This window comes from Thunnus maccoyii, chromosome 14 (genome assembly GCF_910596095.1).
Source record: "Thunnus maccoyii chromosome 14, fThuMac1.1, whole genome shotgun sequence".
NCBI classification, from domain to species: domain Eukaryota; kingdom Metazoa; phylum Chordata; class Actinopteri; order Scombriformes; family Scombridae; genus Thunnus; species Thunnus maccoyii.
This window is the reverse complement of record NC_056546.1, coordinates 8,802,465-8,946,004: the sequence shown is the minus strand read 5'-3', so window position 1 is coordinate 8,946,004 and position 143,540 is coordinate 8,802,465. Positions and strand designations below refer to the sequence as shown.

Here is a 143,540-nt window from a genome sequence, read left to right as displayed (position 1 = left end):
ATCCCTTAGCTTTCATGATTAAAGTATGACAAGTGTGAGTATGTGCATGATGACCAATTGCAGTTGCACAACTTGAGTGCAGTGTTAGAAAGTTTCAATTTCTTACTAAAGGAAGTAAATGAATTAATACCACAGTGTAAAAACACTCTATGCAGGTCGTTGGTCTAAATTTTACTAAGGTAGCACGACTACCTGGTGAATGAACGTGACAACTCAAGTTGAACGATAATGTTGCTCTGTAACTGCTGGATGTATAAATAAGCAGCTTTTTCTAGGAACTCATGTTCAATAAATCAACTTTTGTCAGTTGCCGTCAAGTAATTTATTGCAGGGTTAAGGTTGGACTAGCCCAACTATGATCTCAGCGCTAAAGTCCCTGCATATGTTCAATTCTAAACAAAAGCACTGGATGCTATCCATGCTACCCCCTCATGAAACACAAACACAGAATGAGTGAATTACATTTTTCTTTATTCAATAAAGTTATCACATAAACTCCAAAACAAAAATAATAAAGTGTATAGCATGAACATGTTTAATATATGTTCAAATCAAGTGCCATGATTTGATCAGCACATATCAGTCATAATAGACTTTCACAGTCTTGAGTGATATTTCCAATGTCATTTTCATAGAAAAAGAGGTTAACGGTCACTATAAGAAATCACAGTAGAAGAAGAAATAGCTTAATATGAGCATCAGTCCAGACCCTCTAACTATTTCTTTGGAGGGTGAATAGGTTTAGATTACAGTCCCTCCTCATGAACTGCACTGCAGCTCTGTGGACAACTGACACTCATGGTCTTCCCTGACCAAAGCACCTGAAAAATTAAATGCTCCAAACAGAGCATGTTATAGAGTGAATAAAGCCAAAGACAACATCGGCAATACGATGCAATCCTTGCTTTCATTGGTGTGTTGTTGATATGTGTTGCAAATAACAGTGATTTTTTTACATGACACAAATAATATTTATATATATTTATGTATGAAAATAAAATAATAATGATCAGTTATTAGACTAAATACATCGCTAACAATACACATAACAGGAAAGACAAAACTTCCTAACACACAAAAAAAGAGAGAAACTTTTGCAACATTTATATCACTTCTTCTTCCCACATCTTCACATATTAATGCATCATATGCAACTCTGTGAAGGGTTTCATTTAAAAAATCAGATATGTTTAATCATTAGAGCCGCAAATGAATACAGGAAGTCTGGAAAAGCAATGTAGTGTTCATAGGTCTTTGTAAGTTTAGATATTGCTCAAATAGTAAATAAAACTGTAAGAAAGATTTAGTTGTGCTGTTCCAAACCACAAACATCAGCACATTTTCTTTGCTTAAATTGTATTTTGATATTTGTTGCTGTACATAATAGCATTAATGTATACAGATGTAAGGCATTTCACAGTCAAGTGGAATCATGACATAAATCATACAAAACATCTAAAACATAACAATGAATCACAAACTTTGAAGTCAAACAAATGTGTGGGATTTACAATTTTGAACACTTGTTGACAATTTTTTTTTTTTTTAAAGCAAGATTTCTTCTCATGTCCGTTTCCTACAAGTAATCACTTGTATTACTAATCACTCTGTGAATATTACTTTTTACAAATATTTATCCGTCAGAGACCGGCCCCAGTGGTGCTTTCCCTGGAGGGGTTCAGGCTAAAAGACAGTTTCACATTGTTACAGTCTGAGGTATTGAATTGTTTCACATTAATAAAATAAAGCGGACAGAATGAGAAATGTCCACAGCAGTTTGTTTATGATTGATTATAAATACATGGTAAATTAGGAAGAAACAAAGAATCCATTTTATTTTTTGATACATTTCATTTGGTCAGCAGACTTTCATCCAACTGAACGTACTGACCGAGACATCATAAATAAATAAAGTAAGTTAAAGTGATCAACAGTGTGCAGTATTCCTGGTTTATTCTCTACAGTCTACAATGTTTTGGTCCTGTGCCACTATGGCATTTTTTTTTTTTACATGTTCATAATACATGTAAATGAATCACATTCTTCAGAAATCACATGAGCAATGTTAAAAAAATGGCCCCTAGAACAGAAGTATCATGATAATTGTTTAGATATTTTGAAAAGTAAATATTTGTGTGTGTATTATTGTTTTGAGAGAACATAATCACACTTTGATTTTAACTGTTTACGCTTGTCTTGGAGCACAGAATCACATGTACGTAGAGTTTCCTGGCATGTAGTGATTAAATGTTCAGTATAATCAATTGGCAGGAAGGAACGTTTTGGAAAGTAGATTCTTTCAATGAAATGTATAACAACACTTCAGAATCTATATTAAATTGGTGTAAACAGTTTGTACATATGACTGTTAATGGGAAGTTCATTAAAGCTTGTGATTGTTAATAGCAGCCTGCTCGCAAATTTTACCTTCCATGAAGTATGAAAGCCGTTTGTTTTTAAAAAACAAAATATCCACATTAAATAAAAACTAAAAAAAAAACATAACATGTCACTTCAATGTGTGAGTCTCAAAGTCACAGCATTAGACGCAAGTTCTGACTGCTTTGGTTTTGTTTTTGTTGTGACCCACTCAGGCACATCAAAATAGCACCCGTACTCTATTCTTTGTAAACCCACAGACCAGCAGTGGTGAGATGCACATCAGCGCAGATGGAGGAGCAGCATCTTAACTGGCACGTCATATGACGACCTGCTGAGCTGCAGCGACGGTGTGATCAGGACTTAAAACAGCAGCTGAGTTAGACTTGGACCTCCGGCAGCGTCGGACTAACATGAACACTGCTAGAATGACAGTGCTGAATATGAAGGAAGAACCGCAGAGGAAGAAGGTTGCTGTGTAGTTTCCTGTCATGTCTACTAACCAACCTGGAGACGGAGAAACAGAAAAAGATGTGTCATACTTCAAGTGAAAAACAAAACGCAAACATTTAGGGTGAGCGAGCAAATTTTTATTATCTGGCTCCAAGCTGAGACATAAAATCAAGGATTCAATACAATAATTTTATCCTTTTGAGTAAAGAAAAAGATGGTCTATCTCATTTGTTTATATGTGAAAAATCAAAATGACATCTTCAAGAACTGCAGTTATTGTAATAAGTTCATAAACACTTACCTCCTATTGGTGGGCTTATCAGGTAAGGGATGGCATGGAGAAAATAGACCACACCCAGAGCTGTGGTCAGGTAAACGGGGCCTACGACATCAGAGGCTACCACGGGGATGAGCGCTACGTAGGCCCCATCAAAGTAGCCGTAGAGCACAGAAAACACGACAAGGAGGGGGAATGTGTGAAGGAGTGGGAGGAAGATACAGCAGACGCCTTCCAGGGCGACCGCTAGCATGTAGGCCAGCATGCGATAGTTCTTCAGACACCTGGAGGGAAGTAAATCTATTATCAGTACTGGGATAAATATGTGTTATTTATTTTACACACACACACACACCTCCAGCCCCTACTTACTTCCTGTCAGTGATCCATCCAAAGGTGATGTTACCCACAATGCCGCTAACTCCAAATATGGACATGAGAAAGGCAGCATACTTCTGCTCCACCCCCCTACTGAGGGCATAAGGAACCAGGTAAACCACTGGAGCGCTGCAGCCGTACGCCATAAACAGGATGGACACCGAAAGAATCATGAAGTCAGGCATTACAATAAAGCCAAACTCCCCTTGGGAAATGCAGGAAAAGCAGTTACCTCTGGACGAAGTTTTTGTGTTCACCTGAGGCTCTGGAAGAGGGCTGATGGTCTTATCTAATTCAGAAGCATCTGCTGCTTCAGCTTCAGACAGTTCTGAGTCTTCTATCTTAGTATCCATGATGTCAGCCGCCTTGTTCAAGTTCATGCTTTCCACCAAGTTCAAGTCCTCGTTTGTGCTACCGTTGGCTAGCTTAGGATCTGCGAGGTTGCTGTCCCCTAGCATTGTCGCAGATAACTTGTTGCTAAATAAAATGCACTCAGCTATCTTCTTATCTGTTAACCTTGGATCGGGCTGGCTTGGTAGCAGCGTTACGTTCCCCTGACCTAGTTTGTTGTTTTCAAGTTCGCTGTTTTTGAGCGCTCCATTTGCTATGAGTAGCCCTTGAGTATAGTTTAAATGGTTCATATCCAGCTGCTTTGGCTCCGCTTCGCTGCAATCAGAAGATTCCTCGGTACTTAATTCAGTGTCTTTGGAGTCCAGCTCTGTTGTCATGCAGTCTTTCTCCACATCTGCCATATTGTTCTCCCACGTACTTTAGATGGAACAAAACAGAATAGAAGAAAATACATTGAAATGGATCAAAAAATGGAATTGGGTATATTTTAGTGCTTAAAAGTATAGTTCTAGATTTAGGGGAATAGGCTTACTTGCTTTTTTGAGATTGATACCTCTCTGATGTATGTGCATTAACTATGGAGCTAGCGCCAGGAGACGGTTAGATTAGTTTAGCATAAAGACTGGAAACAGGGGTAGATGGGGGCTAGCTTGGCTCTGTCCAAAGTTTAAAACATATCTTTTCTTGTTTGTTTGATCTGTACATGAACCAAACATTTAAACACAATAAGTTGCGGTTTTAACAGGTAACGTTGGTTACTTGTAGGACTAATTCTTCACCGGGAACAGTGACTTCTTGGAGTCTCAGCTGGTTGGGAACCTCACAGTGACAGCAATATAGATTTTGGTTTGTGTGCAGATAAAAACAAAGATCCAATGTGTTAATTACACAGCTTTAGAGGTGCTGATAGGTGTATTTATGAGCTCTGGAGAGAGCCAGGCTAACAGTTTTCCTCTGTTTCCAGTCTTTATGCTAAGCTAAGCTAATTGACTCCAAGTTCTAGCTCCGAAATTAGGGAAGTGGGAACTGTTTTTCTCATCAAATTCCCATCAAAAAGTGCATTTCCCAAAATGTCAAACTATCCCCTTAAACAATTAATTGATTAAGCAATTAGTCAATCAACAGAAATGTGTGAATCATAGATTAAATGAAAATCGGTAAATTATTAATGCTGTTAGACAAAACAACCTTGGAATTTGGTCTGGAAACTTGTGATAAGGATTTTTTTTTACATATTATAATCAAAAAAGTACGATTAGACTTATCAATAATGGAATAATCCTAAAATAAGTGGAAAGTATTATCAACTGGATGAACATCCTCAGTTAGCAGTACTCGTCTTCCCTGTAATTATCTCTGTCTATGACCTGAAAGCAAAGGGTCTGACTTACTCATCACTTCTGCTTGCTTCCAGAGGCCTCATCACAGCACCACAAACACACAAGTTGGAAACGAATCCTCCCAGGACGAGCAGAGCTCCTCTCCAGGAGTAATGCTCTATAAGCATTTGGACTACAGGAGCCAGGATGAAGGTCCCGATGCCACTACCTGGAGATGAGGTGAAATTAGATTTGATGGGATGAAATGGAGCAAAGAGAGTAGAGGAGAAGAAAAGAGAGGAACTTAAAAACAAACTATAGGAAAGCGCAGAGGAAAGCAGTAAAAGAAGTCAGGTGGGAAGAAAACTGAAAAAGGAAAACATGGGAGTGGAAGAGAGGAGATGGGAAAGTAAGGTGTAGATGACAAGAAAACAAAGAAACAGGTAAGTAAAAATGTCACTACCAGACAGGGCGATGCCATAGGCCAGAGCTTTCCTCTCATTGAAGTACTTCCCCACCATCGCTACAGAGGGTGTGTAGCTGAGAGCAAAGCCAAGACCTGTAAAGGATGAATAAAGGGGTTTTGGAGTTTGGCAAAACCTGCCAAATGTTGCAATATGACTCTAAACGGAGGTTGTTTGGTAGACAAAAAGGATATGACATCTTAATGTGTGTGGTGTTGAGATGTAAAACATTAAAGAGTCAGACCGTCATATCTACAGGAATATAGACTGTATAATGTGAAACTTTAGGAGTCTGACAGTCTTGACTCACTAAGTTGTTACCTGATGTCAATGAACCAGTGGATGTGAAATAACTTAAAACTAAATGAGCACAAAACAGAAATATTACCGACTGGACCAAAACCTAAAAGGGATTTATTGCTCTGCAGAATGAGACACCTGTCTAAAAAAACTAAATCAGAACTATCAGCTTGGGTGTAATTTTAAACTCTGAATTAAATTGTGACACTCACATAAATTCTATCACAAAATCACCTCAGTAACATTGCAGAAAAACTCATTCACATCTTCATCTCTAGTAGAATTGACTACTGTAATCCACTTTCTACCGGACTCTCCAAAAACTCAGTAAAACAACTACAGCTCATCCAGAACTTGCTCCCAGTTACTTAATGTTTTTAATGGTTTACAAAGCATTAAATAGCTTATCCCCAGCCTATATTGCAGAGCTACTAAAGCCACATGTCCCAGCCCATACCCTTGAGTCCTCTAATACCACCGCCGCTGCTCTCACAGTGTGGCATCCATAAAAACAGCGGGGGCGCAGCATTCTCTGCTTACGCACCTAAAATGTGGAACACCACAGCAGAGATTAAAGAGGCCTTAACCTCAACGAGCACTTTTAAAAGCCGAGTATAAACCCACCTATACAACCTGGCCTTCAATTAACTTCCTCATCAACATTTATTTATTTATGTTTATTGTACAAGTGCATTTAAATTGATTATTTTTAATGTCTTTTTAATGTTTTTCAAATGTGTACAGCACCTTGAGTTACAACCACTGTATAAAAAGTGCTACACAGATAAATAAACTTAAAACTTGAGTCAGATGGGGTAGTTTTAAAGAATATTTTAACACTAAAAATATTTTTGAGATGTTAACACATTCGTATAAGTAAGACAATCTCGCTTTGGATATATGCTGACAATTTTGAGGTAAAAAAAAAGTTTACACTCCAAACTGGTTGAGTGAAGTTCGGCTCTATCTGTGCTATTCTTCAAACCAACTGAGGTGCTACTGATCTAGCCTCACACACAGCAAGACCCCTGACTCCTCTAATGCATTTGGTGGAATTTTAAATTTGTGCAGGAGGTGAGGACAGTTTAAGATCGACTATAAAATGGTAGACACTAGGTCTACACGTCTAGCTGCAAGGGATGCATTCAATATCTGGCTAAAAGCCTGGTAAGCAAGTAGGAAGATTGAACCCAGATACACCATTATGAGGATGAATGGCTCGCCAGTCACTACACCTCCCTGCTGTCCTTAACTCTTAACTCTTGATATATTTGACACATACTTGTGATTTGAATGTTTTGGTCTTGTAGCCATGAAAGTGAGCAGAAACATTCACTTGACCTTGACTGTCTCATGTTTATTCAGTTGAAACATGCAACTTTTCCTAGTAGTTAAAGTCTTAAAACATTTATAAAATACTTACCAATGTTTCAAAGACCAAAGACTCTTTTAACCATCTGGATGAAAAAAAAAAATTGTCTGCTGCACAATGAACCTGTTTCCCCAAGTTGCAACTCTGTTTTTTTGCTTCTATCTTTGTTTTGATTCGGAAACAGAGACCCAGGAAATGGGTTAAAAATCTTTTTTGTCATTCAGGTGACATCATATCTTTTCATCCAGATTAGAAGAGTCTTTGAGGATTCTGGAAATACCTTGATAACAAAGTAACGGTTGGATAATTATCTTATAGTAAAACTGATGTTACATCTGTGGCCCAAATGTAAATACATGGGAGGCACAAACTACAGCAGATGTAATGTATGACCCAATCATCATCAGATCTGTATCAACCCTCAATCATTGTGTTCTTTTGTTTTGGATTGGTGCTGTGGAGGTTAGATATTATGCACTGTATACAATATGATGGAAGATACATGAGCGTGCAAGCTGTCATAACAGGTGCCTGTGTACCTGTCATGATGCCCATGGAGCCATAGAGGTACTCGAGACTGGAAGCGAAGGAGCTTAGGACCAGACCAGTGGAAGCCAACACACCTCCCAGGATCACTGTAGTTCTGATGGAGAGACGGCTCCCAAGGAAACCACCCAGAGGAGCTGAAAACACAGTTTGTGTGAGTTTACATTAATTTCACCGTCTGTTACCAGAGTAGATCATTTTTGGCTGCATCATTTCCTTATTCTGACTATGCTTTACTCAATATGGTAAACATGTTTTTATTAATACACCAAGTAAATGTCTACCAATCAGTGGACTAATGAAAATAGTGAAAATGTTCAAAAATCTTTCAATGTTAATATTCCTTGATCTGCACCAAAAACTGAACTGATCTTTGACTCCTTGTTTAATTTCAATCAAATAAATTAAAATATGTTGTTAGATAAAATACAGACAAAAAGGACAAAAATCTTTTAAATAAAAATGTGTTTATACTGTATTAAGATGCATACTTTTACTGTATATGTTTGCGTCTGCCTCACACACTGCTTTTCACCAACATTTTTAGTTTTTGCATTGCTGAATCTACTGCAGCATTAATCTGACTGCAGATACTACTGCTGATGGCCTTACCACATAACATGGTGGTGGAGTCAACAAGACTGTGGATCCAGGCGGTGGTGGAATAATCCTTATCAAAGTGCAGCTGGAACTCCACAAAGAACATGGAAACACATCTGGACACAGAGACAGGGGGGGGGGGGGGGGGGGGGAGTTTGGACTCAGTGCATTTTCATGTCATAATGATAAATGATTTTACTTTTTAGGCTCGCTGATGCAGCACAATAATGGTCATAGTATCACTTTTAATAACGACATAAACTGATGATGCTGGGTGTGGTAAGAACATGGCATGGTTTCCTTTATAACATCTTTAAAACAGATCTGTTCAGGTAGTCATTAAAGGGTACAGAATGTGACAGCTGATATCAATGAGCTGATGAAAGATTATCTGATATGAGACAGGGTCTGACATAACTGATGGCCCGATTGCCTGATGGCCTGATTGCCTGATGGGCTGGGGCCAGTATAAGTTTATGCAGGGCAAGCTGATTTGCCAGACACTGGCCAGTCATAGTCATGGGTATACAGTTTAGGACAAGGGGAGGACATTTATCTTCGTTTGATAACGTTAAAAGTAAAGTTAAGCTTTGGTGTCAGTTTCCCAATTGATTCTAAAAAAGACGACAGAAAAAAAGAGCACAAGTGAGTGATCGAGTGGTGGTAGAGAGAAATAACATGTTATTTTCTAATTGTTTCACATCAGTTATGCTCTAAAGCACCAATAAATAAACTTAAGACACTCTACAGATGATTTACTGTGGAGACAGGCGCTGCGTTTCTCCTTTTCATTCAGTCATTACAGTTCAGCTCCAAGTTCTTTCTCTCGCTGTTCTTTCTTAACGAGCACAGTTGTGCAGATCTCTCAGCACTTTCTGTCGCTGACACAAGAGTTTATTATCAAGGTCATCCATATTCACTGAAATGTTATTACCATAAATTCTGTTCTCCTCTTCCTTCGTGTTCCATACTCTCTGCCTTTATACCTACATTTATACACCATTCATTTTCTGATCCAATATGTGCCTAATTTTATATATATGTTTGTGTAATATATCAACATTACATATCCATAACCACAGGAAAACAACCAAATCTAAAGGGAACTTCACTGTTATACATATTATGTACACCATGAATAAATTACCAAAATTATGGAAAAGTTATTTTCATTTTTTTGGCTGCTGGGCCAGTGAAAATATACAAGAGACCAGTAAAGCTCTGATGTACTGGCCAAGTGAACCAGTGGAAAAAAATCATTGGACACTGTGAGACACTTGTTCATCTTGCCCTGCACACATCGGTGTGGTCTGTAGTCTGGCGGACTGTTTGTTTGCGTTGCATTTTGAGCCTTGATGTGATGTAACAATCATTCGGTCATTAAGATCCTATTAGGTCTCAGTGGCCCTGACAGAGGTGATAAATTACAGCTGATTGCGGTGTTTTATCATTTTATGCCTGTCATTAATATCCACCAATGTGCAGACCTAAGTGCTCTGTACTCCTTGACCTTATCTTTTACAACTCTCATTGTCTGTTATGTAACTGGTCTTATGGTGTCTAACCAGGGCAGAGCGGACCTTTGTGAGGGTTGAGGCAAAGGGGGAAAATAAGGTAGCGACTAATCACTTCCCACAGTTCACATTCAAATTATTATCACCATGTTCTTCTTACTATCTCTTCATCTTCATGTGCAAACATGCCGTCCTTGGACATACAGAATTGCCAAGATGTTAATTCTTGAGCAGGTTAAATGCAGAAGCCAGCGACAAAGTGAATCTAGAGAGGTCTGACAAACAGTGGAGTGATCTGTTTAGCAACTTTATAACCGTAAGATTTTACTCATTTATTGATCATAGATTAGAATCTTAGATTAGAAGTTAACGATTAAGAAATATAGAGAGAGCTACTGTATGAAGGTAGATTAGATTTTGTATTTTGTGTTGCATTTTTTCCAGAATGAGCATATGGTTAAATATATAATGGAAAAAAAATCTAAAAGCAGTCATATATTCAAGAAACTAAATTAACACATTATCCAGGATTTCCCTTTCAATGAGGTCTCATCACTGTATCACAAACTGTAAAATCATTTCTGATCTCTATAAACCTCCTGACCATTTCCTCCAGCGAAAGGGTCACATTTGAAAATAGTTTCTTCATCAATACAATAAATAAATAAATGTCAGAGCGAAATTTTGTACTTTTTACTTAATTTACAAAATTTATCATCAGAGTAAGATTTTATACACAAAACATGTGATGGTGTCAAATCTTTTATTTCTTTATTTAATGCTAACTGTTTCCAGTTACCCATCATGCTCCACTGAAACAAACTAAATGGTCATTGAAAGTGTGTTTATAAAAATGAATCATATTTTTGAGGTGCTTTCCTCCCAAGTTATTTGAATTTGAAATAAGTTCAAGACTAGCAGCTTTAATTATTTTTTTCCCTTTTTTACCAACTTTGGAGCGCCCAATTCCCTATGCATTGTGTCCAGCTTTAACGAGACAATCCCTCACCAGCTCCTCACCCCAAACCAGACCAGTTGTGCTCAAGAGGTACTGCTTCCTAGAACTGTCTGTCTGTAGTGGTTGGTGAGAACTTGGTCCCTGAACCACCTGTGCATTTGCGTTTCCGAATGAATTTTATGCAAAAACTGCACTGGCAAGACTGTATTATTTCCACAGTTAAATCCAAAAAGTGTGTTTATATCCTATTGACCTTTTCAGGGAAAAAATAAAACTAAAAAGGCGGAGAAAATAAAATGTCAGCTGAGTTGTGAGGGCAATGTGCTGGCTGTACAAAGTTGGTTGTTGGCCAGTTGGAAACATGGAAACATCTCAGCAGGATTTCAAAGTCTTAGTGGAAAAAAAGAAAACATTGCTGCTAAAACAGGTTAGTGGCTTAAAACTTTAAATAGAGTGGGAATGGAGTCTTGCCAAGTAATAATGTAGAGGTGTTAATGATCAAAGTTAAGAACATGGAGCCTTGATAAGTACAGCTATACATACCAGAACTGAAGGCCACACAATACTACACATCCAGAAGCTACAAATCTCTTTGTGCAGGTAAAGTCACAATCTGTGGACTTTAATCTAACAGGTGTATACAGCTGTAAACCAGAAAATTCAATTCTGTATCTCATATGGCTCCAGATATTTTGTTTTTTTACATTTAAAATGAGATAAAGGATGTTTCTCTCCCAATGAACTCATCTAACAGTAAGTCAGTCATTTCTGTCAAACGTGGAAGACCTTGTTGATTAGTGGTGTAAAGTGCACATTACATAACCGCAAAGTCCTGGGTTTGGATCCCTTACATCTTTTCCTTTTGTCTTTCCTACTCACCTTTGTGAGACTAGGGCTGCAACTAACAAGATTAATATTTTTATTATCGATTAATCACTTTGTCCTTAAAATGTCAGAAAATAATGAAAATGCTGTTATCATTTCTTATTTTGTCCAACCAAACAGTCCAAAATCCAAAATATGACACAAAAAAAGCTTCAGATCTTCACATTTGAGAAGCTGCAACCACCAAATATTTGGCATTTTTCCTTAAAAAACATTTGAGTATCAAAATAGTTACAGATTATTTTTGTCGGTTGACTGCAGCTCTACTGAAGACAATAAATGCCATTAAATATTTAAAATATACAACATGTCTATGTGCATTTAATTTGAATTTTTACACCTTGAAAGTGAGGACCTCACACACACACACACACACACACACACTCACCTGGTAACTGCGCGGATGCAGATGGAGGCGAGGAAGCAGCCAGCGACGATCATCCAACCCCAGCCGCCTTCCGGAGGGGTCACGACCTTGGACGCCCTCTTGCCTCCCTCGACCTTCTCCTCCTTGGTGACTGCCATTGCTCCAGCCAATCACAAGGCAGACTGGCACCAGTAGCCCCTCTCTCTGTTGCAAGGAATGCTGGAGGTCAGAACCCAGTTCCTCAGTTTTGTACTTTCGTTTCTAAATGTACAGCACTTTTCATCGGCTGGACTTTTCTGTCAACGCTGCATTGAGTTTATTTGGACCTTGAAGATCTTCAGGAGCTTTTCTCCATTTATGTCTGTTCCTTCCTGGTCTTCTTCTTCCTCAGTCACTGAGAAAACAGACACCACAACAGGCAGAATTTCATTAAGTACAGTCAGAGCTTGTCATCTTCTTGCATTTCTTGTCCATTCATCTATTTTTCTGGATGTAAAAAATTAAATTCTTTACGTGTTTTGCTGATTTCAAAGCACAAATTGTGTCTAAATTAGCTTTACATGGGCTATGAAGTAACATATATTTGGTAGATTATTTCCCAGATGAAACTTTAATCCTTTACATCAGGTGACAGTAGTTTAGAGCTGCACTGCTGTAGAAACACGCCTCTGCATCTGCAAGTCTAAAAACATGCATGGATATTGTTCACAGATTTTCAAACAGGTGTCGTCAAATATATAATATTAATGTATCAAGTAGAAGGCAGTTCCACATTTAGCAAACCAGAATAAATAGCAGAGGAAGTATAAGTCATGGTTGGGGTTTGGGGTGTAAAAGTGAAAGATTGTGCTCTTGGTTAAAAATAAAAAAATGTCAACACTGACTTCAAGTCTCAATAAGTATTTAAGTAGATCCAGTCTACACGAATGTAAACTATTACTATTGCAAATTAGTTGTGGATGTGAACATAACAGGAGATAAAGTCACCAAGATACATCGGGTACATTGTTCCCATTGTGTAAAGACTTTTGGGATGGGGGAGTCCTGTGAGCAGAGGGTGATATTCTGTTTCCAGCTCACCAAAAGCAACAAAATACTGGGACAAAGAGTCGGATGCTGTAACAAACAGTCCTGGAGAAGGAGTTCACATACAGGCTCTCTGCCACATTTGGAATAAAGTAACCAAGTAATGTGAAGGTCACAAACAAAGACAGAAGAACCAGGAACACCTGTTTAATTGTGTTTGTTTGTCACAATGAAAATGTTATGTATTCCAATAAAGAAATTGCAGTTTGCTGACAACGTGGCAATTTCAAAATGGTTTCCTTCAAAATTCAAATTCAAATACATCATTGCATTTGTTTGGAATCAGCAAACCAAGAAGTGGGTATTTGGTATGAGCGGTGATAGCAGCTACGGCTGAGCAGACACTTCCCACAGAAACTGGATTAATGTGTTTAAACCTTGAACCAAATTTAAACTTCACTAAAACTTCATCATCAAGAAATTCCAAGGAAGAAAATTCCACTTTAGCACCAAAATCCCAACAAATAACTTGTCTCACAACACTGTCGTTTGCCAACCAAAAGAGAAGGAATTTTAGCAGTTTTCTTGTTAGGCTTATCACTATGAACTTGGAACTTTCTGGGAAAACTAATGTGAATAGACGTCATTTTCCATTTTCAACTTATTTTAGACATGTTCTCAGTCTGCAAATACGTCCTGCTGCAAGATGACCAAAAGTGAATAATATGCTGCATGTGATAGCTCTCATATCTCTGCTTGTTTTTTTTTTTTTTTCTTCGTCATGTCTGTGGCTGAAACAGTGGAGAGCACTACTGATCAGCCTGCTGTATAACATCATGCAAAGAAAACAAAACAAAAACCAAACCAACTGGCCCAGCTGCTTTGACAGCACTGTCAAAGGAAAGATTTCTTAAAGCTGGATTGTGTGTGTTTAAAACCTAGCAGTATACAGAAACACAATGTACTGACACCAAACGCTTGACAAAAGATAGTAATTGCAGACAGCTTGTTTGACGGCCTTCAAGCTCCACCCACTTACTTCCATCTCACAAAGCAAATGTTCTCACTCCTCACTGACCAGGAAAAACGTCTTTTTTTTCCCCACTGTTATGAAACAGGACACCAAACAGTAACGTTGATATTTTTGCTTGTCGAGACAGATATTTAATCTTACAAACTAACAGAGAAGGATTCATCTGTACTCCAAAGCTCTCACATCATCTTCTACGAAGTCCGCACAACATCTGGCCTATAAAAAGTTAGTACATGTACTATTCGGCACAAAGGAAGCTCTGTCCAAAGCATTTTGCAGATTGAAGGTTACAAAGATTGACTGACCAGAGACACAACATTTGAGTGTACTAGTTCGCTACCTTCCAAGCAAAGAAGGTCAAGAAAGTTAACAAGCTTTAATGAGAGTGCTGGGCCTCTTGTGCCTGCGGAAATGGTACAAATCTGCAGCTCTTGCCTACCAGAGATCTTCTGGGTTGTTTATGGAAGGGTCTCACATATCGGTCCCCATCTGAGTCCTGCTTTATATCACTAACTTAAATAAAGCCTACACCAATATGTTGTAGAGCTACTGATGACATTACACCATAAACATCACTTAAAGTTACCCAAATTCACCTTTTTGCAAGACTTGCAGCGGTTTTTGTATGCATGTTGCTAGACTGCTAATAACAGTTATTTTCAATATCGATTCATCTGACAATTATTGTCTTAATTAATCGTTTGGTCTATAAAATGTCCAAAAATTTTGAAGAATGTCAATCGCTGTTTCCCAAAGCTTGAGGTGAAGTCCTCAAATGGCTTGTTTTGTCCCAGCCAAGATATTCAGTTTATGATCAATGAAGACGAAAGAAACAAGAAAATATTAATTTGTATTATATTATAAATTGATGTAAGAGGCTGGAACTACAGAATTTAAAAAATGACTAAAAACAATAACTAGTTGGCAATTAATTTTCTGCAGATCAACTAATCGATCAATCAACTCATCATTGCAGCTCTACATGTAGCCACTATTTGACAGTGAGACAGACAGCTTGGCCCTGCCCCACCTGTCCCCTGTTAAAGTGGACAAATTACATGTTACAGGTCTTTGGCTCCGGAAACATTTCTGTAGTTTTATGCATCAAATTGGAATTTGGTTTGAATGCAAGGCTCGTTAAGTTTAAATAAAAGCTCATTTCTGTGTGATGATGCCGCAAAACAGCCGTGTAATCATCTTATGGTTAAAGAGATTTCTGGCTTACAACAGGTTCAGACAAATGTGGTCCAAAACCAGATCAGAAGACAGAGCCACAGTTTCTGCAGAGCTGGAAGTGTTTCAATGTATCTGTGAATTTTCAGGTTAGATCCCGGCTCATTTGATTATGACGCCCTGAGGCTAAAAGCTCCACCCACTTGGCTCACCCCTTAAATGTGTCTCAAATGCTTATTAGTGCAAAACAGAGGCAGTGGAGTAGTGAAACAGTATGTGTTTCCATTTGAAAAGCTCAGTCCTTCTCACCAGCTGTGCTGTGTTTGCATTTCAGCCACTTGGTCTGATTTGGGCCGTTACAAGAACTCAATCAGGCAAAAGCTCAAAGAATCTATGGGCAAACAAGCTGCGTGTGTGTGTGTGTGTGTGTGTGTGTTGATAAGAGGGTTGGAAAGGGCAGTGACCTCATCTACAGAACAGCAATCCTTCAAATAGAAAATAAAACAGTAAAAGAAACAATGGAAAGCTTCTTTCAAACATAAAAAGAGCGTAAAAATATAAATAAGAACAGTCAGATCCGCTCTTTTGAAACCGCCCTCACGCACCCGGCCAAAGGTTTCCGAGCAGCTTCTATTGCTTCGTCATCTGTTGCTCTGAGGGGTTATCACGCCAAACTAACATGTCGTAAAGTTTGCATGTGGGGGTGTGTTATGTCGATTGACAGCGTGTGTATCCTACTTCACCAACAGAACATTTTCCTGCCGCTGCAAAGTAAACTGGCACTGAGCCATGAAAACGGCCGAGCTCATGCAGATTTCACTGTAAGCTGTCACTTTCAAACAGCAACAAGAGTTTAGACGTACTGTAATTGTTTACACATGCATACATTTTCATTCAGAATGGGCTAAACAAATGTCCAGTTAGTCTCAAACACGGACAGAGACCATCAGCCATCTGTGTATGACATTCATTTGAAATCCTATATCAAATTCTTGCATGCATACATGTTTCATATTCATCATTTATTTTTATTATGATCAGAGTTATTTTCTGTGTTTTGTTGCAGAATGAGATGTTTTTGTGTTTTGTTCTGGGTGCTAGAAACAGTACCAAAGTGCATATATAATAGGCTATTTAAGAATGGATTCACTATTTTTCAAGTCTGTCTTAAACAATAGTGAGGTGCCCAAATTAACACTGAAATAGGTTTTTCTTGTCATAATCATTCCTCCTGCTCATACTGACCATTAGAAGATCCCTTCATAATGTACTCACAGTGTAAGTGATGGGGGACAAAATCCACAGTCCTTCTGTGCAAAAATGTATTTAAAGGTTTATCTGCAGCTAATATGAAGCTTCAGCCGTCCAAATGAGTCAAATCAAGTAGATATCTTTCAACGTTACAGTCTTTTTAGTGCCAAAGTCCCTCTTTTTGTTACTATACTTCCACCGCAGCTCAACAGGGAAACACTGTCTGAGGAAACACAAAGAGGGAATTTGATGCTAACAAGTCTGTAAATATGGCAGATATCCACTTGATGTGACTAACTCAGGCTGGTGAAGTCTCATATAAGCTTCACATAAACTTTTAAATGCATTTTTTTTTTACACAAAATGTCTGTGTGGACACACTGTGGATTTTGGCCCTCATTACATTGCATTACATTACATTGGAAACACATTTGAAGGGGATCTTTAAATAGCCAGTATGAACAGGAGGAATGCTTACAGCGAGGAAAATCTCTTAAGTGTTCATATGGGCACATGAGTGCTTTTTTAAGACAGACTTGAAAAATTGCAAATCAATCCTTTAAGTATGAAACTATTCAACAAGGTAAAAAAAAAAGTTTTAAACAGTTATTAATACTTATTTACCAGAATAAAACAAAAATGTCAAAACAAGAGTTTAAAGCAGAAAGTGCAGTGATATGAAAGAGACACAAACAATAGATTGTGGCTAAAGAGAGAGAGAGAGAGGGAGGGAGAGAGAGCAATCACTGCAAGTCAAACAAGATAAAAACAAAGCAAAAAAACAAAACAAAAAAAAAAACAAAAACGAGAAGTGTGTTGACTTACATCAGTTTCCATCCGGTTTCTGCTCCTCTGTTTCAAAGCTTCGTGGCTCAAGTCTTCAGCAGAAATACACAAAAGCGATTTGAAATGTTAACAAAGGAAGTTTTCCTGCAGCCGTTCGTCCTGCAAACATCCGAAGGTGCTCTGCAACACGGCTGAGTCCGCAGACTAATATGAGCTGTGAGAGAGAGGGGAGGAGGAGGAGGAGGAGGAGGAAGAGGAGGAGAGGTCCTTTAATATTCCCACAAATGTGTCAGTGGTTATCAATAGTACATTTTTGTCCCCCTAATTAATTTATTGGTATCTTTTATTACTAACTATTCCGTCATTATGGGTTATATGGACCCTGTGCAGCCTGGTACAAAAGAGCACAGTAATTAATAGCGACTTAATCTGATTTTGATATTGTTTTATCTCCTGTGGTAAAGATAATGCGCCTGTGAAATTTCTACAGAGGCTTCAATGTTTCTCTAGAGCTTTTTTTTTTTTTTACCTGATATATTTTAAGGAGCCAAAAATATAGCCTAACGGTAACTGAATACATAAATAAATGATAGTTAAGTTACTTAAATAAGTAGAAAGAAACATAAGTACTTTAAAGACAGTTTTGTTTTTACCTCCTATCAGTTAAAATAAATTAAATTTTATTTTTCTTTCAGGTGCTGCTCATTTCATTTTTCAGGTGCTAGTACATGCTACCCAGCTACCTAACGTTAGCTGAAACGAACATAAAACTACACTAGCCAGTGAATGAATATTATATTCATCTAAACACCACATAAAGTTACTGCTGTATCACCGTTAAACTCTTTTAGCAGTGGCTAAAGCATTTTAACTGGTAAACAAATGCTAACAAAGTTAGCTGCGATGAACGTTAACTGATGAACGTTAGATATGTTGAACGTTAGCTGGTGAACGTTAACTGGTGTAACGTTCCCTTAACTGATGAACGTTAGCTGCAGCTAGGTAGCTAGCTGAAATAGTTTCTGCCTTTGTGTAATGACATATTCAGATATATTATTGACTCGTGTAGTAAACTTACACTGTCTTTTTGTTGGTTTTAGGACTTATGGCTTGTGTTTAGTCAGTGACTTAATGCAAAATGACCTGAGCCTTTATGTAATGATATCTTGCAGTTAATATTCAGGTAGGCCTAAATCTTTGCTATTTGCTATTGAAATGTAATTTACAGCAGTCACATCTTTGTCTTCTTCATTGCATTGTATTTGAAGCTCCCTCAAACTTAGAAATGTCACTAACTAATTTTTAGTCCTTTAAAAAAAACAGGCTCACAATTTTTCAAGTCTGTCTTAAAACAGTCAGGTGTCCATATATTATTACTGAAAGAGGTTTGTAAGTGATGGAGGCCAAAACCCACAGTGTGTCCACACAGTCATTTTGGGTAAAAATGCATTTAAAAGTTGATCTGAAGCTTATATGAGGCTTCAGCGGTCTGAGTTAGTCATATCAAGTGGATATCTGCCACATTTACAGTCTTTTTAGCCTCAAATTCCCTCTTTGTGTTTCCTCGGACAGCGTTTCCCTAGTAAGCTGCGGTGGAAGCATAGTAACAAAAAGACGGACTTTGGCATTAAAAAGACTGTAATGCTGAAAGATGTCTATTGATTTGACTAATTTGGACAGCTGAAGCTTCATATTAGCTTCAGATAAACTTTAGAATACGTTTTTGCACAGAAGGACTGTGGATTTTATCCCCCATCACTTACATTGTAAGTGCATTATGAAAGGATCTTCTATTAGTCAGTGTGAACAGGATTACAGCAAGAAAAAATATGTTTAAGTGTTCATTTGAGGACCTGAATATTGCTTTCTTTTCTTATACAGGTGAGTAAAGAAACATACAGAACACGTATCTCATCCAGTTTTAGTTTTATTCCTTTTTAGAAAAAAAAAAAACCTCTTCACTTCAGTACATACACATTGCACAAGGCAGAGAGCCTTTTTTCTTTTAATTTTTTTTTTTTTTTTTTAACCCTTTCTTTTTTCAAGCCGGAGTTAAAAGCAGCAGCAGAACTGACGCCAACAACCAGCACTGGGCTTCCCAAAACCTTCACACCCAGATCCAGATCACAGAGGAGCCAAGGTGAACAACCGGCACTGAAATCCAGCAGACAGAAAACAGGCACCTGGACTGAAGTGACCAAGAGCATCAAACCAAGTTCAACACTTAAAAGTGTAGAGGAAAAGGTCTGATCTGACTATATTTCCCCTTAAAAAGGACTTTTAATTCAGTTTTCAATCATCATTCAGAATATGTATGAGTTATTTACGAGTTATTTTTGAATCAAAGTCAAATGGACCAGGGGAAATATTAAAGTAGGTAATGCATGTAAACGTGGGCTAACAATGAATAGCAGAACGTTTACACAATCACAGAAAAATGTATCTAGCCCTAATGAGGTTTCACCAATATGATACCACATATAAGTTAACACAGGTCAATAAAGCATTACTAATACTATTGATCATTCATCATTTATTTAAAGTGATAACAGCTGTGGAGAAAAGAGGTTTGTCTTGATGCGTTTTCTGTCTGCTTTGGGATAAATGAGATGCCGAGCCGTGTTTGGGGAAACCTGGCCCTGAACAGATGAAACAACTTTATCAACAGACAGATTGCTGGTGTAGAATATATCATATTAATATTATTTACAAAATCTCTGTACAATCAAATACACAAGGGTGAAAAGGTCTTTCCTGCTTGTCAAGCATTCCAGAAGACAGTTTAGAGGCTGGATGTGTTTTTGCAACAGGATGTTTGACAAGATTAAGAACCTCTGAGGAAATCCCTTCACGTTTAGCAAAGTGGGGTGAAAAACATTAGACAAGCAAAAGGGTCACAAGGGCACAAGGAACAACATTATGTCACTTGGACTAGTGCGCAACATGAGGTTTAATTTGCAACAAGATACTTTTAGCCATCCTGAAGAAAACACTGTTAAGGATAAAAATGTGACAGAGTACAACCTATTTGATATAGTGTTTGTTTTTTTTACACATTGATGTAAAAAAAAGGTGAGAATTTAGTTTAAACATACTGAACCTGGATCAATCAAGCAACAAGAAGGGTCTGCCTTTCAAAAGTAACTGTAGGCAAGTGAAAAAAGTCTCTTGTGTGACCACGTCCTTACGGTGCCACAGTGCATACGTGTTTAGCACGATTAGGGCACACAGATCACAATGATAAAACACGCTCGGTACTCCATTCCTGGATCTTAATTAGGTCTAAAACATCCTGTTGTAAACATCCACCTTTAATAGTGTTAACGACTAAATCAGCAGGACAGAACCTTCATGAGGAGAAACTCACTCCGTCAAGATTCAAACAGGATTTCTCAAGAGGGGGAAAACTAACGAGGTTGCATAATTATTTTTTCTCTAAAACATTTACAAACAAGTCAAATCAACTCTGGTAGGTTTGGAGAAGAGGTGTTTTGCTGAAAGGGACAAAGAGATAAATGGATGAGTTACTGCATAGCCTGTTGCTTAGATTTCACTATGGATGACATAACATTTGCCGTTCGGCAGCGCTTTTAAGCCAAAGCCTTTTACAGTACCGTGCAAAACATACTGATCCGAGTACAGATGGTCCCAGCGGGAAATGAACCCAAACCCTAAAATCACAACTGTTACCAAAGCAGACAAACACCCACATTGTTGACTCGTGATAACAGACGAATCACTGCTTAGAAGCTGATTTACTTAAACGACTGTATTCTTGCTTCCAACTGAGATGTAGTTACAGAAAATATTTGAAACACCTTTAAAAGTTCACAATAAAGTCAACTACAGTGCAGGATGTGATACTGCTTGATGTTGAAGCTGAAGGATTTAAATACCAGCAAGTGTGATTGATTCTGAAGTCAAAAAATACAGAAACCGCAGCAGTAGAGTACCTTAGTTAGGTCCAAAATACTGAAATTATTTGAACTCATGATATTCCCATGACAGCATGTAATACTGGCTTGGAAAAGTTTGGATAACGCTGGCCTAAATTTGCTAAATCTGGCAAGTGAGCCCTGATTTTGGAATATATTATCTCCACAAATATATACAGTAAATTGCAAAAAAAAGAAAAAAAAAAAAGGAACGTACAGTTTAAAATTAACAACTTTAAAACACATGTCATCCATATTCTGCAGAGGCCACAAATCATCTATATTTACATCTATTTCCAATAAGAGCGTGCACCAAGCAATGAACAGCTGACTGTAAAATGTTAAAACCATTGGCGGCCCAAAATAACAGGCCCTTGTTTTGAGGTGAAAGCTTCTGCAGGACAGTGATGATATGTGTTTAAAATGTACAACTTGCATTTAAACTCTGATCACTTTTATAAGTGCTGCAAACCACAACATGTTTGACAAGCCAGACAGAGCATCATAGCAGGGATTTACATTTGTGGGGACGATCACACTGGTTCTGTTGGGCCAACCGAAGTCAATCAAACCATGAAAGAAAATCAGTACAACAGTATTCTCAAAACATGTGGGAAAAAAATGCAATAACTCACATTATTTCTTATTACTGGCCAAAAAAAACAAAATAAAAAAAAATCAGGAAACAGGATAGAAATAATAAAATGACATGTATTTTAAAAATGTTCCCAAACCGAACTGTTGCCCAAAAACATAATGAATTTGGAAAACATAAAAAAAATCCAGTTCTCATTATCCATGAAAGGTGATATCTCAAGACTCTTCAAAATGATCAGATTTTAGTACCAACATGTAGTAAACGAAGTAAAAGTGACTTTCCTACACATTTAGGACACTCTCCTATTCAAACTGCAAATGTGTGTTAACTGCACTGAATCGTTCTGTTACAATAATAATACAATAACAACAAACAGAAAACAAACACAGAAAGCAAAGAGTGAAACCCGAACATGCTCAAGATTACAAAAAACACTGAGGTGAAGTTCAGCAGGTAAGAAATAAAAAGTAAATCACACAGGAAGGCGAAGGGCACAAACGTGGTGTAACCAGGATAAGTGAAGGCAGCTGATTGGAGTTTTCAGATTAGGAGGAGGAGGAGGAGTGGCACGAGATAAAGAACACCAGTCTGATGTTAAAGCTGAGCGGCACCTGGTAGGTCGAGGCCACTATTCTCATCCAAACATGAGTCGAACCAAGGCAAAAAAAAAAAAAAAAAAAAAAAGCACCAGGAAAGAACATCTGCTGCGTCATCGCAACTGAAATCAAGCAGGATCAAACACATTGATGATTCAACGTTTTCAGAGGAAAGGTTGCAAAACCTCAAATAGTATTTCATCACAGTTTTACTCTGAACACTTGCATAAGTGTTGGCATTTGGATTAGTTCGGCCAATAGGTAATTGATGTAGTCTGTTACACTCGATATATCCACAGTAGGAAAAAAAAAAACTTTTAGTGTGTATGTATGTAACTACAGAGGATCCACTCTGTAAAAGAGGGATTACAATAAAGACTTAATCCATTAAAAACACCCTCATCTGACATATCTACCCTAATTTATTCTGTTCAATCTATAATTTGCAAACACAATTGCTTCAAATGATGCATATTGAATTTCACAGCAAAACTTTTTAGTGTTAGGGTATTGTGAGTAGCTGTGGATGATGATATCAACTTGAAATAACAACTTCCTGTTTATAATCCAACTGCCCTAAGTGTCTTTGTACAAATTAACTAAAAAAAAAAATAAAAAAAACAGGACTGCATAGCAGCAAACATGTTATTAATCGGAGTCAAAGTGTAGTCCAGGTATGTTAGAGAATGAAGAGGCAATAACTGCAAACACAAGTTTGTGTCAATAAGACCAGAAACATTCAACTAGCTGAATAGAATTTTACCCTCGATATTACAGAAGAAATTAAAAAAATCTTGTCTAAGTGGTGAACTCAGGCTCAGACACAACTAAAACTAACTGCCACGGAAGTATTGGTAGTGATATTTTGGAGGTATTTAACAATAAATAGTCTAAAACAAAAACTGAGACATGTAGGTGATTATACAAAGAGTGATTCCAAAAAGGGAAAGAGCACAGTTTCTCTTCTGGAGAGAGTAAAGGCATGTAGACAGTGGTGCTAAATATACTGTATTACGTAGTGGACAGAGAAGACTGCACTGTCCAGCTTTATGGTTCAGCTGCTTTGACAATTAAACAGACATGAAAGGCTGAAAAGGTCCAGGCAGTTGGGGGGTTGAGGTGGGGTGAGGGGGCATTTCCTTGACATTAAAGGAAACTAGACTGTACTTATGGTCCATGTTTCTTTTAAACAGTATCAATATAGAGATCTAGAAAGAATAATTCCTCTTTACAGCTGTTATTGTCATGCAGAGTAAATTACAAGCAACCCTTGCTATACAGTGAGGTGTGCATGTAATTTACATTATTGCAGATGGTGAGATTCCTTTAAGCTTCCTGCGCTCAGAACATTATTACAGGCAATTCAGGCGAGCAAGGTTTTCCATCCTAGAATCTCAGGCTAAATCGACACTCAGCATTTTCAAGTATTCTATAAGTACACAATTGAGGGTGGGGCTCTTCTAGGGTGTGTGTACCAGTTTGGATATGGCCTCGGATCAGGACAAAAAGGCAGGTTTGTGCACATAAAGGTGCCCTGACTCACTGTTCTTAAACAGTAGCATGCAAATTGTAGGATGAATGTTTTTTTTTCTCATTGTCTGTGAGTACAAAGTGGAGAGAATGAAACTTCACCTAACCAGTCACACTCTGAGAACAAATCACAGACTGTCATGCACAATATCTGCAATATAAGACAGTAAAAACAGTCTAATCTAGTTTAACTCAATCTGCTGCTAGCCAATATTCATTAATGTAATTTGCATGAGGAGTGATTCTTTGTAAAAAAATCGTCTTGGTCCCCATTGTCTCCCAAAAAGGTGGCCTTACTCTGCTGCATCTGCACATACAACAGGGGTGCTGAACCTTTATCATGCCAGGATTCACATGGAGAAAATGAACACCTCATTAAATCACACTACAACACCCAAACAAGGCAGCAGAGTGGCAACGAGGCCAGAGGGTGTAGACCTCGATCCAGCGGAAGTGTCCTTGAGCTGGACAAAGAAGAAAAGAAGATCCCACAGTATTTCACAAATCACAAACACAGGTTGCTGAGTTGGACTGACCGTAGTTGCGGTGATGCTAGTCAACACAAATTAACAACGCACACACAGCTGTAGCGCTATCTGTTGGAAGACAGTGTCTTGGTCCCGTCATCTAACACTAAACTCAGCAGGTTAGGTACGCATGCATGGCAATACGGTGTTGTTAATGCTGTTTACATGTAGGCAAGCCGGAGAACAGACAAAGAAAAAAAGCAAAGGCCATGTGCAGCGGAGCAACAGAAAGAATCAAAGACTGTTTTTCTGCTTCCTGTCTGAGCTGAAGGAGGCAAGTGTTGTATGAATCTCAACAGGATTTGGCTTCAGTGCACTCCTTAGAAGACTGTAGCATGGTGGGCAACTTTTTGTGCAAAAACAGGCAACACGAGCATGTCGCTGACCAGCTGCGGTTCAACCACGAGCAGTAGCCTCGATGGTTTCACAGCTGATGTTTCTGTGGTCGCAGAAGAGACATTTCCTTGAGTCCCTGGTGGTAAAAAGGTCCAATTACTCATTGAAGAGTAACTTCATTTCTTTGCAGACATCCTATCTCAGAGAACCGTTGCACAAACAGTCGCCTGGGGTGCCACAGCCTCCAGGACGTAATGCTACAGTAGCTTTTCACGCAAACACACACAAAGTAACAAAAAACACTAAAATACTCTGTGTCTCTGCGTCTCCTGACACAGGACTGATTACAGGAATCAACAGAGCTGATTACAGGAAACCATAAATTAATGATTACAATATTAAAACCTCTATGATAGGGGGGACTCTGTTTGGGAAATTTAGGAGGTGGATGTTAGAGGTTATCATTATTTACAAGTGTTAAATTATTAAAATGGCTTTTCCCAGTTTCTGTGTATCTCTCATAGTGTTCCATTTAACGGCCTCTGTGAATGGGACCTTTCAGCAGCGTCCAAAGTTGATGACGTCACAGCATCGAGAGTTGATGACATCACAGCGTTAAGGGATGGATGACATCGTCTTGTTGAGGGCTGATGATGTCACGACAGAATTTCCTTCACGGGTCCTCTGTTGTCTTGAGCAGCTCCATCAGCGCACCAACGGCTCCGAAATAACCCTGGAGACAATACGCACACAAGAGTAGACATTTTCACATACTGTAGTCATGAGTTTTACTGAGTGCCTGCAGAAATCCAAGTATAAGACTTTTTATATGCTACCTGGGATCATAAGGGGTTTTTTTTCAGTTTAATTTATTCCAGCACTAACAGACAGGAGGGTTGAGTTTCACAGCTTGGTTAAATGTATCTAACAGATTTTATTTGTGCTCACCTCGTGTTCCAGGAAGAGAGCTCTGAGTTGTCCTTTAGACCAGAAGTCCATGGCGTAGGCTAGCAGTTTTGTGGACACTGTGTTGATGCGAAGGAAGTTCCCAACAAATACCACACGCTCGATTTTCTGAAATTTAAGAGAGACGCGAAAAAAGTCAGAGAAAAGAAATCAAGCCCCAATATGTGTGTGACAACTATGCAAAAAGCAAAAACAACATAAATCCTCACTTGAAAATATAAAAGGTCATTTCCCATTATCTCTCTCACCTCATTTCCTGTCACTCCTCTACTAACAACTCTAATTAAGGCTTAAAACGCCCCAAAAAACAATAGTAAAAAGAAAAGAGAATGTGAATGGTCTACTATTTCCCTATAAGCTTAGACTCCACTGATCACATAAAACATTGGCGCCCCCTGCTGCTTCTATGAAAATAGACAATGTGAATATCACTCTCTTCATAAAACATTTTAGGAATGTTTTAATAGGTCTTTCATCACATTAATAAATAAAAAGAATGGCATGTATAAACAGTCCTAAAATAAATGTGTTAAGCACTAAAATCAAGTGCTTAATGTCATAAATTCCTTTTTTATGTGAATCAGATCAGAAAATGTGAGCAAAATGCAACACCTCTCCCAAACCACATGGTGGTGCTGGAGAGCTGAAAAAAAAAGGTATCTTTTGGAGTCCTACAGCTGACATGGGTCCAAAAGTCTGAGACCACTTTCCCATTTCTCTCATGATATGAAAATCCTTCCATGACTGCTGCCAGAAGAAAACACTAGAAAACTCGTGTTGCTCTTTGAAAATGAATTGTCGTCATTTAAAAGGGCAAAGCTCAGTTTCTTCACTCTGCCTGGAAAAACTGCTAAAGAGCGTCATCCATCTCATCTGCATTACAGATAATCATCAACACTGGACAAAAAAATTCCTATTGGTGCAAACCCTTGTATGTGTTTGTGTGTGCACGAGTGTGTCTTCGCTGCAGGTCTGTGTGCGGTGATAGCCCTGTACAATGCTGCTTGATCGCCATGCCACAAGGCAACACTGTAAAGAAGCTCACAGCACACAGAAAGACTCCAGGCTGATCCCCTCACTCCAGTAAATAACAAGTTTGAGTTTGGCTGCTGCCACTGAAAAAACGCTCAAATCCAGATTCAGCAGTTGATCCATTTTTCTCGTTTATTTACTTATTTATTTATTTCAGTGATTTAACTATTGGCGCCAATTAGCACTTAAAATCCCCAAACTACCCGTCAGCTCACTGTTGATTACTTTAAACTCATCACAATTCACAGTTGAGTCTCAAAACATCAACAGTGAGCTAACAGGCAATTTGGACCAAATAAAAAATAATTCATATAAAGATAACTTGAAAATGTCAAAACATAGTAGATCATTTAAAAGCAGTTTTTTGCTTCTTAAAACGACAAAACAGTTTGTTTTTTTTTCATTAAAAAAAATCTCTCTAACTTCTCTGATAAACCAGTGATTGAGAGCCAAGAATATTAATATTTGTGTGTTTTCAAAAATGATAAAGTTTGTTCACTCATGCTGAGTGGCTAGAAAAGCTTGAGATTAGACCCTGGTCAGTGTGTGTGTCTGTAAGCATTTCTGTGTGTGTGTGTGTGTGTGTGTGTGTGTGTGTGTGTGTGTGTGTGTGTGTGTGTGTGTACCTCGTTGACAGCACACATGCGTGCTATGGATCCTATGTTATTAGTGATGGTGACCAGTGTGGCTCTGGCCAGGTCTTCCTTACTGATGCTGTCTCGCTTCTCTTTGCTCATCATGTGACCAAAACTGTAAAAAACAAAAAACAAAAAAACAGACCATATGAAACACAACATTAAATTTTACATTTCATTTTACATGTAAACATGTGGAACACACACAAATACACACTGACCTCATGGGCTGTATTCAACTTTGATGAACTTTTGACAAATGAAATGACAAAAAGCACAAAACACACTAAACATGAGTCTTTGTAAATGTCATATTAACCTTCAGGAGCAAGTATAAACAAGTGCTGTTTGTCAGTGTGTGTATGTTTGGTGTGTGTGTGTGTGTGTGTGTGTGTGTGTGTTGTTTTGATACATACACACAGAAAGGAACACCTTAACAAGAAACAGACTGCATACTTCATAATCTGACGACTGTGATAAAATCTGTTTTTCACTTTGCTTTATGGATCAACCTTTGAACACAGAGCGGCAGGTTTACTGTATACATGCTGAACCCAGATTAACAAGCAAAGGTCTGTGTGTGTGTGTGTGTGTGTGTGTGTGTGTGTGTGTGTGTGTGTCTTATGCTCATTGTTAAGGAATCAGTCAGCTATTATTTCACATACCATTTCTCATCAGGCTGGTTTTTTGTATATGTAACTACGTGTGTTAGTGCAGCGATGCGTTGTGCACACCTTTTTTGAACTAGTAGCCGACAATGAGAGCATGAAATAGCACTGTGTCACTTTGGATAATTCATGTTCTCACCTTCATTACTTTGTCTGGGCAATTAACTAATTCACATGAACAAATAAATCAGCACTTGCAGCTGATTAGTTTAAAGCTGATTCACCCACTCCACATAATAGGTTTGATCATTTAGAGCTGCAACTGATGATTGTTTTCATTATCAATATCTTCTCTGGCAATTATTTTCTCCATTCATCGATTGATTGTTTAGTCTATAAAATGTTAAAAAAAAACACAGTGATAAAATTGCTTTTAGAGGCCACACTGATGTCTTCAGTTTGCTTCTTTTGTTTGACTAAACGTCCAAAACCAAAAGATAATCAATTCACTGACCTATATTACAGAGAAAAACAACAAATTTTCAAATATGCAAAGCTGGAACAATAAATTGTTTTTTGCTTGAAAAATGATTGAAATAATTTTCTGATAAACTAATCGATATATTGTTGCAGCTCTAAAATCCTAAAAGGATTTGTATTGCTCCATATTGATTGCTCTTAATGGTTCACGATGACTTAATTCTTCATCATCACATACCACAGGCCGAGGAGTTTCGCAATATATTCACAAACTTCCTATGAAAGGCCCCTGATGCATTTAGCATTCAGAGGTTTAAAAGGGCGCTCTGCCGATTTTGCACATTACGGTCAGTTTATTCCTCAGAAGAAGTGTTACTCAGCCTGTGAAAACAGTTGTATAATATCTTCTGCGGCTCTGGGGGAGCTTTCCAAAGTCTGAAAAAATAAACCCGATGATGTCATCAGGGCTATATCAGCTTGGACCGGAGACCTAACATTTTTAACAGAAATGTCTCTGCTGTATCCATTCTGACCATTATTTTTTTTCTGTGTCTTGAGAGACTTTATGGAAACGCAATTCTAAATCACTGGAATGTGTAAAAGTGTCTCGGATGACGCCAACTGCGGTTAAGTTGTAGACTTTCACCTGGATGCGACGGCAGAGCCCTGTAGCCCAAAGCGTTCATAGTCTCCTCCGTAGATGTCCTTCACCAGTTTGTCCACGTTGGTGGAGTCGCCCTTGCTGGCCATTTCCAACGCCTCCTCGAACGTCTCGCAGCCCGTCAGCAGGCAGCAAAGGCCCAGGAATGTCCCACCTCCCAGGCTGAGGAACAGATAGAGAGTGAGGAAGACAATGATAAAGAGAGAAGGGAGAAAAGAAAGATACAAGCGAGGTTGGAGAAGCCAGTGAAAAGGATTTGGGGAGTTCGGGAATGGGCAAAGGAAAAATGAGGAGGAGGAAGGAAAGAGAAAGGGAAAAAAGAGGAAAGGAGAGAGAAAACAACAGGTATTGAAGATTTGATAGTTTTCTGACTGTGATGAATCTGCAAAGTCTTACTTAACTAAATAAAAAACACATCTACTTTTGTCCTCAGCTTTAAAAGCTCTTCCTAGTACCTAGTAGTTACAGGAATTCTGTTTGGGCAATGCGGTCCAGACCTCTGACCTCTAAACAAGCTTTAATTCCTGTATCATGAGCTTTATAAGCAGCCAACAGCATAAGCATCACCCCTGTAGGATTAGACTGTAAAGTGGGATGTAAATAAACTAGAAAATCAACAGATGGGTTAAACTGTATTGAAATAATAAAATAATATACGTTTACAATAAGCTTAAGATGACAAATAGAAGATGAAAAGCACACAGTGCTTGGAGCTCAATAATTTAAAAAAAAACTAAAAACATAACTCAAGATAAAGAGAAGGAATAAATGGGATCATGAAAAGATTGAAAACTACACATCAGACCACACAAACTTTGCACTTGACACACACAACAAATTGGTTTGGCTTACTAATGTTTTCCTCTCTCTAGAGCAGTGTGATAGATGGAAATGGAAGCCTTACACACACACATACACACACACACACACACACACACACACACACACACACACACACCGTCTCTCTCTGATGTCATGGTGAGCAGTAGCAATCAGACACGGTTGCCATTTACAGGAGAAGGAAGCAACAAATGAGCGGTGGTGTGCAGTTACAACACGTGTATATACATGAACACACACACTCCGACTGGCTGACTGAGCTGTGGTTGGCTCGGCTAATGTCATGGGTGAAGTAAGATGTGACAGATAAGCAGGAGACTGGTTCAAGAGATGAATAAAATAGAAAATGTAAATGTAAAATCTTCTTTTTCCCACATCAACATACTCTGATCATATGTGGTGGGACCTTCTGTTATTTTCCAACTGTGTACAATCTAATCTCAGTCTCACCGAACTGTTACATGAACACTAAGGTACATAAGGTAATATTAGATAAAGAATGGCTGCAATTCAAACAACTGACTCTGCCATATGTGGCGGTTCCATTGAACCTATAAAACGTATATAGTCACCTTCACCTTTAGCACATATTCGTTCACACAAAACACCGCCGTGTTACTCATTCATCTGGGACTTCAAGTGCACTTTCAATGTAGTCAAATCTTTCTATAAAATAGTAAAACCAGTAAAATCTCAAAAATGGAAAAATGTATTTTGTAGTTTTGAACTCAATTGGGCCCAATTGACAACCTTCTGCTAAATATATCATTCTTTTCTAGATAAGAGATTTTTAAACTGACTTAAAGTCTCTTATTTTTCCAGAAATATATGAGCACAAACTTAAGGAGGTACTTTAACACAATATTTTTAGTGTGTTTGAACATTAAAAACTGGAGAAAGTCAGGAATTGTTAATCAATTCATCACATTCTGTTTCTATCATGTCTTTCACTCACTCTAGTTCAGTCTTATTCTCTCATTCCTTATATGATCCATACAACATGATTGAAGATATCAAGCTTTACCCAATGTATGTGTGTGTGTTTATACATTCAGTAGGTGTCTGTCTTCCTCACCTGGTCCCAGTCACCCGTTTATAGTTGTTCTCCGAATACACGGCCAGTATGGAGACCCCGGAGCCGATGTTGACCAGCAGCATGGGGAAGGGGTTGTCGAGCGTGCAGGGCTTCTTCACGCAGCTCTGGGTGTCTGATGGGTTCTGGAAGTAGTAGCACTCTGGGTGGCCGTTGAAGCTCACCCGGTCGACGAACAGCAGGCCACGGATCAGACAGTCCAGCTCGTCCAGCTTCAGCAGCTCCAGATCGGCCATCTGCGGCGAAATGGAGAAAGATTAAAAAACATTGAGAGGACACTATTTTGGCTGCACCAAAGGGTTTTAACTGTTCAAGATCAAGGATCAAGTAAAAGGTTATTATCAATGTGTTAGTTTTGTAAAGCTAAAAGGATTTTCAAAGCATTTTTAGACTAAAGTTTGCACAGGGTCTTAGTTCATGCTGCAGTGCCCAGAGAGAGTTCATTGATCCTGCTGCACTGCAGATGGGGTCAATGTACTCCACATTAGGTAAACAAGCACTAACACAGACACTTACACTGTGCATAATGCTCTCACTTCCAAAAGTCAGAACAGGTGATAAATGTAATTCTGTATACTTCAAGTCACAGCAGTAGGATCAGTAACCAAGTGTTGACCAGTATTTTTTAACAATCAGACACTTCCTCTGGACATACAGTACACTCACTGTTCGGAAGTCATTCTCAAACTTGTACGCCCCGCCACCGGTGGCGCATAGTGTTGTGTGCAGGCTGGAGAAATTCTTGTCGTGTCCCATCTGGATGAAACGGGGCATGGCCTGCGTTGGGAAGCGGATGAAGTGCAGGTTCCCCGTCCGGCCGCACATTGTCAGGTTCCTCAGCTCCAGGTGGACGTCACGGACGCCTGTTTTACCTGAGTGAGGAAGGAAATATTTTTACAAAATTGGTCTGATGTGCTAATGCAGTTCATCACTATGATACAATTAAGTTCAGAGATTATCCACATTATAAGCACCCGTTCAAGAAGTTGATTTAGGAATATCAAATGCACTCTTCTAAAAGCTGTATTAAAAGTGAGCAGCTCTATGACCTAAAGCTTGCAACTTTGTGGTGTGGTGATGCTATTCAGCTTCAAATCTTTATCTGTAGATGATCTGGTTTCTGTAACAACTGACTTATCAGTCTTATGCAATGAATTAGTGAGACGCACTGCAGTAAATATCCTGCTATCTTCTTGTAAATTGTCCTTGACCTGACTTTCCATTTCTTAGATATGCACAGGAGTTAAAAGACGCAGTTAATTAAGTGTGACCAACATGTGAGTGTGTGTAGACATACCATAGGCCACGTTTGAGGTGAGGTAGCGGCGGATGGACTTGAGGTTCTCCACTTCCTCCTGTTCTTCCTCTGCAGTTATATCAACCGGCTCAAAGTACACCAGCTTGACCAAGGTGCCACCGATGTCCATACCAAACCAGGGGAATGCTGGAGAGAAGGAAGACAGAGGTATAAACGACTTTTTTACTTTTAAAACAAGAGACAACAGAGATCGCAATGACCAAACCCAGGATTTGACTGATGCCAATTATCAACATCTTTGCAAGAAATTACATTTTCAGAATTTTTACTTTACTCAGGGGAGAGGGCAGTGGAAAATTCATTTACGAACCAAAACTGTGACAAAAACCCTTTGTTGATGTTTAGCAGTTTCTAACTGTACTGTTTGCTGTGTTTCTATGTAGCTGTTATAAGGAGGTGCCATTATGGTTGTGGCGTACAAAAAAATGCCGTCTAATATGCAATACTAAACGAAAGTCCACTAATGGACTGATGGATTGACTAATGGATTAGACTAATGGACCCCTGGTGTCAACGAGGGAACTTGAAGATGATTTTAAAAAAATAAACGCAGACAACCAGAGACATTAACAGAGGATCATACTTCCTGACATGTCACCCATTCCTCAACCAGAACACCAGTTTGATGACAGCCCTCCTAAACAAGCAAATTTAAGAAAGCTGTGAGGAAGGCAAGGACAGCGTCAGCTCCAGGACCAAATGGAGTTCCCTATTTTCTGTATAAGAACGCCCCAGATGTCCTGAGGTTTCTGTGGAGGCTAATGAAGGTGTTGTAGAAGAAGAAAAACATCCCAAAATCATGGCGAGGAGCAGGGGGAGTATTAATCCCGAAAGAGAAGAATGCCTTGAATATCGATCAATTCCAGCAAATAATCTTTCTGAATGCTGAAGGAAAAATTTTCTTCAGCATTGTTGCACAAAGGATGGAAACCCAAGGAAGATTAAAACAACAACCCCACCCAAGTCCAGAAGGAAACAAGAGCAAAGTCAAGAAAGCTGTGTGCATATGCCTTATGAATGTTGAAGGGAAAAATTTCTTCAGCATTGTTGCACAAAGGATGGCAACCTACCTGAAAGACAACAACTTAATTGACACCTTGGTACAGAAAACCGGTATGTCAGGTTTCTTAGGATGCTTAGACCATTCAACCAAAATATGGTATCAGATTCAGGCTAGGAAGGAAGAGATTTTCATATTGCATTCCTCAACCTGGCCAATGCTTTTGGATCTATCCCGTTTACTATCCTCTGGACAGACTAAGGATCTCTAGGAAATGGAAGGAAGCAGACTTAGCTTCATCATCAGAGCCATCTATGATGTTCTTCCCAGTCCCAAGAACCTGAACCAGTGGCTTGGGGACATCATGTCCCCTTTGCCAAACACCAGCAACCCTACAGCACATACTCACAGGCTGCAAGACCAGCCTCACCCGAGGATGCTACACCTGGAGGCCCAACCAGGTCTTTCAGCAACTGGCACTAATGCAGACTAACAACAATGCCCTCTCTCCTCCAACCCCTGGCTCATGCAACACCAAAGCCTTTGTACCAGCAGGAAAGGTACCAAAGACATCAAATGCAAGAAAAGAATCAGAAAAGCCTACTGGATACAGCCCAGGAATGGAAGATGAAGGTCACTCTAGACCAGAAGCTCACCTTCCCACCGGAGATCATTACAACCAGCCTCAGGCCAGATCTGATCCTGTGGTCAGCCTCACAAAAGGCCCTGTTTATCATAGAACTGACTTTGCCATGGGATGATGCAGTTGCTGAAGCATATGAACGCAAAAAGCTGAAGTACTCCGATCTAGCAACTGAAGCAGAACAAAAGGGCTGGAGAAGGAGGTCGGTTACAGGGGTTTTGTAGCCATGTATACCAGCAGGCTGCTGAAAGGGATGGGAGTCCTAGGACAGGTCCTCTGACATGCCATCAAGTCGCTGGCAGAGGCTGCCGAGCAAAGCAGCAAATGGCTCTGGCTGAAAAGAAAGGACAAGAACTGGGTGGCAAAATGACCATCAGCTGGCAGGAGGGGTAGAAGTAGAGGGGGGGTGCACCTGGGACACCAGGTGTCACCGTTGAGCCCTCCGGAGGTGTCTTGGGCCTATCAATGAAACACCAAGGAAGGAGAGTGCCCACCTGATGACCTCAGTGAAGCTTCTACCCCTACCCCCACTGCTGGTATGATTTACAGTCCGCATGAACAGGACGGACTCATTGACAGAGGAAACCTGGACTTGACTGAACCTCCTGAAATTCTGTTGCTGCTAGTTATGATTTACAGTCCACATAAACAGGACTGAATCCTTGACAGAGGAAACCTGGACTCGACTGATCCTCCTGAAGTTCGGTTATGATTTACAATCTGCATTAACAGAACTAAATCATTGACAGAAGAAACCCAGACTCGGCTGATCCTCTTGAAGTTCTGTTGCTGCGTGGACCTATAAACAAAACACCAAGGAAAGAGGGTGCCCGCCTGATGACCCCAGGAAAGCGTTTACCCACTACCCCCACTCAAGGAATGATTGCCAATAACAATACAGGATTGTAAAAGTGAAAGTCCTATGAGGTCAACTGATGCGTTGCAATATGAGACCACACAAAAAACCCCCTTAGGAAAAAAATGGAGAAATGAGAGAGAAAGATTGAAACTGAGTAACAAACTATAAGCTACTTACATTTTTGACTTTTACACATCACAACATTAATGCATAGTACTGTCCTTACCATTGAAACAGAACCATATCATGGAAAAAGTGGAACCAAGTTATCATAATCAATACAATTTGACAAAAGTTAAAAAAAAAACAAAAAAACAAAAACAAACTTTTTTTTTTTTTTTAAGTAGGTTAATGTAAGTGGAACTGGTCCTCTTCATACCCCATTCAGACCAACACCATAACACTCGGCCTGCAACTAACAATAATCAATCGATATTAATCTGATCATCTAAACAATTATCTGATTATTTTCTCCATTACAAATACTGTAAAAATGTCCATTATCATTTCCAGCATCAATTTTGACACCTTCCAATATTCAAACAATAATATAAAAATCGAGAAAAGTAGCAAATCCTCATTTTGAAGTAGCTACAACCAACAGATTCATGATATTTTTGCTTGAAGACATTAAAAGCTTTTGCCAATGGATTAATCTTTCAGGGTTGAACGAGGCCAGAGGCCAGAGGCCAGGCATCTCTGCAAGATAAAATTGATTTAACGGTTTATATGTTTAAATGCCATCTAATTAACTCCCAAAAAAGCAGAGCAAGGAAAAGACGGAGAGAGACATAGAAAGAGAAAGAAATAGTGTGCATGTGGGAAAGCAAGAGCACACCTCTGGACAGAAGGAAACGTAACTTCTATCTGGTAATGACTCAATGTAATTCAGGGTGATTTTATAGTTTAGTAGAGCTATATGGAAACTACACTGCAGATTGGAGTCTCTGCTAACGGTGACAACCAGAAATCCATCTGTGACCTTCTGTTTGATATGCATGAGGTTGAAGGCATGTTCAGTGTACCTACATCCTACATGTGTCTACTGTATGTTGGAGGTATGAGTGTGTCGGATTAACACCGCTGCACAGATAAGGTTAGAGAGAAGTGGAGCGAAGAAACTGGTTTATCTGGGTAGTTAGCTGGTTGGAACATTGAGTACAGCACAAAGACAGATAGAAAGAGAGAGACAGGAAAAAAAAAACTTCCAGCACAAATGGCTAGGAAAAAAAACAAAAACACATCACCACAGCTCAACAAGAGCCACAGTCGCCATGGAAACAGACAAGCCCCCTCCATCATTTCCCTCTCTCTCTCTTTCGCTCGCTCTGTGTAGCTCTCTCACACACTCTTCTACCTCCTATTTTTCTCTTTCGCTTATCTTTTCCTCTCCATCTCTCAGCCTCTGTTGCCGTCTTTTTCGCTCCTGCATTTCTTGCTCCTGTTTCTCTCTCAGCCATCTTTCCTTTCCTCTTTCATCTTTCCTCGGTCTCCTATTTTCTGTCTCCTTGCCTCCATTTCTCTCTCTCTCTCGTTCTCTACCGCTCCTCTTCCTGACTTCTGCTTGCTTCTTGTCTCTCTTGATCAATTTAATTCAATTTGAGTGCTGGCACAGATGGGAGGAAACTGATACTGCAAGGCGTTTTCAATGCACCACAAAGCAACGACTGTATTTAACTTAGAGATATATCAGTCATCCTCATTGTTTTTAATTCTGTAGGCTTTATTTGCATGACAATATAATCACATACAATAGACTGAAATACAAATGAACTTACATTAGATCAATTTGAGTTGTAAGTATATAAGAGAAATGTTATAAATGCAGTTATTTTATTTATTTTATGATGACAAGGAGCTAGGCTTTCTTTTATTTTGTTTGCCTTGAAAATTAGCTTTGTTGTCGATGTGGAGCACTCATATTTAAAACAAACTAAACCAAATATTACACATATTTCATGTATTTTCTTTTGGTGGAAGGTGTGCATATGCTGCTACTTTTAAATGCCACCTGCCTCTCTTTGCATTGGGCAATGTTTGAAGACTATTGCGTTATTTACACATAACAGACATGATGAGACCTTGAGGTTTGTGTGAGTCAAATCTGAGGGCCCGCCAGCATTATTGTTTCATATGTGTTGCGCAGCACAGAGTCCAAAAGGGAAAGCTGGGAGAGGCGCTGCATACCGACTGCGTCGTTTTGACCAATCAGTGTCTCTAGTTTGGAACAATAAAAAGCTTGTGCAACTGTTGAAGACAACATGTGGTCACTAAAACATATGTTGCTGTTGTTGTGGAAAGCAGCAGCGATCCACAAAAGAATGTGTTGAATCCAAATATTTGCTGCTTGGTGAGCCGGCCCACTGAGCCACCAAGACAATGCAAAACATGTTAACTCACATATAAACAAACTCAAGCATACAGAGAAATGTGCATGTTTCTTTATCATATTCATCCGCTTGCTTTGTTGTGAGATGTTCAAAAACTAGGGCTATGATCTAAAATTTGAATTATGGTAAACTGTAATTATGAGTGTTTTCTTAGAACATCAAAACCGGTTTGTAATATTTATGAGACGACCAGTTTCAGATTCTGGACTTACAGACTGGATTTTGGCTCACTGAACGTCAGATTAGATGCCTGTTAGATGTCTATCAGAGAAGTTTAATTATATAAGAATGACCCGTTTCAATTTAAAACTATGATGAGAGTAAACTTAAGGTCAGTAAGAGACTCACAACATTGGTTCATCACCAAACTCTATAATAACTGCTTCTTAAAAAAATAAAGCAGAGATATTTCATTACAGAATGAATGTCAATATTTTCAAAAATGGTTGTCTTTGGAGTGATCGCTGGCCGGTTAAGACAGCAGTGGACATCCAAACTCAGACGAGCAATCTGGAAGTAACTCTTTGGTGAGAACTGAACGGTATCATGGGAAATTGTGTGAAATAAGGATCAGAATGAGCTCAGTATGTTTTTAAGTAAGTATGTTTATCTACTCTACCAACAACCTTAAATACATAAACAACATTCTGAGATATTTTGCAGATATTTTGTAAAACTTTCCCAGACTGGTCAAACACTAGTGAAGCAATTAGCTTTGGGATTTACCAGCAAACCCTGAAAGTCTGCATATGACGGGTGACTTTTGAACCTATCCTGGTCCACCCTTTGCCTTTGGAGTTGCGCTGGCGTGACAATCAGGAGATGTCAGGAGATGTGACTATTTCACAACACAGTGGTGAAGTGAACAGGGTGATTCTGTCTGGTTTTCTGAGGCACAGCCCACTTTCAGATTAGAGCCACTGAATTAGAGCTGTTGATTTCAGGTCATGTTTGAACCACATTCAAATGTCTTTTATGTATTTGTTAGCTTATCATGACATTATCGGTGTGAGTGTGTACATAAAACACTAGCAGTCATTAGGACAGAAAGTGTCGGCATGCTGTATGAGCAGCGAGATACAACCTTCAAGTGCTTGACTGAACAACCCTTAATCTAGGGCTATATTGTTTTCTGTGAATCATATGTGATATGATACTGTTTATCTATTAAACAACTAGGCCTACACGACAACACTGGGCTGCTATCAGTCAAAATCATGTATTTTTCTTTTTTTTATATAATTTAATTAAAACTAGACTAATTGAGGAACATCTGACACCATAATACATCATTCCTGCCTCAAATACTGCCTCATAATACTGTGTGTGATAGTCTGTAGATGTAGATATTCAACTGCATTACATGTTTGCGTGTCCAGCCAATTTATGCATGACAGCCTTTTGTGACACTTAGACCACTGAAACCAACTGTGTGACTGCTAGCACCACCACTGCTGTTACTGACACCTGTTGCTACAACCACAAGTCCTATACCTACTGCTATACCTACAATAGTAGATGGTGTCCGGTTACTTTCAGCAGGAGTCACTCAACCCGTCCTTACTCTTTGGTTGACTCTTTGTTACCGTCCCCTCTCCCCTACTGACCTGCTCTAAAGTCTGTAAACATGAACTGAAAGACACAGGTGCTGCAGTGTTTGCACTGTAAAATTCACTTGTCTGATTTTGTAAATGAAAATAAAATAAAATAAACTGCTCTGCATTGTTTTTGTGACCAAAAAAATAGATATTTCTTGTCACAACAACTTGATCTTGTGTGTTTTAATGCAATGGATAGTTTCAACAAAGCTAACTGATTATTCCACTAGTGACACTAACATTAATGTCTCACTCGAACAAACCACTGGACAACCAGGGAGCTGAGTAATATTTCTCTCTTGGTTAGGCTGTTTACAATACATGAACAATAAGAAAACGCTTCGCACATGCACATTTGTTTCACACGACATCGTTCCGTATTGAGGTCAGCTGCTTCACCCTTCAAGCCATAAGAAATTTATAACGAGCACCAAAGCTACGGCAGAACTGTGAAACCCTGGAGCCAGAAATATAAAATCCTTCCCTGATGTAATGAAAGGTGTCACTACAAGCAAAAGCGACACTGTTAGAGGGCAGCTATGTTGCATGACTGCCTCAAGTGACAATCACATTTTCCTCCGCTGTCTCAGCCAAAAAAACACTCAAACACAAACACACAACCAGTTAAGTGCAAAGCAAATACAGTAGCTAGATTGCTGTGTGGAGATTTCTCTTGTTTTTATCAATTTAAAGCAAAATTTGTGCACAAAAAACACAACTATTAAGGTATTTTTTATCTGTGGCATAAAGTCACAGCAAACGCATACTGCTAAGAGCAACCGTTCTCTTTAAATTGGTGACAAATATTGAATTTGAGCTGTTTAATACTTGAAACACAAAGAGAATAACTGCAGCCTTCTTTATATAGCCTGGCTTAATAAATGACAATTACTGGAGCATCTCAGCCTATATTTGAACTAAAGGTATCCTCTAAATCTATAGAGTAATTTGTCAGAGCATGTCATTAGTCTACCTGACACATATTGACTGCATGTAACCGTGGATCATTCCCTTATGCAGTGGAAACAATGACAACAAAATGAGCACGTGAAGCCAGAGGAAACATTACTGCTTCACCGTCACCTGGCTGTCACTGATGTCCGTGATGATGAAATATGTCCACACTGACTGGAAAGACATTAAGGGAACACGGTACAACCTGGCCTATATTCACAGTGTCTTAACAAAGACAAAGGCATCTAAACTCCCTCACAGCCATGAAACGCTGCGGGCCAAAGGCCAACAGTAAACCACTGGTGGATGATTGTGAAAAAGAGAAAAGCAGGTTGCTAAATCTTCAAATCTCCCTCTACAGATTCAGTGAAAAAAAACTCAAATTTCCTAACAACAGATGTCCCCCCCTTTTCCTAAGTGTATCCTATAGTCCACACATATGACCATTTATCCAGGGTTTCAATTTAAAAAAGCACAAACACACACACACATCACGCACACACACTGTGTCCAGCAAGCCAAAGGTCAGTGTGACATGTAGCGGGGTTGGGAGGGGGGGGGGGGGGTTGACAGTGATTTGTGTCCATGTAGGTGAAAGGTCTGTGGCTGAACACACATCTGCTCTGCAATGCATCCCCACATGGTAGATACAGTATGTAATGCGTGCGTACAGTCGGACCTCGATTACAAAGCTCATTAATATATTTTATTTCCACCGTGCTCACTGTTCAGCTTCCCAACATGACCTCAGGGATTATCGGCAGCAACCGTTTCTATTAAATTTCCTATCGTTTAACCTTTGATCTCAGGTTTCACAGGGAAGCTTGGTGAGTGTGTGAGTGTGTTAATACATTGTGCAGAGAGCACAGGACAAGAACAACACTTGTACAGCACACCTGTGTGATAAGACAAGAAAATACACAGGCGAGCAGATGGACGCTGTGTGTGTACAGTGGATACAATAATATACACACATTTCTGAGCCTAAGATCACAGGAAGTTTTGCTTTTGTCTTCAGCTCTAAACTGGATATCTCTTTGGTTTTGACTGTTGGTTGGACAAAAAAAATCGTGATGCGCTTTTTCACCGTTTTCTGACATTTTGTAGCACAAATGTTGAAATGATTACCCTCAAAATAAATCAGCAGTAGTAAATAATGAAAATAGTCATTAGTTGCAGCCTTATACTACATTCTTCTAGTTTTACTAGAGTTTTACTCTTGGTACAAATACTACACCAATTCCTAGTATTATTGCTACTACAACCACTACTTCAACTACTACTGTAACATGACTGCTTTACCAAATACAATAATCCCTACTAGGACTGCAACTAATGATTATTTTCATTATCGATTAATCTGCAGATTATTTTCTCAATCAATTGATTAGTCATGTTGTTGTGATCATGCTCACGTCTTCAGTTTACCATCACGTATTAAACAGACATGTTCCACATTCCCACATTTGAGAAGCTGCAACCAGCAAATATTTGTCATTTCTGCTTTAAAAAAAATCACTAAAACAATTATTCGATTGACTAATCAAACAAATCGACTAATTGTTGCCGCTCTAATACCTACTACCACTACTATTGGCACTGCAGCTGCTCCTGCTACTACTGGGTTTACCCACTACTAATAATAAACACTTAATCTGAATGAACACAGGCAGGTTAACATGCAGGTCACTGAGAGAGAAACCACTCTACTGGCTGCTGGTCTCTAGTAAAATAATATAAGAGAGGCCATGAGGACAAACACTTTACAAACACTTTGTTCACAGTTTCAGGTGGAAGGAGGAGTTTCATTTGGTTTTTGGGCGTGCCAATTCATCATCTTGATTTCTATGATCTTTGCCCCCCGCCCCCCACCCCCACACCCACCAATCATCTACACCCTTACTGAAACTTGTGAGCACACCCTGTTCCATCTGATCCATCTGCAAGTGGCAGCGCAGTAGTAGAACATTGACTCGACCTGCAGCACACCTTGTTGACATCATTTTTAAATGGGAGTTACTGTTATTCTGTTACTAATTTAACACACACACACACACACAGGATGAAACTGTTGACCCTAACCAGCTGGAAACTGGGTGTGCCATTGCACAGAATTAAACACTGTGAGTTTTCTGTGATTTCCAATGACTACATTGGATTATACACTCCCGTTTTTAGACACACACATCTCTCCCCTTTCAAAAAAAAAAAACACCCTGTATCAGCAGCAAAAGCCTAGTCTCAACACCTCTGTCACTAAGACATCAGAAATCTCTCTCCATCGAAATTACAGGTAGAGTATGTTTTCTTCCTGACTTCCTACGTCATATCACCCTGTTATCTGTGGCTGAATGCGAAATTCCCTGTGACTCAGTCAAAACACTGAGTCACACAATAATGTTCAAGTCTACATTTCTCAAAAAAAAACGAGACCAAACATTGCAGGCTGTATGTCATTTTGACTATTCTGCACATCCGGATTTCATGAAAAGTTCAGGCAAAAACAACTGATGCTCTTGCAAATAAAACATATCAGTGTTGTTTTGACTGATTGTGGCCTGCAGCAAATATGATACTGCATGTAAAACTTAGTCTGCTACCACTTCCATGTAGTTTCAGACTTTATTTCCATTATCTACAATGCAAATTACAATTCCACCAAACAGTGCTGTTGCTTCATGATAAAATCTGACTTGTCTTCCTTCCTATGGTGTTTCTATGTGTGTCTTACCGCAACTCATCTGAACACTGAATACAGATAACAATATAGCCCACTGATACTGCTGAGCTTTCTGTTTTTATTTTAAGGTGACCCCCACACAGCAGATGTGATGGTGCAGCACGCCTCCTTCCAAGCCATGTGTTTCACTGACACATGGACACACAAGCAGCGGTCTGTTACACCTAGTCAGGCCACACCGTATGTGAACTTGATGGGGTAAGAGAGTTTCTTTCACTTTCTTCCATTGTTATCATTGTAATGACTTCTCTGCGCTGGGCTGCCAAGCTCAACTTGAATGCCCATCAACTTATTCAGCCTAATACTGTCCACACCCATAAGATACTGACATAGAGTATAGCTATGCGGCAAAATGTCCACAGACCTGTTTTAGGCAAATAGGGGGATTAAGGTGTGATACAAAGGGTTATAGAAATGCATTAGTGCATTAAGCATAAAATAAAGCAACAGATGCACTGCTAAAATAATTAAGTACACAAATTTCCCCAAATTACCTCATACCATTTTTAAGTCACATTTTTTAGTCAGTCTGGTTCACTTTTATGAAAACAGGCACTAAAAATCTCACCAGGGGAATTTCAAACGGAAAGTTAACTTGCACAAGTTAAAAAAAGAAACTTTTGCTCTGTCACATGTGTGATGGAGCTGTAAAAGGAGCCTGTGGGGTCAAAATAAAGGCATTTCTCTTTCAACAAAACAAAAAGGAAAAAAAAAACTGCTGGCAGGTTGCTTCTGATGTAAACAAGGGGTAACTACAGGCAGTATTACCCGAAAGTAACCCAGATCTTAAACCTCCTCAAAATCCTGAGCAGGAAAAAAAAATATCTGAGGACAAAAGTGAAAAATCACATCCCTGAGGGGAATACATTCCAGGGTCGGCCCGCGGTGGGGAAAAGCTTAGAGGGTTATCCGGGTTTATCAGGACGACTGGCTTCCATCCAAGGATAACACAGTCATAAAGTAGAGGAGCTCTGACCGGACATTTCAAAGTTTACTGACGAGATGTGCCCTTAATTATGTAATCTGGGCCACTTCTGCTACAGAGCCTTTCGTTCTCAGGCTACTAACTATGCATCACCATAAACCTCAGCAAACACAGGACACAGCAAACTGCTATTGTAATTTGTCTGCATCTATATAATGACATTATAGACGATATTATGCTTCGTAACAAGGAAGTCAATTTTGTGTATAATGGGATTTTCCCATGATGATTTCCCTGTTTTCTAACTGGTACTTTGCTTTTCATCCCTTCAGTGCAACTTAAGACGGAAATATGTCTTATCACTCATTGCTACACAAATCTATCTACTGTGGTGTGTCTAGTAAGCTGTCTAAGCTGTCAACATGTCTGTGCCACCAAAAGAAGTCCTTGTACATTTTAGCACTTGGTGATTCTGTTTTATCTTGTTGTGTCGGATATTTATTTTTTACAAAGAATAAACCGCTGATAGCAGAACTACAGTGGAAGGAGATAGCCAGTGCTGAAATGCCATTCCCTTTGTAGCACAATATTTGATGTAGTTTCATGGCAAAGGTTTAACAGGTTGAGTACAGACACTGCAAATGCCACAGGATGACTCCTATGGATCTGCCTATCAAAGAAAAAGTAGTAGAAATGGTACTGTTTGGCGGCTGAACAAGAGCATCTTTGAAATGATACACAGAGCTGCATAAAACGTATGTACCAATCACCTTGTTTACTAAGTTTAGTATCTGTTGAAGGACGGCAAGCAAAAGCTGGTCTTATACGGGTATAACCTGTTAGATGGTAATCAACACTTCGCCATACTGTACAGGATGTTTATCATGCGGAGCAGCTGGATTCACGAGATCACGACATCTTGAGATCACACAGGAATCCATCTCGTCAGGCTTCAAGTTATGCTCTTGCGTCCGAATCAGCGGTGGGTCGGACCAATCAGCGTCCTACGAGCATTCTCGCATGATCTTGCGAATCCAGCCGCCTCGCAAGGTAAGACGATGATGGACGGTGATAGACGGATGTTTCATCCAAATCACCTGCCCAGTATTTTTCTTAAGCGCTTGCCCTTTTGCAAACAGTTGCCAAGGACGACTTCTCAGATGGTTCTGTGTAACAAACCATTTGGTGCATCAGATTATCAGGATGTAGCCTAAAGAAAAGATTCCTTAAAACCGCAAGAAATAATCAAAAATTTGGAGTTGGAGCCACACAATAAATGAATAACTGCACCCTGAAACAGTAAAGAGCTACTGACTGGGGGTAGGTGATATGCAATAATTGATATAGCAGTAAGTATCAATATTGATGTTGCTATATTTACTTAAGCATCTCTACTCACACGGTACTAAAGAACTGATGTTTGCCCCATTGAGTCAAATGGTTTCTTAGTGACTTCCTGAGTAAAATCCTACAGTTTCCAAAAATATGTCAACTCTTGTGTATCCAAGGTCAAACACGGTGCAGATCTAGGTAGAAATTTAACTCATTAATGTACACATTAAAATGGTGAACCACAATATCTCAATGAGAGAAATCTGAGAATCAAGAATATTCCCTTGAAAGCAAAACAAAAATGAGGTCCACACCCTTTCTGTCTCTCCATAACACTATTACAGACAGATGTAAGGAATGCTGACTGTCTGACATAACAGCAAGGCTCCTAAATTTGCAGCTTGTCTCTCAGCAAATATCTCCACAGACCGAGAACAAGTTTTACCATGACAGCCAAATGCTACCACAACAAACCCTTGGCGTTTGGCTGAACAGCACTGTGCAGAGTTACAAGTCCTTGCCATTTAAAGCAATCAGCTGTTTGCAAAAGCATGACTTTAAACTGCATTAGCTGAGAAAGTCAACACAATTATGCTTAAGTTTTCAAAATTACAACATTTACCTTTCTCTATCATGCTTCAAATGTGCAACATTCTCATTAAGCTGTCTGACTGAAACACTAATCTTTACAAATAAGTGATGAACTAAAGGCAATAAGTGACTGGAATGATTTGTTTTCATAGGCAAACACAGAATCATAAAATGAGACTTCACTTAAAGAAAAACATAAGTGAACAGAGTTTAATACCTAGGACTGCTTAATATAATTGAAACATAAACCAACACACACTTACCAGGTTTCTTCTCACTTATAAGCTTCATAGTGATGCAAATATCAGCTCACAGGTGCATGCAAGAAATGTATATGTATAAATATAAAAATAACTATTTTAAAAGCCTCAGTCAGTCTTGTGTACTTAAACAGACTTCACACAGCGAAAGAAATGCCACTTTTCAACATTCTGTGCTAAAAGTGCAAAGTTTTCCGGATGATCTTGCCTCACATCACCCGAAATACTCGGTAAATAAGGGGGCGGGGACCCGGCCCATTCACCCTGCCTCCTGGAGACAAGAGTCCTGTGCTGATTGGCTGACGCAAGCCAGGCCCACTTATCAGGAGCTTTTTGACCATGGGTATCGACCAATCACAGCGCACCAAATGCAACCTGAGGGTTCATAAAAACAAAAGGGGTCTCCCTGACGACGGCAGGCTTGTAGATTGGACAGATCAACGAGTGACATAGATGACTTAATCTGATCATGAAGAGACCTAGAAGTGATCCGAAACATGATTTAACCGTGAAATTATCATAACAGTTCATGAAAAAGGGCAAAATACATGCTGGGTGTCAGAGGTCGTTGCTCTGTCATTGCAACACGGCGTGGTTGTGCAAAGCTCCGGCTGATCGGTATTGCACAGCAGGGTTGCAGATACCTGGTTCACTGTACTGACAACATGCAGCCGCTGACATACTAGAAAAAAAAACATTGCAGTAATGATACTATCTGACAAACGCGGTCATCTCTAAGCTGGTTGACACTTACGGGGTCTGTTCCGTCTCACCGACTCCGTCCTCCTCCGTAGCCTGCACCGCTTGGCCGGGGACCCGTTGCACTCCGCATCGTCCCCGCGGTGCAGATGATGCAGGTTTTCTAACGTGCCGCTGTTGGGTCCGGTGCCCGAGCCGAATGCATTGCTGCTGCTGCAACAGCCGCCGTTAGCGGCCACAACGACGTGGCCATGAAAGCCCCTCTGGCTCTGCCCGTTGTTGACATGAAAGGGTCCCGACGCTCCCTTCTTGTCCATCATTGACTTGGCTTTATCCATGGCAGCAGCTAGCCTAGCCTAGCCTAGCTTAGCTTAGCATCTGCAGGGCAAAAAAACCGAAAAGAGCCTGATCGCTAGCAACGAGAAACCGGGCAACGTTAGCTTAGCAAGCTAGTGGGACAATCGCGCGAGCAGCTAACGTTACTCCTTGTCTTTCCGCAACCGTAACGTATATTTTACCCTAAATTATCAAGCTAAAATATGTGAAATAGAAGTGCCAACAGACGCTAAAATACAGTGTTTCCTTTGAGGTCACTTGCGGTCATTTCCCCACATTCAGATCCTGCCAGGCGCAGCGGCGGCCGGTGTGTGTGTGTGTGTGTGTGTGTCGGAGGACTGCTACGTCACACCACCAGCTCCTCCAACCAAGGCACAAACCCGTTCACCTCCTCCGACCGGTTTTCTCTCTTCTTTGCAGTAAAATTAAATCTCGTATATCTACATTCTACACGAAGACATACGTCAAAGGGCTCGTCCTGTGTCTCGGTTAATGCAAAATTAACCTCGGTGGCTCCCCGCTGGGAAATTAAACAAAGTTACACAGACACACACATACAGAGAGAAAACACAGTCTGTGCAGCTGTGGGCGCTTTATTTATAAGCGTCACTGTTTGCTGTCATCCTCATTCCCCACAGTCCTCTCCACGCGTGATGTGTGCGCACAAAGCTGTCAGTCAACACATCAGTCACGAAAATGAACTGTAGTAACCCTGTACTTACATGCAAAGGCAAAGCCAACAATAGCAATGTCTTTCTTTCAGGAGTAGCCTCTGATAACAAGTCTTTTTGTTATGCCACAGAGCATTTTGTAGGATATCTGATTTGTACAGCTGTAATCTGGAATGTCTGCAAACACGTCTCTTTTCAATGATCTTGACCACAATAGGCGTTAATTGAAATGAAGATAAAATGTAACATCATCGTTTTTTAAACAAGTAGGCCTATAGTCGCATTGAGATTAAGACAGGACAATATATTGCTATTATATCGATATCGTGATTTTTGACATTGTAGTATCACGATATGGCATAAGCGTTGCCTTCTTCCTCGTTTTAAAGGAAGCATTACAGTAAAGTGATGTAATTTTCTGAACTTACCACGCTGTTCCTTTATCCACTTAGTCATTATATCCACATTACTGAAGATTATCATAAATCTCACTGTGTAAATATTTTGTAAAAGCACCAATAGTCATCCCTACAATATTGTCGCAATATCGATATCGAGGTATTTGGTCAAAAATATTGAGATATTTGCTTTCGTCCATATCGCCCAGCCCTAATTGAAATTAAGATTTATTTTTTAAGAGAGAACCGAGATGTTCGAGTGAGACATGGTATCAAACAGAGCATTAGATAGCAAGCACAGTTCAGTCAAGATACAAAGGTCGAACAGTAACATCTTGATAAAGGAAGCAATCGTTAGAACATTTCCTGCTTGCTTGCTTGCTTGTTCCTTTAATGTATGTCTCAGTTTTCAAACGCTTTATGGGTATCTAAACCTATAGATGCTATAGGATTAAAGGACGAGTTCACAGTTAACAGTCAGGTGCCTAAATGAACTTTGAAATGGTGTTTTCTTGCTGTAATCATTTCTCCTGTTCATACTGGCCGTTAGAAGATCCCTTCATAATGCACTTACAATGGAAATGATAAGGGCCAAAATCCACAAGCCTCCTTCTGTGCAAAAATGTATTTAAAAGTTTATCTGAAGCTAATATGAAGCTTCAGTTGTCCAAATGAGTCAAATCAAGTAGATATCTTTCCACATTACAGTCTTTTTTGTGCCAGAGGCCTTCCTTTTGTCAATATACTTCCACTGCAGCTCAACGGGGAAACACCTTCCGAGGAAAGACAAAGAGGAAATTCAATGCTAAAAAGACTGTAAATGTGGCAGATATCCACTTGATGTGACTAACTCAGACTGCTGAACTCATGTAAGCTTCAGATAAATTTTAAATTCATTTTTGCACTAAATGACTGTGTGGACACACTGTGGATTTTGGCCTCTATCACTTACATTGAAAGTGCATTTGACAATCTTTTAATGGAAAGTATGAACGGGAGGAATGATTACAGAAAAGAAAACCTCTTTCAGTGATTATATGGACACCTTAATGTTGTTTAAAGACAGACATGAAAAGTTGTTAATCTATCCTTTAAGCTATAGATAAAGTCTATGATTGATGCTGGAAAGCTGATCAGAAAACTGAGATAATGAAGGATTTTTAAAGACTCTTATATATGCACAGACTGTAATGCAGTCATGTAAAGAAATACTTCAAAAAAACCAACAATACCATTGAATAAGTATGACAGACACGATTGAAGTTCACTGGGAATAATAATTACTTTATTATAAAATACTATCAAGATTAAGGAGTACAACAAAGAGTCAAAAATCACCATAACTTCAATCACTGTTGGAATATTATTGTATATCACTGTTACCATCTTACTGAACAGCATCAATTACTGATTACTGTGATGAAGACGATAATACTACAATAGCCCTTTTTAATGCCATAACATAACTAACTCACTTGGGAAAGTCATAAATGTGAAGATACCAGAGTGCATTGATAGAGTCTTGAATTGCTGCCATCTTCTGGTTACAAGTATGTAGCTGTGCTTTAGCAAGAGTCTTTTCTACTCACTCAGTCATTGAAATAAATGTGCAATTTATAGCTGTAATTCAATAAGTGGACAAGTTTATAAAGTATAGAAAAAGTCTCTCTCTCTCTCTTAAATTAGGAACATCGTTTAACTTTTTGTACCGTACGGTTGTAATAATAGGAATAATTAATTAACCTGGTAACCTACACTTGGTTAAGAATCAGGTCAGTGTTGTATAGGTGTTAAAGGAAAAATCCCTTAACAGGATTTAGTTCAAGTCATTACCCAGTCAATTACTTATAGCCCACTGTGCCTTAAATCTCTTCTCTCCTCTTCGGTAAACAAGGCCTGCACAAACACATGTAAATACATAATGTGCAGCAGATTTGTGCCTGAGAGCAAAATCAAACAAATCTGCACGACTATTGTATTATATATCACTATATATTGTTCAAACACAGTGGTATAAAAATAGAAATGACACGCTTCCTTCCTAAGAGTTGTGACTGAGGATGTCACACTTCAAAAGCCTTCGAGGTGTAACTGCAAAACCTGCTGTGAAACAGTGAAGACTCGCTGTAACTGCAATGCATCTCTAACCCACATAGGTGCAACCTAAACAGAAACAGATGTTGTTCATGTACCACATAATTTATTTTTACTGTTAATGAGTCTTAAGTGAAAACACACTGTGATGATTCTTCAAACCATGAAAGGTATTTTGCCAAAAAATGGTTTTATTCAACAATAATGTATGAACCACAACAATAATATTCAGGAACACCTGAAACTTGAAGCTTTTTTTCATTACACTTGACATTGTGATATTAACTGACACTGCAAAAACCCCTCAATTATAGATATTACATTATTATTATCCCCCAAATGAGCCCTCACCAAACTATATTAGACCATTTGTATAGTTCCAATTGCATCAAGTTTTAAGGCCACATATTGAGGCCTTTATGTGATGGCATTATTTACAACATTAATGTTAGATGTGATTTAAGCACTTCGGCTGGTCGTGAGGTAGTGGAAGAGGCTTGACTCCATCTATTTAGACTCCACCAGGAACCTCCTGTACAGTACTAGCTTTAATTCTGTTGACTTTTCAGTGTAAAGTCCAACTTTTATTGCTAGGTCCATACGCTATTGAGAGATTTAACATCAAAAAGTTATAAATCTCTCTCTCTCTCTCTCTCTGTCGTGCATTCATTGATTCTACCAGGGCAGTTCGGTCCCATCCCAGTTGTAGGCCTTGCCGGTCTTTTCGATATTCAGTGTTTCTATGATGCTCATCAGACAGTTCACCGAGTGTTCGGTACTGAACAACCTGTCCTTTGGTACGTTCTTGTGATACGGCCGAGAGAGGTCTGTGTTGACCGTTCCTGGGTGTAAGGAGACACACACCACCTGGGAAAAATCAGAAGCAAGTTCATCAACTCTCAATAAGATACTGGTCATAGGTTTCTATGCTTGTGTAAGGGCGTCATCCATCCATTTCCCAACACGTTTTCTAAGCTGGTCTTGAAAGAGAGATAGAGGCCACCAATTGTCTCATGATAAGTCAACTTCAAGAACACTCAAACCTACCTTTGGTCGACTGCGGCCCAGCTCTATAGATAGATTCCTGGTAGCCATGTTGAGAGCTGCTTTAGACATTCTGTAGCTGTACCAACCACCAAGACCTGAGAGGAGAAGGCACGGTGGAGAGAGGATGTTTAGGAAGACAAATGCATCATACCATACATTAACATGCATAAATTACCATAGAAGCTAAAAGGGAAACACTTAGAGTTATAGCACCATCTTCTACTTTATAAAGCAGCAGTGCTGGTCGATGTAATTCATGTACAGTTATGTACTTGACAAATTAAAACCTTTCCGTATGTAGTATGTCGCCATGCAAAGGCAGACTTTTCAACGGAAGACGGTGGTTAGTGGTTTTCCCACAATACCTACCATTATCACCAATGGATCCCACTTTGGCAGTGATGTTGACGATGATGCCGCTGTGCTGTTTGGCTTTCTCTGCAGGCTTCTGACCGAAACCACCTCCGCCCTTTTGTAGGAGGGGAGCAAAATACTTGGCCATGACCAGTGGACCCACTGTGTTGGTCGTCAAGGTCGAAATGATCCCCTGAAACAGAAAATAATGAATGAAAATATGGGGTCAGTATTTGCTGGAAGTCCAAGAGATTTGATTAGATAGATAGATAGATAGATAGATAGATAGATAGTGATTTGAGTGAAGATGACTGAGCAACTATCAGGCAACTGTAACATAAGTTTGGAAAAAGGGGTCACCTGACACTGTAGAGAAGCACTTAACAAAGTGAGATGAGCACATGTGACAGTGCTTTCCCAGCTCTCTGAATCTCACTTAACAGCACTTTTATTTCACTCCTCATACTAAGAGAGCTGCTCAAACACCATCTTTACCTGAGCAGAAACATCCCTCAGGCTGGTCTCTCCTTTTCCGGAGGGGTGAAGCATAGCCGAGGAGTTGACTATCAGATCCAGCCGACCGAAGCTCTCCTTCACCCGCCCAGCAGCTTCACGGATGTCCTCCTCCCGGTTCACGTCCAGCTGGAGCACCGTCAGCCTGCCCGGGTGTTGACCGACCAGGCCCCTTAGCTCGGCCGCTCCGTCCGGGTTTCGGCATGTCGCTATAACGCCAGCGGGGGTTTTACTTTTCAAGATATGTTTGCAAAATTCAAGCCCCAGTCCTCTACTGGCCCCTTGAATGAGTGCGATGGGGACAGCCATGACAGTTAAATGACATAACTGGGAGTGAATGGAGACAAATAGTATGTGCTGCTTTCATTTTCTACCAGAAACGTGGGAATTCCAGCATTTCCGAAACAAAACAGTATAAGAACATCCCCTGCAAATGATTTTTGGTGAGCCTGTAAGTGATTAATTCCTATTTTCACCAGAGAATTACCTAAAATGTCTTTCAAAACCAAATTTTTTTACTCTAAATTGAAGAAAGGGAAGCTAATAAGAGTACCTGAATGCAGCATGTTTCACAACAATACGCCCTCTGTAGGTCACTTTTAAAGGCACTTACACAACTATGCACCAGCACGTGTCTGCTGTGGTGCATGATAGTGCACGGCCAGATGTGGAGCTGTAGAGCTGCAATTAACAAGGACAGTGAATAGGATTAAAATGATCTGACTAATAAGAGATATTAGGTAAGATATTAATATGCTCATTTCGCTCTGCACATCCTGAAACTGCCTCATTTATTTTGGCATTGTAAGTATACTGAAAGATTGGCAAGAAGTTTCTAAGTTTATTAATGACAAATTTATGGCTGATTTTGTAGTATTGTATAAACACGTATGCTACTGTTTGGGATTTTAAGTTACAATAGAAAGAATTGCCGTAACACCAGAAGGAACAATATATGTGTTATATTCAACACAAACAATATGAAGCAGCAGCAATATTTGATAATCTTTCTCAATCAATCAATCAATCAGTCAATCAGTCAAACTTTATTTATATAGAACCTTTCAAAGAAATCAAATGCTTTTCAAAGTGCTTTATAAGCAACTGACAAAACGAGGGATATTAAAATAGATTTAATAGAATAGAATAGAATAATGCACACCAAAATAATTAAAAAGCAATAGAGTTAATTGAATAGGACAACAATAAAAGATGGATAGTTAAGATAATAAAAGATTAATAATAAAAGGTAATACAAGCAATAAAAATAACAATAAAAAAACAAAATTATTAAATACACAAAATGAATAGATTATAATAAAACAGCAACATGTTAATGAAATAAAATAAAAGAATAAAATAAATAATAATGATGATTATATATAAAACAGGTATATAATAATAAAACCATAAAGTTATAAAACACTACTAGCTAATCGTTTAGTAGATTTTCTTCATCTCTATCATCCAGTCCAGTAGGTGTCGCTAACTTAAAGCCAACCGCCAGTAAATCGGGGACAAAGCATGTCAGATAGTCTCTGGATTTATGTATAATGAGCTCAATAATAAATATGTATGTATAATAAATTAATAAATGCACAACAAACATTGTGAATTATATTTCCATAAAAATACTTACTGATATACTTATTATATTTACATAATAAATACGACTGAAATCACAGTCAAGTACAAGACCTGAAGAAGAACCTGGTTGCCTAGCGACCTGTGGCAGTGTAGCGTCTAGCAACAGCTATGGCGTCCAGCTAGGCGAGCTGCTAATACATGGATTATAAACAATAAAACAGCGTACAAATGCCACCAAAAAGAAAAGGACCTTTGCAGCAGGTCCAGAGAGAAGTGGACGAAATCAAAGGACAGGTTTGTTACAGCATCGCGCCAGTTTACGTGTTAATCGCGGTGATGTATAGACTCCACTTCGGCTGAGAAAGCAGTTACTTATGGCATTGCATGAAACTTGCTGACAGACCCATGAGATAAGTCATTGCGGCCGTATCAGTAAACAATCACTTTCCAGACAAACTAAGTGATCCTAAGGCTTGAACATTAGCAGCTCCGTAACTTGTTTGTCCAAGCTTTTTACAGTTGTGTCCTCTGTTAGCATAACCGTCCATAAATAGCTGAAGATGAATCACAGCGTTTGCTGTCAAGTCGTCCTGAGACACTTTTCAGCAAATACACTGAGCAGTAACTGTTAATGTTATTTACTACAATGGAGTTTCACTTTTTCCATTCGGTCAGCTTGCTATTCCCATAAGTTTCTTTCAGTGAACAGTGAGAACAAAGGTAAAAGTGGAGAGTTTCCTAAAAGTAACTCCTTGGTGGATAAAATGCGTGCCGAATTTTCTGGAATACACTAACAGAAATATCCTCAATTGCAAGGTAAAGAAGCAGAGAGGCATTAAAAGGACATATTTTAAACGAAGGTTGGCCTGCTGATAGTAGGCTATGTTCAGTCAATGTACAGATGGCAATTTATGGGCTGTGCAGTTCAACATCAACTGTTCATTGGTGTCAACAACACTCTTGTATTCACTTTTGTTTCCTCTCTGTGTTCTTCTAACCCAGGTGGAGAGTCTGTTAAAAGATGTGCAGAGAAAGGTTGAATCCACTGAAGAGGCATTTCGGAGGTAAACAACTCTGACAGAGCTACTCCAGTCCTGTTAAGACTAGGACGTCACCCGGGCTAGCATCAAAACTATTTATTAGGACACAGCTGTTGACCCTTTTCCCATTTTTTCATCCTGTTACAATATGATTTTCTGTAGATTTTTTTAATTGTCTGTTCCATGTGATGCTTTGAGGAGTGATGTGAGTCTAAATGTGTCCAATTCTGAACAGATGTCAAGAACTGCAGATTTCAGCAGAGAAGACACTAAAGACACTGAAGAAACTGACCAAGGTTAGAGCCATACTGTCAATTAACATGTGAATTAAGCTGAAATCTTAGTATTTGTAACAAGTGGAATTGTGCAATTATTCGTTTTTATTTCTAGATGATCAAACTTACAAACAACAATGCTGTTGCTTGAGCTATACATGGTTTCTTGACAAAGACCAGTGTTTTGTGTACTGAACCAATATCTTTCTGAGTAGTTTGTGTACAATTTCTATCCAAATCTATATATTCATGTTTTCTGGATGGGAAAGTCTCTTAGGCAGCACTTCAGTCATCTTAAAGTGGCGAAACTAACGTCATAATTTGTCTGTTTGATTTGCTGTTAGGCTGATGAGCTGGCTCCAGTGGGAAACTATGATCAGAGGAAACTAGAAGAGGAGAGACGACTGCAGAACATCTTGGAGAGTTTGAACACACTCTCTCTGGAGCTTTCACCACCAGGACCCAGTACTGCAGCAGGGTCAGCAACCTATATGTCTCCTACAAAGGCAAAAAATAATGAGAGGATCATTCAGGAGCGCTTTATTATGTACATCTCACAATACTCTCTCTTTGGTCTGGAACTGTATACTCTACAGCTTAGCTTTTGCTGAATCAAATTTACATTTGTCCCTTGTAAAGGAGTTACCCCAGACATATCAAATTAAAAATATTAATTGAAATGAGTCTAATCTCACATCCAGCATGTGAACCTTGCTGCACAACATTTGTTAGACTGTAGGAGAACAAGAAAAACATGGAAATGTTAACATATCTTTTCACGTTATCATGTTTTGATCCACAGGGATGCTTCAAAGGAAGATAGTGAGGATAACAATGATGACAGTGACGAGGATGATGATGACGACGATGATGATGATGATGATGATGATGATGATGATGACGACGACGACGCTGACCACGAAGATGAGAAGCAAGCTCTGAAACCGCCCTCTCAGTCAGACCCTCGCATCTACACAGCCCTCAGTGACTTCAGAGGAGAACAGGAAGGAGATCTGTCTGTTCAGGTGAAGTTTCAGCCTATGTTATGAACATTCTAGCTGTTTCCCCTTCTCAACCACTTCCACTCTCGTCATGCAGATTACTTGCATTTTTCACGATTGCACAATAGTATAACTGTGTAATAATTTACACTATCAGGACAACTATATTCAGTTTTAAACCCTCTACTTGATCTCAGGCTCTGTACGTTAGCTTTAATTAAATGCTGCTTATCTGTAAATACAGATGTCTAATAAGAGTCTCAACAGGAAACAGAGGTAGATAAACAGGAGTGAAAAAAATACTTTAAGTATGTTGATGTGACCTAAAAAGAAAGAAGTTTTTTTTTGCATCTCAATAGTTTTATTACATTTATTTAAAACAGAAGAGGGCGCTCTCAGCCCCCAAATCATGGTTTCCACAGTCTTGACAAGCTTGAAAACTACACACTTCTTTCATTTTAGGCAGAGACTGGTCTGCTTGTTAGTAATACACAAATAATGTGAAGTTGCACTGTTATGAGTTGTATGTTTCCCTACTGTTTCAGAGGGGGGAGGTATTGAGGATTATCAGGAAGACAGCAGATGGATGGTGGCTGGCTCAGGACACTAAAGGCAACAGAGGAGTTGTTCCAAAAACCTACCTGAAGGTACACAACCAGCTGAACATCTGGATCACAGTCAAGTGTCCAACAGTTGACTATTAGCATTAATTTGAACAGCTGAGGAGCTTTAGTACGACATGAAAATACAATTTACTCTGGTGTATATTGATGATTCCATACATAACAAGACATGTATACATATTGATCTCTACCCTATTTCACACAGATTTAAGTTTTTGCAACATGTTTATATGTTCTTTACTTTTTATTTGTGCAAATTATGCCAAAATACACAATAAATAGTGTTTTTAAAATCATAGCCCCACAAAAGTAAATCTATATTCTACCACAAACTTTCCAGTGTTGTTGTAATACTGTGTTAGTCCCTGTAGTTTGTCAAACTGATGATCAAACATGTTTCAGATCGGCTCTAGTGTCAGTGATGAAGATAATGATGAAGATGAGGATGATGATGATGACAAAAATGAGGAGGAGTCAGAGGAAGATGATGAAGAACTGACTGAGTAAGAGAAACAGAGACTCTATAGTACATTTTAAATGAAAGTTTAATGGCTGTACTGTGTATTACTTTCTTTTAGAGGTTCTTGGATCCGTGTTGCTCCTCAAATTTAAGTGTTTGCACAAAAGGACCTTGTCAGTGGTTTTTGGTACTAAAGTGGAACAAGAGATCAATTGCTTTTTGGTTTGACTCAAATAATGATAATAACTCCATGTTGTTGTTCTCCGTTCTTTGACAGTGGTGCTGCACATTCCAACTGGTCGACTGTCAGAAAGGCTCTGACTGAGGTAAAACTCTACAAACTCTACTGCTAGTGCGACAGATGTTAAATCCATAATTGTGAGTTGTATATACAATGTATTCATGGTTTTCATGGTGTGTGTTTGCGTATGTGTGTGTGACAGATCGATGCAACAGATGTGCTCTCTGCCATGGGGGCTATACCTTCAGGATTCAGACCATCAACTCTCAATAAACTGCTGGTGGAGGAAGGTCATTCATTATGCGCTCTCTTATGAACACACACACACACATACACACTAGTATACCTAACTTACTGACTGTAACTAACTGTCTGGCAGTTGCTGATTACAGCTGAACTCCATCACTCTTCTGTTAGGACACACTGCAGATAAATTAAGTATTTACTGGAAAAAATACAGCTAAAACACATGATAGCTTAAAAAACAAACAGTTTTTTTGTAATGTACATGGGTTTGACAAAATGAGGAGACTTTACACTATAATCCAATGCAATGCTTAACACACAACCCATGCCACAAACACTGCCTTTATGAGGATTTTACATTTTTCAACTTGTGTCAAAGAAGTTTAACTCCATGGTAATTTTTATTAGATTGTTTTATATTATAAGGTTTTACTGGTATTTTCTGTGTTGCATTTCATCAGTCATGTTTGTGATGTACTGTATGCTGTTCTTCCTTCACTAGAAGTAATTAAAAACCACATTTCTACTACTACTTCCAGAAACAGACTTGGGTTTTATTTGACTAATAAATACTGTATGATTTGCAGGGCAAAACAGTAACCGTTTATGTCTTTTTCTAGGTGTGACATACAGAGGAAGTCATTATATTCAGCCTGAGCTTAGCCAATCACAGCTCTCCTTTAGTGACCTCTTCCTGGACCCAGATACTGGCAGGGTGAGATAGTCCCTCTGGGCATGTTGTGTTTTTAAGATTTCTCACGCTGCTAAGCATCCAATCATGAACATGCTCTATTGAACAGTTGACAAAAACAGTTATTTAGTCTCCTGTCCTCTCTTGTCGTGTAGGTGCGTGCTCGGCAGGTCAGGACTTGTGTTTGTTTCACTCTGTGGAGCTGCAGGATGATTCCTACTCCTGGAGTTGGCGTTCAGGTCCTCAGCAGACACATCCGCGTCTGTGCCTTTGATGGGACTCAGGTGGGGTATTTCTGTTGTATGTACAGCTTTTGGCCACACTGTACAAATCTACTGTACCCAAATCTCTGCAGTGTGAGAACAATTTAGGAAATACTGTTTGATTTAGCTTATTCAACTGTCACATGCCATATCCCAGTGAAAGTATGAAATTGAAACAGATTGTGTGTTTCAGGTGTTGAGTAACATCCACACAGTGAGGGCGACCTACAACTCCAAGAGCCCCAAGACCTGGAGCTTCTCTCCAAGGGTATGAGAAGACCCCAGCTGTTATATTTACAACATTATGAACATTGAACATTGAATTGATGGTTTTTCTTAGCCACAACGCTAAAATTCTCCAGAACTGGCACCTTAAACGCTCAACACAAAGCCACACCATTTAACTTACTGTTGTACTTAAAGCTGAACCTAAATCTGAAATCCAGTGTTTGTGTTTGTCCCAGGTGACAGGTATCCTACCCGCCCTCCTAGATGGAGACTGTTTCCTACGTTGCAACTCTGCGTCTCCTGACCTCGGTATCCTCTTTGAACTGGGAGTCACCTTTATACGCAATGTAAGGACAAACATAAACACACTGAACATTGACTAATAAAGTTTTTGGGAAGCAACCGTGTCTGATCTTCTGTGTGTGTGTGTGTGTTTCAGTCTACAGGTGAGAGAGGAGACCTGAGCTGTGGCTGGGCTTTTCTCAAACTGACAGATGACACCGGAAATCCACTCCCTAACAGGTACTATACACACACAGACATACAGGCATGTGTATCTGACATGTATATAACAAAAACACATGCTTCTATATTCTGTATGTACATATTCTGTTTCCATACAAGGATCATTAATGGTCATCATTTTTTGAACTACCCTTCCTTGAGTATGTAAGCAGGTTTTATTTTCATAGTCATCCATTCTATTCTTCATTGATGTCCATGGAAAAAAAGATGGAGCAATGTTTATAAAATAAGAATCAATTTTAAAAAAGCCTGCACTTAATATTTAAACATCTAATCTAATATAATCTAATCTGTGTGTAGGACCTATGAGCTGCAAGTGAACGGTGGCACTCCCTATGAGAAGGACGTAGCGGTGGAGGCTTCAGTCACCAGAGGATGTAAGAACACACAGCAGAAATTAAATAACTCAATCCTCTTGAGAGTTAGTTTTTCTAGGTTTTGTTTACATGAGATGATGCAATAAATGGCTTCCTCATTTTGTAGATTTGAAACATTGGTGTCCTAGATCATAATCACTTGTCTTTCTCCTCTCCTCTCCTCTCCTCTCAGCTCCAGGTGGTGTTTTCCAGCAGATGCTTCAGTCCAGGCGGCAACCCAAACTGATTGTAAAGTTGAAGTCAACCAACAGTCGGACCAGAACTCAGCTCAGGTGTGAGGATTAGCAAGAAATAAATGACACACGCCCTGTGGATTATGTGATCTACTTCTCTGTCAATAAATTACCAGTTTTTTTTTAACACATCAGCGGCTCACCTCAACCACCTGCATGTGTGAGCATGCAGGTGTTACTGACTAATAAGGTTTTCACAATACCAGAATTTTAAACTTCAATATAATACTAGCATTAAAAAAAACGTCACTTGATACCTCTTTCGATACCACAGCAAAAAAAAAAAAATAGTCGTAGGCACACAAAATAGATTATTTTTTCCTTTTTTTAATTAAAGTTTTTAAACTTTAGCTTGCTAGATCAACCATGTGACTAGTGGGTCTAGCAAGCTGATTTCACATGTATAATTACCGGAGATCGTATCGCTTTTTTAATACGTGGTATTGAAAAAGTATCAATACTTTTGACAACCTTACTGACTAGTGTGTGTTTCCTTTTAGTCTGCTTCCAGACACTCTGCTGCACAGTCTGAGCTGCGTCCACCTGCTCGCTCTACACAGACAGCTGCTAGCTGACACACTACTGATGGACAGGCCTACCATGCAGAATGCAGGTAACACACATCCTCTATGCCTCTTATCCAAACTGCAAATTTTCACACTTCAAAGAAAGAACATCTCTCTCTCTCTCTGTCTCATTCAGATCTTATATGCAGTCCTGTCCTCTCTACCTTCCCTGTGCTGTTGGACCAACCAGACCTGCTGGACGCTCTCAGGGTCAGTGGGTAGCGCAGCATGGTTGAACTTATTCCTAGTTGTCTTTTAAATATGATCAATCGCAAGATGATTATATTTTTGTTATATTTCCGTAATTTATTGCTATACCAGCATATGATAACCAGTACATTTTGACCAGTATGGATTTTACTGTTGATTTTTATTTTTTTTTGTGCTGATATTCTAAACTCTCTTAACATTTCGTATTCAGCATTACTGATACCAAAAATTACCCTGTACCCTGAATCCTGTTCTTAGCCAAACTGTGAAGCCACAACATTTAGACCAAAAGGCACAAAACAGCAACAGAAATTGAGAGTAATGAAGTTCTTCAAGCACTCAATAATCGTTCAGTTGCACTGATATTACTTTGTGTTTTCTTTCAGAGTGCCTGGCTGTATGCTGAGACCCACATGAGCAGAGCACAGAAGGTAAGACAGTGTGTGTGTGTGTGTGTGTGTGTGTCTGCAGCACAAACCTGCAGAGGGTGCTGTCAGTATGAGTAACCTTGTGGCTTCTCAGTATGAGTAACCTTGTGGCTTTTCTCTTCCACGAGGTTTGCGTTAATTTTGTGAAACGTATCAATGTCTGTGTTTGCAGAGAGACTTGTCCTATCTGAAACAGGAGTTTGTTAAAGTCTACATGTCGTCGGTCTATTTCCTCCTCCACTCACCCTCGCTGCCTCGCCATCGCTGGGCGGACCCGCCCTCAGAGGAGCAGCGTGCCAGAGTCATCTTCTCTCTCCTGGATGCTCTCAAAAACTTCCAGCACACCAACGGGCAATCAGGAGGCCCAGAGGTCTTTGTTGACTCTATGCATCAGCATCTGGCCTTTGATGTCACAGAGTTGACCTTTGACCTCCTCCATGTGGCACGGTAACATCACATAACTCAGAGGAACGGTACAATCTGATTGAAGTTGTTTACAATATTATTATTAGATATTTTATCATCAAAATTGTAGATAAAAAAAGAAAATGTAACTATGCTAGACAGCTATTTGGTTTATTAAAAATAGTAAAACCCTTAAATGTGCCATAAATAAATTGTGAAACTTTTTTAAAATTTGTAAAATGAAAGCAGGTGATATTCTATATTTTTATAATTGTCAATAAATCCGATGAAACGACCAAAACCTACAATGTGTCCATTTCTCTGTACTTTCTGACTCCCCCCTGTGGCACGCAGTCTCAAGCCTTTTGACTCATACAGAAGAGGACTTTTTTTTTTTTTTTAAAGCATTCATGAATGAATAGTTTTTTAAAAGGACAAATAATTTCCTACAACTGGGAGCCACTAAAGTTTATAGCAAACATCACTCAAACTTGAGTAAATAGTCTATTTGTTATGGATTATTTCCAACTGCAGATTTAATGCTCTAGTGAGCATCTCTGGCAGCGGGACGGTGTTTGTGGTATCGATTCAAGATAAATACAATGCCCTTGTTTGTGATAATGATGGAACATGCAAACAAGTGCAACAGTGTGGCTCATTGATGTATTTTGGACAACAATGATGGTCTATGCCACAGAGGAATAAGTTATATCAGAGTTTGCATACACAGGCAATACTTATAAGTAGGATCCATTCATTGTTGTTTTCTGGCTTTTCATCAGATTTGTTGACAATACAACAGAATATCACCAGACTCAGACTCTTTGCCTCTACTCTGCATTGTGACAGGAAATAAAGTGGTCTTACTGTAGTTCTGAGAAATACTAGAACATACAGTAAGAAATCTTTGTGTACTTTGTGGTTACATAAGGCAATGATTATGGCTAAAGATCCTGAATAGGTGTGAAACAAAAGGTTGAGCAAACTTGGACAATGGTAACATTATCAACAAAGATCTCTTTTTAATGCAATCATTGAGTGATGTGTTTAGGTAAATAACATGTTGAAGGAAGAGAGGAACACTTTTCACTGAGACCAAAACAGATTTCTATGATAACAGAACCAATAATGACATTACAAACATATTTGATACTGGTATTTATTGCCAAATGTTGTTCTATTTTGTAATAAACATTCTGTCAAAATCACTTTATGATTTATTACAGACTTGTTTTCATGTACCAGGTTATTTTTTCTCTGACGGGTCACTGAGCTGCTCCATTCATCTCCACCCATTAGTTCAACATCAGTCATGTATGTGTCTTTGTGTGTATGTGTGTGTGTGTATATGGTGTAGAGTTTCAGGGTACTGGAGGAGTGTTCATAGTTAATAATTAGTCTCCTGTCGTCTTTTTATAGCCTGGTATAAAAGAACAGGAGCGGTGAGAGGTTCAATCAGTCAGGGCGCTGACTTGTTCAGGTTATCAATCAGTTGTGGTTTCACATCTAAAGTAAAATATGTTATTAGGATGAATCATAGCAATGATACATCAGTTCAATATATAATAACAATTGTGGTAATGTTGTAACTGTTAATATGTATGTTCATGGAAATTAGAATCAAAACAGCCAAACTTTTTTGGAAGTGATGCAGGTTATTTTATCCTTCATGACCCAGACAAAACAGGTGTTATTTATCTTTTTCTTAATAATTTTAAAAAATCAGTATTTGAATTGACAGATTATGTATATATAGATATAAAGATGGCAAGAAATGTTGCTTAAAAGCCAACAAACATTTCCCTTAATACAGTCTGACACCTGAGTGCAGAACACTGAGTCACACCCATTTACTGTACAAGTGATGTGGACCCACTTCACGCATTCACATCCCTTCAGCTGTCAACATCACAAGCCAAAACTAACACATTTATACGCCCCTAATAAATCCTTCATATCGCAGATCCAGAAGTTCAGTCACCTGCCTTAAAAAGGGTTTAAGTGTGTACACTTGTAACTTTGAGCCTTTCTCTGGTGCAGTGTTTGCTGATGAATAATATCGCACATCCTGTATTTCCACATTCCAGCGCTGTTACCGTGGTGATGCTGCCCATGGTGACCAGAGAGCGTTGTTTAGTGTTGAGCTGAAAAAACCTGAGTTATCATCAGGGGCTCATAGTAATAGAATATCTGAAAGCAGCAACGGACAAAGGAAAAAAAAAAACTTGAGCAACTTTGAAGTTGCTTGTAGAGTTTACTTCACTATCATTGCTTTAATGACATCATAGCAATATCATGTTGACACAGAACCGTGGCACAGGTTTGTTTGTTGCCTGTTGCTTAAAGCATTGTCCGGCCATATTGCTCAAGAAGTTGCCCAAAATAATTTCCTCATTTCTTCTCACTGCTGGTCTGCTACAAAACAGTTTTGTCTGAGAAACGTTAACACCTGAATTCTGTGATTATCATTTAATATTGAATGATCGATCGATGATTTAAAATTGAAATGATCAAGAGGAACAAGTGTGAATTCTGAAATAATTATGTCAATGAATATAGACTAAAGCGGATATTTAAAAAAAACCACTCTGACTGTCACATAGTGCTACATGAACATGTTAAAAAGGTGCAGATAATGTTGCTGATCAAAGGCAATGAATGATGGACACACCAGAATGCCATCAGTGCATTTCCATACGATGAAAAACATGTGGCTTGGCTGCTCTCCAGTCAACAGTATACACAGTCTACACTCACGCTATCAGCCAGTGTTAAACACGCACAGTTACATAAAGGATAAACATATACACCATTAAAAATGGAATAAACCAGTATTAATTGACTTTATTTGGTTAACTTTATCAATCCATTTGAAGGAGGAGGATCGTACACAGACTTGCTCTTTTCTTTATTCAGCATTATGCTGAATCAAAGCCTTTATGTTCATCAATCAGTGAATCAGTCAAACTTTATTTGTATAACCCTTGTTTTATGGGTTGGTGCAAATCAAAGTGCATTACAGTGTTTATTCTCATAAATGGAAAGTAACTTGCAAGAAAACAATCATACTCAAATAAAAGTTTTTTTTGTTTTTATTGAGTCACATTCCACAATTGTGATTGACTAACTGTTGATTAGCTAATTGAATATCATTTCAGCATTAGTACTTTGCTGTAATTTGCTAAGTTATTCCTCTTAACTGTTAAAAAAGCTTAATGTTTTCATTAGTTGAGTGGAAGACGTCTCCATATTGCAGTTCCAGCAGGCGTGGACAGATGAATGAGAATAAATGATAACTTAATGCCACTTTAAGATAAGAAGAAAAACTTGATATTTGCAGCCGCACAACATAAATTACATCAATAGGTAGTACCTGGCTTAATTATGCAGGTGAAGACAGTGTAGTGACTCAGAGGAAAAATTTGGCGACTCCTTTGCAAATCTCCGAATGGACCATTATTGTACGTAGTGGAATGATACTCAACCTCAGACTCAAACACGTACACAGATACAGAAAACCTCATTGCACATATTTCTGCTATTATCACCTGGGAATGTCGAGACATTCTCACCTAGTTCTCTTTGTGTCCCAGGACAATTATGTCTGAGGAGGAGGATGAGGAGGAGGGGGAGGAGGAGGAGGAGGAAGAAGGGGAGCAAGAACAGATCAGGACCAGTTGAGCAGGAAAGGAGGAGTTTCCAAGCAGTAGGCTGGAGCTGGGAAGATGATCCAGGAAGCTGAGAGGTGTCTTTTTCTCCTTGGTTGAATAAGTAAATATACTTTATTAACAAGATGCATAATGGGAGGAAAACAATTACTGTACAGTGTGAAAATATGACATACATATTCAAATTAATGAACAAATTATACTGGATATTCATAAAAAGGATGCTCGTCTTTAACATCAAAAAATAAAAGAAAGAAAAAATACAGTAAACAGTGGTGGCACATCTGGAAAGCGCCTTAACACATCATAAAAAGAGTTTCTTTTGAAATGTACCATACAATAGCAAATACACTGTATCTGTTAAGATGTAGGTCCCAGTTCATCATCTCCACTGTAAAATAGTGATGAGTGCAGCACCAACTATGATGACTGGATGTGCCAACTTTTCTAAATACTATTATATAATTCCAACTAAAAACTCACTAGTTACTTTTCGATGCATCTTACAACATGTTTAAGAGTGCCTTTTGCTCTATAAACCTCTCTCTGATTGCTACTACTGTAGATTACTTCCCCCCCAAAGTTCTGTTTTTCCCGTCAGTTAGAGGCAAGACTCATATAGAGTTGCTATGATGAGCTTGTCAGCAAACAGCTGCCTGTTTACCTGATGAATGTAAGTCTAATACCAACTTCTGAGCAATTTTGAACTTGCATAGAAATCCACGGCACCCAGGCTGAATTAGCATCTACTCGCGTCTTTCTGTTGGTCGTATATGCAATCGCACCACCTCTAAAATTCACTTGTGTTATTTTTGAACAGACAGTAAATTTTTGGGCTGTAAAATCAAAACAATGAGCTGAAAGATGCTAAAACGCTCTGTAGAGCAGTGGGAAACTGGAGAGTTGGTGATAATTCCCTGTTGGTTCATCAGTACAAGCATCAGTATTTTATCACTACATGTCATTTAATACATTGTTGATACAAAATATTTATCAGTGCAGCTTTAATGACACAGAATTATGGAAAACTTGCTGGCCTCTTGACTGAATCTACATCTGTCAATCAATGCATTGTCCGTTTGTTACACTTCAACTTCAGTTAGATGTGAATTTTTCAGTCTTTGTGTTCTTTTGTTTGTTTGCCATTCTCCTGGGAGGTCAGAGGTCAGATCCCCTGCAGCTAACAGGCTTCAGCAGAGCAGAGAGCAGAACCTGCATCCTCAGGTTGAAGGGGAGTTTGTCTGCTGCTATGCTTACCTAGAAATCAGAGTCACAGTGTGGTTTAGTGCTGAAATGTTTTAATGTTTTCTTTTTTGCGGCTGATAAAAAGAATGTTTGGTTTCGTCATTCAGGATAAAAAATCACAAAGCATTCTTTATCACTGTTTGTGTGTGTGTGTGTGTGTGTGTGTGTGTGTGTATTATGGTGTGTAACTACACATGACACTGACAAATAGCCATTGTATTTTGACAGAGCTGGCAAGGGTTCCCATGGAAGTGGTTTGTGTGTGTGTGTGTGTGTGTGTGCGTGCAAGTGGAGTGGTCATGGCCTGTAACTAGATCCATAACAGAGAAGCTTGTCCACACCGTGTGTGTGTGTGTGTGTGTGTGTGTGTGTGTGTGTGTGTGTGTGTGTCTGTGTGTGTGGTTAAGACTAGTTTTACATTTCAATTTTTGAGATAAAATAAATCATTTGACATCCCCCGGGTGAATTTACAAGCTTTTAAAGGAAATTGCAGATTCATTGTTTTAGAACATGAACTTTAGTTTGTCACATGATTATCAAATCATATTATCATATATTATATATTATTGATTACTTCTACCTAAATAATATAAATCAACATTCACATACTTAAAGATATAAATGTATATGTTGGCATTTTAAAAACCTCTTTTAATGTGAGCTGAAGGACATGCAGGAAGTTGTAATTTCAATCATATGAGAAAATGAGGTCCATAGATTCAATACATCTCATTAAAAATCGGCTAGTTTAGTTGGAGTGAACTTTCAAAGCAAGACATAAAATAATTTGGAAGATTTCCTTCTCTGAATTGTATCATGTATATAAAGGTAAATATTTGGTAAATATTAATATAATACATTTGAAAAGGTTGAGTTTCTGAAATAAGGGAGCAGATTGGATCCAAAGATTTGAACAGATTATAATGAAAAACAAGAAGGGTTGCAGAAAATGTACACGTCCATACTAAATTGCATGGGATGAAGTTTTGAATTTAAAGCTGCTCCAATCAGTATTTTTATATTTACAACAGAACAAATGGCTGTGTGTGATGTAAAAGGGTTAATGATGAACCCACAGAGAATTATTACTTTGCATTTCCTTTCTCTGCAGAGCTTTCTCGCATCGTTTAACTTGCGTTTTTTGTTTTACAGCTAGCAACTTTACTGTTTTGATTCAATGCTCTCACCAGAATTGTTTGCAATCACAGCAGGGAGCTGTTTTCAGCAAAAGACCTCTAAAAACCCACCATACACTACCTGCCCAGCATACTGCAGACAGACAAAGTTAGTTGTTTAAAATAGTGGAGCATTTAGCAGCAAAGGATCCAGATATTTCCCTCAGGAGTTGGTGGAAACTAAACCAGAGCTAAAAGGAGAGTGTCACATCCGTTAGATGGGCACAAACACAACTCCAAATGAAGGATAATGTCTCTGTCCATGTCTGCTCAATGTTTAAATAAGCTAACATGTTTGCCATATCAACTTTTAAATCACCTTATTAAGTTAAGTTAAGATAAAAAATAGTACAGGATTAATGATATTATGTTTGACATTTACATATATATTTTTAAAATTGATCTCAGGTTGTAGTTTAGTTCATTTTAGTTTAGCATGAAGCTACAGAAGCTTTGATAGGTGATGTTGTAGGAATATAATGATGCCTTGTGTATTTATGCTTCAGAACTGGTAAGATGAGTGATGATTTGTGGTGATTACCTCATTTAAGACATATGAATACTGTATCATGAGACTAAATCACATTTAAAAAGCTGGTTATCCTTCCAAATAAAATAACTTCACCTCTGAACCAACCTCTGACACTCCCATTAAACCTCAGTTGCGGCTACCAAAATGACATCATGTCCTGCTTCCACTTCTTAAAGGGGACCTATTTTGCTTTTCTTTATTTTCAGTCATATATATAATGTCACAATGTCAGATGTTCATATTAAATGTACAGGGTGCATCACTAACTCCATTTAGACTCTGTGGTGTCACTGACCTTTTAGCCTTGTACTAACAGAGGAGGCTTTCCAAACACACTTCAGTCACCTTAGCAGAGGCTAATAGTCGTACAGGTTGACTCAGGGTGTGTCTGCATCTGCAGAACAAAGCAAGTCTCTGTCTCTGAAAGAGGCATCCCCTATTTGGACAACATGAAAGCTGCACAATGATAAAAATAAAAGGCAGTTAGCAAAGTGCGTCATTAACACAAATCGCAAGACACATTTCACAAGAGGCCAGCCCTCTTTTGCTATAAAAAATATCCATTATAGTGCGGTTAGTTTGAGATGTTGTGAACCGAAACACACACACTCTTTACCTTTACGATTATGTGCAATCTGAGCCTGTAGCTATATTGTTCCCAGTAATCTCTAAGTTGTGACCACAACCTGAAAAAACTTAATCAAAAGCTCTAAAGCAAGTTGTTATGTGTAAGGTTAGTATGAGGCACTGAAATCTGAAAGCTGTGAAAACACAGTAGTGAACTGACATATAATAAGTGAAATGAAAACATGTTTGTCTTCAGTAAATTCAGTCCGTGCTGTGGCCCTGAATGTCAACCTGTTCACCTACAGAAATAAATGCCTAAAATTTGTTTTATCGGGTAATAAGGGAACAAGATGTGAAGTTAGGGAATACGAAGGTAACAATCTGGGAATCCACATCTCCAAAGATCCAAGGACCTCAGAGTACCAGTAGGATTCTGAGGTCTTCGGGGGTGATGATGTTGTATGACCATTACTGAGCAATAAAGTTGGAAGTTGGGGGGATGTTGGAGAAATGAGTTCTGTAGCACTTTATAAATCTGAGTACAACAAGTAGAAACGCATTTTTATGACGAGGTTTCTACAGTTAATCCAGCTGAACTGCTAACAGGTGTCCATTGATGGCTACGGCGGAAGAGGATCAATTTTATGTCCTGTTTCTGTACAGTATCACTGTCATGAACTTCTAGTTGTGCTGCTCAGTGGTTCCTCTACCTTGCAACATTAGCATAGGTACCCGTTATTTAACAAATACCTACAATATACGTTCTTTGTAAGTTCCCAGATTGTTACATCCTTATTTCCTAACTTCACTTCATGTACATGTAAACTGTTAGTACAAAAAAATTACACTGTGAAATTGCGAATAACTGTACCGTACGCTGCTTGCCGTAATCTAAAATGTTACCTTTTATTGTTAAGAAAAGCTTCAGTGGTTCAGTCCATAGTCAGGTCATGAAAATCTTTATTTCCTGTTTATAACACTCAGTGTAAAGTCTTCCTTCCAGTCTTCTCTACTGACTTGACTTGTGTAGTTAGCATGAACAGTAATAGTGACACTCAAATGTCATACACAGAAAATTTCAAGGGAAAAGGTAGGTAAGGACACCACAGTGTGACAAGATAGCTCCCTAAGCCCCCTCAAAGAATAACAAGAGGCCTCTCTGTAGAGCACAGTAGATTAAAGACAAAGTTGAATTAATGATAAACGATACAACTACATATTTGATTTATTCTGCTTTCACATCAGTCTGACTGACAGGTGATCTCAAGGCAGCGCAAAGCAGAAACAACACAGTGATGAGCGTTTAGCAGCAGAGATAAAGAATTCAAACATGCTTGTTATTTATTTTGTGACAACGCAGCAGGCTAGTTGAACTGAGACAAAGATAAAAAAGACTGAAAGAACTTCATCCGGCACAATAGGTTTTGTATACTGTGCAGAGTTTTAATCCCTCAACATGGAAACCATCATGATGTATTTGACAGTCAGACTGGGTGACACACTCAGAGACAAAAGCACAATCAGACTAATTTTATTGAAGCTTAACACACGTACTCTGACTCATAGCTGACTGACATTTGTCATCTCGGACAAACAACAAACAAAATGTGATATTGGTTACATGTTAAAAGGCAGCAATATACAGCGGACTAGTCATCCTTTTGTGAAGGTTCAGACCAGGTTTAGGAGACTTTGAGTAGTTCATTTACTTTCCCACTAACTAAAAGAGTAAAATCGCATTACAAAGTTAAAGTTTATTAAAAGGAAACTAAATTACCATCTAACCAACCAAAACAAGTACACATGCCAAAAATAAACTGGACTTTTTAAAAATAAACGTCAACTTCTATATATTTGTCTCCAGTTGGACACTGACAAAACCCCCCCTCTCTTATTCAGATGACATAGGCCTCTTCAATGCATCTGACACGTTATGTTTTTTAGGGCCTGAGCCCAAAGGGCGAAGACCCTATTGTTTTTCGCGTGTTTCTTTCTTTCTTGTTACGCCACTTTAACTCTAAATTTGACCCCCTAAACATGCTCAAAAACTCACCAAATTTGGCACACACATCAGGTCTGGTGAAATATTTGATAAAATGTAAAAATTAACCCCCGAAGTGCCAAAATGTGCTTGAGAGTGCCACCTATGTATCTAAAATGGCCGCCATGGCCCGTAGGAATGTCGTAGAGAGATCGAACCAAAACTCGATTATTCGTCTCATCAAGCCCTACAAATCATATGCTGACACCCCTGACCTAAATCCAACAGGAAGTCTGCAATCTCAATTTCAAAATACAATTTTGTGCCAATTTTGGACCTTGAATAAACACTATCTCCTCCTAATGGTTAATGGTATCGGCTTCAAACTTTAATACATGACTTATCACACTGTGTTGAACAAAAGTTATTAAAAACTTTGTAATAACTCTAACGGTTTAGATCTAGTAAGCCCTGAAAGTTGGAGTGCGACATCACACCTTACAATGTAAACCAATGGGGAGGCAATCTCTGGGCATGGACTTTGTGCCAAACTGGGTCGTCTTACGTCTAAACTACAAGTCCGACCACTTTCAAACCTGTATCAATGGATTCGCAACGAAAATTCCTACAAAAAAATGTGATTTTTATGTAGGATTTGGCCCAAGTCATGGGATTTATGAGGATATTTCACAAGAAGATCACTCTGAAATCCTTCCTTCCAGCTGAGAGGGAGAGAGAGAATGGGGGGGGGGTGGGTAAAGTAAACATCTACTGCCTGTGACGGAAGCCCTTGAACTGTGCCATACTCCACTTACTTAGTGTTTCTACACATCTGACAGCAGTGTTCAATCCTTACTCTTTTTCAAGTAGTACTTGTGCTCCTAAATGAAAGAATTTAGGAGCAAGTTACATATAACTTTAGGAGCACACTGAAAAATGTTCAAGTAACAGTTTCTTAAAGAAAACAATTCATTACATACATATTTACAATTTATCACATACATATTTAAACTCTGTGTGTTCGTGTGTGTATATGTAAATCACAATTTGTGTTTTTAGGGGTGCTCAATTATGGCAAAAATCATAATCACAATTATCTTGTTCAATATTGGATCACAATTATTTAACACGATTACTTTTTGACTTTCATTTTTGCCAATTGCCAATGTTCATATATGCACATATTTTTTCCCACTTGGCTGAGGAGACTATTGCACATGCAATCATATATTGTACTAATGATCAAGAAAGACTATAGCCAATATGAGGGAAGAACTTTAATGCTGAGCTACTGAGCTCCAGTCTTCCTAAGTGACAGTAATTCTTAACCGAAAACTCAGAAGCCCATATGTACATTGAAATATTTATTGGTCCCTGTAATTGTTCCTCCTGTTCATACTTGCCCTGGAGTACTGCCAGACTGAAATGTAAGTGATGGGAGTCAAATATTCAGCCCCTGTTTTGTGAAAAAATGCAGTTAAATTCAACTTAGGCTAGAATGAAGGTTCAATAGCCTGAGTTAGACAAAATCAAGTGGGTACCCGTCACATTTACAACTTTTTCAATATGAAATTGCTAAAATAAAGAACTTCAAAACACAAGACAGAACAGATCTAAAATGATAAAAGAAAACCTATACAACACAAGTTACCCTTCCCCTATATTTTAGACACAGACTTTCAGAACTGTTTATTCATTTTCTGGTTGGTGGTGAGAAGCTGTGGTGCCTCACATGCTTTCCTGTAAACTTTGCGGGACTAGTTCTTGTCAAACAAGCTCTTATTTCCTCTGTGGTTTAGTTGGACAGGAAGTCAAACCTGACATACCCTCTGCAAAGCTCTGAGAGACTCAGACACAAAGAAGAAAAACTAGAGAAACAGAAGAAGCAAAGCAATAATCTTTATAAACATTATTACTGTATTTGTTTGAAGATTTCCTCTTTATCATTTTCCACCAAGAGAAGACTTATTGTATCTTTGATTTGTATAATCTGAATAAGTACAAATCTCTCTTGTCATTTTTCAGACTGCCAGGGTGTTGCATCCATTGATCTTACTTCTCTTATTACAGTCATGGGGAGGTAATTTCAATGAAACATGCTTGAGTAACACATGGATGTGTGTGAATGTGCTGGAAAGCAAAGAACATAATTCAGCTTCTGACAAACAAACAAACAAAAAAAAAAAAATCCTTTTTATGTAAACACAATGAATAAGATGACATTTAAAAAAATGACATGAATGTAATACTGACATCAAAACTAATATTAAATTATAAAAATGATCATTAATTTAACAAGAAAGGCTGGTTAGAGTCTACAGTTAAGCAGCTCTGTGAGGCTGCACTTCAAAACACCAAGTGAGGTTTCCAGTGTGAATTCAGTTGAAACAATTCATTACATACATATTTACAATTCATCAGATACATATTTAAACTCTTTGTGTGTGTGTGTGTGTGTATGTAAATCACAATTTATGTTGTTTTTAGGGGTGCTCAATTATGGCAAAAATCATAATCACAATTATTTTTGTTCAATATTGAGATCATGATTATTCAACATGATCACTTTTTGACTGTCATTTTTGCCAGTTGCTGATGTTGATATATGCACATATTTTTTCCACTTGGCTGAGGAGACTATTGCACATGCAATCATATATTGTCCTAATGATCAAGAAAGACTATAGCCAATATGAGGGAAGAACTTTAATGCTGAGCTACTGAACTCCAGTCTTCCTAAGTTCTTCCTTCATATATTGTCTTTCTTGATCATAGTATAATCTATGCTTGCATGCACAATAGCCTCCTCAGCCAGCTGGTAAAAATATGTGCATATATCGGCATCGGCAATCGGCCACAATGAGTTGGAAATATCGGCATATCGGATATCAGCAAAAATCTAATGTCGTGCATCCCAAGTTAAAAGTCTTTACATTACTAAAAGTAGACTTGATGAAAATTAGGAAATTAATTTGTTTTACACACAAACTCATCAAGGGTTTTCAATTTACTAATTGAAATTCAAGTGAATGGGCACAAAACTTGCATGATTTTTATGACACAGGTGTGAGCAAGGCAGCCATGTCTCACCCTGCAGAAAATTCTCATCCTCACACCATTGAGATTTGATGTTTCGCCATGACAGAGGAAGTTGCTATAACTTTATTGTAAATGCTCCAATCTGCACCAAACTTTACATGGTTGATAAGACTCCCACCCTTAACGCGTGTACATGACAATATTCCATCAGTGATGCAAACTGGCTGAATAGCGCCCCCTACGAAATTTCAGTAAAGCAGCCCCAACAGCGGGCAAAATAGTGGACAAAGGAAGTGATGTTTATCTCCTTCTTGCACTGTCTGAAAACAGCTCGGGTCTAAAGACATCTACATGCCCATCACAGAAGCCCTTCGATTGTGCTGCGGCCCAACGTGCGCAAGGGCGCGAAGGCCCATTCAACGCTGCTTGCAGCTTTAATTTATAATTTGCTTTCCCCTATTTATTAAAGACTTGTTTATTTTTAACCATTACTTAACTGGATTTTTTTATGTCATATTTTTTCTCTTTAACAGTACTTTGTTTCCCCTCCAAGGTGGTTGTAGACGACTTTCAAAAGTGCTCCTGCTTGTATTTATTTCTTCAGTCATACTTATCTATGTAAAATTGTACATTTTTAAAATCAAATATCCCTTTTAATTTAAAAATGATCACCTGCTGGGACACAGGGGATCTAAAGCTACTGTATCAGGTGGAAAAACTTATATACTGATCACGTTTTACTTAGAAATGTCAGGTGTAATCAATTATGAGTCAGCTACCAGAGTCACAGAAACAACCCGTCTCTCCTCTGTTCAAGGATCCACATCCCTCTCAGATACAGTTTGAGAGTAATTATTGTAATGAGAAAAGTTACAACTCAAGTCTGAACCTAGTGGATAACTTCCTCTCTGATGTGGAAAACTCCAGTGAGTCAGATGATAGATTAAATCCCAGCCACTCCCATCCTCTCTCTCTCTCTCTCTCTCTCTCTCTCTCTCTCTCTCTCTCTCTCTCTCTCTCTCTCTCTCTCTCTCTCTCTCTCTCTCTCTCTGTCTGTTTGCTCTCGTTTCACTGAAAACCACTTCATCTACATGTGTGTACCTGTTTCTATTTCCCATCCCACTCTTGTTGTTCTCAGCCCTCATTATTTCTTGCTCAACCAATCCCCATGCACATTAGGAAACCAAATGGACCTTCCCTCTGTCCATCCATTTATTTTAGCTGTTAAAAATTATGATTAACTTTGTGAGAATGCAGCTCAGTTAGTTCTTATACAAACACACGCACATACAGAAACACAGACACACCCAAAAGACATAAACGGAGGCTCCCATTTGGTTAGTAATGGGTTAAATAAATCATATATAGCTTGCTGTCAGAGCCTTGTCTGCTGTAAAAGACTTAAAACTATGGTGGAAAAAATGTGGATGTATTATATGAGTTTAATAACAGACATGTACCTCTTTACACAACTTTACAATTATAATTGTTTTAGTCTCATGTCTGAATGAGTGCCAGAGGCATATCTGCATAAATGTCACAGCAGGTTTGACTTACCTGTAACATTTCTGTAACCCTTTCAGTACAGCACAAGTCTGGATTTAATACTTAATACTAAAAAACTAGTAACACAAAGAATAATAATTCACCTTTTTTTGCAGTTTGAGGTGTCCTGTGAATACTTTTATAGACATCTCTATAAAAGATGTCTTACTTTATTGGGAACATGCTTTTTGGGCCACAGCAGATTTAAAACTGGCAGAAAGGCTGGCTCGCTGCACCATATTCAGTTCTCTTTCAGCATCTATTGTTTCAACTCCTATGGTCCTTCAACTCTTGCAAAGAAGAGCCAGCATCCCCAACAGTTTTTGTTTGGATTTATTTGGAGCTTGATGGCCTAAATACAGATTGTTGTTCAGTGTGGTGCTGCACAATAAACCCATCAGCAAATAAAAACTACAAGTACCAAACTGATGCTGACAGGAAACTAAAATGAAGTCAAAATAAGAGAAATAAAAACATGTTCTAATAACTCTGATCATATAAAATAGTTGAGTTGTGTGACTGAGGCATGAACACAGAAAGTCTGGTACAGGTTAAGTGACAATAATCATGTTTTTAGTTCTTAAACATAGCAAATGATGTTTCTACATCCCACATGAATTCGCATTAGTTGCCTCACACTCACTTTTTTGTGTGCATGTAAACGGGTTCATTGCTATGCAGAAAGACAAACGTACACAAACACTATAAACACATGAGGGCACGCACAAACACATAAGAACTGCACACAGAAACACACACAAACCAAAACTAGAGACATCCTCCCACTGCACAAACAAAACCAAAAAGCACCTGTCAAACTGGTAGTTTCGAGTGGTGGAATGGATGGGTAGGTGGAGTGGAGGAGACATAGAGGGAGGTGCGGAAGAAGAGAGAGAGGAAGAGAGAAAGATCGCCTTTAAAAAGCAGATTAAAACAGGTTACGCATCTCATTCTGGAGGAAATCAGACACACATACACACACACACACACACACACAGTGTTTTGGACTATGGCTTCCACAACCGTAGGTGATATTCTGCCCACAGGCGGCAGGATCTTAACCTCCATTCCTGACCTGTTCTTCATCCCCGAGTTTGTGAGTGTTTAATTTAATTTAATAGTATGTGAGTTATTTTATGGAGTTGCTCTTCCTCTTTGGTGTTTCTTTCTGTTCTCTTTGAACAGATCCCTTGTCATCTTGGTATTTGTCTTTCCAACTGAACTCAGGTGAATCATAAACCAGGATCTTATTCCTTATTCCTTCCTTCCTTGTTCACTCAGGCTGGCATCATTTAGATTGTGATCTTGTGTCCTTTCTTCTCTATCTGCCTCCTCATCATCATTACTCCACTGAGGCAAATCTCCGTTCAGATAGAGATCTGTCTTGTCTTGTTATGTTGGTCAGCAGGCATCAGTGTTTGATCAGTGGAGCCAACACAGAGCAGAGTGACCAGCTAACCAACCGTGAAGATTAGAGGAATTGATACGTTGGGTCTGGTCTGAAAACATGGAGGGATAAGATGATCAAACGGATTTATTAGGTGCTCAGAGCACCGCCAATAAAAACAACTCATATCTTCTCTTCATCTACTCTTTCAATTAAAAATTTGCGGGCACAGTTACTTGGAGAGCTTGGCAAACAGTTAAGTTTACTGACAGTTGTCCCCGCAGGGCAATTTGTTGCCAGTGAAAAACATCCGTTGCCATAGTGACAGGAAAACCGCAACCACAGCAACCAAGAGAAAAATATCAAGAAAAAATTAGTTTGAAAAGTATTTGATTAGCCTGTAAAGTGTCTATGATGCAGTAACTTTACTTCTGATGATTTCACAGTCACATGTTGAGTATTGTAATTCTATAATTACTTATTCTTTTTTTAACATCTTTGCAACAATGGCAGGAGTAGCAAATAAAGCAAAGGAATATGTGAACTCCCTTATTAATAGAGGTTCAGTTTTACATGACTAAAACTGTAAATACTGACATTGAAATTTTTTGGGGGCGTTGTATACTTTTACATTTGTAAATGGAGAGTAGCGGAGAGCAGGAAGGAGGGAATCACATGCAACAAAGGGCGGAATTGAGCGCAATTACAGCATTAACCTTATGTAAGCCAAATATGACTCCAATCAAACTTAGATCATATTGTTTTATCAAATTTTTCTGTTTATTTAGGGTGCAGAGTTTATTTTCGGAAAGTATTGAAAGCTTCTATTTCCTGCTTATCTCTCACACCTGCCCTGATATGTAAGAGATAAGCTGTGGAGGTGGAATACATGACAATTACCCTACTTGGATCAATTTTGATTTATTTAATTGAAGAAATTCAACACGTATCTCCTTTTTAAATGAATAATTCAGAAACTGCTATAGAATATCTGCAGTTTATGTGCAGGGAACTGAAGATTAAATCTGTGTGACACAAGTGGAAAAACAGCTTCAGTTAGCGGAGGGAGGTGTAAATCTAAACCAGCCATCAACTCACATGGTTCACTTGCTGACTTTCTTCTTTTTTTCTGGCTGCTGGCCAGTGTACCTTTTCATAAAATAACCTGTTGCTCAGGTATGCAAATGTACTGGTAATGCTTACCTGCTTACCATTCTGGTTGGAGTTGGCATGGATCTATTAAAAGGATGGGCTAGACGACTGTCAGAGGACACACCTGGCGGCTTTTTTAACGACTGTTTCCTGGTTGTTTTCTTGTGCTATTGTCACTCATATCCTCTTTCACAATGACATAACACGTGCAAGCAGTGGCATTGTGTGAAAATTAATCCAGCAATTCAGATAAAACCAACAATGGAAAACATATTTGCATATGTTGCATATTTGTGGCTTTAGAGCACACAAAGGAAAAGGAAAACTAAGGAAACTATACTATATACAGACCAGTTTAAAAAAACTCTACAACCAGTTTAACTACTTTTAGGTGTGCTACATATATTCATTTTAATCAGTGTGACGCATTTAACTTGAAAATGAACCACTGCAAACAATGGGAATATACATAAAGTATTTCATTGGGCAGTAATTTCAAACAAATGTTGAAATTACAAGCTGAGGTCTTATGGGTTGTAAGATGGGTTCAACTGATTTAAAGGAATACTCCACTAAAAATGTTTCTTTTGCTGACCAAATACTCACCCCCTGTGGCTTGAGAGGGCCCCTCCTCATAGCTCTGAAGCTCCACTGGTAGTAGCGTATTTAGCAATTTCTTGGCCAAATGTAGATTGTTCTGAACTCGTTTAAGATACAGATCAACAGCAGAGAAGTGGATCATACTGCATGAGTGGCTTGATAGGTTTCTATAGATGTTTGAAGTCCAACAGAAATTAAACTGCCTTTTATTTGTGTACTACAGCATACAGTAGGCCTACACATCTGCTCTGTGAATCACTTTTCCTGAAATCAAAAGGGAGAAATTTATATTTCAAATTCTTTGGTTTCATCATGGTTCCCCTTAGTTTTACAATATCTTAATTGAATAACATTTTATCATCTGCTTACGTACCTGAGTCCTTATTTCAATACAGCAAATCAAATCTTGAATAAAGCAATAACATGATGTTCGATTGTAGGCTAGGCAGATGGTCACACTGAGCCTGATTGCATCCTGCTACACAACACAAGAGCCACATTAGCTTTCCCACTAGAGATTCCTTCTTATCTAACTTACAAACACAAACAGCATGTAAACATACCTGAAAATGTTACTTCGGACCCGTTAGATGCTGGTTTGGTCGTTGCTCTTTAACATCCCTGTTAGCGATATGCTGTCTGTCCATGACTTTTAACTGTAGCAATTTGTTTACTTTGTCTTCGTTCTGTATGATGTGGCACTGTTAGCCTGCCAGCTAACGTCACCGACATCGACAGGCCACCCCAGCTGGCCGAGACAAAAGAAAGCATTTCTGATATTTCCCTAAAGACCTTTTTTCTTCATTCTAGTAATACCAAATTATTAATACATTTAAAAAACATGTTGACATAATTTTTGACTGCAAAAAGGGATGATTAAAAAAGAGTTGAACATGTTTTTCGGCAGGACTCTGGGTTGCAATTGAAGTCCATTTACAGCTGCAAACTGTTCAGAGCCACCTGGTGCTACGTGTTGTGTACTCTTAATAAATTTCAGTGGTTATTTAATAGGCTGTAGGCCAATTCCCTTTCACCTGGAATGGAGTGGATATGAATGGATAATGTTCCTGTGGTATGTAGATATATGGGAGAAGTCTGATACGGAGTAGTAGAGATAAGGCTTATGCAATATTTGCTGATACCATGACATGTGATAGTTTAAAGTAATGTTTGTATGAAGTAAAGCAGTTTTTCACCGTAATGAATTGTTGCTTCAGGTGTTTGCTCACCTTTGTATCTCGCTTTCTCAATGCTCGGGTATTTGACTAATGTGGCTTTTTCCCATCAAAGGTTTGAATTCAACATGAGAAAAGTTGTCACATAATAATAGGAACACAGAAAGGCTGTTACACCTTATTTCATCACTGAATGTCACCAAGTTGAAAGATCTGCTTTCTAAAGAATTAAGGCAACAACAACCACGTCTTACATGTGGCCTATTTTCTATTTTCTCTATTTCAGGGATTAATAGAACTGTCACTTAAATATGACATTCGGATGTTTTCTGGATAAAACTTTTTAAACTATGGGTAAACCAGACCAGATAATTTATTATTGAATTGATTTGAAACATATTGAACATATTTTCCCATTATAAACATACTAAAAAGCTCGATATATATTATTATGTACAGAAGAATTGCTTGACAAATGTGATTTTGTTAAAACATACATATTGTACAGTAGTTTTACTAAATTTACATAATAAAATAGTGTACTGATCATATGAAAAGGCACATTTTCTCTACCAGTGACTCAACCATTTTATTCTTCATGTTATGTAGACAAACTTTGTTTAAATTTAAATCAACATTTTTAGATTCTCCTAAGGCATAATTTTGGAAATACATACATAATGCATGTAGGACATGTCCTTTTGATATAATTGGAATGATATTGTCATGCAGAGAGGAAAAAAAATGTCTTTCTAACATTAAAGCTACTTAGAGGCAGTTCATGGGATGATTTTTGTTTCATGCTAAAGACATGTTTGAACTAGCGGGTGTGCAGGTCTATTGTCTGATTCAAGGTGTGGCATATTCTTTACATATAGTCAGATTGAATGTTGGTTGCTGAGCTTTAAAAAATGCATACCAGCTAGATGATGAATAAAAAATGATGACTGCCCTGAAATGTTTTCCCAGTTAGTTGAAACTACTACTACTACTTTGAATCTGAATGAGGCCTTGTTAGTGTTTGCTCCAGGTGTATTCTGCTGCACATCTGATAATTGTTGGGCTTAATGCTGATGGGATGAGCTGTAGAAGCACCTGAAGATGGCTTTCGTGTAGCCCATAACTGCCCAACAGCAGAAATTCAAAGCTTATCAAATCATTTTTCACAGCAGACATTTTGACTGGAGGAAAAGTACAGGTGTTACTACTAACATTAACAAAGACTCTGTTGTATTTAAGTTTACCAGTAAGCCGTGACAGTGTGACAGTGAGTTAACACACCCAATACCAGGAACCTGGACTGAAGCAGCTCAATGGAATTCAGGCATTACTAATTTTATTGTTTACACCTGCTTCTCCTGTCGTGACTTGTCAAAATGTCTTCTGTTAAAAAGGCCTCTCATGACACTGAGAGAAAGTCTTATTGCATGATGTGTTGCATAATCAATCTCTTTGTGCTAATAATCACATTTCAAAGTGCCTATTATTGAGGATAAAATGCTGGAGGTTCACGATGATGTAAATGCAATACAGAATTGAGTACAACTTTTAAGGTGCAACACTGTAATCCAGTCAATAAACTTTTATCTGCTCACACTGTACAAGAACAAAACTCTGAAATGCTTATTGCAAACTGTGTACATGAAATATGTCATTGTTATGTCCAATATGAATTTCATTGAACTTTATTATTATTATAACAGCAGCTGCAGGAATGTAAGATGTTTTGTTCTTTTTCATCAAGTGAAGTAAATGACCTGAGTTTGCTTGTTGCCAGTCAAATCTTATAATTTTTGTTATTGGCTTTTTGAACACTGAGAGCATCATAAATAGCTTTGTTGACCATTCAATCAGACATTTTTTGCCTAAATGTCCTCTATTGTATTATTTTATGGAATGATTGCTCCGTCCATAAGATTTGAAGACTTGTGAGCCAAAACAAGTTCTTAGAAATTATCACAAGACTTTACACTCGCTAACAAAAACCGCATCTCTGTCTCCCTCCCTCACCGGTGTGACCCTGCAGGTGTTCGGTGGTTTGGTGTGGATGCTGGTGGCGTCCACCTACGTGGAACCTGAGAACCCTCTGGGCTGGGTGATGTTCGTCTCCGTCTTCTGCTTCGTCATGACGACACTCTGGTTCTTCATCTTCCTCTGTGGAGCCAATCAGAGCAAGATCTGGCCCTCCCTGGTTAGACACACCCACCACCTGCTGATTGGCTAATCAGATAAATGTTTAACAGTAGATAGACTAATAAAGTTTATTAAGTTTTCCAAAGTTTGTAGTAAATAAAGTTAATCATGTGAATTAAATATATGTGTATATACCTACACCTGTGACTGCACACACACAAACACATGCATATACATACAGTATGTATAACATCTACTGTTTCCTCTGCTGTCCCCCCCCCCCCCACATCCCTCCCGCTGCAGGATGTGGGTTATCATTTTGTGGCAGCGGTTTTCTACCTCGGTGCGTCGGTGCCTCTGGCGTATATCACCCTTATAAGAGGAGAGGCTGTGAAACTTATCCCAAGTGGTGTGCCGCTTAATCCGCTAATGGAGGAAATTCTCAAAAAGTACCGACTGAGCATCGCTGCAGTGGTATGACACACATACACATACACATCCCACCAATTACTATATTTACATGTACTTCAATACACTGATATACTGTGGGGAGATTACCATGTAAGCATTTTATTATTGTCCCAACTCACATTAGGTCATAGACAGTTAAAAAATAGAGTAAAACTCAAAAAAGCAAAAATGTTTGTGTCATTGTGTAACTGCTTTTATACAATTTCCCTTTCAATTCTTCTCAAGTAGCTTTGAGGTTGGAAAAATAACTTTATTCCACATTGTCTGACAGTATCACAGTATGACAGTATATTCAATATATTCCTGTATCAGCTTGTTCCAGCTCTTGTTTGAAGCAACATGATGTTTACACTGAGTGGAGTAGTCCAAGACTCCACGTTTTTCATTATTACACCATTCAGTCAAATAGGAAATAATCCACATGCATCATTTTATCAAGTTATATAACTTTATATACATTTCTCCAAAATTCTTACTTATAGTTTAACGTCTTCACTAGAATTCAGAATAAAATCTTGTGGGTTTGATTAATGTTTGTCTGTATAGCATGAGTTTGTAATGACTAAGAGAGTTGAAGATATAATCTCTTACTGATATAATTTATATATATTTTCATATATTTGTCTGGAAATGAGGTAAATTATTGATTGTGATATTTCAGCGTACTAACGAAACAATCATGCAGACAACATACAACATAACAAACTAAGTCAAGCAAGATCTAAAGTAATAATTTGAATCATTTAAATGTACAACATTCTTTGATTTCAACCTCTTAAATGTGAGAATTTGCCTTTCCCCTTTTTATATCATTTAAAACTTTGAATAAGTTTGATTTTGAACTGTGGATTCGACAGAACAAGCTACCTCAAGATAACAATCACCCGTCTGTGTGTTTCTGTGTGTGTGTGTGTGTGTTTTCAGGTGATGTCCTTTCTGGCTACTCTCCTCTACTTCCTCCATACCATCTTCTCCGCTATTCGATGGAGGAGGTCCTAAAAAGCACCAACAACAACCACAAATAAAAAGAACAAGAGGACCAAAAACCGAAGAAACCAAATAACCCACTGATCTGTCATTGGAATAAATACAGAATTACGTTTTTTTTTTGTCCGTTTAATTTTCATCTCAGACAGTCTGAAAAATAACCAAAGTGCCAAAACATCAAATGAACGAATGAGCGTAAAACAAGCAGTCAGAAATAAATGTGGTATAAGGAAGGTGGATAAATAAGTGTATAAATAATCAGTAAAAGCATTTATGAGCAGGTAGTACATTAGGATACATGAAGACACATTTATGAAAAAACTTAACAAGAGAAAAGTCTTAAAGGGTCAGTTCACCCAAACTACAAAAAACAACCCCGTATGTTCTGTATGTTAGAACAAGCTGTCACTGTTTTCATTGGGATTGTTCACAGTAACCAGGACTATGTTGCTGGATTTCACAAGTCTGAGCTCCACAGATTAAACTTCATTCACCTCCATTGTACTAGTGTGCAGGCTGAAATCTTTTAAAGAGGAATATCTTAAAACCTAGACAAATAAAACCAAAACTATCTGAATGGCCAGATACCACAGTAGATAAGGTAACCAGCGTTAAAGTTCAGATATTTACAAGTCTGTCTTGTTAATTATTGGCAAACGTTGGCCCAGGCTGTTGAGCTTACATGTTAAAGAGGTACTCCAGGGATTTAGTAGTAAAAGAATAGTCAAACTTGAAATAGCAGAGGCCGATATATCGTTACTTTTATGGTGCATACACACATATGGATACCAAGTAGTCGGCGTTTTCTGGTTTCTCATAAATCTGTAGTTCTGTGTGTGTTTTGTTGCGTACATAATTTAAATACTGTGCTCTGTGCATTGACAAAATCACATTATATCCATTAAATTTGTGTTTGATTATGTTCCATGCTTGCTTGGTTTTCATGCTTTTCTGTATTAGGTGCCAAGTCGGAGTTTGCTTGTTGTAGTTATGACTTGGATGTTAACGCTATTTACAAGTCAGAAGCACGTAATTGCTGTAATTACCACGTCAATGAGCCACACCGTTGCAGTGGGTGACATGTTCTTTGGCCCTGAAGAGTTTGGGCACGTTAGTTTGTTTGGAAATGGCTCCAATGTCGTAGCTCATTGATGTGTTTTTGATAGTTTTTTGGATAAAAATGGTGATCTACGGCACAGAGGAATAAGATATTGGCTCTGTACATGTGATTTGTTGACAATAAGAAAAATATAGAAATTCGTCAGCCCTATCCTTTAACAATATTTAAAATCAGTGAAGCGCCCCTTTAAATAATCTCAACTGGACATCTGGTAAATGCAGAGTGCTGGAAGTCATTTGAATTGAAAGTGACCACATGGTGATTGTTTTCAGTTTGTGTCCAAAAACTCATATCAACTCAACACCTGATAAGGAACAAGAAGTTATTTGTTATCCGTTAAACTACAGAACACAATAAAAACCCATTTTCTGGCCTAACATAACTCAGCGGAGGGTAATTTAGGTGTCACTGGTCATTGGTGAGTTTACTGTACAGGGAAAATGATCAATGTCCCCAAAATGTTATGTGTATTTCTTAAAGGACCATTTGCAGTCTATATAAAGATGTATTACAGATTAATAATGAACAGATGTTTGGCTCCAGCTTGCAGTAAACATTTCTACAACTTAGAGGTAGTATAGCGCAGAATGTTTAAATTACTAATAAACCCAATGAGGCTTGTACCATTCAAAACCTGAAATATCCACAAGACTTGATTGAAGAGAGAAACGGCCAATAATTTACTGCATGTTTACAATGATCAAAAGATAAATGTAATGGATAAACAAGTCTCCCTCTTCACCACAAGTCTTTTTTATTCATTTTCATGTACAATAGCTTTAGCTATCTATTTTATTTTACTATTTTTGAAAGGCTTGGTGTTAATGGATTGATGTTTGGGGATGATTTATTATTTTGTTATTTTCATAAGTACTTCCAGAAATTCAACATGTAAATATTGAGATGATTTCACTTTACAGGTATTTTTGGATTATGATGTGAAATAAATTAATTGGACTTTCAAACATTGCTGCCTCTCTCTTTGTTCAGACTTCATACCAAAATACTTATATTTAATGCAAAATAACAGTAGGCTGATACTACTGCTATACATTAAAATTTTGTAATGAAGTATATTCTGTTGTCATATTGCGTTATAATATAGTGGTGGCTGAGACGTGTCCCACAGCCCGGATGCGGTATCTACTGTAAGTTTGTATATCTGTGGGTACTGACTGATTAAAAAGCATTACTGAAATCTGTCCAATCAAAACAGTGTAACTTCAGTTTAAGTTTAATGTGTAAAACATAATTTTCTGTGGGTTCATCACTATGATTGCCCCCTTTCTCATGGCATATAGTCATTCGATCTACTGTTAATCTATAAATATTGATACAAGCAACTTTATTACATGTAACATATCATAAAGAACCCTCATTATATCCTGAGCCAGAGTAGATCTGAAATCAGGAATATGTAAACTGAATCAACTGACAATCAAATATAAGTAAGAGATAATAAAGGGTTAATGAACCTGCAGGATGGTTTTATTGTCTTCTCTGCCTGTCTGTCTCTGCTCCTGACTTACCTGCATGTTATACTATCAGGAAAGTGCAGTTACTATTATAACAAATAGCCCCAGGACACACGTTTTTCACTGGATAGTATTGCTTGAATGTTCCAACTTTCCAGCAAAGAATGCTGCACAATTACCCCTAAACATCTTTAACCATCTCTACATGTCTATATTTGTTTTGTGTTTTGCCTCATTATCAACAGGACTGAAGAACTGTATGTTCTCCAAACACTGCAGTCCAGAGCAAAACAGTACATCTAACAAGATATGCTGTATAAATCTCACCTTTTTCTTAATTTTTCCTACATAATTCTTATAGATTCAGTTTGCATGGTGTCAGTGCATCACAATGCAAATTTGCCCCAAATACTGTATAGTCTGATTTATTATGTTTGGAAAATCTGGGATCTTAACTACAGTTTAAAACAGCATTTATTGATATTTTGGCCATTTGCAGATATGGGAACAAGCTGTAAACTACAACTTACTGTGGATATATTATCATTTTATTACGCTGATATGGTTTTAGCAAACAGTTGCTTATTTACACATTATTGTTCATTTGGAGTCGTGTTTCTGTCCAGCTGATGAATGTAAGCCCAGTAATCACTCTCCAGAAGTTTAGTTGGGCTGAACCTTCTTGGTCTAGTTGAACTGGTCATGCTTTCTGCACACTTACATTAAGAGAAGAGTCCCAAACACTCATTACACCATGACCAGGAGCCAGAGAAGCTGCTGCACTCCTGCGCTGCCAAGAATATATTTGCATATTCATAGATTCTGGAGTTTTTAATGAGGGAGAAGGAATAGATCTCATTTTAAGGATTTTAAAGTGGTAATTATACTTTGTTGTGAGAAAAACCATATCAGAAACACACTATTAGTCCAAGCAGAGTATCTTAATACGTCTTAATACATGTCTGGAGAGGATCTTTAAGTTAGTATAACTTAAATTTAGTGTACTGCTTCTTTACTCAGCAGCAACAATGAAGATATTTCAGCTGCACGGGTTTCAGCGTAGCCCTTGGGCGCATAATTCTTCTTCTGGCTGTTTCACAGGTCACCAGCTTTAGCCTCAGGTGCAGCAAGATGAAGGGTGTGTCTAATGTTTGTACCAATGCAAGGAGCTGCTGTGGGAAGGGATTTCTCACCCACAATAGCCGAACAGGTTTGACTGCAAACTTATCTTTCCTATAAGGGTCAGTTACACCTGCTACTGCTCCGTTAGTTCAGAGAGGAGGGCAGGTCGCTCGCTGTTTACTCGGCACCGGGAGAAGGAACAGGCAGAGATGGCTGCAACTACTGCTCAGCCTATGGGGAGCCTGCCCAGCGGACTGGGAATATGCACCACAGCCCCGGATATATTTTACCTGCCTGAACTGGTGAGTGGACAATGCCAGACGACAAAGCAGCTGACCTTGAATTCAGTTATGAGATGATTCTTTCCAATGTGGTGTATAATTTTAATTGTACTCGATCAAACTCTGCAGACGGTATTTTTAAAAAAAAAAGATTATTATTTAGAGAAACTTGCTTTAAAGTACAACAAATAATGCAACAAATAAATGCTTTTCTTTCAATGATGGATCTCAAAAAGAAAAAAAAATCATTTCATTCCAGGTGACACATTAACGCTGTTTTGCATCAACTGTATATACAACAGTATATATAACAGTTGAGTAATGAACAAGTAATTAACTTTTTCCCTGCAAAATGTAAGACATTTTTGAAATAAGTGCACAAAATAATATGAATTCTATTTCTACAACTTGTGCCAGCATGATGTGATGATTTCCTAACTCATAAATATCAGAATTTGTTTGAATTTACTGCTGGTAAAATTTCAAATTTATATAATTTATAGTTAGTAAGATTGACTCTCTGCATAAGAATGTGTATTTTGTTTAAATGGGAGATTTCTGCAAGACGACCTCACATGAGGGAGGGGGTACACCCACATCTTTTGACATCTCACATTTCACTCATATTGTATTTGAGCCACTAATCTAAGAAGGAATGCGGTCAACACTTCTTCTCTCTGAATGACGACAAAAGATAGAAACTGCTCATATGACCGCTGGAGAAATAACCGCACACAGAAAATTGTTTCGGTCTGATAAAGTCGACATTTATGTTGTTTATTTTAGCCTTTTATTTATCAAGGGAAGGGTTGTGATGTGAGTATGTGCTCTGCGTCACCAGTGCCCTACTTCACCTAGTGTATATGCAACAACACACGCTTCCGCTCAGAGCTGCATGAGAGCAGGTGACGGATCAGCACACATCTGAATGTTCAAAAGACCACAGAGGCTAAAAAGAGGCACCAAATTATCTTCATGGCTTTTGTGCAAAAGTTCAGATACCACCGGACAAATGTTTCAAAGATTAAGATGGTGTATTGCAATGGTTTTCTCAGTTTTTTCTCTGCATCTATGGGGTCTCTCTCATTTTCAGGCTTCCTTGCGTGTTTTAAATGTTGGCCACTGATTCAGAGTTCCTTGATGGAGCAATTATCTGTTTTTACACTTCAGTTCTTCCAGTGTCAGTAGGCTATATGTACTGTAGATATGATGAGAAACTGTTGATTTGCTGCATTTCAAAAGTCGTTTGTTACTGAACCGTAAAATTGCAGTTTATAAGCAGAAAAGAAAAAAAAGCAGTTCAAGTAACTTTATTTCAACAATTCTCTTGAATCAAATATACATTTTTGAAGAAATACACAGGAAGAAAATAGAGACATAAAAACTTAAATGAATGAATATGACATGTTTTTTCTTGCTGTGCGTAGCTCATAAAAACACTGACCGGTTAGATGTACTGTATGTGTATTCATCCCTGCAGTTTTATCATCATACATGTGGGTGAAAGAGAAATGCGGTAATCTGATTTTTATTGTATTTGTAACCAGCATAATGTAGTTGCAACACCAACACATCCTCGTCACAGTTTATGGCGACCAGCAGCTGAACCGAGACCATGTGTTCAAAAGAACATCTGGCCTTTTTATTCGAGCCTTTTTCACTTCCTTTCCTTTCTAAATTTTCTTCTCCCTGTTTCCTCTTTCTTACTGGCTATTTCAAGCTGATTTGTACACCTGTGTGGGGTGTTGGTGATGTGGAAGTCAAATCAAAACAGTTTCTAAATAGACATTGAAATATAATCCCTGAAATGCTGTTGAAACAACAGTTTTATGTAACTTAGATGCCAAAACTTTTATCTTTTCAAGCACATTTAGGCCAGTTTTAACCTAAATATCTTGCGATTCACCGTATGGATGCTCAGTGAGATGTGTGTCTACTGTCTATCTGATGTTGTGTGTTACAAACGTTGCAAGACTGGAATGTCATATTTTTGTATTTTGAATAAATGTTCAATTGTTCTTTATCATATCAACCTGTTGCATACACATATAATGAAATTTATTTTTTTCACAACAAACAGCATGAAGGTATTATGTTATGACTCGAATAATTAAAACTTTTCTGTAACTCTCTCCGTCATTGCTTGGCAGTAACAGTAACAGAAAATTCATCAGTGTCTTCAATTTCTAATTTTTCAAAATCATGCACAGGAGAGAGGATTAATTTTATTAAGTGACAACTCAGTAAAATCATCACTGCGTCAGTATGACGAACCCTCTGCAGATATTGTGCTGTATATTCTGTTGTTTTTTTTTTGGGGGGGGGGGGGGGGGGGGTGTTTTGTTTTTTTGCTGTGCAGCACTCAAACTTCTGTGACCTTTACAGTAATTTTGTCTGAGGAGAGTTTTTCTGTGTTTTTCTGATGACAAAGCCCTTTCACTATGGAGTCAAATGTTTCTAATAAGCCTCAGGCAGATCTACGCCTGTTTAAAAATAAGTCTTCACATAGGAGTACTTATTGTTACGTTTACTACAGTTTATTCTAAACCAAACGTGGATTATTATTATTATTATTATTATGTGCGTATGTCCAATTAAGGTGCTTGCAGTATCAGTCAGGTTGGGTATTACACCATGTAACACAAGTAATTCCAGAGATTAGACTATACAGGATGTGGTTAATACTTAATCTGACAAGATAAACATCACCTGTCCTAAGCAGAGTAACTTATAGAAACACATATAGAGTAAAGAGAGGTGTTTGTTTTGTCAATTTATTATTAGTCAAATGTAATTTTCATGTGACTTTTCGTCTTTGATTTTACATTTTTTACATTTTAATTCAGTTTTATGTTCGCTTTTGTTCCCTGTTCTTTTTAAGTTTGGTTCTGTGATTCTTGGCCGGCTCGTCATGTAGCTCGAAAACCAGTTCTTCACTTTAATGGGATTACACAGAAACATGTGAGTTTAAACTTAACAGTAAATATCAATCCAGTGAGCTTTTTTGCCAACAGCGTATCCATGCAATCCAGGTAATGTTTAATCAATAACACAGATGACCTATCAAGCCCTGTCTAAGTCAAAATAATGGTACTGAAGTATGTCTAAACATCAGGAAGAGTCAACACGCTGATGAGTCTTTTTACCAGTTATCCTCACAGATAAATCAGCCAAAGGTTTCATCAGAATCAGATCCACACTGAGGAACATATTCTCATTGCACACTTCACCTATTTTATCTGCACAAGCTTCAAAATATCATGTCTGCCTTACAGTAAGAGAATATGCACACAGATCATAGGTCATTTTGGGGAAAATATTCCCCCTAAGGAACAGAAACCAAGTATCAAAGTATCAAAACACCTTTCTGCTGCTGGTAGGATCACATGTCTTCAGGGAATTATCCACTGTTCATCTTAGGAAGTCAATTCATTGTCTGAGTGGGACAAAGAAAAGGAGATTGAAGATGGACAAATAGGGAGAGATAATAGAGAAGGTGAACTGAGGTAATCTTCTAAAAAATCAGGTCTGTGTAAAACTATAATTCCAGACTATGTTTGTTTTAATGGGGTTTGTTAGAGAGAAAATTCAGCAGCGAGAAACAGAAAAGTCAGACAATCACAGGAAAATGTTTTACTTAACTCACACTCACTGCACACACCAGCAATCACACTTGTTCTCATTGTTCTATTATATCAAAATATCTTTCATATATTCAGCTTTTATCATACAGTACCTCCAGCTCAAGAGATTTAACTTTAACGCCTGTATTCAGTTGTTTTGGTGTCTTTTTATCATAGTCCAAGTTCATGGAACTAATTTTCACTTTTCATTGACATATTTTATATCTCCAGTTGCTTTTCCTGTGTCTACATACTGTTTATTGAGATTGCTTGAATGAAGGGTTTGATTTCTCATTTTAAAACCAAACTAGATGTACAGAGTAAAAGCTAGTGGAATCAAGTGTTTTGGGTTTTGGGTGATTGGACTCTTTAGTGTATGGGCTTGTACAGAGCAGCTTTTCCTGGGCAACACTGTTGGCACTGCAAGATGCTGATTGGAAATATCTTATTTTCTCAATTTTTTTCTAACTAAAAAATCTTATTTAGGTTTATCTTTATCTAAATATAATGGACATGGCTGTTACAGATTGCAGGTATCAGGAGCTTGCTACTCTGCGAGTAGGCCATAGTGGCCTCCTCTGATTGGTTAGAAGGGCTGAGGCTTGCTTAAAAAACCTGAGAAGGGAATATCTCTGTACTGCTGACAGACTGTTCAATGAGGGTCACAGAAGTTTTTGACAACACCTCTTCATATTAAGATATATTTTGTAGCATATTTCAACTAAAAAAATATAAGAAAAAATTGACATACTACAACTTTAAATACATATATACATGTCATTTGTAAAAAACAGGGTCATGTCTCCCTCTCTGCCCATAAAGTTCCACCTAAACCTGAGTAAATTTGTACATTTTTGAAGCCAACGATGTGAGTGATAGTGAAAAAGACAGAAACACTGAAACTGGAAGAACGTTTTTTATACACAAAAATCTGTCTTGGCTCTCAAGCTCATTGATCTTAAAAGCACACTGTTCTCAAATTAATTGAAGTGCAATATTAAATAACTGCAATACTCCTTTAATGTCAGTTTGAACAAATGTAGATATAAGAAATCATAATACCTACCGCCCACGTCTTCCCTCCATCTCTGCAGGTATTTGGTGGTTTGGTGTGGATCCTGGTGGCGTCCACCCACGTGAACCCTGCGAACCCTCTGGGCTGGGTGATGTTCGTCTCTGTCTTCTGCTTCGTCATGACCTTCCTCTGGATGATCATCTTTGTAGCGGGGGGTCACAAGAACAGTTCTGCTTGGGCTGCCGCTGTAAGGCGAGAGAGAGAGAGAGAAGCTGAGAGAAAAGATGACATAAGAAAGAGGAATGAATGAGATGGGGAAACTAATGTGCTGTGGCCATGTTGTAATGGTATTTAATCTGCCTGTGTGTGTGTGTGTGTGTGTGTGTGTGTGTGTGTGTGTGTGTTCAGGACTTTGCTTACCACGGCCTGGCGGCGTTCTTCTACCTCAGCGCGGCGGTGGCTCTGGCTTACATCACCTTCCTCAAGAAGGCCCTGGGCCCATTTAGAATCTATCAGATTGACATCGCTGCTGTGGTGAGAACTGATATAACATTTACAGTCCTTATAATGTTCTTTATATTTCTGTGGACAGTTTACTTTTTTATTTTTTTAAATTGAATAACTGTTCAAACTGATAAAATGCCAAAATAACACTTACATCTAATGTACAGTAATGTATTTTGGCTCTTTGGGGCGAATAAACACAAATGGTCCAATGGTCAAATATGCCGTGAATGACATGCTGTCTGAACACACCTTTATGCTCACTAATGAACATGTATCTCATTTGTTTATCCCGTTTACAAACAGAAATGTAAAAACGTTACATGCTGTAACTATGGCCCTGTTCACACCCGGCATTAACATGCGTCTCCACACGTGTTTTGAGAGACCACTTGTGATCGGATCTCGTTTTCCTCGCTCTATATGCAAATAAACACAAACAAAGTCTGTTTGCAAAGACCAAATGAGTTGTTGTTTTTTAATCGGCGGGAGGCAACAATGCACTTCCTGAGCGTAGTCTGCTGGAAATTAAAAGGAGAAGAAGTTTGCAAAGACCTTGGTGTGCAGGCAAGATCAAAACTCTTTGGCGAAATGAAAATCACACAGCGTGTTTCGTGTGTATTCCATCCACGAGAATCCATTTTGCCTGTTGTTGTGGCTTCTTGTTGATTTGCACTTTAATATGACGCCATTGGTGCGTGAATGAATGCGTATTTCTGCTTACACAGAGGAAGTCAGTTGAGTAGCGATCCCTCAGTGTGGCTCAGGACACATTCGCATACACACTGCTAAAAGAACATGGCCATATGCAGCCCACACCACCTCCGAATGTGGTCTGAGCGATCTGATCTCAATGCATCCTTGACGTGTCTTGGGTGTGGGGTATGAAGTTGCCAGGCAACCAGTCAAGAAATAGTGTGTAATTTCCGAGAAATCCTTCCAGTAAATAAAAAAGACTGATTCTTTGATGGTGTGTCGACTGGTGTTCTGGGAAATTTTGGCTCTAAGTCTCTGTGCTCTGTGTCAATTTGTGTGTGTGTTTCAGGTGTTCGCCTACGTGGCCATGCTCCTCTACTTCATCCACGCCATCCTGTCTGCCATCAGGTGGAAAAACTTCTGAAGAGGGACGCTGAAACACAGACCTGTGTGTCCAAGAAATACTGTGCTTCCTGTGTATGTGTATGTGTGTGTGAGTGTGTGTGTGTTTGTGTGCATAGTGGAGTTACCCACAAGTGATCAACCTGGTCAGATTCAACACTCTAGACTGGGGGGATTGTATGAATGTTGTCATTTGTTCCATGATCAATGTTCTTTTATACATAAACAGGACAACTGGATTCATAATGAAGGTTTAGGTCCTTTGAGACATTTGATGTTGTGACTTTATGAAGGAGCACCATAAAAAAATGTATGCAAGAAGGGAAAAACATGAACAATGAAAGCAAATGAAGAGTTGTAGTCTAGAAATGTGATATCTAAAACAAATTAACAAGAAATTCATAATTTAAAAAGTCTAAATGATCGATTTAGCAAAAAATCCAGTCATTTTATTACTTAAGGGCTCAATGTAAGTAACATATTAGTCTTTTTTAAAAAAACAAAACAAAAAACAACATATAATTTTGAGCCACTGATCATTTATTGTGTAACAGAAGTCTTCATATTTTTTAGTCGTTTTAGAGAAATGAGGTGTAAATGTTGTTATCGCCATTATCTTGGAAAAATAGTAAACCTACAAAATTATTACTAGCATGAATTAAAATTTTATATTTTATTTTTCTTGTCTATACCGAGCCTTTAACATATACAGTATATCAATTGGATCCATACCATAAAGATAAATATGTAACTAACAAAGGAAAAAATAACAACAAAAAACCCTAAACGGTGAGCGGAGTTAATGTTGTGCAGAGAACATGTTAATGTTGCTGTGATCTGTGGTAATTCTACACCTGATGGAGATAAAATGAGATTAAAACATGCTTAATGGTCTTTGAAGAAGAAAAGAATTGAATGGAAAAGAATGGATGGAAAATACAAGATAAAACTGAATAAGAAGTTGTTTGGATGGTCGGTGGGAATGCAGCATTATGAAGTTGAAGAAATAGTTTGATATTTTGGGAAATACACTTATCTAGCCAAGCAGATAGACTCCCGTTTATATGCCCCAGTTTTCATAGGGACTATTTCTTGGGCAGAAGATAGCTCCAATGAACAGTTCAAGTCTGAAGATCTGCAGAGAAACCAGGATATTGTTTCTACAAAGACAGTTTTCTGTTGGATTTTTCAAATGTCTCTGAGCACCACAAATGAAATTCATTCACCTGGCAGAAACCTCATCCTTGTCCTTGTCAAATAAAGCCAGAACATTGGTGGCTACTGCAGAGGTGGGTGAGAAATGTGTCTTTTGTGATTTGGGTGGACTGAAATTCATCTGTTTAAATGAAGTTTAAAGCCTTTTTATTGCCTTTATGTAATAGTATATTGTTACAAATCCACGCAGTTGCTTTTTGCTTGACATCGAAGCCGCTCAAATGGTTACAAGAGCAGCACCTTTCCCTTTACTCACAGTATCTTTAAAGCTATTTTCTCTAACAGCACAAAACAAATCAGACTGATAGAAATTGATTGAGATTCAACTCTAAGGTGTTAGTATTAGTATAGGTATTAGTTCTGATCACTCTGTTTCGCTGTAAAAATTCTTCTAAATTGTGCTATTGATAACTTTTTTGAATTAAAAAAAAAACCCAACGTATTCTCAATTGTTTTTTCTTTGTCATATAGAATTAATGCCAACACATTTTTTATGTTTAAGACCTCTGGCTGAAATTTGTATAGTTTTACCATTTTTTTATTCATTCATTCCACACTGATCCACTTTGATTTTCAGCTGGTTAATTAGTTACTTTCAGTTTTCATAGCTGCTCAAATGTATAGTTTTGGTTACTGTGTAAAAACAGGTGCAGCGTAGTGTTTGTTGTACAAATCCAGTCACACAAGTAAAAGCGGGTAAATATTGACCTCATTCTTTTCAATATTTAAAGTCGATAAGCAGGATAAGAGTCCTGGATATGTTACAGTAGCTACGTTCAGAAGCAGAGCCACATTTTGGAAAACAAGTTGGCGAAACATATGAAGGAAGAACAATAATTAGACCAAAGGATGCAGAAGAAACATTTTGACTTACTCTGGGAAAAAGGTCTTTTGATTTTTACATTTATTCAGTTACGATAACAAATTTGCTGTTTTAACAATCAGATTTAGCTCAACGAGAGCTCTGCACAGTATGTAGACAACTTTAAATGAAATATTTATTTGCTATTTATGACAATTCACAGATAATAGACTGTGTGTCCAGTACAATAAATAATGGAAGATGTAGGAATGCTCTGATAAACACAACAGCGATGTACCAAAATGCTCCAGGTGAGGCTCGAACTCACAACCTCGGCATTGCTCTACAGTGTACTGTCTATAAGTACCGCGCGCTGACCGATTGCGCCACTGGAACTCAGAGCACTGAGAGCTTAGCATCAAAATAAAAATAAAAATTAATAAACATTACTGAGAGACAATTACAAAAATAAAACTAACAGGAAGAGTTGTGAGTGTGCAGTTCTGGTTTATATATTTCTTTTTCTTCTTTGCATAAAAAAAGTGTGAAAAAAAGAAAGAAAAGTTGAAACATTGCAAAAACAATTTCACGCCCGGCTGAGTTGGAAAAGTTAGTGTATCAATAAAAACAAAACGTGACAAAGTGCAAAGAAGACAGAAACTTTGTTTTTTGATTAGTTTAGTTTCATTGGCTTATTATTTATTGAAAGTGTGAACTGACTCAACAGTAGACTGGATGCACACATGTAAACACACATCCAAGTGGTCAATCAGGAGCATCACTCAGCTACAACTCAAAGATGGAGCAAAGATTCACCCTGGTGATTCTTTATAAAAACATACACAAGCAGACACCTGCGAAACACATCTGACACTTTTCCACCAGGTGATTCTCTATGAAACATACATGAGCAGATACCTGCAAATCACATGATGGCCCAACTCATCTGACACTTTTCCACCAGGTGATGAGGGCACAAGAACAAAACCCCGCAACTGGTGAGCATCTCTCAACAAGAACAGGTAATATTAACTCTGTTCTGTACATCAAAGCACAGAAATGCTCCAGGTGAGGCTCGAACTCACAACCTCGGCACTGCTCTACAGTGTACTGTCTTATAAGTACCGCGCGCTGACCGATTGTGCCACTGGAGCTCTTTTACATTAGCTATTACATATGATAAAATAAACAAACAAACACACGCACATACACCCAGAAGGTGCTCACAAGTTTAGCTACAATATTATAAACAGTGCAGAACCCAAACGGGTTCCAGTGGCGCAATCAGTCAGCGCGCAGTACTTATAAGACAGTACACTGTAGAGCAATCCTGAGGTTGTGATTTCGAGCCTCACCTGGAGCAATTCTGTACTTTATGGGACAGAAATCAAGTGAGTTTGAAAAGTTAGTGTACCAATAAAAGTGAAATGGAAACAGACTTGACGAATAAGTCTTGACACACTTGAAGCATAAAAATCAATCGAGTTCCCACTGAAGAGAAAAACATAATATTTCCTCCATTTGTGGTTTCACTTGGCTTTCTCTTAATCATGTAATCTTGCAATGGTTTTATGGCACTCGACTGGAGAATGAGAACCAAATGTTTATATCTTGTGCATCCAACTGTTATTATAATATTTCTACATAGTGGATGGAAACACTCATTAATGTGCATTTTCTTCTGTTGATTTTTCTGGAAATTTGGGTAAAATATGTGCTACATTTGGATGGAAACTTGACAATTGTTGATGTACATTTGTTTTCTGATCTCTGACATTTTTCCACGTTGTCATGCTTTCTTACTTTTTTTTGATTAGTTTAGTTTCATTGGCTTGTTATCTATTCAACAGTAGACTGGATGCACACACATAAACACACATCCTAAGTGGCCTGTTAATCAAGAACATCACTCGGCTACAACTCAACTTAAATTGAGGAGATGGAGCAAAGTTTCACCCTGATGATTCTCTATGAAACATACATGAGCAGATACCTGCAAATCACATGATGGTCCAACTCATCTGACACTTTTCCACCAGGTGATGAGGGCACAAGAACAAAACCCCACAACTAGTGAGCATCTCTCAACAAGCACAGGTAATATTAACTCTGTTCTGTACATCAAAGCACAGAAATGCTCCAGGTGAGGCTCGAACTCACAACCTCGGCATTGCTCTACGATGTACTGTCTTATAAGTACCGCGCGCTGACCGATTGCGCCACTGGAGCTCTTTCACTGCAGTCATTACATATGATAAAGTAGCCACACTTGTGAGGACTACACCAGACACTTTTTCATATTTTAGCCCATTAATTACCATGAGGACCAGTTTGTAAAAAATAATGTTTGGTTATCATAACAAATATGGTCAGAGCCACAGGACACTGTGGTTTGACCTTTGACCTCCTAAGATGCTTATGCCTATAAGATGATTTACATGCTGATCTGTTTTTGTGCTCCCTGTCTTTCCAAATGAGAGTGAGCTTAATGAGAAAAATTTAAACATGTTGGCAGTTTTCAAATTTATGATTGGAATCAAAGACACACAGAAGCATTTGTTTTCTCATATACATCATCACACCAGCAGCAACATTTTCAACACACACGCACACAAAGTGTTCACAAGTCTAGTTTCCAATTAACAGTTTACAGTCTCACAATTTCATTTAGCAGATGAGTTGGGTTGATTCAAGTTGGATACTGATCTGTTGTAGTATGGAGGGACTGGCTGGGATGACAAGGAGCTAAGTCTTAAAGAGGTTAAGTTGAAGGTGGTGTTCCTTCATCCATGCCGAGATATTGGCGAGGCATGACGAGAGCCGAGACTGTGCAGTCTTCCAGCAGGAATGATAGGAAGAGCTGGGTATCATCAGCATAGCAATGGTATGAGAAACCATGGGAGTAAATGATTGCACCAAGTGAAGTGGTCTATATTGAGAAGAGAAGGGAACTGAGCGCTGACCCTTGAGGAACCCCTGTGGATTGGCTGTGAGGTTTAACCCCCCCACAAGATACTTCAAAAGATCTTCCTGAGAGGTAGGACATGAGCCAGCGGAGAGCAGATCCTGACATAACAAGCTCAGTGAGTGTGGAGAGGAGGATTTGGTGGTTAACCGTGTCAAAGTCAACTGACAAATCTATCAGTAATAGAGCTGACAACTGACCAGCAGCTCTAGCTAAATGCAGTGACTCTATTACCGACAGGAGTGCAGTCTCGGTAGAGTGACCCCACTTAAAGCCAGACTGATTCGGATTGTACAGGTTGTTCTCAGAAAGGAATTCAGAGATTTGATGAAAGACTGTGCGCTCAAGTATTTTTGATAAGAAGAGCAAGAGTGAAACTGGTCTTTAGTTTTCAACCTGGGCTGGGTTGAGTGTAGGTTTTTTGAGCAGCCGGGTGACCCGAGCTGGCTTAAATGCGGTGGGGAACACATCTGTTGTAAGCGAGGAGTTGTTGATGTGTGTGACTACAGGTTAAGTGCGGTGGAAATGGTCTGTTGAGGGTTGGATGGTATTGGGTCCAGTGGACAGTTAGTGGGACGGGAGTCCAGCAGAAGTTTGGGGACTTCCTCCTCTGTCAGAGGGGAGAATGAGGATAGTGCGGCCCTATTGGCTGGCAGCTGCAGACTGAGTTAATCAGGCTCAGAGAAATGGATACTGATGGCAGAGACCTTATTGATCCTTATCATATAGCTCAGATAGCTACTACATTATAAGTAGTGCAGCAACCAAAAGAGCTCCAGTGGCGCAATCGGTTAGCGCGCGGTACTTATAAGACAGTTCACTGCAAAGCAATGCCGAGGTTGTGAGTTCAAGCCTCACCTGGAGCATTTAATTGGACAATATTTCCTGTGATGATCAACAGGTAAAGTGTGGTACTGATGGTTGTGGAGTATTGTTAAAGTAGTCTTGAGTAAAGCACCACTGATGATGTTTTATGTGCTGGTTTGGCTGTTTTAATGTGAAAAAAACTCCAGTTTTCATTTGGGTGAAATCAACAATTGAAACACATCCAACACTACATCCAAGTCTGGTCTTTTATGTCACTATCTGCAGATGTAAAGTGCATGCAACAATATTGATTACGACAATAAAAAAAACCCAATAAAATGGCAAACCAAAAGTCCTTGAGTGTAAGATGAATAGATGGCCATAAACAGATGTGTGTGGTCTTTCACTGTGAAGTTAGTTGTTGTAGACTTTTTGGTTACATGTTTTTGTGTCACTGATTGAGCCAGCAAAACCAGCTGTACAGCAAAGGACCAAAGGATCCTTTTTGCAAAACACACAACTTCTGCATTGTTCTATAGAGTACTGTTTTATAAGTACTACACGCTAACTGATTGTACCACTGGAGTTTTTTGATTATTTTCCCTACATACAACAGCTATGAGTAGCTCCGGATTGTGACTGTGGTATAAATCATGCACCCATGGCATTGAGGTGATAAAGAAGCAGAAGAACACACACAAAGTAGGCTCACAAGTTTAGCTGAAGTGTAGCTATCAAGTAAATAAGCTCCAGTGCAATAGCAGTCAGTGCGTGGTACTTATAAAACAGTATGCTGTAGAGCAATGCAGGGGTTGTGAGTTAAAGTTTCAGCTGGAGCATTTATGTACTTTATGGGACAGAAATAAGTTGAGTTGGAAAAGTTAGTGTAGCAATAAAAACGAAATGTGACAAAGTGAAATGGAAACAGACTTAGCGAATAAGTCATGACACACTTGAAGCATATAACTTAAAAATCACTGGAACTTCCATTGAAGAGAAAAACATAATATTTCCACTGTTTGTGGTTTCACTTGGCTTTCTCTTAATCATGTAATCTTGCAATGGTTTAATGGCACTCGACTGGAGAATTAGAACCAAATGTCTATATAGATGCACACAACTGTTAATATTTGTACATAGTGGATGGAAACGCTCATTAATGTGCATTTTCTTTTGTTGATTTTTATGGAAATTTGGTTAAAATTTGTGCTACATTTGGATGGAAAGTTGACAATTGTTGATGTACATTTGTTTTCTGATATCTGATGTTTTTTCCACGTTTTCAATGCTTTCTTACTTTTTTGGATTAATTTAGCTTAATTGGATTATTTTCTATTAATTGTTGAAAGTGTGAACTGACTCAACAGTAGACTGGATGCACACACATAAACACACATCTAAGTGATCAATCAGGGGTATCACTCGGCTACAACTCAACTTATAGTGAGGAGATGGAGCAAAGATTCACCCTGGTGATTCTTTATAAAAACATACACAAGCAGACACCTGCGAAACACATCTGACACTTTTCCACCAGGCAATTCTCTATGAAACATACATGAGCAGATACCTGCAAATCACATGATGGCCCAACTCATCTGACACTTTTCCACCAGGTGATGAGGGCACACGAACAAAACCCCGCAACTGGTGAGCATCTCTCAACAAGAACAGGTAATATTAACTACCTTCTGTACATCAAAGCACAGAAATGCTCCAGGTGAGGCTCGAACTCACAACCTCGGCATTGCTCTACGATGTACTGTCTTATAAGTACCGCGCGCTGACCAATTGCGCCACTGGAGCTCTTTTACATTAGTCATTACATATGATAAAGTAGCCACACTTGTGAGGACTACACCAGACATTTTTTCATATTTTAGCCCATTAATTACCATGAGGACCATTTTGTAAAAAATAAAGTTAAGTTTGTATTGTCCATTATTTTAATTTGGTTATCATAACAAGTATGCTCAGAGCCACAGGACACTGTGGTTTGACCTTTGACCTCCTTACTTTATATGATCTGTTTTTACACTCCCTGTCTTCCTGTCTTTCCAAATAAGAGTGAGCTTAATGAGATAAATTTAAACATGTTGGGAGTTTTCAAATTTCTGATTGGAATCAAAGACATATTTGTTTTCTCATATATATTATCACACCAGAAGCAACATCCTCAACACACACGCACACAAAGTGTTCACAAGTTTAGCTACTACATTATAAGTAGTGCAGCAACAAAAAGAGCTCCAATGGCTCATTCGCCAAGTCTGTTTCCATTTTGTTTTTATGGATACACTAACTTTTCAAACTCAGTTGATTTCTGTCTCATAAAGTACAGAATTGCTCTTTCATTTTCTGTGTGACTGGGTGTGTTTGTGTGTTTATTTTATCCTATTTAATGACTAAAGTAAAAGAGCTCCAGTGGCACAATCGGTTAGCGTGCGGTACTTATAAGACAGTTCACTGCAAAGCAATGCCGAGGTTGTGAGTTCAAGCCTTACCTGGAGCATTTAATCGGCCAATGTTACCTGTGATGATCAACAGGTAGAGCATGGTGCTGATGGTTGGGGAGTATTGTTGAAGTGGTCTTGAGTAAAGCACCAGTGATAACATTTTATGTGTTGGTGTGGCTGTAAATTTTTTTGTTTTTGTAATTGGTTCGGCTGGTTTGCTCATCCATCATGGGCATAAACAGATGTGTGTGGTCTTTCACTGTGATGTTAGCTGTTGTAGAGTTTTTGGTTACAACACATTTTTGTGTCACTCATTGATCCAGCAAAACAAGCTGTACAGCAAAGCACCAAGAGAGGCTTGAACACACAACCTCTGCATTGCTGCAAACAGTACTGTTTTATAAGAACCACATGCTAGCTGATTGTACCACTGGAGTTTTTTGATTATTTTCCCTACATATAATAGCTATGAGTAGCTTCAGATTGTGACTGCTGCATAAATTATGCACCCATCGCACTGAGGTGATAAAGAAGAAGAATCAATAAACACACACAAAGGAGGCTCACAAGTTTAGCTGAAGTAAAGTAAATAAGCTCCAGTGGCGCAATCGGTCAGCGCGCGGTACTTATAAGACAGTACACTGTAGAGCAATGCCGAGGTTGTGAGTTCAAGCCTCACCTGGAGCAATTCTGTACTTTATGGGACAATATGGTGTTAATATCTGTTGGAAGCAGGTATGGAAAATGCTGAAGTGTGCACTAGGATTAAATCAATTAATGGAAAGCATCCATCACATCACCCTGTGCAGATTTACAGAACACATCACAAAATATGAGTAACGTTCAGGCAACAGTGCCCTGCAGTCCCAGTGCTTTGTTGTTTTTTTTTTTTTAATGTCTTCTGCAGGTGAACTTTACATCAGAGAATTTACTTCTTAGCCAATAAAAATATGGTCGCAACAGCAGCTGGAAAACCTTTTTTTTTTGCCTCAGTTGTTTTGTTGTGAACACCTCAGGGGTTTCTTCTACAGTACTGGATGTAAAGGAGGACAGAATTTCTACTGTTCAGAGGTGCCGTCCATTAAAAATACCCTGATACAGCAGATTCAGTCAGGACTGCAGTCACACACATGCTCAGGGAATGAATAATTCACAGTGAACCATCTGGACCCTGGTTTTGGAAACTTTTGAAAACCACTTCACGAATCTATCCCCTGAATTGTGGCATGTCAGAACGAAGTTCCACTTTATAAACATTTATTTTCCTGAACTGACCTTTCCTGATGCTTTGGTGTTCGTCAAAGTGGACCCATGTCTGGATGGTAGAAAGAATGCAGCGCACTGCAATGAAGATCAACAGGTTTAAAGCTAAGCATTTCACTAATGTTTCAACTGCATCTCACAGTTAGTTTAGCCATGTTGTTTAGAGATAAACAGAAAACAGAAACAGGATATGATATGGGATAGTTTGAAATCTTTTGCAAAGACTTAGATAAGAACATTGATACATGCTTTACTTTTTACTAATTAACATGTTGTATCTTGTTTGTGTCATCTGTAGAGAAGCAGAGTGAGCCAGGCTAGCCGTTTCCTGCACTGACAGCCTTTATGCTAAGCTAAGTATAGCTTCGCTTAGTTTAGTTAAGCTATCAACTCCTGGCTCCTGCTCCACATTTAGTGCAAAGACATAGTTTTGATCTTCTCATCGAACTTTTGGTAAGAAAGTGAATATGAGTATTATTTCTAAATTGTCTAACTATTCCTTTACGTAGACAAGTTCAAGAAGACTTTAAACTTTAGCTGCTTTTCTGCACATTTCCACAACTTTAGTGCTTCAACTACAAGAAAAAAACATGTTTTTTTCCTTGATTACAGGCGTAAAAGTCTGGTTCCAATGGAAGAGGATTAGAATGATATGTGAAAAATTTATTTGAGAACTGAAATACATTTTTCACGTGGCCCTAATCCTCTTCCGAAGGTTCCAACTATGACTGACCAAAACAATACAATTAGATAAAACAAGGTGCAAACCCTGTTAGGAAATACATTCTTAAATAAATCAGCCTCTCCTTAACCTCTCAAGTCCCCTTGATGATTTGTTTTTATACATGGAATTCAATTTAGTTATTCAATTCATTATCACTCCAGACAAGAGGTAGTCTGAGGACATCTGGTCAGGGAAAATCACTTTTGATGAATAAAAATGGATTATTTTGACGATTAAACCTGCAACATTTCTGTTATGGGGGAAGAACAAGACCTCCCTGCTGTTGGACTTCATTATTTTATGCATGCAACATTCACAATTTAATGCTACAGAGACAGAAAGGTACTCACATCACATCACAATGATTTTTACAGTTTTATACTTTATTTCAATGGTGTACATTGTGCGACAATTCCACATGGAAGAAGAAGTAGATTTTTTTCTGACAGATATAAGGTAAACATTGATATCTAAAGTGTGAGCGTCAACATCGGTTGTTAATGGGTGTATCTGCAGAATGGTGATATCTTCAGTTCAAATGAGATATCTTCTGTTTGACAAACATGTAACTTTAGCTCTTGGTTGACAAAACAATCACACATTCAAAAACTGGATTTTTAAGATTTAGAGATTATTAACAAAAGCTGATATTCTGCTTCACAAAAACAAGCTCTTCACATATGCATCTGGTTCCACGCACATTTTCAGCTTTTCTTAGTTAAAAGTCCAAACATCTGTTCTGTGGTCCGACCCAGTCATCTGTCCTCTCCGGCACTACCAGATGGTACGTTTAACACCTGCCCAGATGGAGCGCTTGGTTCCTTGTGCGGCTCGTACGTCGTCCCAGTTCAGCCGGGTGTTGGGGATCTCGTCCTCGGGCTCTGGGTCGGGTCGCACGCCGTCTTTGGGACTCCCCACCACTATGGGCAGCGGGCCGCGCTCCGACTGGAACTCAACAACATGGAGCTGCTTCTTGTCTGACAGCGTCTGATGGGTTTCCTGCAGGATGAAAGAATCAGAAGAGGAGATGCATGTTAGTGATAAGATGGATAGCAAGACTGAGGCTCTGAAGTCATCTGGACAACCTCTAACATTCGATGAGCCTGATGATGGAAAAGGAAACAAAAAAAGAGGAAAAGGGGTTATAGACATTAATTTTACCCTGCTTGTTTGCATTAATAGCTCCAGAAGATGAATGACTGCAGTGAAGGAATGATGTGCCATAAAGCTTTATGTGCACAGGGGCATATTTTTGTGTTTAACAAGTATTTTGGCGTGTTTATTTCCCTGAAATAATTGTCTTCTTCTTCTACTGTAGCACAGGAATCATAAATAGTATTTACATCACTTAAATCCTAGTAAAAACTGTCAGATTCACAAATATACTGAAAGGAAAACAGCAATTTCTGAGAATATGAGAAGATATTTTTAAAACAAGAGGCAACTGGTTAAGTGTCATCTGGGATTTTAGACCTTTGTAACATCTGCCAGAGATCTATTTTACATCACATCCAACTCACCTTTACAGACTTGCTTTATAATGTTCTTAAACAAAATGTTTTCAACCTCCCTATACTGCATGAGATAAGATTTTGTTCTATTGTTTCTGACTTTCCATTGCGAGAGTAAAAGAAAGAGAGTTGCTATTCCTGCGGCTATTAAAACTAATTCCTTTTTGTACACCCGCCATGTCGTTGTGACCTCACCTGATTGGCTAATCCAGTGAAGAGAGCCCTGGTGATGTTGAGGAGATTGACGGATCCTTCTACTTTGCAGTACATGTCTTGTATGCCGATCAGCTTGCACAGAGTGATGACGGCCCGGTGGCAGCGTAGACCGTAACCTGCAGAGAATCGAGCACAGTGATATTAACATGAGGACGGACGATATAAAGTCTTCTATCATGTGTCATTTTATATTGCAATATTGACATATCTTGTGTGGCAGTAAACTGATACTAGTGCAATTTGATACTAATTATGGGGAAAATAGGGACAGTGTTACCCTTCTAATTAATTATTCTAACTGCTAGTGTAACAGAGAGGATTTCAGTCAGCACACAGCAGTGTTAGGGTGCAAAAATGTGAAATTTGTCTACAAAGGTAAATGCGAAATTCAATATATATGAAGGATTAAGTTTCCGATATTAAATATATAATTAATGAATATTTACTTGGATTTAAATAGAGCTTTTATTTCGAGAGCATTGCTGTTTTTCCTATACTTCATACCAAATGACATCCTTCTTTCCAGTAAACGACCTGGAAATTATTATTATTATTATTTTAATTACAGACCTGTGACATAAAGCATTACCTGAGTTCCTGTAATTCCACGGTATACAGTATAGTGTCATACAGCCCAACCCTGTTGAGTACACACTAAGCTGCTGAACGAATACAGACATACCTTTGTTTTGTTTCTTCATGCGAAGATTTGATCTTTTGAACTTGGAGTCAATGTCATGATAAACTGTTGGTGAGAAAAAAAACAAAACCAAAAGAATTTTACTCACTGGATACTATATGGATCAGGAGAAGAAGGAGATAACAGCCAGCCAAACTGACCCATAATAAAGACAGAATTATTTGTTTTGTTTTGCATCTTCCTGTTCTCCCTGAGGTTTTGTGTTTCTCTACCTGCCCACCAGATGTCCTTCTCCACATGCCGGTGTCTCCTGCTCACTGCAGCAGCTGCGGCTGATTAGTTATTCAGCCACACAGTCCCTGAATGGGAGTTAAGGACTGTACAGCTCCATAGCTTCAGGTTAAATCCTACTTATCTTCACTCTTAAAACATCTCAATGGCTGCTGCTCCTACATCCACACTTAACAAATTAGATTTCGTAATGGGATGCCGCAGCGATAGAGAGGAAAGAGTGGATGGATGAGAGGAGAAAAACAGTAAAAGAGGTAGAGAGTTAGGTTCAACCTAACATTTAGTTTTGCATCCTGCTGGGTGAAGAAATCTAAAATGCAAAACTAAATGTCTCTCTCACATACACACACACACACACACTGCAGTGAGGAGTGAACATTTGCTGTGGCTGCAGGAGGTCCAGGTTCATTCGTGACGCACGGATCCAAACAGCGACAAAGTCAGAGCAGATCCAAAAAAAGAAAAAGCCTCCTTGATACGAACTCTTTTATATTCCAGTATTTGTGAGTATTTTTGCTGTTTTTTCAGGCTCCCAACACTGAACTAAAACTCTTTCTTGACTTACATGTCAACCAAACGCACCAAAAAGTGTTAGTTTGGTTGTTCTTGATGAAAAAGGCCTGAAGACAGAAGGATGCTCTGCCTACAAAAGACTGGAAAAGAACGAAACGCCCCAAAACAAAAACAACCAAACACGCAGCCACATTCAGATTTATGCAAATGTGCTTTGACTTTGTTTGTATGTTAGCTGAACACCAATGAAGCCACATGAATATTCACACAGTAAACCTGGTGCTAGGAGACTGGGAATACTGGTGCCAAAACCAAAACAACAAGGTCAGCAGAGCGCAAACATCTGCCAGATCTTACTTACAAACCTGCTGTCTCCCTAATGTTTCCTGTTTGTTTACCAGGTTTGTTTTTCCATCAAAACTAATCAAACATGTCTGGTGGCCAACTTGGGGGACGCGGCATAACAATTACAGCGAAAAACTGTTCATCATCTGCTGGAATAAATCCCAGATCTGGACTGCCACCAAAACTTGAGTGATTACTGGCCTGAATGCGATCTGTCCACTGAATTTCAGCTGAGTCGACATTTAGGGGATATCTGAATGTGTATCAAACAGACAGAGGGGTTCAAAATCTTATAACTTTGCTGGTAATGATCTGAACGGCTCCACTGAGGGAGCAACGAAGGCAGAAAGGAAACAAAAATGATTTGATGTACAAAATTTTTATTTAATTACAATTACAGTGAGATAAACCTCCAAAGACGTAACCAATCACATGACAGTCAAGACGGGTTGCAGTGAGAGCTGGCATGTGGGCAAATTTGATTATTTTGGCCAAAAGATAAGTTAATTAAATTTTGAGCTTAATCGGGGTGGAAAAACAAGACCGCACACACACACACACACACACACACACACTCACAGACACCTCTCCTCTGGTTTCTGGCCAATACAGGAAGCTAACTTTCTCCTCCGGTGGGCGCAGTGGAGGCTTATGACTCACACACACACATTAATCTTTCTGGTTTTGCTCTCCAGCAGCAGCAGCAGCAGCAGCAGCAGCAACAGCAGCCAAATGGAGTTTTACAATGAGAAAGTTCAAGTGGTGCACTTTAAAGGGACAGTTTGGATTTTCTGAAGTGGGGTTGTATGAGATAGTTAACTACCGTCAGCCAAAGCAGCACTTTCTGACCCAAACAGCTGATCTGCGGCGTAATACAGTGCGCGGGAATACAGAAGTTCTACGGTTGAGAAAATGTAGTGCCAAAGGAAACTAGGAGCATGCTGACCCAAATCTACTGCAGGTAATACACTGACTATGGATACCCACCTCATAAAACCCCACTTCAAAAAATCTGAACTATCCCTTTAACGAGCAGGAGCTATGACAGGAGGACAGGAGAAGAAGAGATGGAAGGAGGAGAAGGAGTGGAAGTGATGAAGAACAAAAAGAGGAAGGATGTAGAGGAGAGGAAGGAAATGAACACACACAAACATCTTGACTTACTGGTGTGGTTGTTGTATCTTTCTATGTAGTACAAGTAGTGGATGGCTCTGTTCTTGGCCTGCACATCACAGTCACATGACAGAAACACACATACAGAGTGTCATTTGTAGTTTGAAAGTTGACATTTGTTATTATAATAAGCACTTCAGCTGGGGAGTTTTGGCAGAAATGGTCTGGACTAGAGCTGCAACTAACGATTACCGTATTTCCTCTAATAGTAGCCAGTAGTCAATTGAAAGCCAGGTCTGTGATAATGGCCGGGGGCGTGGTCAACACAAACAAACAAAGGTCGGCCCCAAAAACAGGCCAGGGGAAAAAACAAGGGTGAATAAACTCCTGGTGCCTATTATATCCAGGTAACTACTATTTAACTGGCACGCACATTATATAACTCCAGGTCTATGAGTACGTGCAGAGCTCTCTAATGTGAGCTACATTTCCACTGCTTTAATTTAATACATTCATCAATATACATGCTATTTTCACTCAAAGCTGATTGTCACAGTCAAAGATTGTATTTTATCTCCTCAAGCCTCTAAAAGTCAACAACTCAACATGTGGCAAGGAGTCCCAGTTAGACTTTGCTTTATTTTATCACAGGCCAAAAAGGTCGGGAGCCACTGGTCTAAAATCTCCACAGCAGCTACTTAAAAAGGACCTTGAGGTGAGACTGTTTTGTCAACCGATTTTTCTAAGGTCAAGACTTGGATTTTTAAGGCAACACGGACAAAAAGTCCTTAAAGTGCAAAGAAATAAAATGGAATTTTGAAGCCTGCCGTTTCCATGACAACAAGGCAAACTCCATCTGTGGATGAAGATCATGTGATGTGATCAAAAGAGCCGGACCAGCTTATAAATGGACCTTGAGTTGAGACCGTTTTGTCAAATTCTAAACGCTGTGCCCACCTTGAGGCTTTTGGATCCTCACAGCAATAAAATTGAAAACAATCAAGCTCTTCAGTCTTACATAAGTACTGTTTTTGATGTTATTTAATAAAAAATGTTAAAAAAAAGAGCTTAGAAATGACAAAATGTGAATATTAACTTAAATATGGACTAAAAAAACAAAGTTGTGAATAACAACAAGGTTTAACAGAATAACGATGATGATTTCAAATTGAAGACTGTCATACCTTCCTCAGAGCTGTTTGTCTGTCCGCTGCCTTACCCAACGCAAAACCTGTTGAAAGAGGGGAGTCAGTTTTCAAACATCTCCGAGAGAAAAGAAAGTATAAGAAAAGTTTATAGCATTATTTCTTAGTGATGATGCCAATTAAACACCATTCATTCCAAGATTGTAATGTTTCAAATATTGTTAAATGAGTAGTTTGGGTTTTGATAAGAAGCTCATAACATCATTAATACTGTAGAGTGATGACATTTTATATTTTAAATAAAGCAGCTCTATCAGCATCTGTTATAGAGTTTCCTCAGCATTTTTTTCTGTTTAGCTGTTCACTACAGAAGAGCTTGAATTGTCAAAACCAGTTTCTCCACTTCCACATATCTTCAGAGGCTGAAGAGTTTTCTAAGTTTTCACTTGGAAACACTTTTCGACTTTTACAAACACTCTGAAACTGTCGAAATCATTTTTGGTTCGAGGAGTAGATATTATTCCTCATTTGTAAATAATCACATATTTTTCAGGCCAAATAAACTTTCCATCAATCTTTACGATATTTTTCTGCAGATTTCTTTTTATGTGTAATTTTTAAGTCCCCCTCCACTCAAAAATATGATTTTTTTTTCTTATAGTTATGATGTTATGATGTCCTTAACTGTGCAGAATGACACATGTGCAGAGTTTGACACCATGACACTGTTTTCACATTCATCTGATGAAAGTGGAAAGTTTCTCCGAGTTCAGGGTGTGTGTGTGTGTGTGTGTGTGTGTGTTCGAGCATGATTTGTGACATCATAACTAGGGTCCAATAGGCAACTTTCCAGTGTGATGTGGAAACTTGAAGCCTTCAGTGCACAAACACTGAGAACGGACTTCACCATGAAGTAGCAGATATCTTGTGTCCAGCAGTTAAACTTAGACTATTCATAGAGTCTAGATTTTTCAATGAATGAGAAGGATTTTAACGTGGCAATTCTACTTTTATAGTGGAAAAACCATATCAGACACACATTAGAGTATTTTTATAGGTCTTAAAATATGTCTGGAGGGGGTCTTTAAAGTAAAGTTGTAATGATCTATGTTCAGTGTTTAGAGGGAATCGTACCTGCAGCTCCGTTGCCGTTTCCCACAGCAACCAGGCAGCTGATGGACCTCTTCCTGCCCTCCTTGGCCGTCATGTTGAACACACTCTTTACCTACGACGACAACGAACAACAATTAAGAACACCAAACCGTGAAAGAGAGAGAGAGAGAGAACCTGATCATTAGTTAGATTTAAAAGGTGCTGGTCGGTGGATTTTCCTTTCTTTGGTCAAAGCCAGCCAAGTCTTCATGCTAACAGAAACATTTGACAATACAACAGATTGTTATGGGATTTCATGTCAGTGTGTGTGCCGATGTAGAAAAGGCTGCCTGTCCGGATGTGATTTTCATTGATCTGTTGGTAAACAGAGCACATGGTCATCTATCACAGCTCCTGGTCCTCCCCTGTTCAACCATGCAAGCTGCTCAACTACCTGCAACACAGCTTTAGAAACACCAGGGGGCAGCATTGATACACCACGGAGAAGAAGGAGGAGGAGGAGGAGGAGGGAGGGAGGGAGGGAAGGTAGGTGATTAGAAAAAGAAGGGATTAGGAGGTAGGAGTGACAGCAGAGAAAAAACAAGAACGTACAAAGGAGGAGATACCAAGGTCAAACCTAAGAACAGGGCAGGTCAGAGGAGTGAGAGGGTGAAGAACATTAAGTAACTTGAAAATGTGAAGGGAGGAGAGGAAAGAAAAGTGATGGTGGACAAGAGGGAGTAGAAGACGAGAGAGATGAATGAATTATGATAACGAAAGGGGGAGAACTGGGTTGGAGAAGGGATGGAGGAGAGAGAAGAGGAAAGCCAAAGAGGAGGAGAGTAGATGGAAAGGGAGATGAGAGGGAGGTAAAAGAGGAATTAATTCCTCTTTTACCTCCCTCTTTTGACACGAAATACTTAAGATGATTAAGAGGACAAAGAGAAGAAACAAAGACGACAAGAGGATGAAGAATAAGGAAAGAAAACAAAGAAAAGCAGAGGAGGAGGCAGAGTGACACAGCAGAACAGAAGACAGCAAAGGGTCTGGGATACATTAGTTAAAGTCCTATTGCACTCAAACATGCATTTTGCTCATTGTTATTATACTTGGATGTTTGATCTTCACTGTGCAGAATGATGTATGTGCAGAGTTTGACACTACAAGACTGACTGAAGTTTTTCGGTGGTCTCCTTAAATCTGATTTTGAAGTGTGGACCTACAAGCGTGATTTGTGACATCACAACTAGTTTGGAGCCGATTGTGGCCCAGTATACAACAAGTGTGATGTGGAAAGTTGAAGCCTCCGGTGCACATACTGTACACTGAGAGTTGACTGCTCAGTGACGTAGTTCAACTTTTGAAATGAAAAATATTTGCATATTCATAGATTTTGGATTTTTCAATGAGGGAGAAGGATTAGATGTCGTTTTAAGAATTTCTTATGAGGTAATTTAACTTTCTGTGGAAAAGCCACATCAGACGCAAATCATTATTTAAAGCTACAGTAGATCAAGTCAAGTCAAATAAATTTTATTTGTATAGCTCAATATCACAAATTTGCTTCAGGGGGCTTTAAAATCTGTACAGCAATACAAAATCCTCTATCCCTAGACCCCCGATTCAGATAAGGAAAAACTTCCTCCCATAAAAACCACTCATACTGTTGTTTGCACGAGTTTCCTGCTTCCAGCTTCGGCCGTCCTCCTCACACTCAGGCTGCTTCTGTGCTCTTGTGAAACATCTGTTCTCGGATTTATGCTCTGCTCTGAGTTTTTGTTCAATAACCTCATCAAAATCCCCCGACTAAAAGAATGCCAGATGTAGTGTTGACCATTGAAACGGATCCCTGCCTTCTTGCAGGTGTGTTTGCTTTACTTCTTAGAGCGTCCCATACGGGTGGTTACTCTTTAACCAGGTTCATCCACTCCCATCCTCCAGGGCTTTATTAAATGTACTCACTTGTTTTCTTGTATGATTTTTGGAATAAAAAGACAGTTAATATACATACTAATGTCTGTACTTTTTCTTTTACTATAATTGCTACGTATAATCGTAGCCGTATAGCACACAGGCTTCCCGTCTGTGTGCTAGAGGAGAAAACAACGTTACCTTCATGGCTTCATAAATTCAACACAAAAATCCAAGAAGCAGCTGAATGTCACCATGATACATAAAACAGAGCCAGTTATACTTATGAGTTAATTAGGCTGAGTTAATTAAGATAATTATAACAGTGATTAGAAGATATTTTTTATGTCATGGTACTTTTCTTCACATAATACGTGTTATTAATAAAAACTTTAATTTTATAGTAGATTAGAGCATTTAAGACTACTTTATTATTTTATATTTAAAGCTGCAATAACTAATTTTTTTGGCCACTTGGGGGCAACAGAAAAAAGTTCTGAACATAACATGACACATCATCACCTTTTAAGTTTATATGTTGGCAAACAGTTGCTTCTTTGCACATCCAGCAGTTACGGAGCAACATTATCATTCATTTAGAGTCGTGTTTCTGTCCACCTGGTGAATTTAAGTCCTATATTCACTCTCTTTCAGCCCTGATTTTGGTCTCTACCAGCTCCTGAGGAAAACATCTGGCTCTTTAGCTGCTAAATGCTCCACTGCACAGGTAAGGTACAGTTTTGTTTTTCAGAAACTGTAACCGAATAGTTAAGTTTTCTGTAAAACCACAACAATGAGCTAAAACTCTCTGTAGACCTGAAGGGAACTGTATATTCAGCTGGTAATTCACTGTTGATACATCACCATAAGTAGCCTCTTTCACATTACACAGTCATTTGATCTATTGTTCATATAAAATATTGACTAGTGCAGCTTTAAGTACAAAATAGCTATAAAGCAGTATTGAGTTAGGCTTTGTTCAGACTGCAGGCAAATCAGATTTGTCTCTCAAACTGGATCTTTATGACAGACTGTCCGCACTGTTATTTGCAAGTGATCAGATCAGATTTGTGTGTCTAGACATCACCGACCTATTTGCATGGGTTGCTGTGGTAACTATGTAGCTTTCCAACACAGGGGCATGAGAAATAGAGATCCATCATCTCGCCCTCACAGTGCAGAAATTCCAACAGGACTGTTGTTCTCTGTGTTGTCCTCTATACCGCTCTGCTGGTAGCAACATGGATTCTGCTCTGCCGCTCTGATGCACTTTCATCACTCTAGATTTGACATTGTCGTTGTGTGTCGCATTGCAAAAGACACTTTGAAATCTGATTTGAGCATCCAGACCGTCCAGACCGAGACACATCTGCAGAAATCCAATTGGAATCGCATTTCAAACCACCTCCAACTTTCTAAAATCAATCTGGATGCCAAAAAAACAGATTTGAGCTGAAAGTCTGAACAAGGCCTTTTCAATACTGATTACATGACAACCTTTACTGTAAGATAACACACACAGGGAGCAGACACAATATGACAGCCTGTACAATCTAGTGTGATTCAATAAAGAAGCTCTGCATGAAATATTATCTTTGTGAAGGTCTTTTTTTTTCCCCTGAAACTGAGTCAGTTCAGCGCTGTGGTTTTAAATGTTTTGGAGCTGTGTGTGTGTGTATCACTTTACTGTGGCTGTATAGTTGTGGGTGGGACTGATGGGTTTTTGTGTTCATGTTGTACTTGTGCTTGTCAAGTTAAAATATTGTGGTTATTTCTAAGGCTGTAGTTCGTGGTGGTGTTGTACTGATCTGTGCTCTATTGTGAGGTGTAGACTAGTGCATCTATTAATCTATACAAACACAGGAATACCTACTCTATATTACCATACAACAAAGGAGGTAGGAAGAAAAGTGAAGAGCTGATAATATATTCAATACTATCCTTATCAAATATCTATTATCTTGTAGAAAAGATATAAGAAAATATGATTTTTATTACTTTGGATATATTAAAGCTTCCACTACTCATGTTGTGAGTGTGTATGTGTGAAAGAAAGAGCGTGAAAGTAATTAAGAGAAACAGACAATACTGAGAAAACCATATAGCGAATGGTGAAAGTGTGCATGTGTGTGTGTGAGAAAGAAAATGAAAAAAGTGAATGAGAGAAAAGTCAATGTGTGAGAAACTGAATTGAATTTTAAAAATGGCATTTTTCATTATTGTCTGACATTTGATTGACTAAACGATGAATCCAGACAATAATCGGCAGATTAATTGTTAGTTGTCACTGTACAGAAATCATTTCCAGTCAGTCCACTGTGTGATAAGAGGCTTATTCAACTCAACAGGAAGCTGACACCCTGAACTTTACTCTTTGTGGTCGTCCAATGGTCTGACCCAGACAAGAAAATCTACCGTTCTTCTTTCTGACAGAATATCTTTAAGCAAAAACGGTTAAATCAACTGGAAAATGTTCAAACTCCAAAAGTGCAAACAAGTCCTCTGATCTACAACACAGCAAAAATAAATGTGCTATTTGTCACATATTGTGAAAAAAAAGGACACCCCATCCTGTGAACTGGATCCAGGTGTGCTATGTGTCTGTTTGTGTCTATTGCCCCATATACCAGCCTCCAGCTGTTCGGCAATCACTAGCAGCCTTTTGGGGACTTATCTGGGCCAAAAACCTCAGTTCACCTCGATGCTTTCATCCTCGCCAGAGAGAACAAGTGACAGAGCAGCATTGAATTTCAGCTGAGGGAACTTCAAAGTCAAGATCTGCCTTCAGCTTTGCTAGTTATGTAACACACACACACACACACACATGCACGCACACACGCACATTTCAGTAAAGGGTTTACAATCTGACTGCAGGGCCACAGCAGAAGGATTGGGGTCAGGGTAGCAGCACAACACCAAAACACAACCCTGCAGGACACACGCACACAGTTCATAATTTTGCTGCTAACATCTGAAAATAAATTTTATCTGGCTATTATCACAAACATGGCCACATCCACATGGTCACACAAACACACACACACACACAGCCATGGTGACATGTCTCTGCTACACCTCCACATACTTAACACACTTCCCTACCTTACTGTACCATAAACACACACTGCTGTTGATTGAAACATGCACAGTAACTACCAGGTAGTTTTATAGCTTAAATGCAAAATATACTGTCCACACTGCATGTCAGACTGCTTGCATACTGTGGCTGCAGGCCTGTAAAGCAAGAGGACAGCAAGATATCCTTTCTTGCTGTCAAATGTGAGCGTGTGTGTGTGCCGTTGAGGATATGGAAACTCTACGCCTCTGCAAAAGATTCTGACCAGATGGGATCTGAAACGCTGTTTTCATGAATCAAATCAACAAGTTATTATTTCTCAAGTTTCAGTGTGACTTCAGCGTGAGCCTGTTTCTAACAGAAGTGTGTGTCAGTGTCTGCAGCGATGTTGAGCTTTTGGATTTGTAATTTTAGCGTGAGATGCAGCAGTTCTGGCTCAGCATTAGCAGCAGAACAGATGGGCTGAGTTTTTCTCCACCGGATGAGCGACAGCATGGCGGTGGGAGGATGCTTCTAGCTCGCTCTCACTTCTGTTTCATTTCTTATTTTCTCAATCTGTTGCTGCACGTCTCCCTATCTGTATCTGTCTATACTCTGCAGTGCAGGGGAGGAGGTTTCACCGCATGAAACCAGAAGGTACTGTGAGGGCACAAACCTCCGCCAACGCTGAACATTTTCTCTGACTTGCTGTTGCACAACTATACATCTCTCCTTTCGCTTGGGTTTTAAGTTGATGTCTTGACTCTGCAAACACGCTGAATAGTGTAATAAGTTTATTTATTCCTGCGCAACTGAAAAGATTTCTTCCATATGGTGTTGGTAGAGGACGGGACAAATTTCTGCTGTAGACATTTACATTTACAGAGCTTGATTAGCTTGTACTACATATCACAACCTCTTGACTTTGTACTACACTGTACATTTCTCAAAGACCTTTAGTAGAAAGCTAACACTTTGTGATATGTAGCACAACAAGCTAGCGAAGCACTGTAAACCACTGATGTATAAAGAGAACTGGATACAGCGTCGGAGGCGGGGCCCCATTCATTCCTATGAAAGTTGCTCAGTGGTGCATGAAGCCAAAAAAAAAAATCGACTTCCCAGTATAAAAGTACCCGGATCTTCTGCATTGTGCGGCCCATAGAGCTTGCACACTTTGAACAATTGCACAAATTGAATGGAGATAAAACAATTCAATTATGCGGCTCTTCTAGGCTTTTGAAATGTGATCGGACTGAACGGATTTAATTCTGATAGTGAGACAAGTCATTTTGTGGGGTGTGACAGAAAAATGTATCCCCTGATTTACAGACGTTTCTTTCACAATGTAAGTCTATGGGAAAAAGTCTTTTTGGGCCAGTGTGCATCACGTGACGTTGTAATTACACGGTTTGGCCACTATGTCAAATTTGCTTCAAACCCTGGCGCTCTTTATAGATCCATGCTGTAAACAGAACCGCATTCATGCACACGCTCAGTCACGTCTGCCTTACATGGAACTACTCTTTGGAGAATGAAAACGTGATTGCTATTATTACTCTTTGTAGCCATTTCTAAACAAACTAATGTGTCCATATACTATAGTGGTGAAGGAACATGTCATCCAGTGCAACGGTGAGGCTCACTGACGTTTTTAATAGTTTTTGGACAACAACGGAGGTTTACAGCACAGAGGAATAAAATATATCAGGCTTTGGATACACACACAATACTTGTAAGTAGGATCGGTTCATTGTTGGTTTGGCTTTGCACATGAGAGTTGTTGACTATAAGAGAAATATAGAGAATCACTATACATATCCTTTAACTTCTAGATATCTGCAGTGGTGTTTGAACTTCTACACAAATACTGGCAGGACTTGGTAAGAAGTCTCTGTGTCAGTTTGTGTTGTAGTTGTGACTCAAAATTGATCCTCCAATTGAAATTTCAAATCGGGTCCCTGACCAAAATGTGAATTAGTTCAGTTTTTTTGGAGATCCTGCTGAGTAAAGGATTCTAAAATTACATACTAAACAGCGATGGGAGCAAAATAGTCAAATTCATTTGAATTAATATGAGTTCATTGTAAAATAGTCATGATATAAATTGTTTTAAAATAACCTTCCAGAGCTCTCTGACACACTCAGCACATGTTGATTAAGAGGAAGAGCAAACGAACGGCAGTACATTAATGTGCTGGTTCAAACGTAGATAGCAGTTTGTCTGAACTAACTTGTACTTCTGACAGATTGCTGTCTAAAAAAAAAAGTTGATAATAACCACTGAGCAGAAAAACAATCGTCATGCTGGCACAGTAATCATGCATCAATCAGGCAAATGACTCAGACGTGTATGTGAGTGAAAAAAAAGAAAAGACAAATTAAACTGATTCATTTAGGGCTATTTGTGAATTCATGTTCATACACTATGTGGGAAAAGTTAAAAGTATAAATAAGAATCTTACAACAGAACCTACACAATAAACACATGAAATACATCACATTTAATTGAAACTGGCGTGTTTGTTGGCAATTTAAAATCACTTTAAGTGAAAATAAAGGCTTAGTAAAAAGTTAGCTCATCTTGTAATTTCAATAACTCAATATTGCCTTCATTAAAAAATGTACTGTACACCTGTGAGCAATTTAGTATGAATATCATAAGCTAAAACATGTGTTAATAAAACTATTCATTTTTGTTCTTCTTAAATGAGCACAAATATTACTTGCCATCACTTCAAGTGGTGGATAAAACGAACTTTAATGGAAATGACGCTCCTAAATCACCAGTTTTGGAAAGTGCCCTTCAAGAAAAACTATCTGGATGAGCTTTAATGAACAGTGTGTGTCCCTGGGTCAACTTTAATGAATGATGTGTTCCCAAATAAATTTTGACAACTATCTTGTTCTTGATGAAAATTGAGATTAACTCCCAAGATCACAGTGATGCAGGAGATCAAGCAGCGAGCTTTTATCCCCAAACACATGAATAACTGAGGACATATGCTATTTTTATTATCTTAATTACAAAGTCTATCATTATTTTGTTTAGAAAACTACAAGATTGGCTGTAAAAGCACCATTAACCTGCAGCAGATTTCAATGTCTTGACAGATTATATATATATATATATATATATATATATATATATATATATTTATGACTTGACTCTTTATAATCTTTATAATTAATAAAGATTATTAATATGCTGCATTAATTCCCCTTATGTGAGATTCACTTTAGATATTAAGTTGCGTACGTGCCTCAGTGAGCTCCACTTGGCTGTTAAAAAAAACATCTAATCCAATTGAAAGTTACTGCAAAGGTGCTCTCATTCTGCTCAATGTCTTATTACTTACAGCAAAACTTTCAAGGTTAAGAGTGAATGCCAGTAGATTGGCTGTGAAGTGCTACTTCATGAATGCAGGTGTCAAAAAACAGGTGGATCCAAGGACGAATCATTAGACCGGAGAAAGAGAGAGAAGTTAGACTTGTACTTTTGCTTTGTGATCAATAAGTCATAACCAAAAGGTACCAAGGCACACTGCTTTGCAAAAATTAAAAAGCCTCTAATAAGTGGGCTATGTGTTTCAACTCACAGTCTTTTTCAGGGCTTGTAAAAAACTAGTGAGAGCTCACAGATATACCAAGGCTGGTGTTAGCAGCTACCAGGCAATCAGAGTAGCAATGGATAATTGACACAGGTGCAGTCAAGAAAGTGTCCACCACCAGAGAAGTTGTTAGGCCCAGCGGGGGTGCTGAGCAAAACTCGGAGGACCAGCTGAGATTGTCACTAAAATGAGAATAGTTGGTCTTTAAAGGAGTCCACCTTAAGTGAGCCTGGGCTGTAGTTGTCACTAGCTTCAGGATGAACCCCCTTCAAGCAAGACATTCAGGCTTGGACTCGCAATGGCCCTTAACTTGAAGATCCAAAATGTTTCTCTTTGTAGCACTTTCTGTAGTTTACCTCCTCCCCTCCTCAGACATGTCTATGGCCTCTATATCTACTGCTTTGAGTGAGTCCGGGTTACATCCATGCTGCTGTTCATAATGCTTGGCCATGGGGTAGTTTTTCATTTCCTGTGCTCAGCGATTCTCTCTTTCAGTTTTCTTTTTGTTCTCTCCACATAAAAAACAGCCACATGGGCAGTGTAGGTGGTATACTAAATGAGTGGTGTTGCAGTTAATGAGTCCTTTTATAGCATAGGTTTTATTTCAGTGCATGTCCTTGAAGTTGTTCGTTTGTTTACATGGTGTCACAGTGATTACATCCACCACACTTGGAAAAAGCCTTGTGGTCCTTGATTGAGCAAAGTGCCCTTTATGTCTCCCGGATCAATTTGTCTCTTACAGTAGGTGCTCTTCTAAAACTGACAGCTGGTGCAGATAGGAACACATCTTTAAGAAGTGGATCACTTTCTATGATTTTCCAGTTATTTTTAAAGATTTGCTTTATTTCGTTTGCCCTAGTGTCTCCTGTGTCACAAAGTATAACTTATTTTCCTGATTCCTTTTGTTTCTGTTGCAGGAAATCCCGTCTTCTCAATTTCTTAGCTTTAGTATAGGCCTCGTTAATAGTATTTGTTTTGTAGCCTCTATTTAGAAACCGTATTTCCTTTGATTTAGCTTCACAATCTGGCTCTTGATCACAGATCCTCTTAAGATGTTGAAATTGTCTGTATGAGATGTTCTTTTTAAGTGTTGGGGATGAAATCTATCTGCCATACGTAATGTGTTTATAATATAGAGGTGTCCGTCATTGTGTTTCGTTATGGTATGGTCCAAAAAATCAATCTGTTTGAAGTCATACCGTAAACTCAGTTTCAGGTTGTCATTTGTAGTATTGAAATATCCATGAAAGAGGTCTTGTGGGCCTTCTTTGTGGTCTATGTTGGTATATAAGGAAGCAGGATGTAACCTCTATTAGCAAGTTTCTAAAAAAACTAAGATTATTGCAAAAGTATCTCTCTTCTTATTGCAGATAACCAACTTCAGTGAAGTACTGGAACCTATACTTAGGAATCATCTAAATTTTATTTAATATGGGTATTTTTCTATGTAATTATTTTTCTACATGCCTGTCTGTGAATATCTGATGCTACTGATTATTTATGATGGATTTGCTAACTATAAGTCTGGCAGCCCACCAGGCCTAAGTTGACCCCCCGTCAGACCTTAGCATCTGGGAATTTAAAAAAAAGAAAAAAAAAGAAAAGTATTTTAACATGTTTTCTTAACTAAAATGTGTTATAAAAGTAGCATAGCTCCTTTAAGGAACAGCTCAGTGCACAGCAAGTGCACGGTTGAGAGAGAGAGAGAAAGAAGGAGAGAGAGAGGGGGGGGGGAGCATGTGTGACGATGAGGCAGCTGCGACTGGGGCAGAGAGTATGAAGTTAGCAGTATAGCTGTGAACGGTGTAGAGTGTGTACACTTTAGGCTATTTGTTGGTGAATACGTGCTACAACTCCTCAAGACCCAAGCCAAGATCCTGTGTCTTGTTTGCCACCCAGTTGAAGTGAAGGTGGTTAGCATCGAAGCTAGTGACAACTTCAGCCCAGACTCACTTAAGGTGGACTCCTTTAAGGACCAACTATTCTCATTTTAGTGACAATCTCAGCCGGTCCTCCGAGTTTTGCTCAGCACCCCCGCCGGGCCTAACAACTTCTCTGGTGGTGGACACTTTCTTGACTGCACCTGTGTCAATTATCCATTGCTACTCTGATTGCCTGGTAGCTGCTAACACCAGCCTTGGTATATCTGTGAGCTGCTACTTGTTTTTACAAGCCCTGAAAAAGACTGTGAGTTGAAACACGTAGGCACTAAGCCCACTTATTAGAGGCTTTTTAATTTTTGCAAAGCAGTGGACCTTGGTATTTTTGGTTATGACTTATTAATCACAAAGCAAAGTACAAGTCTCACCTCTCTCTCTCTTTTTTTGGTCTCAAAACTTTCAAGGTTGTTGACTTCACAAAGGGAGAGGGGAAAAAAAAGAAGACAAAAGGCTATGTTGTGACACTGACAACGCTCCATCTCTGTTAATGAAATCACTGAATCCTGTCCAAGTGGCTGCTGTACCTGGAGAGTGGCCATGAACATCACTTCTCCCTCTGTCACTTTAACTCTCCTCCATTTCTTTTCTTTACTGTAGCCTTTATTCTCTGTCATCCCTCCTGCTCTCTTTCATCTCTCTGGAGGTCCAACTGATAGCAGCTCTTACTGAGACTGTAAGGGATTCAACTTGAGGGAAATTTTTGAGGCTGTAGTTTGTAATGTTGTTATGTCGGATTAAATGAAATATTAGTGTGCAAGTTTTTGCCGCTACGCATCCTCACACACACATCTACCTAAAACCTGCATTCATTTGTGGGCAGAACAACACTGACATAACAGTACCAGTTCAAAGTTTGGGAATGGGAAGGTGTGTCCAAACTTTTGATTGGTACTGTACTTACGTCATTGCTGTGTAACAAACATTTGCATGCGGCAACATTAGCATTCATTCGGAGTTGTGTTTTTGGCCACCTGACGGATGTAACTTCAATATTCACTCTCTTTCAGCTCTGTTTTGGTTTTCACCAACTCCTGAGAAAAAAATATCTGTCTCTTGTCACTTTAAACTGAAAACAAATGCCTGGAAACAATGTTGATGACAGCGGTAAAGTTGTGGCCATAAAAATAAAACAATGAGCTGAAAGAGGCCAAAACGCTTTGTAAATTTTGCTGCCGCCAGCCTATATAGGTTATAGTCTTTTTTATGGGTGATGTATGAACTTGCTGTTTGACAGCACAATTTTAATTTGGAGATTAAACAAGTTATTCACTCAAAAATCACATGAATACCAACTAAATACCCACCACCATCACTATAATTAAATTAGCAAGTGTTTCAGTTACTTGATATAGGGCTGGGTATCAAACCTCTATAGTATTTTGGCACCAACCAAAATGTGGTCAAAGCACTGAGCATTAATAAATGTCAAGTACTGAATGTCGGGTCAGCTTCGGAGTCAGACAGTTCCTGATTTAAATAATATTTGTTTTGGCAAAGTTCTTGTGTTGCTTCCTGTGTTCAGATATTTAACACTGAGAAATTTGATTTTGTTAAATGAAAAAAAGGTTTTGTAGAAAAGCATGTTCTTATTCCTCAAAGTAAGGCATTGAAAAAAAAAGAAACTCAGGTATCTCATATCAAGGCCAGAGTGTAGATTAGGTTAAATACATAGGAAATCAGTATATACTATACTAGAGTACATATGTTATATATAATTTATGGAGTACACATTGGATATCAGTCAATATTTGATTAAGTATTTAACTGATTTAATAATCAATTCTGGAGTAGATATGATGATTAATTTTCTCTACCGTGAATGACTTACTGTAATTGTAAAATGAAATATAAAACCTTGCATTAGTCTAGCCCTGTTTGCCCTTCTCCTCTCTTTTTACTTTCTTTTCACTTTCCTCCATCTCTCTCTCTCTCTCTCTTCATGACTTTCTAAGACACACTCACAACCTTTCCTCCTCCTCCTCCTCCTCTCTCACTTCCTCTTCCACTCTTCCTCTAGCTCTCTCTGTCACCCTCCCTCCTCCTTTTCCCTCTGCTCCTGTTGGATGTATTCGCTAATGGCATGCCGGCGTCATCGTCCTTGGGAGACAAGCCTTTTATTCCAGTAAGCCTTTTCCATTTCATTAGGCCAGAATTTATAGTGGCACATGCACACACACACACACACGCCCAGACACACACACACACACACAGACACACACACACGCCCAGACACACACTCGCGCACACACATACACACAGGGTATATTTATAGAGGGAGATGGCACCATAAAAGCGTCCATCAGTTTCCAGGGGGGAGCCTAATGTCTGTGACACCACTCTTATTTATGCAGGCAGGAGGGCTGGGGAAGACTATTAATGTAACACACACACACACACACACACACACTGACTGTAATAATGTCTTTGCATGGAATAAATAGATGCAAATAAACAATGCAAAAGACTTATAGAACCAAATACAAAAAGTATCATTCACAAAAAAGAAGAAAACGAAACAAAGACATGCAAAAACAGACACACACACACACACACACACACACACTTGTTGTCCTAGGTCACGTTTGTGGACATTACATAGATTTAAATTAATTTCCTGGAGACTTATCCTACTCCTAACCACTACTTGCCAAACTCTAACATTAACCACTGACCCAAAAATCAGCTTTTCCCAAATGGAGACATGGCTTTTGTCACCAACTGGACAAGCCATCCCCAGTTAACTGGTCTTTAGTCTGAAATTTGTCCCTGAAAGTAGCTTATGACAGATACACACATACACAAGACACAATTATACATGTGTGCATGTATGGTGCATATAAACAGGTTAAATGAAAATCAGACATCTAATGTTGTAAGTTATTGCTTTTATGTACTGATTTACTTGCATGTTGGGTCTACCTGCATGGAACTACTGTATTGTGTGTGTGTGTGTGTGTGTGTGTGTGTGTGTGTGTGTGTGTATATATATGAGCGTGTGTGTGACCTTGTAGTATTACCCCCATTAGTTTAGTAGGGTACATTAGTGCTAATTGAATTAAGGTAAGATGACATGACAGAGAGAGAATCTAAATGAACTGAGTTTGTCCATAGCCAAGCCTACTGGTATCTCAGCTCACACACACACACACACACCAAGCTGCATTTATTCATTAATTCTTTCAAAAAATGAAGACCTGCTTGGCACAGTAGAGTAAGAAGTCTTAGTTAAGCTGGATTTATACTTCTGCATTAAGGCGTAAAACTGTACCTATGGCAGTTATGTAAGTAGACTCAAGAACTGTGATTGGCTGTTCGTGTTTTCTCCTACAAGTTCCTGATGGCGGTTAGAGATTGATCAGAGTAAAGACGACATCACTTTTAGAAAAAAAGATTAAATTATCACATCTAGCAAAACCATTTCCACCGCAGACCTTCTGCTCACCATGACCCCCCCGCGACAAAAATGGGACGACTGCATGTAATAGTCCATATTCAGTTATGAAACAATGTTGACCTTCCTGCCATCGCTCGTATCACAAAGTGCATGAAAGAAAGTGAATACAGTTACTGTGGGGAATATAATTAAGGCTCATTAAGGTCCAATCGTTTATGATAAACCTGTTTATACATCCTGTTGCACTGATTATAATGAGGTAAAATACAACACTGAGTATAATCATAACCTTAACCCCCTCGCATCAAGTATTAATCCAAGTTTAGATTTATACTTGCAGGCAAAACTGAACTGAAGGCATACAATACAGTTTGTTGTGTTCTATATTTTATTAAAATCTAATGACGTGAGTTCTCTGCCTTCGAAACAATATTTTTCTTAGAAAGAAGAATCCGTGACTATCAAGTGCACAAGCAATCAATTTTTCATATTATATTGCTCATTATATGATGATTTAAGGGCTACATCACAAAATGTCCTTAATTTCTGATGAGTTTTTCTGCATGAATGATTATAAGAAACTAGAGCTGTGTTTCATGAAGGAAACCTTTTGTGACTGATTTATTTGTATAGTATGGTGCAGAGGACAAAGTTTTGTGTTTGCAATATTATGTAAGTAATTTTGTTTGTCTGTGTTTGACAAGTGTTTCACCACTGCAACTGTATTTTGGTGTCTTGTAATTCCATGTGGGCTGACCACTTTATGTACATGACAAATAAATAACTGTACAACTTTTTACAAAATGCTGACTTATGAGTAAATAGCAAATAGAGTCTTTAGTTTCAACAAGTTTAAACAAAGTCAGAATGTGTCGTACTGCCTTGGAAAGCAAGAGTGGTTGAAAATATTTCTGTCAAAATGAAGTGAAAGGATTTTATTAAAAGTTCACTTAATCTTCACACAGTTCACTGATGTTACAATTTTGATTTTAAGATGTTTGCGCTCGGCATGACTGTCTTCATTCGAGATCGCAGATACTGTTCGAAGCTATTTTCACTGCAGCCGTTTAGTTTTGTGTGTTGACATCATGATTTTGAATTATTATTAAAAACATCAACATTTGAGGACACCATCTTGGGTTTTGGGAAACAGCGACTGACATTTTTCACCATTTTCTGACATTTTCTTGACGAAACAACTAATCGATTAATCGAGAAAATACCGGACAGATGAATCGATAATGACAATGACATTAGTTGCAGCCCTACATACACAAGCGATGATAAAATAAAACCTGAGACGCAGCAGTCTACAAGGTCCGAATAATAATACACACTAGCTGCTGGAGGTGCTGATAAACTTACAGTATGTGTTTGTGGTTTATTTATTCCGTGACAAGAGAGACGCTCACCTCAATGACACGTGAATCAAAGTCTTCATAGGTTTCTGTGGAGAGAGAAGAGGGAAAGACAAGTTTAGATTAAAAAAAAAATAAGATGCTTTTACACACAACCACATTTGAGCACAGGCACACACACACACTGTCACTATAAACAGATTAAACCAGGCTCCTGCTAGCGTAACAAATACCCAGAAGCCCTTGCAGGAGCGTAACGAGTCGACACTTTTCATTGTCAGTGACCTCTGAAGGATGTTGCTCTTCCAACAGCAGCCTGTTCGCTTCTAACCAATTAACAACAAAGGAAAGCTGACTCAAAGGCTCCGAGGAGAAAATACACACACACACACACACACACACACACACACACACACACACACACACACACACTTCTCAGCTGGGACATTAGCCCACCATCTGTAAGAAACTAAACCTGATCAGAGACAAGCAACCTAGTTACAGCTCTGTGCACATCACGTTCACCGGGCCCCGTGAGTATTTGTGCCAGAGTGACAGCGACAGATAGAGTGTGTGTGTGAAACAAAAGTGTTTGTACATGTGGGAGCGAGAGTGCGAGTGTATTTCACGGTGTGAGAGAGCTTGTTAGCACAGGGACGAGAGAGAGAGAGGAAATATCAAGAGGAAATGAGAAAGCTGAGGGGGATTTGAGGAAGTGTTAATTTCGTTAACGAAAACTATGACTAAATATGTAAGTCAACGACCTTTTCTTTCCCCCCGTGACTAAAACGACACGATGACGAGACGGCACCGACGTCATTAAACACGAACTGTGACTATATCAACGTGCAATATTGCTGACGAAAAAAGACTAAAATGTAGTTCAAAAAATAAAAACTTTACCAAAAACTCTATTTATTTTAGTTGACAAAAAAGAGACAAAATATTTTAGGCTTTTTTTTTTCTAAATTACAATCCAAACATCCTGTTAATTGGATGCACCAGCACAATGAACAGTGAGAAGTACGTTAACTATTCTACAGAAAGCAAGTTAATAATGACAACAACAGGGTTCTGGAGAAAGAAGTGAGCTGATATTTGGGTCTGTTTTCATTACAACGAGGCTAAGAAAAAAAATGAATGCATTGCTTAATCAGAAGAGAAGCAATGTGGCCATAAAATAGCTGGTAAGAATACCACAAACCTGAAGAGACACATGAAAACTGAGGTAGGTGGTAACATTAGGTTATTTTTTTAAGCTATATTAAGCCAACTAGTATGGCGATGGTATTACATTATGTAGGATGTGTTTTATAGCCAAACCAAACTTGTTAAGCTAGGCTAGCAAACTGTTGTGAAGGAGCTGAAAATGAGGTCCAGTCTCTGGTATACACATAACATTAGATGGGCTAGTATCTCTCAACAACAGGACATTGCTAACATTAGATTTCTTTCATATATATTTTTCTACTGAGAAAAAGTAGAAGCCCAGCTAGCTTAGCTAGCTAACCTTTTCATTGTATGTTTTTGTAGGAAGCTAGTTTGTGTATCATTCTCAAAGCCCTAAAAACAGTTTTTGCAGCATGTAGTCTGCAGATCTAGCACCAAAATATATAAATTAACAAGCTAGCTAACTTTTATCAGTGCTTAAAAAAGACTAAAATGTCAACAGTTTTGATTGACTAAAACTACTAAATAGAGTTTTCTTCAACTAAGAAAAGACTAAAATGCCCAGACTTTTAGTCAACTAAAACTTGACAACCCCCCCCAAAAAAACAGGATGAGGTTGACTAAATATGATAAAAACTGACAAGGACATCTGACACAGGACTGAGACTAAATTAAAAAATAGCTGACAAAAGTAACACTAATGTGAGGCAAGTGAATAAGAGACTGAGTACAAGAAGACGGAGCAAGAAGCAAGAAAATGTGCTCTGCGAGTCCAGGAGAGCCTCGTCCCTCATCTGTCAGCACTTTGAGGTAAATGTGTTGAAATCAACTCTGACAGCAAAGGTTTAAACATGTAATAAGACTGGGAATAAGAGGCCGACAGCTCCATCAGAGAGTCAGCTGGAATTAACCAGCTGTGTTCTTCAGTGTTTGTAATGAAGGGTTGATTAGGCAGTAGAGAAAGTTTACAATACAAATTTCATATTATCAGATGTATCTGTTTATATGCCTACAAAATTATAGTATTCGTCCACATAACTGATAGAAAAAAATCTGAAACTGCTTTTAGATTTTCATGCAACGCTCAAACGTGTCCACTGAGACCGAGAAATTCATTCATTTCTACATACTTTTCTAGTTAAGTTTTGAGAATGGAGTGTTCAGCATTAGAAAAATTATAAAATTAAATTTACTCAAAAAATAATTTTGACTTGCCAAACACAGTTGTAACCAATATCAATAATGGTCCAAGGTCTGTTTTTCCTATTAAACCATAGTCAGAGATGCCAATTTTTGTTTCTGTCTGCAGTTTTGAAGTTGTGCTGAGTAATTATCTAATCAAGCTTAGCTCAAATACTTTCAGATTAAGTCCATGCAGTCATAAATTTCGGGGTGCATGCAGATGGTGTGCACTTGTGGATATGCGCATGCAAACCCTCGCAGCCGAACTAAAAACATAAATTGGCTTTCATTAGACAAAGCACAGCCAGGATAGCGTTCTCATACCCAGAGAGTAACAGAAAAAATATCTCACATAAGCTTATATATTCATGTTGAATAAAAACAAAAGAAGGGTGATATCATCCTCTGGGATGTGAGTGTTTGATTCAGGTCAGAATTAATACAGCCAAAAAAAGAGACGAGGAAGAGTAATGACAGAGAGGAGGGGATAGCAGAGGAAAGAGAAACAGAGACAGAGAGGGAAGGAAAGATGTAGAACAGAGAGAAAGACATTGCCGGGGATAGTGACAGAAAAAGAACAAAGGAAAGACTGAGCAGGAAAAAAAAATGAAAACCATAGAGACACAGAGAGAGAAAGATGTCTTTCTAAATTCGGAAATTGTCCCACTTGACACTTTGGTCGAATCCTCATCTTCATCAGTCCTAATGGGCGCCCATACTGGCCTGTCGCTCTCTTTCTCTCACACACAATCACTCAGAGCAGCCTACACCCCTTATTATTCCTCTATTGCTTCATCCATCTCTTCTTTTTTCTCCATCACTACAGAGACATCATTGTGCTGGAGCTGATGTACTGTAGACCACAAAAATCTAACTATGAATCAGGGGCGTGGAGATCTGATGTGGTGACCACGAGAACTGTGATTGGTTGATGGACATTAATATGGATTGTTGATATCAAAGACAACACGGAGGAAGTGAAAGAAGGATTCAGTAATCTTCTCCTTGTCAGTAACATTAGACAGATGTACATATTGTGATCTAGTGAAGCCATTTTTTTTGTAAACTTTCTTCTCGACATCATGATTGCCGCCTTCTATCTCAACGTGAAGTGAATCATATGTTGCACAGATTGTAAAGCCCTTTGAGGCAAATGTGTGATTTCAGTCAATAGAAATAAAACTGACAGTTTACACATTTGCAAAAGTTAATCTACTACAGCACAGATTTAACACCTCAATGGAAAATTTTGCTAAACTGTCACAAAAACACACACAAAAGCTTTGCAACGTTAATATGTCCTAACATTGGTGTGAGTGTGAAAGTTACCTCCGTTGGGTCCAGGATCAGGGGGGCCCAAGCTGATGCCCCCCCAGGAGTTTCCCGTCCATCCTCTCTCCCTCTTCACCTTCATCTTCCTCCTCCTCTCCCATTCGTCCCTCTGACGCACTGCGGGAGAGACACGATATAACCGTCACACTGAAGCCCGGAGGAACATTCGGAGGCCGCAGCGGACTCAAATATCAAATGTGCTATTTGTCATTGTCAAATTAACTGTGTAATTACTGTTAACAAATTAGATCACCGTGGAGACACATCGGCAGCCTCCGTGTCAACAGTGTTACCACATGTACTTCTGATTCAAAAAACTGAGAGCTCATTTCCTATGCTGTTACTTCCTGCTAGCTCTTGAAAAGTTTGTTTTCCAGTAGACTGATTTCTCTTTGGCTTTGCTAAAAAAAGGTCGTTGTGCAAAAAAACAAAGTGCAAAATACATCAGAGATCTTTTTATCATCTACTTTTGCTAAAAACTGACAACTTTTGTTCTGTTTGCTCTGAAAAAACGGCAGCATCTTCTTGGTTTTTTTAAGGCAATTCAGCAGTTTTCCTCCCAATCCGACTCCAGTGGCTTCCAATAGAAAATGGAACGACAATTCATGACATCAGCGATATAATTTGATCACAGTAACTTGTGTTCCTTAATTCATACAGATTTTGTGGTGGTAAATGTCTTCGTATGAGATCGGTGTGTTTGTGTGTACCTAGTTCAGCTTGCACCTCCTGCTGCTCGCCTTCGCCTCTCCGACTCATGGTCTGCAGAGTCCCGTCCTTTAGCACTGGAGTGTTCAGACCAGGCCACAGAAAACCACCACGACCTGGGCGGCAGAGACGCAGAGAGAGAGAACAGAAAGAAACGACACATAGTAGGTCAATTCAGATAGAGACAGACGGACTTCAAGGGTGCAAAAAAATAAAAGCGAACAGTAGTGACAGTGTTGGCTACAGGTCTGATTGAACAGCCTCCTACATGCAAAATCCACAGTCAAAACCTCCCCACAGGGAAAATAGTTAAGACTTTTGTGAATTACATTTAAGACTTTTTAATACCTTCTATGTGTTTTTTGAGGCTTTTTACAACTTTTCAAGACCTGCAGACACTCTGTTTTTTCAAATCTCTATTTCTTATCCTTGAGATGGACAGCTAAGAGTGGAATAACATAAAATATACTTCCCATTTAAATAACACTGTAACAAAATCAACAAAGGCGATGCATAAATACATAATCTACCACAGATGTATATATAGTTGTGGGTGTCTGCAGGTTTCAGGGAGTTATCTGCCATCTGGTCTGATTTTTTTGCTAAAAAGCTCCTGTGTCTGTCTTGAAAATCTCAGCTGGCAGCCGTCATATTATTACTTTGAACTGAGCTTCATGTTTGGTTTTCAGATGTTTTAAGAATCACATTTAAAACTTTTTAAAAACTATTTAGACATTTTCGATAATTGCACAGGTGGATTCCACTGCAGACAGATGAGTGGGGATGGTGAGAGATAAATTAGCGACAAAACAGTGTGTCACAGAGATGGAGAGTGAATGAAGACGGATAGATCCACTTAAAAGAAAAGTGAATAAAACAACGAAAAAGAGAAAAAAAAAAGCAGCAGGCAGAGACAGTGAAGGGTAATTCCTCTACCTACTAGAGCAGTGTAATAAATAAATCAGCTCTTACTAATGAATATTCTAGTGCGAGTGTGTCGTGTCCATCAGCTGCCTATTAACATTAGTTAGACAGAGCAGTGTCGACCTCTGACAGCAAAAGAGGAGAAATTTCGGGACTTCTGGTAAGAGATGAGATGAAGAAAACACCTACAGACGATTTTACAGATGGCTGATCTGAAAAAGGGGCTTTTAAAGACATGATGGCATCATTTGTTTTTCTCTAAGTGCAGGGAAGTCATGACAAACATCTGTCACATGATGTCTCACCTTCTCCGATGTTCTGTCCTCGGTTCAGGTCTCTCCTCAGTTTGCGTTTGGTTCTCTTCCCTCTGCCCTTCCTGGCTCCGGCCCCCGACTCCGCCAACACTCCTTTCCATAACTCCTCAGCTGTCACTGTAAACACACACACACACACACACACACATATGCACAAACATAAACATGACAGCTCTGACAATCTGGTAAAAGTTTGTCTTTTCTCCTTATTGTCTGTGTAAGAAGAGAAAATAAAGAGAAAAAGACGTCATTGGACCCAAAAACTACAGAAAAAATGAAGTCAAACTGCACTGATTCACGTAGATCTTGTCAAGTAGAAGTGCAGATTCAGAACTTGATGTGGCGTCTCCGTTTTCTCACCTGCTACACCTGCACAGCAGTGAGTCTAGCTCTAGTTTAGCATATCAAATTGTTTTATAGCAAAATTTTGTATCAGCAATTTCACGTAGAAAACTTAATTTAGGATTCCCATAAAGGCCAGCTTGTCTGTGAATGTATGGCCTCCGGGGGATGTAAAGGCGAGGAATTAAGATGTCTAAGAAGTGACATATGGGATCGCCTGGGGGACTGTAATTAAAATACAATAAACTCATAGTGTTTGCAAAGACCTGGCATCTATAGAGAATGTACTGGACCTGCAGTATATCCTCAGATTAACACCCATCTGAAAACTCTGGAGCATAAAAGTAGAATAACACGGCCAAAAACTCCCCTGAGAAATAAATATTAAATGGAGAGATTTCATCCCAGAGACAGAGTCAGTGGAGCACGATGGGTTGTTGGTGTCTGACGGTGTATTCCTGTGATCACAATGCAAACTGTGAGTGAGACATGCTGACAGACACAAAACACTTAATTGGTGGAGACATGCTGAGGCAGTGACTGAGAATGAAAAGATAAAGAAAAAAGAGGAGTCAGGGAGCTGCTGAGCATCGTGAGCGAGGTAGAGAGCAGACTGAGAGAGAGATAAAAGATAAATAGAGAGAGAGAGAGAGAGAGAGAGAGATGTTTTGACAGCTCTGTATGTGCCCATTTAAAATACTGTCATCACGCTGACACGCTGTCCAAACAAGCTCTGCTGACATGCACCTGCATGGAAAAATGACTGATCATACACTACATGGCCAAAAGTATGTGGACACCCAGACATGACACCCATATGTGATTGTTGATTGGCCGCTGATGTTGGGCGATAAGACCTGGTTCACAGTTCATCCTAAAGGTGAGGGGCGGGGTTTAGATCAGAGCTCTGTACAGGCCACTGAAGCTCTTCTACACCAAACTCAGAAAACCATTTCTTTATAGACTTGAGGAATTGTCGATTTGAAACAAAACAGTGTTTTCCTAAAACTGCTGGCACAAAGCTGAAAGCAAACTAGAGCTGCAAAAATAAATCGATTAGTTGATTGACAGACTAAATAGATGAACTGTTTTAAAGAAAAAACAACACAATGCTCTGGTTCCAGCTTCTTAAATGGGAATATTTTCTGGTTTCTTTGAGTCCTCTATGATAAAAAACTGAACATCTTTCGGTTGTTGACTGTTGGTCGACAAAACAAGACATTTCAGGTTGAATTTTGGGCTTTAGAAAATGGTGATCGACATTTTTCACCATTTTTCTGTAATTTTTAGCTAAAATATCTTTGTATGCTGTAGCAACAAAGAGGAACCGATTTCCTATGATTTTACACACCAAAGTTTGTGTACAGGTCTTGTGAAAAAAGGTGTATATTGCCTTTTGTTGTTCCGCGTGGAGCTGGGTGCAGTCTGATAAGGTTGGGGCTGGAGAGTACAAGTTTGAAAATTAAAGCTCAAAAAAAACCCAAAGCTCTGACCTAACTGTCAGCAGTCGAGTTGCATTCTGGGTAATGTAGGTGCCAAATTTAATAAGGAAGAAGAATGTGTGGAACAAAAAAAAAAACACATCCATTTTGTTTTTTTTAAACTGTCCCAAACATACATACCGTACAAATTTCGATCATTACACCCAATATAGGAAAGCAATGCTAAATCTTTTAAGATCTCCCTTCAGCAAAGCAAAGGAGCTGAGCCCGAACCATATAAAACAGCTCCAGAACAAAAGCACATAAAAGTGAGAGGACATGAGTGTCCATATACTTTTAACTATATAGTGTATTTATTTATTGTCTGTAAAAGCAAAGACAAAGAGCGAGAGTGAACCAACAGCATCTGTGACACTAATCATTAAGGTTTAAAGAGGAATTTTACAGCAGCTGAAAATGTTGTTTTTGCTGACCTCTGGTAGTTTAACTTCTCATCTTGCTGCAGTGATGTAGAAGTGTACTGCAGTGTCTGTTAGTACACCATGACATCACTGCTGAGTGTGATTAAAGGTGCAACAGAGCACAAATTCGCCCAAAACTAACCATACATGTCAAAACATTTTGATACTAAAAATCAGAAATGCTGTTTATTTGTTCTTTATGTAAGAATAAACTGAGCTGCTGCTGAGACATTTATACTATTTTATGCATGTTTAAAACCCACAAAACATCAACAGAACTGTTTTGGTAGCAACAACAAAACAATACATCTCTCATTTGACCAAAACTTGTAGGTGCACTTATAAAACAAAGCATGCATAAAAGGATATTAAGTGGCTTCTGTCTGTGACTGATAAATACAGGGACAGATGGCTTCAGAAATAATCTTTTCTTATACTTACACTTGTTGAAGAAGCTGCCATGTCTGGTTTGCTGCCATGCTGTTGCAGGGACCAGCGGAAGTGCTGGGTTTCTTTGGAGAGAGGTAGCAGAGGCTCGACTGGTCCACTGGGACGCCTGAACTGCTCCCCCTACAGTGCGCAGTGGTGCTGCACCTGAATGAAGGAGACATCCACCAAAGCAAAGCAGATGTATGAATTATCTGTGTAACATCGAGCAAGTTAAACATACAAAGACACAGCTGCTAAAACACACAAAACACATGAAGACAACAGCGAACATCTGGCTAGACCTCCAGGTAAGGTAAAACTGTTACATCACGAGGATACTGACTTTTCATTAAAAATACAAAAGTCATCATCAATCAACATCAGCCTCATCTCAGGTTCCACTCATGGTTTCCACAATTTTCAACCCTGTAATAAAGTGCTTTCCAAACTTTTTGGCTTGTGATCCCTTAAAACAAAGTAATGTCTACATGTGACCAGTGGTGGAAGAAGTAGAGGTCGGGCCCCTCCAAAGGGTCACCATATAAATTTGAGGGGTCGTAAGATGATTAATGGGAGAGGAAAGAAGAAAAAACAAAGTTCTGATACACAAATCTGTTCTCAGTTTTTGGACTTTTTCTCTAATCTTTGATCTTTAGTGAAATGTTGGCTCATTTGAACATTTATTGAATTGAAACCATGTGAGAAGTTTAGAGGGAAAAATCACTATTTGGTGGAGCTGTTAACAACTCATACACATCTGAAATGTGACCTCGACTACACACTGCTTTTTGTAAGACGTCAAAAGCCAAAAAGGTTGGAAACCACTGGTTTCATCTTTAACAATGTGTTGTATTTTAAAAGCTTGTTATATTATCCATTGTGTCAAGAGTAGAAAGCACGATATTTCCCTCTGAAATGTAGTAGAGTGGAACTATAAAGTAGCATCAAATGAAAATACTCAAGTAAAGTACAAGTACCAAAAAACTGTGCTTAAATAAAGTACTTGCATATACATTACGTACTTAATTACTTTCCATTTGTGACCCATTGCGAGCGGTTGTGTGTAACTATGAGTTGCCCTGTTGTATTGAATATGCTCTTAATACGGTCTTTAAAAATAATATAATTTGTGTAATATACATTATTTATTCAGATCCTCTGTCTTGTTGATAATCCTGCTGCCCCTCAGTTTAATAACCATGCTGTCGTATCTCACAGTAGAAAGCAGTAAAAGTTGAGATTTTCCCGAAGTACAGTAATGTTCCGGTTGATAGTATGCAAGCCGAACTAAAGTGTGAACCCAAATAGTACAGAAATAGTCTTTAGTTATTTCCTCACACGCGTATATATTTAATAATATGCAGGATAACATTTAATTGAATAAATTTTATATAATGTTTGGTGGGAGAAATACACAGACGCATCACTTCAAGGCTACTTCAGGGTCATTTTCCATTTACAATAAACCAGCATCGTGTTAATCACCAATACTAACATTTCCATGATTTAAATGAAATGTTTTTATTTATCTGCATGTATTAAAAACACGTGACTGTACTGTAATTAAATGTGTTGTCCAGACATGACAGAAATGACAGGCTTGTCCCGGGTCAATAAACAGAACTGACCGCGACCGAAAAGCCACATTTCCAAACATAAACACAGCAGATATAATCCAATATAAACACTGGACTCCTTTAATTAAGCCGAGGAAGATAAGAAAGAGAAATAATTCACCTCTGACTGTGATGCGGAGGGCACAGCACAACCTGACGGACGCCGCCATGTTGGGATCCTGACTGAGAGGGGTCCTTGCGAGGACAACAAGGCGTCTGACGTCTGCCTGTTTAAAAACCGGAAAATAAAAATTGTCACGATTTATTGGTGATTCTATCTGACCTCACTTTTTATTACTTTGCAAATGTATTGTTTGGACTCACTGTGAGCTTTACAAGATATTTATTTAACTGTTTTTGTTTGTTTGTTTGTTTTGTTATATTTTTTTTTTTTTCTGTATTACAAACTTTAGTACCCCTGGCATGGGCAAGAAAAAACTGTATATCTGGGTAGTAGTAGTAGCAGTAGAAGTGTTTTGTGCAGTTTGTCCAACTTTTTTTTTGTTTGTTTTTTAATTAATTTATTCCCTGAGATGAATTGAGTTGGTGGGATATACAGTAGGCTCTATTATGCACAATTTTGTCATGTAGAACTTTCAATTGTTGGGGATGTTTGTGCAACTTCTACTTCTACTTCTTGTGTTATATAATCATACTATCACACTAAAGGCTTAAAACTAAAGGCTTACACCTTGACAATATAAATAATATATTTTATATATACAATAAATCGTAATAAACTTAGTTTATTTTTCTAAATAAAATTGCATGATGCTAACCCATTTGGGGCCACATGGACACGGTTGCTGAGTTGAGTCATTTAATGATAAAGGATTTAAAGTATAGTAATTATGTGACATTAAAAATACAATACAGCAAATATCCTTCCTCTTTCCATCCTCCTCTGCTAATTTTCTCATCTTCCTCCAACATCATTAATTTTTCTCCCTCTCATTCTCATTTCCTGTTTAACAATACATAACATCACCTCCTGTTTCTCACTAAAACAGTGGTGCTGTTACTGCAGGCTCTGTCTTAGGATAAAGATCAGTGACACACAAATACACGCAAACACACACACACACACAGACACACACATACACTCACTATTTCTTTTTCTTTACTTTTCTTTGTCCTAAAGTATCTTTATGTTCAGGATTTCTTCGAATATATGTCTGTGTGTTAATACATGTAATGCATATCTTAATAGAAAGTGCTTACATTTGTATGCAGTATGTTGTGTATACCTGCATGTATTGAATGATACTTAAATAAGTAATTTGTTTTGCTCTGTGTATTCTGAATATTTTTGCAGGCATGTCATTTTCAGGACCAGATTAACACACAAGGGGTCCTCAGGGCAAAAACAAGCTCCTGCTTCGGAGGCTACATAAACAAACAATAGGGTAAGATTTCACTTCTTTTTCTTGTACTTTTTCCAAATGTTAACTTCTCAGTTAATATAATAGCAGTATATACAGTTGACAGAAAATCACAAATAGCATGTTATGGCCCCTTTAAATCTAATTAGTCAATAATGCAAGCGTTGCCCTGAGGCTCCTCTCATTTCAGTATTGTAATTTAGTGATGAAGTTTGTGGTCTAGTTTACAAATTAAATTACCACAAATTAATTGCCTTAAGGTGAATCTGGAGTCTTTGAGGCCCCTGATAGTCTGGGGACCGGGGGCAGTTAGCTGCTTGGACCAAGTATTAATCCAGCCTTGTTGTTTATGACAGAATAAATCAAAGTAAACAATTCCTTTATTCTCTTTGAATGCCTTCATTTCTGTATTTATGTTTAAATAGCCCGACAAATGTGTGTGTCTAAAAAGAGCAACAGAGAGTTGTGACACTTGAACATACAAACATGTAATTTGTATGTTCACACATGGATGTGGTGAGTTCCTGCACAGTGCGCTCACACTCACACAGCTGTCTCTTTGCGTGTGCAGCAGACCACCAATCAGCACCTCCAGCCTTCGGACATGATTGCCATGCAGCAGAGTGGCTGATAATTATCCACTGTATGTCTCTCAATTTCACCTTATTCAAGATCATTTCCTCAACATTTTAGCCATTTTCCCCCGATATATTGGGGATCTGCAATCAAAGAGCCGCTGAAGAAAGGACAGCTGCCCAGCTGTGTGACAGCAGGAGGTGGGAGTTGCTGTTGAAAGAATCAATGCATTTCATACAGTAAATTTTCTCCCAAATAATTGCCCCATAATGACAGCTTCATCCATGGTTTTATGTAAAGGAATGAGTCACTCTTCTTGGCTTTGTGCAGTAGCGCGCGGAGGAGTGAAGAGATGGAAAATATTTTAAAGAGAGTTAAACACAGTGTTGCTGGAGTTTAGTGTAAGTCAAGTCAAAGTAAGAGAAGCTTGTCTAGAAAATACAGATGTGTGTTTCATTAAGGAAATGTCGGTGATGCAGGTTGGTTTCTGCCACTGTTGAGTGGGGTGTTTCAAGCCAGAGGGGTCAGCTGTTTGTTTGGAGTATTAGATTGATTGAGATTATATAGAGATGTAAAGTTGGAGGATTTATTGTGGATGTCCAGAGTCCTGTATAAGACAATTCTGTGTGTATATAATCAGTCTTAGGTGACTGGCAGTTGGAGCACTTCCAAGACTTGGATAGACATAAATCACCAGTGCAGAGGATGAGCAACAGTGTCAGAAAGTACCTGGTTCTTTGATAAAAAGTCAAAAGTACAAACTTGTGTCTACAGCCATACAAATCTCTGGGAGGCTGTAAGGTGTGTTCAGACATCAAAGCTAATTTTCCCCTCGCATCATTCGTGTCTGTTGCGCTGGAACATTTGTGTTTATTCACCCCAAACAGCCAATGCACCAACTGTCGTCAGTGCACAGGTGTTATCCACTTAATTGATTTATTGTAAAATGTAGGTTAAATGTTGACCCTCTTTGTTGCTTCTGTTATCACACAGATGAAATGATAACTCATCTTTTTTGGAACTGTACCTTTAGTCAGACTTCTTGGTATGACCTTACTTTTTTTGGCCTCTTGTCTCTCTCTTTCCTCTCGTCGATCCACGTATATGAGGCAGATTCATAAAGTTCCAGGATACATGCAAATTTTCCACTTAAGTTGAAACATTTTGAACTGGCACAGATATCTTTTTATTGAATTGTGCCACCTCTAAAGTTCACTTTGCGTTCTGTCTGAACATACCATTAGGCACTGAGAACAAAATGAAAGCATCAGAATGCTAACATGCCGATGTTTAGCAGGTATAATGTTTTCCATCAAAGTTTAGGATGCTAGCATGCTGACTATATCCAAAAGCATTGTTGAGGACATTTTGTTTCTCATTCAAAACACTTCCTTAGTTCTGACTGGCGGGGAGTCCCAGTTATTTAACCTCTCTAGGGTTGTTTACACCTTCATTGTCAACAGGAATGAAAGGTGAAACATCTTTAAGAATCTACAACAAGTCCAGTTGCTCCTGACTCAACGCTTTTGGATAAACCATGATGTAGATGACATATATGCTATGTCTTCCCAGATATTTCGCATGCTAACATTTACTAATTAAAACTCAGTAGAGAAGAGGCTGATGGGAATGTCTAGTTTTGTTGGGAACAATCTTCTGGAAATCAGTAACATAGTTGTTGAGATATTTTGTTGGATAAATGAAAGTTTTGACCTGCTGGTGGCACTAGATGGAACTTCATGGGATCCACAAAGTCATTATCTTCTGGGGACCATGAATGTCTGTACAAAATTTCATAACAATCCATCCGATAGATGTTGAGATATTTCAGTCTGGTCCCCAGTGTTGCACTGACCAACACTGCATTTCCTGTTTGTTCGTTACATCTACATAAAAATATGAAACACTTAGATGTCGGCACAGTTTTAGATAAATAGATTCAAATTAAAAATGGCAACAAAAAAGCCATTGCTTTTGTGATACACTGAAGGAGCAAGACAAACATACTGTAGAGAGACTGAGAGAAGAAAATGTAACATAATGCAACACATTAGAAATATGCCAATCTACTCAAATAGTTTTGAAAAAAGCTTTTTAAATGAAGCTCTGACTCAGCTGACCTGAGGAGGAGGCTGCTCCATAATGCGGGAGCTAAAACTGTAAAAGCACAGCTTTCCTTTGAGCCTTGATGGCAGAACATTTAACAGCTGTTGGTGAGCAGATCTGAGAAGTATATGGAGGTGAAAGATCAGAGTGTGAGTGCGAATGGGAATGAAAGATAGAGATAGAAATGATGGAGTTTACAATGATAAAAGGACATAGTTTTGTCATTTAATTTTTAAGCGGTAATTCTTAAATTACTCATTTTGATCTTATTTCAGTCTTTGTTGCTAAGTTCTCATACTTGTAGTGTTTTACTGCTTTTTCCAGAGATCAAAAAAGGTTGATCTGGATGAGTTTCTTTGTGTTTTCAACCATGTAGGCTACTGCTGCACATGCTACTTTCACAATTTGTAGCCCTAAAACCTGGAGGGATTTGAAAAGTAGGCTACTCGCTCGATTTCCATTGCTTTCGCAGAAAACAAGTCTTAAAATTTGTAAATCACATCAATTGATATGCAAAGAACATATTTTGAAGCAGTGTGTTGATTTGTGGGGATAATGTTGAACAGAAACTCTGATTATCTGTCTTTCTTGCATACAGGTCTTACTTTACTTTAATCATGCATAAATTCCAATGGAAATTGCTTGCGAACAATAACAAAACAAACAAACAAATAACATAGAAACCCTGAAATAATTCACGCTGCAAAAACACATAATCTCTAAACTGCTGTACTGAACAGATGAGACATGTAAACGGTATGTTTTCCTGTGTGGGAAAGAAAACAAAAAGAGAAAAAGAAAAGAAAAAAACAACCCCAAAAAGAAACAGTAAAATACTTATTGAACTCAATACAGTTTAAAGAGCTGTTAAATCAACCACAGAGCAGGAAAACAGACATGTTTTTGCATAAAAGTTTGATGGTAGACACAAAGGCGTAGATTTGATTTGAATAGAGACATAAATGTGGGGTGGAATACATCAAGGATGAATGAGGGAAAGTAATAATAACTTTGCTTCATGCATTGAAACATAACTATATAGCAAAAACCACAACAAACACAATTATACATAGCAAGATAACATTCTTTATCTCTTTCTTTTTATGACACACATTACACACAAGGAGCTCACACACACAAACATCATTTCAAAAGTTTAACTGACACAAGATGTCTCCTACTTCACTTAAAATTCATTCTCATGTGCATTGAAGGTTTCAAGTTTCCACATATCACTCTTGTGTAAGTTGAATACTGGACCATGATTGGCTCTGAACCAGTTGTGATGTTACAAATCCTGCTCATAGGCCCACCCCTTAAAGTCAGGTTTTTGATGAGCACAGAGAAACTTTCTTCAGCAGCTGAATGTGAGAACAACATACATCATTCTGCACAGTGATGCTCAAACATCCAACTGAAGCAACAAGGAGAAAAACACATTTATGAGTGGAGGGGGACTTCAAGGCCAATACACACCATATCATTATAGTTGAGTTTATACAACGCAACACATCATTTTTGGCCCTGGAGACTGACATACAACACCTTTACTACATCCCAGCCACTCATTCTGGTTAAATCTTTCATTAAATACTGCCTGAAACTGTAACTCAAATGACTAGCTTTCCTGAAAAATAGTAGAGACATATATCCCACCCATCCCTATGCAAATCTACATCTGTAGATAGATATTTAAAAACATTTATTTGTGATGATGTCAAACTATGAGGCTGCTAACAGAATCTGTTTATACGTTTATTTACATTGTGTGACATTAAGTGCATCTGTATTTAATTCCACTGAAACAGCAGGAACTGACCTTTAAATTAAGTAGTGACACACCAACAAAAAAAGAACAAAAGCACAAACCAGCAAGCGAAAGAGACAAAAAGAGACAGACAGTTAAAAGAAAGTGAGCTGAAGGCTTCTCCCAGAGGAGTTGTCTTTAGGTCATCTTAACCTGATGTGGATCAATACTGTAACTCCCTGCTGTCCCCTCTCTGGCATGTCCTCTTCATCTCGTGCTCCTCCTCTTCTCTCCTCACACAGACAGGACAGGACGGGACAGGAGAGAAGGGGAGCTGACACCATACTGGCTTAAACTGTACAATCCAATAACTGTCACCGAATCCTTCCTGTCTCTGTTTTAATCTCCTTGTTTCGGCAGATATTATTGCCACAGGGTGCTTGGGCAAAAGATGTAAAATCAATCCTAAACTTTTCTCAATGAGAGCTTGTTTTTAGGTCAGCAAATCTTAACTAGCTTAGAAATACCTGAGTTTTTGGAAACTATGTACACTAATATCAGATAAAAACAACCCTATAATAGCTTATAGGTAAGCTACAGTACATATTTGAGCTTGCTGCTCCTGTTACAACCTCCCAGTTTTCCCATTTTCTTCTTTAGCATTTAAAGTCCCCCTCCCCTCAAAAATGTGTTTTGCTTATTGTTTCTTCAGTTGGATGTTATATGCAGAATGATGACTTTTTAACCAGGTAACTGAAGTTTTGGTGCACTTTATTAGATTAACTGAGCCAATAAGTGTAACCAATAAGGTCTGCCTCAGTTTGAGCCTCTAAACAATATTTCAGTTACCTTGTTTGTGACTGAAGTGGATTAAACAGGGGAGAAAAAAAACTGTGTTTCACAGAAAAAAAAACAGGTGGTCCTGATGTTTTTGTTCACTCACTGCATAAGCAAGCAGCAGTCCAAAGTTATTTAGTTTAATTTTGCTTTGGATGCAAAATGGGTAGTAATTTTGGTGACTTCTCACAGAGGTGATGTTTGCAGGGATTCAGACAAGAGCTGTGAGTGGAAAGAATGTGGTTTAATTTCCTTTCAAACACATTTTCTGCGAACTGTGAAATTACTTTACATGTGTTTAGACCATTGTTGTTTTTTTCTTTTTGTTTGTCTTCCATGTTATTGTCTGTTCCTTTTGTCAGTTCCTTGCTAGCCATTTTGGCTGTCCTTCATACAAAGCACTGATGAATCCATCTCTTTCCCTACAACACCTTCTTTTTCCTCCTTTCTTGCCTTTAAAGTTTAACAGACAGAAAAGGTTCAGAACTTCTTACATAGATCGTGAATTATGCAGCCAACTCTGCGCTTGATGAAAAATTTACCGTGTGAGACATTATGTAATATTAATTGTTATAGATGTTGTAGCGCAAGAGAGAAACTATAGCATTGTAAAGAAAAGATAGGAGGTGGAGATAAACAAGGGGGCATGAGAGAGGTTGATTTGTGATGAAGATAAGGCAAAGAGGAAGAAATATGACGGATAAAGAAGGGAAGGGCAAGAGCAGTGGAAAGGGAGGATAGTGAAGACCACAATGCGAGATAATAAGATCATAAGATGACGAACACTGGAAAGGATCGGAAAGGAGGAGCAGAAATGAACATTGTGGAGAAAGTTGAGATTGAAGGAGGAGGAGGAGGAAGAATAGACAGTTGGCAGAAATTATAAATGCATCTATGTTGGCAAATCTATACAGCTCATTTAAATATTCATGCACAAAAAAACACGAAGCTGTGTCCCATTTTATTTTGCCTCCACCCTCAATCTTTCACCTTCGGACTGTGTTTGTATGTAATGAATTCTGACAGAAAACATCTCCCTGAGGACTGACTGTTCAGTCTTTTTCTTCACTACTGCAACCTGACATCGTAGGCTCTACAACACCTGGTGAGCAGCTCCAGCAAAAAGATGAAAAGGACAGTTCTGAAACATGATTGAGTCCACACACAAAGTGGGTAAAAAAGAGGAAGCAGAAGATGAGGAAAAACCAACATAGCACCTTCTACATCAGGCATAAAAAAGATAAAAACATAGCATTAGTGTACTAGCAGTTAATAAGATTTTAAGGCGTATAATAGGCTTCAGTGGCAGCTGATGAAATT

At 38.6% G+C, this 143,540-nt stretch overlaps 7 protein-coding genes, 2 long non-coding RNA genes and 7 other non-coding genes across 21 annotated transcripts; 6 read left to right on the top strand and 10 right to left on the bottom strand.

The window, feature by feature from the left end:
* Positions 1–454: 454 nt before the first annotated feature.
* LOC121911522 (monocarboxylate transporter 12-B-like) lies at positions 455–18,350 on the bottom strand. Of its 3 annotated transcripts, XM_042433084.1 has the most exons (10): positions 18,268–18,350; positions 17,472–17,646; positions 12,185–12,557; positions 8,452–8,555; positions 7,833–7,976; positions 5,621–5,716; positions 5,230–5,386; positions 3,482–4,255; positions 3,134–3,393; positions 455–2,886 (listed from the first exon to the last, which is right to left on the bottom strand). In XM_042433084.1, exons 3-10 carry the CDS (start codon positions 12,319–12,321, stop codon positions 2,699–2,701), a joined length of 1,860 nt encoding a protein of 619 aa, XP_042289018.1. In that variant the 5' UTR covers positions 12,322–12,557; positions 17,472–17,646; positions 18,268–18,350; the 3' UTR covers positions 455–2,698. The 3 variants fall into 3 exon arrangements, with proteins under 3 accessions (XP_042289018.1, XP_042289017.1, XP_042289019.1); XM_042433083.1 differs by lacking the exon at positions 18,268–18,350 and having other exon boundaries at positions 17,472–17,697; XM_042433085.1 differs by lacking the exons at positions 5,621–5,716; positions 12,185–12,557; positions 17,472–17,646; positions 18,268–18,350 and having other exon boundaries at positions 5,230–5,472; positions 8,452–8,540.
* Positions 18,351–21,841: 3,491 nt separating this feature from the next.
* Positions 21,842–47,381, bottom strand: pank1a (pantothenate kinase 1a). 2 transcript variants are annotated; one of them, XM_042433086.1, is made up of 8 exons: positions 46,634–47,381; positions 32,567–32,713; positions 31,936–32,141; positions 31,252–31,505; positions 29,322–29,498; positions 27,579–27,702; positions 25,903–26,028; positions 21,842–25,687 (listed from the first exon to the last, which is right to left on the bottom strand). In XM_042433086.1, exons 1-8 carry the CDS (start codon positions 46,914–46,916, stop codon positions 25,628–25,630), a joined length of 1,377 nt encoding a protein of 458 aa, XP_042289020.1. In that variant the 5' UTR covers positions 46,917–47,381; the 3' UTR covers positions 21,842–25,627. The 2 variants fall into 2 exon arrangements, with proteins under 2 accessions (XP_042289020.1, XP_042289021.1); XM_042433087.1 differs by lacking the exon at positions 46,634–47,381 and adding an exon at positions 45,883–46,625.
* Positions 47,382–50,248: 2,867 nt separating this feature from the next.
* zgc:65997 (uncharacterized protein LOC794398 homolog) lies at positions 50,249–52,385 on the bottom strand. The gene is made up of 4 exons (XM_042434323.1): positions 51,974–52,385; positions 51,494–51,671; positions 51,125–51,219; positions 50,249–50,944 (listed from the first exon to the last, which is right to left on the bottom strand). The coding sequence occupies exons 1-4, from the start codon at positions 52,298–52,300 to the stop codon at positions 50,753–50,755; spliced, it is 792 nt and encodes a 263-aa protein (XP_042290257.1). The 5' UTR covers positions 52,301–52,385; the 3' UTR covers positions 50,249–50,752.
* On the top strand, positions 52,362–62,598 carry nphp1 (nephronophthisis 1). 2 transcript variants are annotated; one of them, XM_042434322.1, is made up of 20 exons: positions 52,362–52,442; positions 54,581–54,642; positions 54,854–54,914; positions 55,238–55,371; positions 55,696–55,918; positions 56,440–56,541; positions 56,920–57,020; positions 57,255–57,303; positions 57,421–57,508; positions 58,085–58,179; positions 58,311–58,439; positions 58,612–58,686; positions 58,883–58,993; positions 59,086–59,168; positions 59,472–59,548; positions 59,721–59,820; positions 60,282–60,394; positions 60,484–60,557; positions 60,944–60,988; positions 61,158–62,598. In XM_042434322.1, the coding sequence occupies exons 1-20, from the start codon at positions 52,425–52,427 to the stop codon at positions 61,434–61,436; spliced, it is 2,019 nt and encodes a 672-aa protein (XP_042290256.1). In that variant the 5' UTR covers positions 52,362–52,424; the 3' UTR covers positions 61,437–62,598. The 2 variants fall into 2 exon arrangements, with proteins under 2 accessions (XP_042290256.1, XP_042290255.1); XM_042434321.1 differs by lacking the exon at positions 52,362–52,442 and adding an exon at positions 53,692–53,872.
* Positions 62,599–75,536: 12,938 nt separating this feature from the next.
* On the top strand, positions 75,537–84,266 carry LOC121911322 (myelin and lymphocyte protein-like). 2 transcript variants are annotated; one of them, XM_042432682.1, is made up of 4 exons: positions 75,537–76,238; positions 81,483–81,647; positions 81,893–82,063; positions 82,985–84,266. In XM_042432682.1, the coding sequence occupies exons 1-4, from the start codon at positions 76,152–76,154 to the stop codon at positions 83,057–83,059; spliced, it is 498 nt and encodes a 165-aa protein (XP_042288616.1). In that variant the 5' UTR covers positions 75,537–76,151; the 3' UTR covers positions 83,060–84,266. The 2 variants fall into 2 exon arrangements, with proteins under 2 accessions (XP_042288616.1, XP_042288617.1); XM_042432683.1 differs by lacking the exon at positions 75,537–76,238 and adding an exon at positions 79,185–79,353.
* On the bottom strand, positions 78,036–79,026 carry LOC121911323. The gene is made up of 3 exons (XR_006099829.1): positions 78,845–79,026; positions 78,655–78,759; positions 78,036–78,545 (listed from the first exon to the last, which is right to left on the bottom strand). It is a non-coding gene; the product is annotated as an uncharacterized LOC121911323 (long non-coding RNA).
* A 2,707-nt stretch (positions 84,267–86,973) lies between the features above and the next one.
* On the top strand, positions 86,974–93,350 carry malb (mal, T cell differentiation protein b). The gene is made up of 4 exons (XM_042433933.1): positions 86,974–87,066; positions 91,763–91,930; positions 92,092–92,217; positions 93,233–93,350. Exons 1-4 carry the CDS (start codon positions 86,974–86,976, stop codon positions 93,305–93,307), a joined length of 462 nt encoding a protein of 153 aa, XP_042289867.1. The 3' UTR covers positions 93,308–93,350.
* LOC121911955 lies at positions 91,844–103,104 on the bottom strand. Its single transcript, XR_006099985.1, has 3 exons — positions 102,806–103,104; positions 92,104–92,192; positions 91,844–91,928 (listed from the first exon to the last, which is right to left on the bottom strand). It is a non-coding gene; the product is annotated as an uncharacterized LOC121911955 (long non-coding RNA).
* On the bottom strand, positions 95,606–95,698 carry trnai-uau. Its single transcript is given in 2 exon segments — positions 95,606–95,641; positions 95,661–95,698. It is a non-coding gene; the product is annotated as a tRNA-Ile (tRNA).
* On the bottom strand, positions 96,363–96,456 carry trnai-uau. The gene is made up of 2 exons: positions 96,419–96,456; positions 96,363–96,398 (listed from the first exon to the last, which is right to left on the bottom strand). It is a non-coding gene; the product is annotated as a tRNA-Ile (tRNA).
* Positions 97,438–97,531, bottom strand: trnai-uau. Its single transcript has 2 exons — positions 97,494–97,531; positions 97,438–97,473 (listed from the first exon to the last, which is right to left on the bottom strand). It is a non-coding gene; the product is annotated as a tRNA-Ile (tRNA).
* trnai-uau lies at positions 99,040–99,133 on the top strand. Its single transcript has 2 exons — positions 99,040–99,077; positions 99,098–99,133. It is a non-coding gene; the product is annotated as a tRNA-Ile (tRNA).
* On the bottom strand, positions 100,787–100,880 carry trnai-uau. Its single transcript has 2 exons — positions 100,843–100,880; positions 100,787–100,822 (listed from the first exon to the last, which is right to left on the bottom strand). It is a non-coding gene; the product is annotated as a tRNA-Ile (tRNA).
* On the top strand, positions 101,493–101,586 carry trnai-uau. The gene is made up of 2 exons: positions 101,493–101,530; positions 101,551–101,586. It is a non-coding gene; the product is annotated as a tRNA-Ile (tRNA).
* trnai-uau lies at positions 102,124–102,217 on the top strand. Its single transcript has 2 exons — positions 102,124–102,161; positions 102,182–102,217. It is a non-coding gene; the product is annotated as a tRNA-Ile (tRNA).
* A 775-nt stretch (positions 103,105–103,879) lies between the features above and the next one.
* mrps5 (mitochondrial ribosomal protein S5) lies at positions 103,880–135,792 on the bottom strand. Its single transcript, XM_042434396.1, has 12 exons — positions 135,694–135,792; positions 133,969–134,121; positions 131,274–131,399; positions 130,047–130,160; positions 129,334–129,453; positions 125,707–125,741; positions 110,426–110,516; positions 109,331–109,377; positions 108,198–108,255; positions 105,927–105,989; positions 105,224–105,360; positions 103,880–104,516 (listed from the first exon to the last, which is right to left on the bottom strand). The coding sequence occupies exons 1-12, from the start codon at positions 135,740–135,742 to the stop codon at positions 104,292–104,294; spliced, it is 1,218 nt and encodes a 405-aa protein (XP_042290330.1). The 5' UTR covers positions 135,743–135,792; the 3' UTR covers positions 103,880–104,291.
* Positions 135,793–143,540: the final 7,748 nt, after the last annotated feature.

Bases quoted from the DNA above. Each gene is read 5' to 3' on its own strand.
- LOC121911522 (XM_042433084.1), bottom strand. From the start codon at position 12,321: ATGGCAGTCACCAAGGAGGAGAAGGTCGAGGGAGGCAAGAGGGCGTCC. The intron at 7,977-8,451 runs GTAAGGCCATCA...CTGTGTTTTCAG, and splicing joins CTCCACCACCATGTTATGTG to CTCCTCTGGGTGGTTTCCTT. The intron at 4,256-5,229 runs GTAAGTCAGACC...TTCCATCTAAAG, and splicing joins GAAGCAAGCAGAAGTGATGA to TACGTGGGAGAACAATATGG.
- pank1a (XM_042433086.1), bottom strand. From the start codon at position 46,916: ATGGATAAAGCCAAGTCAATGATGGACAAGAAGGGAGCGTCGGGACCC. The intron at 31,506-31,935 runs GTGAGTGTACTG...ATTTCGCCGCAG, and splicing joins TTGAGAATGACTTCCGAACA to ATGGCCGATCTGGAGCTGCT. The intron at 27,703-29,321 runs GTGAAAGTCTAC...TGTTTTTTACAG, and splicing joins GGCTCTGCCGTCGCATCCAG to TTTTGGTCACATGATGAGCA.
- zgc:65997 (XM_042434323.1), bottom strand. From the start codon at position 52,300: ATGGCTGTCCCCATCGCACTCATTCAAGGGGCCAGTAGAGGACTGGGG. The intron at 51,672-51,973 runs GTAAAGATGGTG...TTTCTGTTTCAG, and splicing joins TGAGGGATGTTTCTGCTCAG to GGGATCATTTCGACCTTGAC. The intron at 51,220-51,493 runs GTAGGTATTGTG...TTCTCCTCTCAG, and splicing joins GGGATCCATTGGTGATAATG to GTCTTGGTGGTTGGTACAGC.
- nphp1 (XM_042434321.1), top strand. From the start codon at position 53,807: ATGCCACCAAAAAGAAAAGGACCTTTGCAGCAGGTCCAGAGAGAAGTG. The intron at 54,643-54,853 runs GTAAACAACTCT...AATTCTGAACAG, and splicing joins ACTGAAGAGGCATTTCGGAG to ATGTCAAGAACTGCAGATTT. The intron at 58,180-58,310 runs GTGAGATAGTCC...CTTGTCGTGTAG, and splicing joins TGGACCCAGATACTGGCAGG to GTGCGTGCTCGGCAGGTCAG.
- LOC121911322 (XM_042432682.1), top strand. From the start codon at position 76,152: ATGGCTTCCACAACCGTAGGTGATATTCTGCCCACAGGCGGCAGGATC. The intron at 81,648-81,892 runs GTTAGACACACC...CTCCCGCTGCAG, and splicing joins GCAAGATCTGGCCCTCCCTG to GATGTGGGTTATCATTTTGT. The intron at 82,064-82,984 runs GTATGACACACA...GTGTGTTTTCAG, and splicing joins GACTGAGCATCGCTGCAGTG to GTGATGTCCTTTCTGGCTAC.
- malb (XM_042433933.1), top strand. From the start codon at position 86,974: ATGGCTGCAACTACTGCTCAGCCTATGGGGAGCCTGCCCAGCGGACTG. The intron at 87,067-91,762 runs GTGAGTGGACAA...CCATCTCTGCAG, and splicing joins TATTTTACCTGCCTGAACTG to GTATTTGGTGGTTTGGTGTG. The intron at 91,931-92,091 runs GTAAGGCGAGAG...GTGTGTGTTCAG, and splicing joins GTTCTGCTTGGGCTGCCGCT to GACTTTGCTTACCACGGCCT.
- mrps5 (XM_042434396.1), bottom strand. From the start codon at position 135,742: ATGGCGGCGTCCGTCAGGTTGTGCTGTGCCCTCCGCATCACAGTCAGA. The intron at 105,990-108,197 runs GTAAGTCAAGAT...TCTCACCAACAG, and splicing joins AAGATACAACAACCACACCA to TTTATCATGACATTGACTCC. The intron at 104,517-105,223 runs GTGAGGTCACAA...TTCATCCTGCAG, and splicing joins TCACTGGATTAGCCAATCAG to GAAACCCATCAGACGCTGTC.